The sequence below is a fragment of the Gopherus evgoodei genome, chromosome 13 (genome assembly GCF_007399415.2).
Source record: "Gopherus evgoodei ecotype Sinaloan lineage chromosome 13, rGopEvg1_v1.p, whole genome shotgun sequence".
Classification (NCBI taxonomy): Eukaryota; Metazoa; Chordata; order Testudines; family Testudinidae; genus Gopherus; species Gopherus evgoodei.
Window position 1 is genome coordinate 17793407 of NC_044334.1, and position 114329 is coordinate 17907735.

Consider the following 114329-nt stretch of genomic DNA (forward strand, 5'->3'; position numbering starts at 1 on the left):
GGCAGCTGGGAGCAGAGGTCAGGTTGGGAGCACTTGTCATTGTAATGGGGTGTGACACTATTCAAGCCCCCCGCCCCCATCCTGTCTTCTGGCTCTTCACATCAGTTATGACTTTGCTCCCTGCCTTTAGCGACTATGGGATCCAGCTCTCTCTCTACTTCACCCAGACTTCAGGCCTCCCTAATGAGCTGCTGGATGTAACACAGTCGGGGGTACTCCAAGTCCCAAAGCACAATGTCTGGAAACTGGTTCACTTGCACTGACCTGAGCTGCCAGCTGAGCTACGGGGCTGGAACGCATTAACGAGGAAGGATAACGGTGTGCGCATCATCTGCGATCCAAGCTATGTTACAAGCTGTGGTGGCAGCACAGTTTCCAAGTGCTGTGGAAATGCTTTGCTATGGAATAGCCCCAGGGGCCATTTCTGCAAGCCGCTGCCATTGCTCCATGAAGGGAGAAGGGGATCGTTGCTATGAAAATTATTGTGCTCGGGCAATTGCCCGTGATCACCACAAATTAAGGGCACAGCCCATCCTCACCAGACACAGCTCGCGCTCCCTGACACGGTGGGAGGAGCCTAGCAAATGCCACACGCACACATTAAAGAGGAGAAAGGCCCACTTCAGATTAATCCTAACAACCCAATGCACAAAGCCACAGTGGCTGGGCTACAAGGACTCTTTGTTTAGAGACATTGCTTGTCTATGACACCATTGGCTGAAATTCAGCCATTCAGCAGGGAATCTGCTTTCAGCTGCTCTAGCCAGCTGGCTAATTCCAGGGTATATTTCTGATTGACAGCTTGTCAGGAGAGCAGAAGCAGACAGTGGATTGGCAGGGGACCAGGACCAGGACGACACTTGTTAAAGCATAGCAGAGTAAAATTGATGGTTGAGGTGATGGGAGTCATCTCTGCTTTATTATTACTGGCAACCTTTATTTAAATTTAAAAAAAAGGACCCTGGAAAATAATGTATTTGCTCCTCATCTAGTAGATCTTCCAGAAATAAATCATTCTTTTAGAAAACTCAGCAAGAAGGGAAAATCTGCTGAAAGCTGCTCGAGTTTGTATTGGTGTTAGCCAGCCAAAGAAAGATTACAGAATATCCCAAAGTATGAAGAGAAGAATGAATCACTGCAGGGAATCGCTTCATGTACAGACGCAAAGCCGAGGGGCTGTATTAAATATGCTAATAAGATTATAGGCTACAGTAGTTTATAGCATTCGTGTCATTCTCTAGCTTTCATTTGAAGCGACTACAAAGGAAATAACTTGGTCTCTCCCAATGCATCTCTTCTATTTGAGGATCTAGGAAAAGGGGAAGTGCCCCATCCAGTCCAAAAAGGGGAGGAAATCAGAGCTGAAAGCAGGGAAGAGGCTAGAATTTAAGGGTAATAAGAGAGATGGTTTGTAAGGAGAAGAGTGAAGCAGTTAACTCGATGCAAGAAGTTAAATGGTAGGAACGCCTATAAGTAATTCTGCAGGGAGGTGAGGTGACAAGACCTGGCCAGCCCTGCAGCCAACATGTAAGGACACAAGATGAATGTCTGCAATGATGAATGTTGGCAAAGTCTGCAGAGATTTCTTCTATGCACTTCAATCCACACACACCCTGGCCTCCACACACAAAATCTGTGGTGTTTCTACTCTATTTACATCCCAGAATTCTACAGGAAATGTCATTCAGAGGAGCAGAGATCCCAAGGTTGCTTCCAAGCATGTCTAATCCATGGAGAGCCTCTGTGTTTAAAACATGTTACAAAGATGGTCACCTCATGGGTGTGGACCTTTGCGCCCTTATTTATTCCAGGATGACCTCACCTCATCACCACGTGCCCTAGATTACTACATTTCCCCTCAATGTGAGTTTTCAGCAGGGCTTTTCCATCCCTTGCAGCTTGTTCAGAACAGCCCATGCACTCACTTCTTGGTGTGACTGATCACACTATGCTCACCCTGCCATTTTCACCCTGGCTGTCTATACAGTGGGGTTTGTCTTTGAGCGGCCATTGTTTTTGAAGCCCACAAAGGTGCAGGCACTGGGTATATCCAAGACCTCAGCCTGATGACTATCTCCAATCAGCTTGCCTTTTAAGGTTTTCAGTATTGCATTTTAATTTGACATGCAATCGATGCCTTTGCCATGGTGGCCCTTGGCACATGGCACTTGCTAACCCTCATGGCATACATCTCAGTCCATTGCTCCTCAAGGTGATGAAGGCTTGAGAAGGTAAAAGCACCTTCTCCAAGTCTAGAATGCCTTTGGGGGACTCGGTTTCTAGAAGTTAGAACGGGTTGAAACTTGGCAGACTGAGTCCTGGGTTGGTGCAGGTTTTTATCCCTCTCAAAATTCTAAGAGGAGGATAAAAGTTATTTGGAGACAGGCATCTCTCTCATCTAATCAGAATTATAATGGCACATAAAGAACAGTTAATAATTCGCCTGCCTTTAAAAACCATTCACTGGAGGGAGGTTTAAAATACATCTTTACATTCTAGAGCGAGAGATTGCCTGTGGTTTGCTTTAGCACTTCTGTGACATAAAAACAGTGAGATGATCCTAGACCTCAGGATTTATACAGTTGCATGTGTTTTTCTAAAGGATGAATATTCACAGGAGTCGAGCAAGACTAGTGGGAGTGCAGCGCCTACTTGCTCTCTCCGTGAGAGTCTGAACTGCACTAGGCAGTGGGCTGACTTTGCTTGCTCATCTTTACTTTGACATGCATTCAGCTTCCATTAAAATCAAGTCTTTATAGTGCAACGAGGCCTTTGGGAGGAAAATAAAGTAAAACCCAACCAGCTGCCATGTCTTGCTCTAATAGCTTCAAAGAGGATATCCAGGATATTTCCTCAGTGGCTGCACAGATGCATTTCCAGTGAGACCAAGGAACAGGAAGTTAATTGTATTGTAGGATTCTCAGCTCTGAAGTCTGATGCCAGTACTCTGCATAGCACTATAGCCATCTGTACCATACATGCTTCTGCTCCCACAGTGCAGGGCTTTTTAAACATAGGTGAGGGCAGTACTGAGCATTCCAGACTAAGAATGGCAGTCACCAAAGAAAGACGCATTTCTAGCCTGGTGTAGACACAATTATTATTTCAGGGCACTTGAAATGCTGTGCGCATTTCCAGCACTCAGACAAGAAGCTAATGAGTTCTACAACCCCTTCCAGGCTGTCCCCAGGTTAACAAAAAGGGAGAAGAATTGGAAGTGTAGTAAAGTGATTAAATTCCAGCTGAATCTCCAACTCTGGGAAACCCAGCAGGGCCATCAGGGCCAGATTGGAAACTGCACACAGCACGAGAGGGGAAGTTTGAAAACCTTTGAACCAACAGCCTACATCTGCCATCACACACTTCTGATAAATAATTCAATTATGAGCATATTTCATGTCTAACAAGAGCCAAGCTTATTTTTCACCAATACTGGCAACGAAGTAGAAACCAAAGTTGGTTCCATGAATACCGCATGCCTGCCAGGTGAGAGGTCAATAGACCTTATGGCAAATCTTTTGAATGGCATATTGCAGAACCTTCAAATACCATTAGTCTAGGGGTATGTCTTCACTACCCGCCGTATCAGCGTATAGCAATCGATTGCTTGGGGATCGATATATCGCGTCTCATCTAGACGTGATATATCGATCCCCAAACGCGCTTATATCGATTCCGTAACTCCACCAACCCGAACGGAGTTGCGGAATCGACAGGGGGAGCCATGGACATCGATCCCGCGCCGTGAGGACGGTGAGTAACTGGATCTTAGATACTTCAACTTCAGCTACGTTATTCACATAGCTGAAGTTGCGTATCTAAGATCGATTTTCCCTCGTAGTGTAGACCAGCCCTAGGAAGAGCTTAAGGACAACTGCTCCTATGTTCAGAACTCCCACATTGATACATAAAGATTCTCTCACTCATCACCACGCTACTAGAAGGTTACGATATGTGGGGCTGTAGCTGTGTTGGTCCAAAGATACAAGAGACAAGGTCGGTGAAGTAATCCCATGTATTGTCCCGACAAAGTTTTGCACTATTATGTGTCCCTCGCACTAGCTAGTGAGAGAAAGGAAGGTAGAGTGGTTAGGTCACTAACCTAGGATCTTTGAGACCTGGGCTCAAAGTCCTGCTCTGTCACAGCTTTCTTGGACAAGTTTTCGTCTCTCCATGCCTCAGCTCCCCATCTGCACAATGAGGATACTAGAACTGCCCAACCTCACAGCGGGGTTCTGAGGCTAAATACACCAGAGATTGTGAGGGGCTTGGACACCACAGTACTGGAGGCCTAGCTAAGACAGGCAGGCAGCCAACACGAAGCTGTAAGAAAAAGGAAGGGGTAGGGGAGTAGCTTATCTTAAGAAAACCCTACATTTAACATCTGATTCTCAGAGTTGAGACTTGACACTCTGCATTCTTGTCACTCCCTTTCAGCTGTCCCTGGGACGCCTTTGCCTGCTTTGGCCTTCACACCCCCTTCCCTGTAGAAAAGTCACACTGGAAACAGACTGGAGTTTTGGTTGAAGGCCCAGCTCTCATTAACAACAGTGACAAAAACTTGTCCCTTCCACCCAGAGAAGTCGGGGCAATACATGGTATTACTTCACCCACCTTGTCTCTTGTATCTTTGGACCAACACAGCTACAGCCCCACAGCAAACAATTACACTGACAGACATGCTGACCAAATTCAATCGCAACCATCAGCGCAGCCTCATTCAAGCAGAGGAAGGCTTCAAAGAGAAATGAATCAAATGCACGCGGGTGGGGGAATCATCCCTCCTCAACCCATGGACTGTGCTCTGTGCACAGCACCGGAGTCACTAGGGTGCTTCAAGACAAGAGCCACTTCTTCCCGCAGCATCCTTTCCCTCACCCCTCCACTCTTTTCATTCTTTCCTGTTCTAGCAGCACCATTTAAAACGACAGTGCCTGGACCTGGGGGGACCTTTCCCTGAGCTCTGCCTTTGGACTGGCTTTTGTTATTAAGCTGGTTTACTCCATTTCCCTTCTCTACAGGAGACAAAGATTAATCGGAAAATGTTGCAGCTCCTTGGCTCTGTCTCCTGGAAGAGAGGTAAGAATCCAGTGGAGGGGCAGAACTCCGATTAACTCCGTGAACCCATCACTTCACTCTCTGGAGACAGGCCAGGAGCACAGCAAACACATTTTCCTATGTCTGTTGTGAGCTGTCAAGGAGGCTCTGATTGATCCCTGAGAGAAAAAGGGGGAAGAGAGTGAGAAAATGGGAAATCAAAGGGATTTAATGAAGTCAGACCTGGAGAGCAGTATTCCAGCAGCTCTTTCAGGTCAGGCTAGGCCAGGAATTAACATGCAGTTCTTTCAGAGGCTTCACTTACTCTTCCCAGTCACAAGGGGAGTTTGCTTCCCATTTCTTCAGCTACTTTTCTAGTTATTTAAATTAACCAAATGAAAGATTTTTCCTCTCATGCTCTTAGCCTGAACTTTAAACAGCCTAAGAGCAGAGGCCAGGCATCTGATGAGGCCTGGTTTTCGGGGGGGCTGAGCATTCAGAGCTCCCTTGACTTCAGCTGAAGTTATGGGTGCTCAGGGCCTCTGAGAGCGAAGCCCGAGGTTTACAGTGAAAAAATTGACAAATCACTAGGTGGCTGCAGCACTGTGTCATTGCTGGGGGGAAATATTTTGAAGGAGGCTGTGTGTACATTAGGGGTCATTACTAATAGTGCTGGGTAGGTGCAGGACAAGCTGCCTTCAGACAACTCTACCAGTGTAGCACAGTCTCCCACCTGCACCATCCCTACTATTATAAGTTCTTTGCCTTTGCCGGTGAGAGCATCAGCCATGCCACGCTGTTCAGGTCTCCAACACTACACACGTATTCTCCATCTGGAGATTATTTACCACCAAACCTACTTCAGCCTAAGGCCTAGTCTACACCGGCGGGGAGGGGTGTCGATGTAAGATACGCAACTTCAGCTACGGTATTGCCGTAGCTGAAGATGACGTATCTTATTCCGACTTACCTCCCGTCCTCACGGCCTGGGATCGTTGGCTGCGGCTCCCCCGTTGACTCCACTACCGCAGTTCGCTCTGGTGGAGTTCTGGAGTGGACGAGGAGCGTGTTCAGGGATCGATATATCGTGTCTAGACAAGACATGATATATCGATCCCTGATAAATCGATCGTTACCCACCGATACGGCGGGTAGTCTGGACGTACCCAAACAGACTAGACACAAACCTTCTTTGACAGGGTTACTAGCCTAGTGGACTGGAGAGGAGAGGAAGAAGCAGACATGATATATCTTGATTTTACTAAGGCTTTTGGCACAGTCCCACATGACATTCTCATAAACAAATTAGGGAAATGTGGCCTAGATTAAATTACTATAAAGTGGATGCAAAACTGTTGAAAAAACATATACAGAGAATAGTTATCAATGGTTCACTGTCAAACTGGGAGGACGTATAGAGTGGGGTCTCTCAGGGGTCAGTCTTGGGCCTGGAACTAATCAATATTGTAATTAATGACTTGGATAATGAAGTGGAGCAGGTGCTTATAAAATTTGCAGATGACACCAAGATGTTGCAAGAACTTTGGAGGACAGGATTAGAATTAAAAGTATATAGGCTCACAAAGTGAATGAGTCAAAGAGGTGATGCAGTTTCAGAAAAGACGAATATTTTAGGGTGTATTCACTGGAGTGTCATAAGCAAGCACAGGAGGTAATTGCCCCACTCTACTTGGCACTAGTGAGGCCAGAGCTGGAGCACTGCGTCCAGTTCTGGTCACCCTGGTTTATGAACGATGTGAACAAAGTGGAGAGAGTCCAGAGGAGAGCAACAAAAACAATAAAGGTTAAAAAACTGGGTATGTTTAGTCTTTAGAAAAGAAGACTGAGGGGTGGGGGGGATGGACCTGAAAACAGTCTTCAGATATGTGAAGGGCTGTTATAAAAAGGGTGGTGATCAGGTGTTCTCCATGCCCACTGAAGGGAGCACAAGTAGTAATGGGCATAAATTGCAGCAAGGGAGATTTAGGTTGGACAACAGGAAATGCTTTCTTTCTATAAAAAGACAGTTAAGCTGTGGAATAGCTTACCAAGGCAGGTTGGGGAATCCCTGACATTGGTAGTTTTTAAGAACAGGTTGGACAAATACCAGTCAGGAATGGTCTAGGGGTACTTGGTCCTACCGCAGGGGAGGGGGAAGTCCTTTCCAGCCTCCAAGTGCCATTTACATACACAGTGAGCATCGCTGAGCTTTCATAATTTAAAGAGTAAGGTAGAGCAATGGAGACATAAAGGGCATCCACCCCCACCCCTGCTCTCCCCCCACATACACACTGTTTGTCGAAGAACTTTATGCTGCCTCTGTGTAGTTTGGCTAGACCAGATGCAGATAAGCAGATCGCCTTAGAGAAGACAGGGAGGGAGAGAGACAGTCACACAAACATTTGAGGTACCGTATGTTCTGTACAGGGACAAATGCGCACACTGCCCAGGCCACAAGGGGACAATAGCAGCCTGGGGTACATCACCTGCAGTTCCACATCCAAAGTGCCGTGGGGAACTTTCCTGGGTCCTGCATGTGCCAGTCAAGGAATGGTGAGACTTAGATTTGCTGCCCAAAATTCTAGTCAGAGGTGAGGGGAATAACGGTTATTGCTGATATTATTGCATGGCACATCAGCACATAAACCAGCCTAGTTCTCACCAGAAATTCAGAGCTTTACTAGTTCTGTACACTGTGGCTACAAGGGTGGAAAGAAATGCAAAGCCAGCACCCACAAACTACGAGAGTGCATGCAATAACTCAGCCTGCATTTACGGGCTCCTCACACCCAAGTTACATAGCCATACATGGAGGGGCCTCCCAGGCTACACAGCCTTCAGCCCTCCAACCCTACCTGCTTATGTCTTCATATGGGGCCTTCTTATTCCTCTCTGGCATCGCAGATGGCTGGACTGCTCTTCTCGCTGGATTTTTTAGTCAAATTGCTTCTATTTTCCAATCTTAAAGACAAGCATTACAAATAAAGTTGCAAACACTTTGCCCAGCTCAAGCCTTTCCTGAGCAGCCGTTAGGGTTAAGCCAGTGTGTTCCTTGACCTGCCAAGTTTTAAAATCTAACCCAGGTAACTTAAGCACAGTTTTGCAAGGAATCAGCCTGAAGCTTACTTAGCTGGTTAGATTCCTCCACCTCCTCCTCCTCCAACAGCAGTGGCTGGAGTGCAGCTGAAAGGACACAGGTGCTACCACTCCAGTTACATAAATGATTGCTTGAGCGAATGTACCTGCACTCAGGCCTCCTCACTCATATTGGACTGAATGGAGTTACTCACAGGCATAAGGTTATTCATAAATAGGGTGACTAGACAGCAAATGTGAAAAATGGGGATGGGGGTGGGGTTAAAAGGAGCCTATATAAGAAAAAGACCCAAAAATCGGGACTGTCCCTATAAAATCGAGACATCTGGTCACCTTACTCACAAGTATGGGCCTTTGGAGGATCTTTGAGGGTATTTAGGTGACTGACTACCTAAACACCTTTAAGGATCTAGCTAAAGTGATTTAATCAAAGTCAATGTAGTTGTAGCTGTGTCGGTCCCAGGATATTAGAGAGACAAGGTGGGTGAGGTCATATATTTTATTGGATCAACCTGCAAACTGCACTTTGCTATGGCGCTGCAAGTACCTTTCCCAGACCTGAGGAAGAGCTCTGTGTGGCTTGAGAGCTTGTCTCTCTCACCAACAGAAGTTGGTCCAATAAAAGATATTACCTCACCCGCCTGGTCTTTTTCAGTCAAAGTCACACACAGAATCTGCAGTAGAGCTAGGAATTGAATCAAAATCTGCTGAGTCCCAATGCAATTCAGTGCTTGAACTCCCAGACTATCCTTCCCGTCTTTTATGTGACTTCTCTAAAACTCTGTCATGTTGAACAGCCAGGGCTGTGATAAATGAGGCATCACAGGACAGAAGTGGTATCATTACCCTGGACCGAAAGCATTCTTGCTGCCCATTTATAACAAAGTATACAGGATTAATCAACACAAGCTGCTGATGAACTTTTTTCATTCCCTTTTGAGACCAGCGCTTCATTGTTCCAGGGCTCAGAAATAGCGACAGCATAAATGGATGCCCAGCTCATGTGGGATTCCAGCTCTGCAGTCTGGTTTGGTCTCACCTCCTGTTTTATGTTATTAAGAACAAACCTCAAAGCAGCACTTTGGTAGTTTATTTCCTCATTTTCCTTGTTGTTTTCTGTGTCTGTTTTTTTCCTGAGTCACCAAGGCAGAAAGCAACAGGTGTGAACAGCAAGACAGACAGAGAGGAGACACCACAGTGTTCTACACATGGGACACAGGGGCGGCAGGCTTGTATAATTTTTGGTGGTGCCCAAGTGGATCCATTCCATCCGTAGGATGCTGACCCCTACCTTGTGCTTCAGGGGGATGTGGGGTCCAGGGTGGCCTGGGGGGTTAGCGGAGTGCCTGGTGCTGACAGCAGTGAGTAACCTTGCTCCGCCCTGCCTCTTCCCACATCGCTCCCACTCCACCTCTTCCCTGAAGCCCCTGCCCCTGAGCAATGCCGGGAGCCGATGAGTTAAGTGGAGTGGGCTGGGGCCAGGTCACTCACTGCTGCCAGGGCCAGGCCCCCTGCTAATGCCTCAGGCTGCCCTGGACCCCGTGACCCCCTGAAGCACAAGGTAGGGGTAGGCACCACCATGTTATGCGATGAACACTTGACAAAATTACTGGACTTAGTGACGGACAGTGCGGGCTGGTGGGTATTATGTCATTCAATCATTCAACCCATAAAATAGCACACATTTTGACACTGAAACCCCCCCCAAAACACAGTAACCTAGTTAATAATAATAATTAACAAATTCAGCTCATATAATTAATGAAAAATGTGTGTATCCTGTATATGAGATTATATGAGAAATGAAAATGAGCTTGCTTTGGGATTTTAGAAGGCACTTATATAATTTAAACACATTTGGTACCTTGAATAATGATAACACTTCTTGCAAACCACATAAATAGGGAACCCATGGTCCCCTTCCCTCAACCCACTGCAAAGGCACAGGGGTTATTGCTGGCTGCCCTAGGGCTGCAGAAAACCGTATGGGCAAAACATATGGAAAGAAGAGGATCAATTTATACAGAGGGCTGAAGGAGACTCCCATAGTGCATTAATTAACACTTAATAAATACATTGAAATTAAATACATTACAGAGATAAGAACCTATAATGACAGACTTTACTTCATGAGAAGCTCCAGAGAAAGAAGACACAGAGGGAGCAATGGGAGGGGCAATCCTAGGGAGACCAAAGGGGCTGGTAGAGGGAGCAGACAGAGAACAAGGGTAGAGGCAGAGTCACTGCAGGGTTGACCCAGTCTTCTGCATCTCCCCTGTGGGTGGAAACACTAATCACTATCACTATAGGAGGGAACAATAGAATGGAATGCCCAGAAGAATGAATGACTTGAGGACAATTTCCTGAAGGGACCCTTACCCTTGCAGAGCTTTTCTGGCTCCAACATTTACATTTCTATACAGGGTGGTTTGGGCCACAGAAAAAAAAACTGCACATCTTCCATGTGTTTTTGGACCAATGGAAAAACCAGGTACAATTCAAGTGACTTAAAATTGCCTATGAACCTGAGTTAACAAAATAAATGAGCTTATGAGCAACCAGAAAATATACTGTACTTCTCAAGTGAAAAAAATATAAATGGACTTCTTGGCAAAGAAACTGTAAGTTTTCTTACCGGAAAAGTCACAAACTGTCTGGAAAGGAAGAGTAGACTGAATTACTTGCCTCAGTGAAATTAAATATCCAGAGAATTGCTGGGCCTGTGATGATGATGATGATGATGATGATGACCAGGGCTTGCTCACCTGTGACTCCCCCTCCCCGTGCTGTGCAGGCACAGCCAGGCAGGTCTGCATCTGTAAGCAGGCGCCATGCCTCAGGTGCAGCTCCCATGGGCCCTGCTGGCCAATAGACTGGGAGCCTCCCGGCCAACAGAATGGGCTGGGCTGGGGGTGGAAGGCAAAGGGGGAGATTGTAGGGAGCTTTGGAGGAGGGGAGTGGTCTGGCACAAAGGGGGGGCTCTCTGGAGAGGGGTGACGGGCACAGGGGTCATTGGAAGTCTCTCAAGGGGGCAGAGGGTTGTGTGGGTCTCTGTGGGGCAGGGGACTGTGATGGACAGAGCCAGCCGCAGCCCGGGTCTGCTCTGAGGGGGGTGTTGCTATAGTCCCCTCAGGAAGCCCCCTCTGTCCTGTGTATTTTATGTCAGCCCCATGGTGCCCATCGCTGCTTCTTTCCCTCACCCAGGGCTCCATCTGTCTGTCCTTACAACCTCCAGCTGTGTCTGTCTGCCCCCACAACCCCCGGCTGTGTCCGTGTGTCTGTCTGCCCCCACAACGCCCCGGGCTGTGTCTGTCTGCCCCCACAACCCCTGGCTGTGTCTGTCTGCACCTACAAGGCCCCGGGCTGTGTCTGTCTGCCCCCACAACCCCTGGCTGTGTCTGTTTGCCCCTACAACCCCCCAGGCTGTGTCCGTGTGTCTGTCTGCCCCCACAACCCCCCGGCTGTGTCTGTCTGCCCCCACAACCCCCCGGGCTGTGTCCGTGTGTCTGTCTGCCCCTACACCCCCCGGGCTGTGTCCTTGTGTCTGTCTGCCCCCACAACCCCCCGGGCTGTGTCCGTCTGCCCCCACAACCCCTGGCTGTGTCTGTCTGCCCCCACCACGCCCCGGGCTGTGTCCGTGTGTCTGTCTGTCCCCACAACCCCTGACTGTGTCTGTTTGCCCCTACAACCCCCCGGGCTGTGTCCGTGTGTCTGTCTGCCCCCACAACCCCCCGGCTGTGTCCTTGTGCCTGTCTGCCCCTACAACCCCCCGGGCTGGGTCCATGTGTCTGTCTGCCCCCACAACCCCTGGCTGTGTCCGTGTGTCTGTCTGCCCCTACAACCCCCCGGGCTGGGTCCATGTGTCTGTCTGCCCCCACAACCCCCGGCTGTGTCTGTCTGCCCCCACAACCCCCAGCTGTGTCTGTCTGCCCCCTACAACCCTGCTCCAGGCTGTGTCCGTGTGTCTGTCTGCCCGCACAACCCCCCGGGCTGTGTCCTTGTGTCTGTCTGCCCCTACAACCCCCCGGCTGTGTCCGTGTGTCTGTCTGCCACCACAACCCCCGGCTGTGTCTGTCTGCCCCCTACAACCCCCCCGGGCTGTGTCCGTGTGTCTGTCTGCCCCCACAACCCCCCGGCTGTGTCTGTCTGCCCCCTACAACCCCCCCCGGGCTGTGTCCGTGTGTCTGTCTGCCCCCACAACCCCCCGGCTCACTGGCTGTGACTGTGTGTCAGTCTGACAGGGACAGACCCTACTACTCTGCTCTGCCCTGGGCTGAGAGCCGCTGCCTGTGGCTCCCTCCCGCTCCCTGCTGTGAAGATGTGGCCAGGCAGCTCTGGCACCGCCCCCTGCAGCTCCCATTGGCTGGGGTTCCCAGCCAATGGGCTGTGAGCCAGGTCAGTTTTGCAGCCTCTCTGGGGACGGGGGGAGCTGCTTGGGGGAAGTGGGAGAGCTGCCCCTGAGGTGAGAGCACCCCACATTGCTGACCCCCAAAGCATGGGGACCCCCAAAGCACTGGGCCTGGGGCCAAACATTGGAGGAGCTGGGCCCACCTTCAGGAATACTGGTGGAGCATGGGCACCACGGGCCCATATAACTCGCCGCCTATGGACTGGGACACACTTTGGGGAAATTCACTCCATTAACTAGCAGTTCCCTTTTTCTTCTCTCTCTCTATTGTTTTAATTCCCTGGAAGCTACTGAGGGAACCTCATCCTACCTCCATCCTCAGCTACTCTCCAAAGTCAAGATCTGAGCAGCTCAGCACTGCTTTAACTCCTAGCAGAAGAGGAGAGGCATTCCTATCTCAGGTATTTATATGGCTTCCATTACTGTGGTATCTGAGTACCTCACTATCTTTAGCATATGCATCATCACAACACCTCTGGGAGGTAGGACGGTGCGATTATCCCCATTTTACAGATGGGGAACTGAGTCACAGCCAGGTTAAGTGATTTCCCCAGGTCACAGAAGGAAGTTTGTAGCAGAACAGGGAATTAAACCCATGTCTCCTAAATACAGGCCTGCCCTCAAGCCACTATACCTTTGGACCACTCATTTAATACTTTGGATCAGCTGGTCAGCACCCTCTTAAAAATCTCAAACCTAGAAACTCCATTAGTATGCTGAGAGGTACTGGTGACTGCATGGCTCACAACCTCACTGAGACTGAAGCATATGTAAGCAGAGTCAGGCTGAGCTCTACCCTGACATCTGGTGGAAAGAATTTCAGAGAGTGTATTTGCATAGGCACACCTACCCCATCCCAGGCTGCAGAGCTGTGGGACTGCTTTGTGACAGAAATGACTCAACCTCAGTTGGGTGGTACTTGCTAGACAAGGGACATGGGTTCCAAAACACAGTGAATTGAGAGAGGTTGGGGACAGGTATTTGTGTCTGGTGGTGCAGTCTCCTTGTGGAGCTAGAAGCACCAGTTCCACCCCCTCCTCTCTCCAATGTGGAATGTCAGAGTTGATTTTTTATTCCCGTAAGAATCTAGATACAGGTGACTGAGCTGAACTCACTTTGAGCTAATGATGCACTAGCACTGGGGCTCCCCTACTATGAGCTGAGATCACTAAGAGTTGAAATCACTAAAGAGCTGAAATTACTGAGCTGAGAGCACTGAGTACTATGCTAACTAGTGGGGGAGCCTGAAGCTATACTGTGGAACAGAGCAGCTGGTGGAGTGGAGCAGTTTGTGGGGATGGCTGGAGCGGATCATGGGACAGCTGGTGGAGCGGAGCGACTGGCAGAGCGGAGTAGCTGTGGGACAGGTGGAGTGGCCCATGGAGCGAGCGGAGCCGAGCAGTTTGCAGGGAGAACTGGAGCAGCTCATGGAGCAGAGCAGCTGGTGGAGCAGAGCAGTTTGTGAGGATGGCTGGAGGAGCAGAGTGGAGCGGCTGGTAAAGCAGAGCAGTTCGTAGAGAAGGCGGAAGCAGAATCCACGGAGAGGCAGGGCAGTTGGCCCTGGACCATGTAAGGTGCCCCTTTCTACCCAGGCTGTGGGGAGGGACCTCTACAGATAAACTCTCGAACTCTAGGGTGGCATTGACCAGAGACTTTTGGGTTGTTGGACTTTGGGGTGATTGGACTTAAAACCCTAAGGGGAAAAAGGATATTGCCAAACATACTTGGAGGTGGGTTTTTGTTTATGGTTTGTGTTATAACCCTGTTTGTGGTGTTTCTCCAATGGGATGCCGCATTGATTCCTTCCTTTATTAAAAAGATTTTGCTACACTCAGACTCCGTGCTTGCGAGAGGGGAAGTATTGCCTCCTAGAGGCAGCCAGGGGGGTGTGGTATGTGAGTGTCCCAGGTCACTGGGTGGGGGCTCGAGCCAGTTATGGATTGTGTTACTGAAACGGAACCCCTGGATACTGAACCCGGCCCTTGTTGCTGCCAACTCAGAAGGGCAGAAGGGTTACATATACATTCACATCCAGCAATTAACCAAATTGTAAGGATAAGTTAATTGTAAGCCCCCGCCTATGACAAAAGTGTAATGTGAACCCGCCCAGGAGTTTTGTGGGCTATGTGGGCGGAGGGACTTTGCTGAATGTTGTTTGGGTGTGTGAAAAAAAGGCAAAAGGCAGAGGACCGGCAAGCCACAGGCAGCCTGAAAGATCAGCTGAAAGCACAGTGTTTGACATGGGAAGAAGCACGGGGAGAGGATTTTGTGTCAAGGGGGCAGGCTGAAAAGAGTGCCATTGGTGCTACAAGCAAAAGAAGCTCTTTCATGAAATTTGATTGTTTCTGTGTTCAGAGACACAGAACTTTGTACATTATTTGTAAATAAGCAAAAAACACATCAAAGTATCTATCACCCATTTCTGCTCCTCATGGGAACAAACTTCCTAGACCTTAAGTTTTTGGCTAGCCGCTCTAGTCAAAAAGGGGTGGGGGAGGGAGAGAGAACACCATTCTCCTAGCGAGTAATGAGAGCACAAGGTGCCAATAATGAATAAATTATAACCCAAAGCTAACCAGAGACAAACAAAATGGCTTAGGGGGCACAGTGCGAGTGGGGAGCACCATCTAGGAGTTCAGTGTTGGAAGTCTGAATGATAAAGGCAGGGATCTGAAGGAGGCAAAAAGGAATGGGAGGGTGCCCTGGGAATGGAAGGGCTTTCCCAGCCCTAGGATGCAGTGTGAATAAAAGGAAGAAGGAGTAGATTAAAAAAAAGCAACAAGGAGGGGGAAAAAATGGACAAATGGTAACTTTCAAAAATGCCAAACTAAAAGCCCAGAGGAGTCCAGCTGATCTGTTCAAGATGTGAGATCATTCTAAAGATGATTTAACATTTACATGGACCAGAAGGTGTTGCAATATTTACTAATATGCTATCATCCACTCCAGGCTGCAAATGTCCTGTTCTCACACTGTCTATCGCATCATGTGATTAACATAACAGCCCCCAGTCCTCCCAGAGGGAGCAGAGAGAACACTTTGCTTCCATGCATTGACATCTGATGATGCCAATTCAGCTGGAAGTGCAGAACATCTGCTGCTGCTAATGAACTTACTTGCACTGCAGTGTGTGTGTGTGTGTGTGTGTGTGTGGGCGGGGGGGGAACCCCACTACCAAAAAACTCTCCCAAACCCAATCAGATGCCATGCTCAAGACCTTGGAGTCTCTTGCGAAGAACATTCTAAAAAACCAAAACATTCTGTTTATCATCTTCCTCACAAGTGTACTGTGAAAACTGGCCCTGTCTGCAACAAGGCTGGGGCTGTAGCTGCAGGCAGATGTTGTGCAGCACACCTCCTACAGCCCAGAACCCCATGGGTCACCAAGTGTCCTGCTGCCAGATTCTACCCTTAGCTGAGATCCGGGGGGAGAAGCATAGGGGCTTAGTTACATTGCAGCACACAGGAGGCATGAACGAGAAGTTGCCAGCCCTTAGGGACCTAGCCTCTTTCTACACAGGAGATTTATGTACATAACATACATTGAACTGCACTGCATCATGCATCAATGAAATGAGAGTCCACTCTGGGTAGCTCCAGACTATATTCCCAGGGCTCAGTTTGAGTCGCTGGGCTGGAAGTTGATAATCACTGTGGAATCCTTCTGCTCTAGCTAAAAAGCAGCAATAGCTTTGCTCTCCAGCTGTACTCTAGAACCATAGATGGAGTAGCCTCTAAGGCCCACATGTCCCAGCTCTACTTGGCTAGGTGTGCATATGGAGGTAATGGCTATAACTGGTCCAACTATGTAGAGAGGATTCACCCCTTCCTGTCCTGCCCCCAAAGGGTATTTGCACAGCCACAAGAGCACAAGGATAACCTATGGACTTTAGCCTCCATGGCATGTGGGATTGTACACCTACCACCACAGTTCCTGGAATACTCCCTCTGCCTCCCAGCAAAGAATGCTACTGCAGAGGGTGGAAGAGGGAAGGTAGAGTTTGCTCCTTAACGTTTAAATTACTGGAACATCAGCTGTAGGCAAGGCACCAGACTTCTCCCTTTGTATGGCTCCACTAACACTGCCTGGCCTGTAGCCTCCCATGAAGTCAAAACCCCCTGTGATTTTACAGGCTCAGAGATCCACCCTGTCATTTTGCAGCTTATAGTAATACAAATGGCAGAGAAGATCCAGCATGTTTGTTACTCACACAGGATAAGGGTGAAGTATTTTTTCATCATGGTATAACTCCCCCTCGTTCTTTAAGAGGGTGATCACTTAACAGTCTGTCCTTCTGGACAGTTATTTTGCATCACATCACATTATAAAGATGCTGCCTTTAGTGGAACACTTCTGAGAGTGTCCATTCAGTATCAGTTCAGAACAAATTGCTTAGAGCAGGGCAGGTACAGCCCAAGGCTGAGGTTCCTTCGTACACCAAGGCAAACCAAGCCAGCCAAACAGAGAAGATTTTGGTTTTACCTCACTGGATATTCAGAAGTCATATAAGCAACTCCCTTAGACACTCCAGTTTCCCAGTATCACCACCAGTGCCACTTGTTATGGGGATGAATGGTTATGAAAACTAACATCCAGTAAAAGAAAAAGGTTCTCCTGATCCCAAAGGACCAAGCTCTAGACCCAGGTCAATTATACAAGACAGATCTTACCCACAAATCACACTGTTGCCAATCCTTTAGCATCTAAAATCTAAAGGTTTAGTCATAAAAGGAAAAAGATATAGATGAGAGCTAAAATTGGTTAAATAGAATCAATTACATACAATAAAGGCAAAGTTCTTGGTTCAGGCTTGTAGCAGTGATGGAATAAACTGCAGGCACAAATCAAGTCTCTGGAGTACATCCATAGCTGGGATGGGTCATTCAGTGCTTTGTTTAGAGCTTCAGTTTGTAGGAAAGTCCTTCCAGAGGTCAGAAGTAGGACTGACCTTTCAGGGCCTTTTATATTTTCTGCCCGTGGAAGGACCCCTCTTTGGTCTGACTGTGGAAAATTGCAGCAGCAAGATGGAGCTTGGAGTCACATGGGCAAGTCACATGTCCATGCATGACTCAGTTTGCTGGCCGATGCCATTATTTACGTGTTAGTTTGAACATTCCCAGGAAAGCTCAGATGTGGATTGATGTCTCCCAAAGTCCATTGTCAGTTAAGTGTTTCTTGATTGGGCATTTACTGAGAATAGTCCCTTCTCAAGAAGCTGACCAAATGCTTCACTGAGGCTACTTAGAATCAAAACACATTGAGATACAAGTACATAGCCAATATGCATAACTTCGACTACAAAAATGATACACACATACAGATAGCATAATCATCCCCAGCAAATCATAACCTTTTCATAGACCCCTTACATGACAACCTTTGTACAATATTTGCTGCAAATATATAACAGTAGTTGCACAATGATCTATACGGTTACAGATTACATCAGTAATGTCACAACCATGTGTATGTTTCTGTGCACAAACTGATACCAACCCCCCAACCCATGCACAATGGTTAGTGTGATGGTCACCCTTTGCATTTTGAGTTGTAAAGAACTACTGTAAATCTCCCAGCCTTACCCAGCCTACACTGCCACAATCAGCCTGGCTCCCTGTCAGCCTCAGGTAGCTGCCCAGCATTCTTTCCAAACTCCACCTAAATTTGGATCACGTCTATTTCACCTGGGTCCCAGTTCTATTATCGCCCACCCCCAGCTGACATATCTTGTTGTTACAAAAGTGCCTCAATGAAACATGCCCTCAACAGCCCCCCACCTCAAGACCCACTTTACCAAGTCTTGAAGCCTGTAAGATTGTCTCCTCAAAAACTGGAAAGGTGGCAGTTCTGTTTGTAATGAGCCCTCAGAACCTTGCAACAGAAGTGGCTTTCCTTATTGATTTACTGCCTCTAATGCATGCACTAGTTGTTATACTAGGGTTGCTGAAGCGCAGGGCTTTTATCACTGCTTTTATCTGAGAACAGAGGGTACTGAAACAAGGACTGGATTGTTGGAATCCAAACAGCAGAGGAAACCCAGTCGCAGCAGTAAATCAGAGTTCAGCCACTGACCGTAGTACAGTGCACAGCTGATTAGAGCTGGCAGGCTGCAGAGGTGAGCCAGGCTGAAGGTCGTAGTGGGAGATCAAGGTGTCAGGACTAGGAGCAAGAGGTCAGTGGGGAAGGGCAGAGAACCACAAGTTTGTGAGGTGGCTAGGATGGAAAAAAACGTCTGTCCAGAACTCTAAACTTCTAGTGAACATTTCACCTTAGTTTATCTTTGTATTGACGCATATGTTTGGAGAGTTGAAGAAATACTCACTATATAAGGAATTATATGGATTTTGTAAACACATACAAGTAGAAAGAAAGGGACAGGGCCACCCAGAGGATTCAGGGGGCCTGGGGCAGGGCTGGGTCTTCGGCAGCACTTCAGCAGTGGGTCCTTCATTTGCTCCAAGTCTTCCACTGCACTGAAGGACCTGCTACCGAAGACCCGGAGCGAGTGAAGGGCCCACCGCCAAAGTGCCACCGAAAACCTGGAGTGGCTCGCGGGGCCCCTATGGGACCCGGGGCAAATTGCCCCACTTGCCCCCCCTTTGGGCAGCCCTGGAAAGGTCAAATTTGAGCAATCCCGACCTTGCCAGTATCTATTCAAAATGTGCCTCTTGCCTGACAATTATGCAGCTCAGCCTGAGATCTGCCCTGCATATTATAGTTACATATAGGGAGCTACTGAGATAATTGACAGCAGCAAGGCTCACGGTGGAGTTCAGGCAGCAGGATTTTCTTCCTCTCTGTGCTGTTGTGTGGAAATCATACAGCCCCACAGCATGGTAGCTACTTATAATTGTGCTGTAATCTTTCATTTCCTACTATGCATCAAGTTAAGGGTTTGGACCATCCATGAGTCAGGGGAGCTTGGGAAATAATACAGTCTCTCTTCAACCAGAGCCCAGAGCCAGTCTAAAAATAATCCAGAGACATGGGGAGCCCTCCAGAGAGTCCATAGCAGGAGAAGATTCAACAGATCATTGACTCACTTGCTTATATACGACATTTGACATTGCAACATAATTAATCTAAGAGTTTAACATTTATCTAGTGCTTCTTACCTCAGGGATCCCATTACTTTTACACATATAACATACTGATAAGCAACCTATACACACAGGCCATGTCCCCCAGCACTGAAAAGCAGTCCTCTTGGAGGTCAAATAGAGCACAGCAACATAACTTAGCAGTCAAGGAATACCATGTCTTGTTGAAACTGTACAGAGAAATGTGGGGAGGAGGAGATAATTATCTGAGTTGGAATTTGGCCAGGATAGAGAGGCTACTCTTATGAAAAGAGTCACAAGATCTTTAATGGTCATAAGTATTCAGGGCATCTGTTGTAAATCTCATTTGAAATAGATCAGCAACTACCATTTCATTTGTCTTTAGAAATATAGAATTAAGAGCTGGTCTACATTAAGTTAGGAGATTGTGTTACAACACAATCCTGCACAGAGGGGGTTACAATGAAGTTTGGGTGTTCTTGTGAGATGGCATCCGATGAAGTGGGCTGTAACCTACGAAAGCTTATGCTCAAATAAATTTGTTAGTCTTTAAGGTACCACAAGTACTCCTGTTCTTTTTGCGGATGCAGACTAACTCGGCTGCGACTCTGAAACCTTGGATTAGGTTGAAGCCCTGGATCTTGAAGCACTAATATTTTGGTCACTTCTTCCTGGATAGAATTCACCAGTGTTATACTACAATCTTCTGACACAGTAAATGTTGTAGTGTACATGGACTCTTTCAGAAAACCACAGGAATCATTGTATGTTACAGTATGGACAGCTTTGATGGATTAGACCCAAGATTAAAGGCTTTAGGAAGGATTAGAACCTACTATTTCGAGGTTTTTTCCCCCTATCGTATATACCTTGTAATCTCCAGCCTAAGAAGGATGGATTTAACCATTTGTTGGTTACTTTCTGATACTCAGATAGCTATAGGTTCCCTGATCTCACAGAGGCCAGACAAGGCAGTAGAGAGTTTTGCTCTACTGAAAGGTATTTGTTTATATTTTATGTGGACCCTGTAGCTAGATAGTTGCAGCAAGTAGAAGCAGGCATCTGCTTGCTCAGTGTTTCAGGATTAATGTTGGTGAACACGAGGAAGATAGTCATAAAAGTTAGGTATTAACAACTGTGTACATTTTGGCTAGTAAGAGGTGTCAGATCAAAGTCTATTTTTAGTGGCCATTGGAAGAGTGCCGGGGTAGTGCTGGTTCTGTTTACTAGAGCGGAGCAAATAATTTTTAAGGAATAATATGAAACAGATTTAGCTTAATTTTCTATCTGTGGGCTATCAGCCAGGAAACCCCTGATTTCTTTAAAACTTTGAGGATAGGTTGCAAAAGTTCTCTCTTTATGGTAGTGGCTGTTCCATCTGTATTGTTTCGTTGCAACTGGTCAGATAGGTGTATGAATGTAAAATTCACTTTCCACGTAGGTCACTTTGAAATTAACTTTGGGACAGTGCTCCTGCCAGTAATGCTTGATTATTGGTGGAAAGTAAGAACACAAAAAGAGATACAAGTGAGACTTCAAACAAGCACATTAAAAAACAGGAGGAAATATTTGCAGAAGAAATGTTTGTAGCATTAACCCAGCTCAGTTATTTAGTTTAGAAGTTGCAGGTCATTCTACATCCTCACCCTGGCTGGGAGACAACCAGCTGACACCACTCATGGGGGCCCAGAAAGAGCACATTAGTAGTGTTGACAAAGAGCACAATACATTATTTTCTCTATCAACTGTTAGCTAAACAAGCTACTCTAGTAAAGCTAATACTTACACTTTTGGACTATTGAACATTACAGCATTTCAAGGCCATCTCAATGAATAGACCTTTAAAATATTTATTTACTGTTAGAACTGTAAAAAATAAAAATAAAACCCCAAACTCTCCACTCTCTTCACCTGAGGCTTTTACATACCTAGTTGCAGCATACTGCAGTGCCAACAGTTGGATAATTCCCAGAATTCCAATGGCAACCTCTCATTGATCCAGAGTGCTGCAAAAAGCCTGACCACAGAAAAGGGCCTTACATTACACCAAGTTCCAGGGCTGGCCAGCTGACACAGCGAACAAGTGCCAGAGTCAAGGATACTCCATCGAAGTCATCCTTCCTCCAGAGTTCAGATCTTACAGCTGTTATAGCAGAAGTGCCTTGGCTAATCTTACACATTGAAATAAATAGGAAGACAATGCAACATCTGGATCACAGGTGTAATGGCTTGGCCCAGTGAATGAGAAACAACCACATGGAAAAGTGATAGAACATGGATTTTAAAGACCATCAGTGTGATCATGCCTGGATTTTAGAAACCCAGGAGGCAGGTTATTAAATGGAAATTACTTGCCTAATGAACCACTATTTTTTGTGGGGAGGGGAAGGGGGAAGATTTACCACCATGAGAGATTGGGGAAGGAGGGAGATGAAAAGAAATCCAGTTCCTAAGTGAGCTAAATTGTGCTCAGCACCTGGATGTAGCAAACTCTGGGGGTTTGGCAGAGCCAGGCTCAGAGGGCACCTGAGAAAAGTGACTTCTTAGGGAAGGAGTGAAAATCATGTGAAAATTTCTCATTGGTGACCCTATCTGGGGCACTTTGTCTCAACTATGTTTCAGGGCACCACAAGTTTGAAAGCACTCTCTGAGCATAGATTGAGAAAAAAGGGCTGCCTTTGGACTAATGGGATGGGAAAATAGGAACAAAGCACACCAGAGATGTATGCCACTTCCAGAGGATGGAGGGCCGTTGTTTTGACACTACAGTAGAATCTCACTTTGATTATGGTATGACAGAACAACACTCACTATGTAAATGATGGGCTTGAAATTTTGCAGTAAGATTTTAATGACACACCTCAGCTGCAGTTCTCTTGTAGCTGTGTGAGCACATTGCTACATACAAGGTGGGAATTCTGGTGACAAAGACAAGATTGGGCCCCCCAGTGCTTGGGGCTGGCTGTGCTCAACTCTGGCATGGATGTGAAGTGTTTCTTATCCAATGGGGGCAGAGTGCAGAAAGCGCATCATTCTCGATCACCTACCATCATCCAGGTAATGGACCACTATTAAATTCTGGTCTCACAAATATCCATGAATTCTGTCCTTGTTATGACAATGGCACGAAGAAGGAGGATGATCCAGGAACAGCAAGGAAGTGGAATGTTGCAGACCTTGGATTATTGGAGACAATGTCAAAATCTATGAGGAGAAAGCTAGCTGAAGCAGATAGAAACACAAGCAGATTTCTAGTCATACCAATTATACCGCCTAGTTAAGCAGACTGTCTCATCCAATCAAAGCACAAAACCACTAATACATATTTGTCTGCCAGTGGAAAACAGATGATTAATACAGGACTATAAGGAGATTAAGTTGTATACATGTAGAAAAGTCCTCAGCCCCAAAAGGCAGATGTTCGGAGAGTTGTGATTTTATCAGGCATGCCCGGTTCAGTCCCTGTAATAACAGTCAAGCTGATCTGACGCAAACATTGCCTAATTTTCCAGTGTGAGCCTGTGTCAGCATAGTTACCGGGATGTGTGAGCAGTGGCCTACATCCTTCTGTGCACGGTATACACAAAACACACACCGGGGTTTGTCTTGAATTTAAAACAACTGTGATATATCACTGTCTGGCTTTGTGTGTGTATTTAAAATTGACGTAAGCTTTTTTTTAGACAGTTGTGGATTTGGTCTTGCAAAACACCCCACAGCATTGAACGTCTATATATGGTAACATTCAATAGCTGGTCCTGACTTCTGTAATTTGCTCCCACCAGAATTACATCTAATCCCCAGCCTGTCCATATGCAGAAGGTGCTGTAAATACACAGGGTGCTATAAATGCATCTCTTTGACCAGGACTTCTGCCAGGTGTCAGCTCCACTACCCCTACCCTCCAGTGCATTTAGCAAGGTTTGCTCTCTATCTGCCCCTCTAGGTGCTTAAATATTTTTGAAAGTCTGACTCTATGTCACTTAAGAGCTTCTGAAAATATTAGCTATCACATAATATGAGCAACAAAAATGAAAAAAGGTCTGGAAAACATGACCTATCAAGAAAGATTGAAAAAAAAAATGGGTTTCTTTAGTCTGGAGAAGAGAAGACTGAGAGGGGACATGGTAACAGTTTTCAAGTATGTAACAGGTTGTTATAAAGAGGAGTGTGATAAATTGTTCTCCTTAACCACCGAGGACAGAACAAGAAGCAAAGGGTTTAAACTGCAGCAAGGGAGATTTAGGTTAGACATTAGGAAAAACTTCCGAATTGTAAGGATAGTTTAGCACTGGAACAAATTACCTAGGGAGTGGAATCTCCATCATTGGAGGTTTTTAACAACAGATTAGACAAACACCTGTCAGGGATGATCTACATAATACTTAGTCCTGCCTCAGTGCAGGGGACCAGACTAGATGACTTATCAAGGTCCCTTCCAGTCCTATATATCTATGATTCCATAGATTTAAATAAATAAATAAATAAATAAATAAAAATTAAAAAAAGTTAATTCTTTTGCAATGTATGGAAACAATTCAATGGCTATTGCTACAATAAATACTCATTTCAGCTGGGGAAAGTACAGTGCACATCTTAAGCACATAAGAGATTTTTCTGAGAGGAAAAGAAATTAATTTTTGTTTACAAAGCAGAATGGTTTTGTGCACATCTATCTGTGGTCCATTCTACAGATACAGCCATCCACTCAAATCGTGAATAAGGAGCTGTCTCTCCAGACTTTATCTCAAGAAAAGAAAAGATGTGTGAGAGTGAATAACAGTTTGCGAGTGCTCTGGCACACGTGTTCCTGCCATGGACAGGGCTGGCCTTACTATGAGGCGAACTGATCCCAGTAGAGACCCCAAACAACAATTCAAAGTTGAATTCTTTAACCAGGTGCTAGATTGTGCAATACAGTCAGCTGAAGAACGTTTCATGCAGCTCAAGGAACACAGCAGTATATTCGGGATGTTGTATGATATTCTAAAACTCCTCACTAAACCTGAAGACCTACACCAGCAATGCAGGGCACTAGAGACAGTGTTGACACATGATGACATGCGTGATATTGATGTGAGTGATTTAGGTGATGAACTGAAAGCCCTTTAGAGATACATTTCAGCAGGATCAACTCCAAAGGCTGTTCTAGAATATATGTGCACAAATAAGATGACCACCCTCTTTCCAAATGCTTTTGTTGCTCTGCGCATACTTCTAACACTTCCTGTAAAAATTGCCAGTGGAGAACGCAGCTTCTCCAAGCTGAAGTTGATAAAAACACATCTACGCTCCACAATGACACAGTAGAGGCTGGTCGGCCTTCCAACCATCTCAACAGAGCATGAGCTAGCCCAGACTGTGGACCTTCAGGAAGCAGTTCAAACCTTTGCAACCAAAAAGGCACAGAAAGAATCACTTCGATTATTCAAACAGATAAAAATGCCATTGTTTACTATGCAGACAAGAAAAGTTACATTTGCTGTTCAGGTGTTTGAAAGTTAAGTGTTACTTAAAATTTTTGAACAAGGAATTTTAAGATGTTAGATCTCCTTTATTGGGGTAGGTAGCAGAGCAGTACCATGAGAGGAGTAGAACAGGAAGAAGGCAGAATTGAAACCTTTCAAAGTTTTGGCCCAAGTGAGGGGACATAGGGGCATCATTTGAGCTTCCCACCTCAGGTGCCAAAATGTTGTGGGCTGGCTCTGGCCATGGATCAAAAGTCTTGGGGCACATGACCAAGGGTCCTTCTATTGCAAGAGGGAAAGAAGCAGTTGGCTATGACAGACCTGCTATCTAGTTCCCTAGGCCCCTTTTGCATGTGCTTAATTATATACAAGGGAATAGCCCTCTCAGGCCTAATTTTGTTAAATTCATACCAGTGACAGCAGGCACCAAATGCTCATCATTCTCAGTTGTGAGTGTTTTATACCCATTTTGCCCTGGTGCAAATGACTGCATAAGGTGTCAGGTGATAATGAATGGGGCTCTTTGAACTCAATGAGACTATGCATGTGTGTCATGAGTGCTGACATGACTGAAGTGTGAGCTAGTGAATGGCAAATAGTTAGATGGGAACAGTGATTATTTTGCTCCCCTTAGGCCATAGCTGGGAGGGGTGAGTGCTGAGCAGTGAGGGATGTCAAAACACTACCAACAGTAAACTATTTTATGGGAGTCTGGAGAAATTCTGTAGCACTTTTCCTAAACCAAAGTGTGTGCTGAAGTAGGGCAAGGAATCTGAGAACTACAGGGAAGTTACGGGGTTGTGAGCTGGTCCAGAGCTCCTAAACAACATTCCAATCTGTATTCAGGCAGGGGATGTGTCACTTTTCTAATCTGAATCTAGGAATATGGCTGGCTGCAGGGGGAAGCAGGATTAATAATAATGACAGTTTCACCTCTCAGCCTGCAGGTGAAGAAGAGACTGGGAGACTTGTCTCAGAGATTTAACACAGCCCAACTCTTCTTCCCATTAATGCTCATCACACTGAACAAATTCCCTTTGTCACACAATGGGGTTTAGAGTCTATAACACACCAACTCCTGAAAGCCAGCTCAGAAACTTGACAGTACTTAGACTGCTGGTGTGCTGAGACTGCCGTCTAGCATGCTGATTGTTCCAGGGTCACTACATACACAGCATGCCCCTCATACTGCACTGCAGCACCCTTGCCCTCAGTTTCCCCTTCTCAGAGTTGTTCAGTAAACTCCACTACATTCTTCTGCCCACCCTCTCGGAATGGACTCAAACGGACTATTCTGATTCTGTCTATGTCTGTTTCCAATCTAAATGTATGTTGTATGATCAACATACCTCTATTACAATTTTGATCACAGCCCACCTTCCATAATAGAATCCAGGGGACAGGTGATCAGTTGTATATGTTCACACACCAAGAGAAGTACAGACCAGAATAAAATCACTAACTAAATGCTACTTCTACTTAGCTGATTGAGATCTTATGTATACAGCACACTTGAAACTTTAAGAACAAGAAAACCTTGTTTATCAGAGGGAAATACAAAAATCCTGAGCAAAAGGAGCAAGTCATATTATGGATAGAATCAGCATGTTTACATGCAACACAGCAAAGAAAAGGGAATATCAACATAAGCTGGGCATGCTGCCGAAAGGGTGGTAGTTCTTTTGAAAAATAACTAACCGATTTCTCCATCTTGGTTGAATATCAAGAATGCTCAGTGAAAGAGTGACAGATGGGTGGAGGGAGTGAGGATGTTTACTTGGATCTTGTTCGAGAGATTTCTCCAGTTAGAAGATCAGATCAGATCACTGTATTTTCCTGTGCCTGATGTTGGTGAAGTGCCACTAGCACACTGGTTCCCAAACTGTGATCTGAAGCACCTGTGCTCCACACAGCACTTGCTGGTGATCAGCAGAGTCCTGGCCAGTCACATCATTCTGGTTCTTTCTGAGTCCAGCCATTGAATTGCTTAGACAGTAATAATAAATATATTTTTAGCAACTTTTAATGCAATTGCTTTAGTTGTCATAGGGATGTTATTTGATTGCCAGTGGAAAAGGAGGTGGTCTGCTCAGTCATGAGTGGGAGACAAGCTTGCTCAGTCTCAGTGAAGGAAGGCAATGCACAAGCCAGTCTTTAACAAAGGGTAATCCGCGTTATGGAAAACTGTGAGAACCCATGCACTAAGGGATTCTGATTTTTCCCAGGCTTGTTTGAAAGCAGAGTTATTTAAGGGAAGATCCCAAGGGTAAGCAGATGAATCAGCTTTTCCAATACCACAGGAATAGCTAATACACAGTGAAGGATGGGATTGTTAGCAAGAGCTAAAGGTGAACTTGAGCATCTATTCTGTGTCTCAGATTACAATTTAGGAGACTTCCTTGAACCCAGGAATGTATCTTTTGCAACCCTGCTGGCTCTGGCATATGGTTTATATTCAGAGTGAGAATGGTGGAGAACTTTAGAGTCTGCTTCCTCTCCAGTCTACAAGAGGAGTAGTAGTTAATATTATCACATTGTTCAAGAGATGCTCCAGAGCCAAAGAACTGCACTGCTCAGCCAATGAATCCATAGCTGTCTTGCTCACCAGTTGCAGACACAGTTACTCAGCTGTTCCACAGGCTGTGCAAGACTGGGAAATCAACAGATGAAGGCAAAAAATGGTAAACAACACGCTTGGACAAGATTAGCCTTTGAGAAGGGCTCTAAGTGGGTTAACTGCTTAAGCTGTAGTCACTACTGACATCCCATTTAGAATAATCAGACATCTGTAAATAGAGAGACTGTGTCTTATTTTACCATAGGCTAGCCTCATGGCTGAGATATTTTTAAGGTGTAAAGACAAGGGCTTTCCACCAAGTGACAAATGCACGGGTTCATTTCTTAAGATGAACAGTTTGCATTCTCATAAAAGTTACTAAAAGGTGATTGAGTTCCCTACCCCCTAATGGCTGTCCAGTTGGAAGTCAAATATCCTAGGTGCACTCTTCAAAGAGAATAGATAACAACATTCCAGTTCCCTTGGTGATGTTGATCTGATTGCCAAAGTGTACTATTGCACATTGCTGAGCATATAATGGCTGGTGTAGCTGCAGCCTATATATAGTCATTGCACTATCAGTACCTAATGTGTTATTACTGTGAGGTGCCTGGAGTATGAAAAGTACTATATTAGCTCCAAATTCTGTTCCAAATGGACGCTTCCATCATTTGGTAACATGTAGGTAGCTCAGATTCTCTCTCTCTTTTGCCAAAATTAGTATACATTCTATCAACTTTTATCATAAAATTCTGTTGCATCCATACAAACAGTGAAAGCATCTAAGTTTCAAACATTAATGGCATTTCTAAACCAGTTTCTCAAAACATATCAAAGGTACTTTTTCTCATTGGGGACTGAACCCAGGAAAAGTATAAAGAAGCTGTTTGAATTACTCTAAATTATATATGCAGCAGTGAATTAGTTTTTCCATTATGAGATCAAACAGAATTTTACTCATATGTAAAGAATCCCACACCCTTTTGTGAGACAGAATGAGAGATTATTGGAGGCACAGAGAGAACCTGAGCTGAATGCATGGCAAGAAGACAATACCCATTCTTGTGCAGTTCAAAAGGAGTTATGTCCTGATCCAATGTTGTAGCATTCAGCTATCACAGTACTTTCAAAGTTGGCAAAGTTACATAAGGACACAATGTCACTTCCTTTCCTCCACCCAAAGGAAAATGCACAAACTGGAACAACTGAAGGGTGGCCGATAGCTTTGTATTCAGTAATATGCACTATGCACAATGACACTACAGGTTACATAGAGTCATGGAATTTAAAGCCAGAAGGGACCATCCGATCATCTAATTTGACCTCCTGTATATCACAAGTAGCCAGCAGCAATTTACAATGCTAAGGAACTGGAACAAGTAGGTTCGGCTGTATATTTTAGCCTATTTAATATGTAGGCAGTTTTCCAGAAAGGATGATATTTTAAATCTTTCACACTCAAAATATCTGTATGTAGCACCATTGGTGTGCATCTCCCCTAGTAATGCAAAAAAAAAAAAAATAAAAAAAACACCCCACACCAAAACAAAACCACAACAAAGCCCATGCTTCATAAGCCTTGAAGAACTGGTAGCTTTCTTGAACCAGTCACACTTTCTTGAACCATCCACACTTATGTTCTAGGAAGCATATTTTCCAATTTCGTTAATACCTTGTAGAGATAAGACTCGGTCAATACATGAAGGAAATACCCATTTAGAATACACAAAAGAAAGGACAACTGTTCAAATCAGTTGAAGAATTTTTGAAAATTTAACTAGTTTAATCAACTGGTCAATTAAAGGAATTTTCAGATTTTTTTTTTACTGACTGAAGGTAGGGCTTTGCAATAGGGGAGCCCTGCCTTGCACACCCCCATGTCTGATCTTGCCATGACAGGTGCACCTACCTTAGTTTCCCCTTGGTCAAGCCATAAAAGGAGCAGTCTCGCTCCATATCCAATTCTAAAGCTTGCCTCTAGGCATAATTTATTTATTCCTCTGCCTGTTCATTAGTCCACAGAACTCTTGTGATAAAACCATTCTCCCAAAATTCCGAGTAAAAAAGGCTCCAGAAGGATCCTTTTCCATTCTCCCACCTGCAATGTCATTTCCAGCTCATATTTGGAGAGTTATTAACCCAGCTGTCCCCAGATTCTTTCTGCCCTTGTCCCAGACCTCTACTCTCCAGGCCATTGCTGAAGAGCTCCCAGAGTTGCTTTGTTCCTGTGACACTTTTTCAATAGCCCCATGTCAGGTTTCCCACAAGAGACCTCCCCACAATTTACCGCTTACCCAGGCCTCCCTGCCTGTGATTCCTTCCCCTGCTTTGGGAAGGACCTCTTGTTCTGGGCTCCAGTTCTCACAGTCCTCCTCTCAGGCCTGCTGCAAGAAGACTTCCACTCATTCAGGCCTTCCTGCTTGTTTTGTCCTATGCAGTTCCTAGGATTCACCCTCCAGCTCCCCTGTCTTATTTCAGGCTTGGCAGTTTCTAACCAGGTGGGGTCAGTTTAATTATGAGGGGATAAGAAGCCATACACTTTGTTGGCATCCTCAGATAATTAGTTTGTTTTCCTTAACAGTTTGCCAAAACCTAAATATCAGCTGACCCCCAGACCATACTGCAGGTCCTATTTAATCTCTTAAAACTTTCCTGTGAAGGATGTTTGATTTGATGGGAGTTCTATTAGGAGAGATGGGGTTTGATGAGTGTCAGATTATAATCTACATCTACACATCCAAACATGGCATTCTAATCAACTATTAAAATAACCTCTGAATACTTCTCCCATAAAACCCATAAATGATGATTGATGGGAGACTCTTGAGTGATGTTTGAAGTCAAACTCCTAAAAATCCCTAAGAAGCTCAGATACTGCCAGGGTATATTCTCAAAAGAGAAGCCAGGAACTATCTAGGCACTGGTATAGCCCCATTACATAGCATAGGAGTGCCTCAGATATATTAATTGAATTTATGCTGACAGCACACCACGAGGTCTCATTTTATTGAAGAGAAACTGAGATACTGAAAGAGTGACTTACCCAAATTACAAAGGCAGCCTGTGGATAAGGCAGGAGCTGAACCCAAATCACCTGAGTTCTAAATGAATTCCTTTAATCACAAGACTATATCTTCCTCTCCAGTTGTATGGTGAAAACTCTCTTTGCTCCATTACATTTTCAGCTGGAACTCCTGAAAAAGTAATCATTAACCATCTCAGGCACCCCAGAAGAGATGGTGGAGGGTGTCCTAGCAGCACCTATGGAGGTCTAGGAAATGAGATTAGCAGTTAAAGGCATTAATGCTGCAGAGTCCTTCATTACTAGGAGATGCAGCATACTTTCCAAGGTCCTTGTACATACATGCTAGCTTAGATATATACTTTTGGCAAAGTCTATGATGGCATAAACCCTCAAATGGAGAAGACCGAGTTGCCTTTCACAGAATTCCATCATACCCATTACTGACTCAGAGTTGAGACTTTGTGCAATGTATATATTAAAAAGTGACTCCAAATATCTCTGCACTTAATCACTGGAGTGAACTCCTTCAGAGGTGTTTTCAGCTGCTGTCTAAATTAATGTTTACTATTTAAAAACTTTTCTGATTAAAGAGGAATCACAAAAGCTCCTCCTGACCAAAGAAGAAATATAAAAGAAAGTGTCTGTGTTTATTGTGCTTTCCTGAAATTCATGCCTGCTGTGTCAGGCTGGCCAAGTTTACTAAATAAAATAAAGAGGCATCATCCAATCTGTTTAGATCCCCAAATTATCTTCCTTCAAAAAGAAGGCAATTCCTATGCAGAATCTTTTGAAAATAAGTTTGTTATGCTTTTAGATTCTGAAAGTGCCATTAAGCATTCTCCACAGTTGTGAGCAAGAGGTTTGAGACTCACTGACCAGAGACATATCCTAACTTCTTATCTTTAGAAAAAATATTTTATTAAGAAAAAGCAAATGTTTAGCTTGACATTATAACTCAAATATGTATTCACATAGCGTACCATGATTCCCATGACCACAAATGGCACAAAGTTAAAAAGTAATTCAACAAAACCATTGAAACTTTTATTGTGATACCTCAGATACAATATAGTGAAACAACAAATGATATACAGTATTGCTAGGACAAAACAGCAAAGCAGCCATGTCATCTGTAAAAGAAAGCGTTTTAAAGTGTTTAAGAAACAATATGAGGCACAACTCAGTTGCCATTTATGACTCATGCTTTAGGCCTTAAATGATTTGTAACAGTCCTTTTCAAAATTACCTCTGAGATTCCTGTTCCTTTACAATAGATACTGCTGATTGGCTTACACGAGTGCTAAATGAAGTACAATACAATATCCTACAAGTTTAACAATAATTTGACGGCTTCCTTCCACTCTTGTCCCATTATCATACAAGTGGGATGTTAAAATTTGTCTCTCTTTGTGGCGCTGTGGTATCTCAATCTAGATACAGGTCTTCCAACCTGACTATATGATCCTCTTATCTGAAAAAAAATTTTGAGAGAGCAATATATAAAGGAAAATTTTCAAGTCCATTGGAAATGGTACCGAGCACCCTATGTTAGCACAAATGTAGTTTACATTAGGGAGCAATATGGATATATTACTATTTCCACAATCAAAGGGTTAATTGCTTCTGTTTGTTACTTTGAGGTATCGTTCACTTGAAATCAAATTAATTTCAAATCATGTCTTCCACAAGCTGCTATAAGTTTAGATGCATGAAAATTAAGCCAGTTACAGAGAGGCTGCTGATTATTTTTAAACTTGCCAAATATTTAGTTTGCAGTAGGAGTTTATTTGTACTCTGTTACTTTAGTAATGTTACAATTCAACCTACATCATTATATAGGTTGTAGATAATGAAAAAGTTCACATATTCCAGCCCTTTTAGCAACAGGCAGAAACTAGTCAGAAGAGGTTATGGATGGTTAAGAGGGTAATAAAATACTGTATATTAAAACGGCAACACAAAGAAAGAAAGAAAGAAAATCCAAAACAGCAAAAGTGGTAAGGCTGATGTATCAGCAAGCCCTCCCTAATTCTGTCAGAGTTGACAGGAAATTTTGCAACTTAACATTTTGTAAATGACAGTATTGCCTTTCATTGGTTAAAAGGATGTCCACAGTTATAAACCAAAGAAAGAATATTGGCATTTGAAGCAGATTCTCAATATTGTAATAACAGTGTTACAGCCACTCTTCAGGGCCTAGGCAATGAAGAATGTGTCACCAGATTCCAAAATCATGTCAAATTATGATGCTTAATTATATTAAGACTGCCATAGCTTTTATGGGTTCAAAAGAAAATCCTTTCAATACATGTATATTTTTCGCTAGCACATTCTTATGTATCCCAATGAACATTCTTTCCAAGAAGCCAGCTTGTAGTTGGTTCATTTGGTCCAAGAAAGAGCTAGCGTGAAACAAGAATTCACAAAAGCTTTTTGTTACAGTTTATAAAAAAAACAAACAAAATAAATGTTAAAGACCAACAATAAAAATAACCAGTACAAATAACAAAAGTGCTCAAGTGGGAGAGGAAGTAAACTTGCCCAGAATGAACACACAAAACCTTTAAATATAATCTTATTACACACACACACACAGTTAGAGGGAAAATGCTTTTTAGAATTCTCTTCAAGTAAGTTTTTCTTTTTAACATACTGCTGGAAGGTTCAGTGACCAGACTGACCTCTTCACATCAACCAGCAGCCACTAATACCTGGAACCAACTTTCCCCAAAACCATTAAGCATAACTCTCCACTTCTTTACCATGGGAGAACTGTTTCAAAGAATCACTGCTCAAGTCAAGCAATAAGAAAAAAAAGTTCACATGCTCCCAGCTATCATAGCAAGCATAAAAAATTATTACATAGTAGTGTGCAGTAGGAATTTTGTATTAGTTACAGCTCCTTCTCTACTCCCTCTTACTCCCCTCCCCCTCAAAAGACTAAATGAATATTGCTTTATTTGGTTCTCTTAAAAGCCATAACATTATACATAACTCACATTAACTCCTTATGCCAGTAGTTGAAGTTTTAGGTGCTAAGCACTTAATGAAATCCCAACCTTTGGCATCAAGGGTAATTAAGGTTTTGGTGAAAATGTCCAGTTTGAAATACAAATAAATAATGCACTGAAAAAAGAGGTTGAGTATCTAAATAAGAATATCTTTTCTAGTTCTTTTGTTTTTTTTTTTAAAAAGCTTATTAATAGGAAACATCCAAATCCATTATTTAAAATATGACTACAGATTGTTCTGCCTCGTAAAAAGAAAAAAATTAACTTTAAATTTGTACTCTCATTTTTATAGTGAAGGGTTGCGGTGTTTTTCTTCAACTCAGTGTAATTCTTCTTGAGTCTGTAGCCAGACAAAGAAAATATAAAATTTCCTACAGACATCTTCATGGGTGTTACACTTAGTCTTTGAAGCCAACACAAACTCCTTGTTGATAGCTGTTTTGGTGCTTTCATTGTTGGCAATGGACATTATACTAGAGGAAAACTGAAAAATAGCTCAAACAAAACAGTATTCCAGGTTCTTTCAGACTGAACAGATGGCAGCACCAGATGACCATCTTGTGCCAGTGACCTTCAGATAAAGGGGACTCCTGGGTTCAATCTAATTCTTGATTATGGATGAGCAGTATAAGCTACCCCACAAAATCCATATTGGACCCAGTTGTACTAGATCAGTTCTTTGGACTTAAGCCCAAGGGTTTTTACTATTTCTGTTGTTTAAAATTTAAGTTCTGTAGGTTCATTATCACAGCTCCTGATGTAGAGCTTCTGTATTACTCCTAGTCATTGGCATGCTTGTAAATGAATGCTGTCTGGTAATAAAGTGCAGTAGAGTTTTGAAAACCTGTCAGAGTTATCTAAAATGTAGCAGCAGCAGCAGCAATGGCACACATTGCAGCCTTCACAAATGCCATGTTAAAATAGTTATTAAAAGGAAACTAACTTCTATTCTATTGTAAGGCTTTCATATTGTTCATTCCATCAAGACACAACATTAATTTTTTTTAAACCTCTCTGAAAAGTGCATGCACAAAAGCCAGTAGTAAATTTTGTGGATACACCTCCACAGAAGGCTTTCTTACTAAGTCACTCCAGTTAAGAAGCAGCTGGAAAAAAACAAAAAACAGAAAGGATGTGAGCTTTATATAAATTTTATTATGAAAATGTCTTTGGGGATGATTTATCCAGCAAACCAACAAACCCCTTTTTATTTTATTTTTATTTTAAAAATTATCTTGCTATTCTATTTTATGAAGAAATGAAGTCAACGTCACACTTTCCTGCCCATCCACCAACCCCCACTCTTCTTCAGGTACTGTTACTAACTTCCATCTCATAAGCTCTGGCCTGTTGTCACACAAAAATAAGTATATTTTTGCTAAAGTGTAGCAAAAGCAGAATACTTCAATGAATTTTCTTCATAACAACCTCTTTGTCCAGTGCATTAGACTACACAGCTACATGGAACCAGCCATAAAACTTCACTGATGCACAAGTCCCTGTTACTGTTAAAAGGCACAGTACCAAAAACTTGTTTACTGACTAATTTTTATAAATACAAGATGCATATATTTTTGTGCCCTTGGATCTTGCAGGCTGTAATTTTATCAACTTCTCCTTTCAAGACACAAGTTTGCTGGATAAGGAATGCAATTATGTTGATTAACTATATTCTACAGTATCACTGCCTTAGTATTCTTGAAAATTAGTTGCACTAAAAATACTGAATCATTAATGTATTCTTTTCTGCAGAACTTAAGATCTACTTATATGAGTCAGTGCAACCAAAAGATTTCTAAATGAGCACTGTACCTTTAACTTACTTGCCTGCAAGATGTACATAGATTATGGTACTCCCAAATTTAAAAAAGCAATTAATGAATACTCTAATACTGCATTCCTTTCACTGCCAGAGATATCAGAAATTGCTACATATAAAAAGACACCCCCAGCCCATACGTTCTTCAGGACTACTCATATCAGTCTTCTGCTAGATTTGGTGTAGGTGTTTAGGCAAGAAGCATGCACAGCAAAAGGTAGCATTAAAGGCATAGGTCAAATAAAAATGCTAACCAGTAAAATTCATTTGCAGTTAGTGAACTGTTCCTCTAGAACTTGAGAGTTTAGAAAAAGGTCATCCAAAATGTTCCAAAACAACTGTTCACACAAGAATACATATACAAAAGAGGGAACTTACACAAGGAGAAAAAGGCAAACATGGCCTGAAAGAGCCACATAAACTACACTAGTCATTTGTGAGGTTGCAAAGTTCAGTGATATTATCAGAGCTACCTCAGCCAAAATCCTCCTTTCATTTGCATTAGTCTTTTATAAAGCATGTTCCACAGAATATTGTCCAAACAGAGTGAAAAAATGCTTTTAATTTACTCCCAGCCATTGTCTTTGATCATATGGGCAAGTTCAATGATAAATTTTCCTTCTTTGTATTTTTGACTGCTCTCAAAAGCATGTTCCTAGAAACAAGAAAATAAAAATATTTAAAATACTGAATTACAGTTAATTTTTCACATTATTTCATTACCAATTTTGACATACAAATAAAAATGAATAGATAAAAACATCTGTAACATTTATTAAGGCTTTCTGGTGATATTTTATTTGTATGGATGTTTTCTCTTTCCTGATTGAAGTATCTAATTTTTAGCATATATGGTCTCCTTTACATAAAATCCATACTAAAATGTTAATATAAAATTGCACATGCCTATGCATAAAACTATAATTCAACATTTACAGTACATACATATATCTATTTACCTAGATATTACTATGATCCCAATCGGTAGAATATCTTGAGCAGCTCTCAAAGTACATTAGACATTTAACATGACTGTCATTTCTATGGAATGCCAGGATTATCATGTTGTTACTTTATTTCAGAGCCAAGACTGTGTGTGTGTGTGTGTGTGTGTGTGTGTGTGTGTGTGTGTGTGTGTGTGTGTGTGTGTGTGTGTGTGTGTGTGTGTGTGTGTGTGTGTGTGTGTGTGTGTGTGTGTGTGTGTGTGTGTGTGTGTGTGTGTGTGTGTGTGTCTGTTCTTTAACATATTGTCAACTACAGGTCTGTTAAGGCCAATCTTTCCTCAAACTAGCCCTGGGATTGCTGGATTCAGACTGTGATTTTTGCCATTTTTTAAAAATTTTGTTAAGCCACAGCTTAATTGTAGGTGATTTCTTAGCAGCAACTTAAAATTTTGGACAGCTGTTATTTTTCATTATTTTAAAGAGTGTGTTTAATCAGAATATTATAGGTTCTGAGTTCCAAACCAGTCTTGTATGGTAAGAGAAGGGTTGACAGAAACCAAAGTTAGAATATGGAAATGGAACCTTCTAACGTAGCTGTTCAGTTTCCTTCATTCCATGACTGGACAAAAAAACCAATCATTTTACAACCTCAGCTCTGGATGTTCATTATTACTATGAGAGGGAACACATGCAGCTGTTTTCCAGAAGATTCTGAAATTCAGCTGAATCGAGTACATCCTTCAAGTGGATATATGCAAAGGTCACCTCAAAGAAGAATTTAACATTTTCACAGTGTGAAAACTGTAGCATGTTAGCAGTCTGGATTACTTTTCAGCCACAAAATTGAGTTAATTATTGTGATTATTTGTAGCATAGTGTACAATATACTCGCCCTTTAACAACCCAGTTCATGCTTTGACTACATCACTGTGTTTTCTTAAAATGCCAGATAATTAAAGAAGAAAAAAAAAAGAAATCTGAAAATTTGACATCCAAAGTTTTAATACCAAAATGTGTTTGGCACTTACATTCCAAGGTAATAGGATACAATGGATTACGAGTCACTCATAACAATAACGAATGGTGCCTCAGTAGATTAAAGACAACTTCTGTGGACTGCTATATATATATATATATATATATATATATATATAAATATATATATAAATATATATATAATGTGTTTGATCAAGAAAGAAATTATTATATATATTACTTACATATTTCCATCCAAGAGTGGTTTTACAGTTTTCACAATAGATATCTGCTACAGCATGTAAACCTGTCAAAAGAACTCTCTCCTCTGCTGGACCACAGCCCACATTTACCCTATAACAAAGAACAGAAATAGTAGTATCTTAAGCTGCAAGACAGATCTTGCTTTTTGTTTGACAACATCCTACTTTTCTCCTGGAGATGAAATAATTCAAGCAAAATCTGAGACCAAGTCTCCAGGATATATATGCCACTATTTTTAGTCAAACATTTGTGAAATTAAGTTCTAGGGTTATACTTAAAGAGGCAAGAAGAAAAAAGTGTAATCATTTTGTTTTTCATTTTCTACTGTGAAATGGTGTTATTTGTAGCATGAGTTAACTATCACTCACGTCATCAAGTAACATAAAACGAAGCATGATAAATGGAAAACTATTTAACAGTACTTAAAACAATATATTAATAGGTGACAGATGGCTTATAACTTAGGCCTTGCCTATGCTGGGAATTAGCTGCTTTCAAACAAGGGTAAGCTCCACCAGTGCCAATTTCCAGTTTTCCTGTTCTACGCTAGGCATTTGTAACAATGCGGCTACACTAACGTAGGAAAGGCTTTAGCAATATTTCTATGCTATAGACCATAGGTTAAAATACAATAATCACAGACAGTGAATATTAAAAATCAATGGAATGCCTCTTGCACATCTAGTTATGGACTACTGCTCCAAAACAAAAAACTTTCCCAATCAAAAACATATACTTAAAATACTAGTCAAATAGTCATTCCAGGAAAATCAGGTAACACTTGGTTAAACCTGTTATACTACCCAGATCTGTAGTACTCTTGACTATGCTTGGCATCTCAATTCTACATGAAGTAACTACAGATAAAAGAATAAAGAAAGATATTTGTAAAAGGTAGAGTCACATCTTTCAATCTTCACTGTAATTACCTGGTCTATAAAAATAAAACAGACACATCTGACTTGCATTCTACTTAGGAATTGCTTTGAGCTATTCAGCTAGTTAAAAATAAGAGATGCAATTCAATGACAGCATATTACAAAATCTAAATTAGTTCACGACCTATAAAAGCAAGGTAACAAGCATGTATGTAGACTGCAATGTTAAGGAGCTACAGCAAACACTGGACTCTCTTGAGATATGTCTGGCTTTTTGCTTCTGACAAATCTGCCATTTTCAAGGCCAATATTCAAGCATTCTAAAGGTTAACCTGAAAAAATAATGGCTTTGCTTTGGGCTATAGTGATGATGTCCACCAGAGTAAAGTTACAGTAACATAATTTACTTGAATTTCAAGCGTTACCTCATTTTCTGGAATAAAACAGTTTAGTGTCACTTGCCTCAATTCAGTTAGAATCTGATGCAGTTGAAAGTTTTATTTCTAATTAAGAGTTAAATGTGACTAATGATAGGATTTCCTAAATAACTGTAAGGAAGACTCAGACTACAAGTTGCACAACAGTAACATTCTGCTGAAAAAGGCCAGTTATCCCAGTCACACTTATCAACAGGGATTGCCAGTATAAGGCTGTAGTCCATTAAGAAAAGAATTTGAAAGAGCAGGTGAAAGTGTGACTGTTATTAATGTTGAGTATTTTGCCCATTTGAGGAACATACCAAAAGTTGATACTGCATAGGAAGTATGTAATTGTAGTCATACTTACACAGAATTAAAGAGGTAGGCTCTTCCCTGGCTTCCCTGAAAAGACTGTAAGAAAGAGAAAAATATAATCTTTAAAATAAAACAGTATCAGAAGTGATGTGTTACAAATCATTGAAAATAATATAGTGTTGCCTTTAAAGAAATTAAGGTTCATACAGAAATTACTTTTATTGCACAAGACAACTTTTAACCACATCTGTATGTAGTATGAAAATAATGGAAGATTTTGTACCAGCAAAGAACGAGGAAACAAACAGAAAAGCTATACCATAAAGGCTTCAATTTGAAAACACAATTTTTTCTCCAAACTTCACATTTTCTATCTTATTTTTTTTTTTAAATTGAAAGGGTGCATAATGGCTAGAAATCCCCTTAAATGTCCATAAAAATGCATTTAACCAAGTTCTATGGAGTGGGCCAAGTTACAATTTTTGTTAAGAGTCCATAGACTAGCCTATGTTAGGGCCATATGCTACACTTGACCCAAAGGAAATGTCTCACTGATGTCAACGGGAGTTTCCCATCAAAAGTGTAGAATATGACCCTTAAACAGAGGGTAGAAAAGCCCAGCAGAAGCACGTTTCCTTCCCCAATCATTCCGGAGTAGGGACTGTCAGAGGCTGAGCTCAGACACTGATCCACGAAAGAAACAACATAGCAGTATTCTGCCACTTAGGCCTTGTCTGCCCTAGAGAAATTTATCAGGCTAATCTCCATGTTATTCCCCAAGCATGCCTGTCACAGAGGAAATTCCTTCATAAAAACTATGGTAAGATGTTAAGATTGAATGGTTAAGCACTCAAAAGTCTAAAATTATCAGAATTAAGGTTGCATGCACAACCCTTAACTTTGTCCCCTCGTGCGTATGCATTACAATTCAGTTTTTGTTATGCAGTTACATGCCATTTCTCGATCATCATGCGATTTTGCAGTTTTTTCTACAGCCTTGTAAAGTACCTTACATGATATATATACACAGACAAACACACACACACCCCCTTCATTGTTTCCTTTTTATATATAAAGTAGTAGACTACACTGTACATTTGTATATCTGTTTGTAAGGAAAAAAACATATGCAACATTGTATTATTTGAGAAACAGTATAAAACCCTACAAAGACTGTAGACACACTAAGAGGCATGCAAACTTAACAGGTTTTTGGATGTAATATATATTAGATACAGCTTTATGGTCAGGTCACCTACTACTGAAATGTAGCCACATTGGTCAAAGAATGAGACAGAGTTTAACAGCTACAGCAACACTATTGCTCTGTTTAGATAAGAAACTGAAGACTATCATATCCAAATGAAATATAGAGGGAATTTAGAATTGAGATTGTAATTATCCAGGTTGGATGTTATCATCCCCAATGTCCTGACCAAATTCCATTTTCTTGGGAAAAGGGCCACAACGACTACCGTACTCAGGATCTTGATTTTAAATCTCATAAAAAACAGTATTTCCAAAAGTACAGTGCACACATTCCTCTGATACTACTGTGGGGCATCTGTTCAGCACTCATTCTGTATCACCAGCTCAACTTTCTGGGTACTCTGTGTTTTCTTGGGGGTCTAGCCAGAAAACAACCAACTCATCTCACCACTTTCTATTTCAAATGCAGAAAATAATTCTTTGACCTTGTCTTTGCTCATATAAACCCATAGCACATCATACATACCAAATCCACCCCCACCCACTAACTTCAACAATATTCCATATACAATTCCTATCCCTATCCCGCCAAGCAGGAAAAAAGAGAAAAAGAAGGAAAGAACCACCTGACAGATGTTATTCAGATCACTTACTGCACTTTGGGATAGTGCTCAGATACCATGGCGCTAAAGCACTATAAAAACTTGAATAGAATAGATCCAACACTATATGGTTCACAAAATTACAGCCCAAGATGGTATGTCTAAATCATCTCCCCCCCGCCAAAAAAACACAAAAACAAAACAAAAACCCCAATGTTCTCATAAAAGGTTTTACCTGAAAACTTGACTACTTTTTATTATTGCTTGAAAACTGTTTTATGGCAACCCAACATTTGATGTACAATGAAAGTATTCAAAATGCTCAGATGGAAATGTGTTTATCCACTTTTTAAAATTTCTAAATCAATTATGTTATCAGGTATTATGGGCCATCTTGAGAAATATGGATAGGGATAAATATTGTAATGGTAGAGATTTCATTAGTTATTGAAGCAAGCTGGATATTTTTGTTAAATTATCCTCCTTTTCCCTTACGTATATTACTTCAAAAGAAAATGAATCATAATCATGCAGAAAAGGCAGTGCAATCTGTTTGTAGATTAAGGGAGGGATTTTTAAGAATACTCAGCACTGACTTAACTCTGCTCTACCTGAATCAATGGTAAAAACTTCCACTGAACTCAGAGAGAGCAGAATTAGGTCAGAGTACTTTTGAAAAATCCCACTGTAAATATTTTCTTTGAAAGACTACATTCATGTAGATATAATATATAAAGGGACTTCCCATTACACAGGATCTTTTCACAGAAATTTGCAGTACAGATTTTTTACTTTTTATAATCTGAAACCATTTGAATTATAGGCATCATTGACACAATGTCTCCCAGCCCCTCCCCCAACCCTAATAACTCATAGCATTTCCTGTACCATTAAGGCTTAAGACAGAGAGTTTGTCATGAAAGATCTAAATGATGTGCGGTAACTTTAAGAGACTTTTTCCATACAAATTGTTATGCACTCGATCTAAAGTTGTCACCTCTCTATACTGTGAAAGAGAAGAAGCCAATGACTAAGTCAACATAGTATATGTATGTTACACAGTCTGAAGGACACAAAGCATTGATACTAGTATCAGCTTTGAAATAATCATGTCTCATACACCCCGTTAAAATACAGTTAGCAAACTAGGGTGCCAGTCAAAGGAAAAGGTAAATGTGAATTACACCATTTTGGCCAGAAATGGCCAGTGATTTGGAATGCAATTGTGGCCACCGAGCAATATGAAAGGAGAAGTCTGCCACTTTGGAACACTGGACAGTAGATCTGTTTATACCTGCCCCCATGGTTGCAGGGACAGATTACAGAGCACATTAGAGAGGCAAGGATGAGAAGCCATGTCAGAAAACAATCCAAACTGAAGTAGATGTAAAACTAATCACCACAAAATACTGAAAGCAAATTAAATTTTAAAAATGTTGTTTTATAATATAAGGCGACTTTGGTAACAAAGATTTGCTTACAAAACAAAAATTCTTTTTTCCTTAGTAACTTTTTGCCATTTATTTAGATTTATACTGTCAATCAAAAGGAACACCAAAGCAACTCCTTTTAAAAACATATACTACATACAAGGAATAAAAAGACTCATTTTATCCCAGAACACACATAGCAAAGATATGTTCCTCCCACTAGCCAGCACCACAAATCTCACCACTCCCCGCCACAGACGGAGAGAGGATGGGCCTTGGAGCACACAATGAAGGTTAGCAAACTCAAGCCATTACACACCATGGAGAGGAGTGTTCCAAAAAGGTCTGGGGGCCTAACAGAGCGCTCTCCCTCTTTTATATCAATTGGACTCCAACTTACTAGGTACCTCTGCTGACCACACCTACAGCAGTATAGAAACAGAGAGGGGCGGTCTCTTTGTAATGGGGCATGATGGTCCCAGGCCACTCAGGGCTTTTTAAGTTAAAACCAATACCTTTCAACACAGAAACAAAAAGTAATTAGTGAAGATAAAAGAGTATAATGTATTCACAAAAAAGAAACAATACTTAAGAAATGGTTGCCAAATACTGTACCAGCCCTATTTAAAGTGCATTCCAGTACTCCAGTCCTAAGGTGACAGAAAGCATGGATAATAGTGGCAAGATCCACATCCAAAAAAAATAGGCATAAGCCCAGCTGTAAGTAGATTTAAAAAAAATAACTACCTGGCTATTGCTGCTGTTTGATCTTCTAGTAGCAACTGCAAATCTAACCCCATGTCAACCCACAGCAGTCACAAAGCCTTAGTCTGAGGGGGAAGACTATTATTAAATCACACCATGCAAAATAGTATTTTTAAAATTACGATGAAAACTTTTAAGAGCTAAGTACATTTTAAAAAAATTCTCACATTAAAAAAGGGAAAGGATTGCATGCATTTTCCATCATTTTAAAAACTGCAGTTGTGCTTACAATTTTGTGATTTACAGTTGTGTGGAAAGTTCAACAAGAAATGCACAATGGATAATAATTCTTTAAAAGGGCAGCTTTGTCTTTTAAAATTAGTTATTTTCTTTGCTTCCCCATAGTTGCCACCGTACTTCGACACACATAAGTACCACCTCAAGACATTGGAATGATATTTAACCTTATTGATGCAGCACTGATACTAAGATGCTCTACCTCTGTACTGAGCTTCACAGTGTAACTGACTAGAACAGGTTGTGTGATTTGTGTCATTCTGATCACACCTCCTCCCATTCCTGGCTGTCTCTTCAGCATCATGCATGTTTTAGTATCCCCTATACTTCAAAAATGACCCTTGACTTCAGTAAGGACAATCCTGTCTCCCATCAGTAAGCTTCTTGTCTCCCATCAGTAAGCGTACAACTGTTGCTTCTACTTCTCTACTGGATTCTGTTTCTATTTAGCTTTCATTCTTTATGCATCATCAAAAAACTATCCTCACCAAGGCCTCCAATGACTCACCATAGCCACTTTTCAGGACCTTTTCTCTAACCGCCTTGATCTTTTCACCTTCTTTAACAGGTTGCCTCATTCCCTCATCAACTCTCTTCCTCCCTGGTTCTTTTCTTCCCTTCAACCAACCCTTCACTTTATTTCAGTGGCCCCTCTTCCTTCCATCTCCATCAATGTTTCTCAAGGCTATATCTTTGGTCCTTTTCTCTTTTCCTTGTAATCTAATAGCAGAACTTCTATTACCACCATTTTAGTCTGTTTCCAAAAATCTAACTCTTAATTATCACCTACTGTATTTCTGACACAGGATGCTGTATTGCTTAAGCTCAATATGGTGAAAACTAAGCTCTGCATCTTTCCTCTCAAAAACTTTATTCTTCCTCCCTTCACGCTGCTCCCTGTACCTTGCACTCATTTTGTACCAGTCATCTCACATGTCATTCTAATCTCTCTTTAAAAACTCATTTCTTTTGTGAAGTCCACAAACATTAATCCATGATAGTAAAACATGGTAAGTGGTTTGGGTTTTTTGGGGGGTGTTCTAGTTAGTCCCATCTTCCAAATCTTCTAATACATTTGTACTGGATATGTCTAGGCTAGATTTCTCAAGGCAGGACTATGTCCCCCTTCCTCCTAGATATGAGAGTGAGGCACAACTGACAGCAAGAGGGTGGATGGCAGCATAGCCATACTGGCCATGCTGAGGGCAGGCATCCCCAGAGATGCTCCCCAAAATTTAATGAGTGTTCTAGTGTTGGGACTCTATTACCACAGAGATTCTTAGACTCTTTAATTTGAAGTAGCCTCTACCCTCCATTATGCTTTGTGTGGTAGTGCTAACTCAGAAGTTTTTGAGCCTCTTCATTTTTCTATAGGAGAGGAACTAGGCACAATCTCCAACTGTGGGTTTCATAAATTCTGCTAATTTATCCTATATAGTCAATCATATGTCAGTCATTTTAAGGCTAAATTTCATGAGACTTTAGGAAGAAAGGTACAACTTATCTACTTAAGTATTATTGCATCAAAGTCAAACAAATAGACTAACGCTTGTATTTAAAGAATCTTCATTTATTGATAATATCTAGCACTTACATTGCATTACAGCTTCAAAACAGCATGCAAACATTATGTAATTAAGCTTCACAGTACCATGTTTGGCAGGTAAGACATTATTTTATGGGTGAGGAAAGAGATTTCATTACTTACCCAAGCCACTCAGAAAGACAATGGCAAAGCTGGGATTGAAACACATCAATTACTAACTTCTAGTTCCATGGCAAATTAACTAAACTAGATCATCTTTTCCATAAACAGATTTTGCCGAAATTATTTTAAAAAATAACTAATCTAGATTTAAACTGAAGGGGTGAAACAAGCAATTTTATATAAATGTTATTCAGGAAATTTTACCTATTCAGGAACTCATTCTTAAAATTCCTTCTCTTTTCTTTCCTCCTTACAGCAGAGAAGTTCAGACAACTGAGATAAGCAGGTGCCAACCTCTTCATCCTATGGTAGCTGTCTTTCTGCCATCACCCTCAACCTGACTGCAATTAGGCCTTTTTCCCAGATGATGTAGCAGCTTTCTTGAGATCAAGACATGGCAACATTATGAACTACCTATGTGGAGTGCTGTACCACAGACATAACTTGATTCTTGATGTTTGACTAGTTTTTAATAACCAAAGAATGGGAGTTCCATGGTCCCTTAAAACAGGAACCATCTTACAATTGATTTATTTCCCAAAAGTAACAGACTCAAACTACCATATATTTAAGAAATGTTCTGCTACAAAACTGTAAACCCCATCAAAGTACTTTGATATATTTTGAAAGCACAGTTCCAGAAAATGAAGTTTACTTACCTATAAGAGGAGTTCATCGAAAAGGACTCCGCATATTCCCACTCATTGGATGTGCCAGAACATGCAGCTCTGACAGTGACATTTTCTCACAGCAATGCCTATGGGAGCACTCATGTGCCCCTCTCTACTCTCCCTTCTCCCTGAAAATTGTGATGGCAAGGTTATAAAAGGGGTGTGACACACTCCTGGTTGCTTCTGTTCCTTCCACTTTTTTCTCAGGCCTAGGATTTCATTAGGACTATGAGGAAGAAAGGAAGATGGGGTGGGAGCATGAATGTGCAGAGTCCATCTTGACAAATTCTGGTTATAGGTAAATACCTTCTTCCTTTTGTTTACTGCCACTCCTGGGATAGTTTAATAAGCAGTACCTTATGTAAAGAAGGTAGAGCTCAGAGTCCTGACTAAGGTTTGAATTATTGCTCTAGCAAACTAAGGGCTTGATTTGGACACTAGGTCTAGGGAGTAGTATTTTGTAAATGTACGTATAGAGCTCCAAGTAGCAGCTCTACAGACTTCTAAAATAGGAAAATGTTTAAAGTAGGCTTGTCAAGCAATCAAAAAAATTAATTGTGATTAATCATGCTATTAAACAATAGAATACCATTTACATACATATTTTTGGGTGTTTTCTACATTTTCAATTATAGTTATTTCAATAACAGAATACAAAAGTGTAGTGCTCACTTTACATTTATTTTTTATTACAAATATTTGAACTGTAAAAATAGAAATAGTATTTTTCAGTTCACCTAAGTACTATAGTGCAATCTCTTTATAATGAAAGTTGAACTTACAAATGTAGAATTATGTACAAAAATAACTGAATTCAAAATAAAACAATGTAAAACTTTAGAGCCTACAAATTCACTCAGTCCTACTTCTTGTTCAGCCAATCGCTCAGAAAAAAAGTTTGTTTGCATTTACAGGAGATAGATAATGCATCCCGCTTCTTGTTTACAATGTCACCTGAAAGTGAGAACAGGTGTTCACATGGCACTGTTGTAGCTGGTGTCGCAAGATATTTATGTGCGAGAGGCGCTAAATATTTGTATGCTTTAACCACCATTCCAGAGGACATACATCCATGCTGATGACAGGCTTTGCTCAATAACAATCCAAAGCAGTGTGGATCAACACATGTTCAATTTTTTCATCTGGGTAAGATGCCATCAGCATTTTCTTGTATGATGGTTGGGTTTTGTAGTTTCTGCACTGGAGTCTTGCTCGTTTAAGACTTCTGAAAGCATGCTCCACACCTCATCCCTCTCAGATATTGGAAGGCACTTCAGATTCTAAAACCTTGGGTTGAGTGATGTAGCTATCTTCAGAAATCTCACATTGGTCCCTTCTTTGCATTTTGTCAAATCTGCAGTGAAAATGTTCTTAAAACGAACATGTGCTGGGTCATCATCTCAGACTGCTGTAACATGAAATATATGGCAGAATGTGGGTAAAACAGAGCAGGAGACATACAATTCTCCCCCAAGGAGTTCAGTCACAAATTTAATTAATCATCAGCATGGAAGCATGTCTTCTGGAATGATGGCCAACGCATGAAGGGGCATACAAATGTTTAGCATATCTGGCATGTAAATACCTTGCAATATCGGCTACAAAAGTGCCATGCAAATACTTGTTCTCACTTTCAGGTGACACTGTAAATAAGAAGCAGGCAGCATTATCTTCCGTAAACAAACTTGTTTGTCTTAGCAATTGGCTGAACAAGAAATAGGACTGAGTGGACATTTTTTTTGAGTTAATCGCGTGAGTTAACTGTGATTAATTGACAGCCCTAGTCTACATGCTGTGGAGTTGTCATTGATATAACAGAGCATGACTTAACCCCTACAGGTTGTGGAATATATGCTACTTTATAGCTTTCCTCTATGGACCATCTAACTCATCTAGAGAGTGTCTGTGCAGTGACTGTAAGTCCCTTATAGTTGTCTGCATATGAAATAAAGCGATTAGGAGACTTGCAACATTCCTTGGTTTTGTTAGGATAGGAGTGAGCCAAATCTCCTTTAACATTCAAAGTATGCAGCTTTGACTCATCCATAAGAACATGAGGTCTTGGGAAAAATACTGGCAGATTAATAGTTTGATTAAGATGAAGTCAGATACCACCTTGGGGAGGAATCTAGGATTAGGATGAAGCAGTACTTTATATTTGTGAAAGACATTGAATGAAGGATTAGCCATGAAGCATGTAGTTCAGTCATTCATCTAGCCCACATGATGACTATGGTGAAAGCAGTTTTAATAGACAGATGAAACAAAGAACACTCTCAAAAAAGAGATTTCATTAGCTCCATACAGGACTAAATTGAGATCTTATGATGGTACGGCACCCTTTATCAGAGGATACATATTGACAAGTCCTTTCATAAATTTCTTTCCGGTATCATGCACAAAGACTTAACTTACTTACCAGTGCATGGTGGGCAGTAACAGCTGCTAGGTAGATTTTCAAAGAGGATATAGACATTTCTAATAGCTTTAACTGAAGTAAGTATTCAAGAATAGACTGAACTGGTACAAATGGTGGGTCTATAAATGTATCATTTGCCCACTTTACAAGGCCTACTCCATTTGAGATTGTAGCACTTTCGAGATTTATTGTAGAAAACAGTCAACAATATTTGGTGCACTTTTAATAGGCAAGACTTCAAGATTATGTCCAGATACCCCCACACAGCGAAGAGCTTGTCTAACACTGATTTCTTTAATGGCCATTCATTCAGTTCTATTACATCCCCACTATAAGGATCCTGGCTATGGAGCATGGGTTGAGGCTGGGATCTGAGTTGCAGGGGACTCAGTGTAGTCTGAGTTCAGTCTAGAAGGTCAAGACCAGAAGCAGCAGCCCATACTGTCATGCCAGAGGATCAGGTTGGAGTCAAGGGCTCCAATCCGATGCAGCTCATTGACAAATTAGGGTATGGCTACACTTGAAATTTCAAAGCGCTGCTGCGGCAGCGCTTTGAAGTGTGAGTGTAGTCAGAGCGCCAGCGCTGGGAGAGAGCTCTCCCAGCGCTGCACGTAAACCACATCCCTTACGAGTGTAGCTTGCAGCGCTGGGAGCGGCGCTCCCAGCACTGATTACACTGAGACTTTACAGCGCTGTAACTTGCAGCGCTCAGGGGGGTGTTTTTTGACACCCCTGAGCATGAAAGTTGCAGTGCTGTAAAGTGCCAGTGTAGCCATGGCCTTAGTCAGCCAAGGTAGGGTTAGTGGAACAGAGGCCAGGAGAGGTGTCAGGAGCAGAGTAGGGGCTAGGAAATCATGAACTGGGACCAGGAGCAAGGCAGCAGGGTCTGTTTGTAGCAGCAAGCTGGGGATCTGCCTAACTGCACAGACAGCTTCCAGGTAATTTCCCTAGGCTCTAAGTAAGTAGAACCTCAGAGTTACGGACACCTCGGGAATGAAAGTTGTTCGTCACTCTGAACAAGTCATTATGGGATGCTCCTCAGGGCAGACTGCTCAGAGCTGGACTAACAGCTGTGCCAGCAAACCTTAGCATCTTCCCCTACTCCCTGTCTGTGCCTGCCCAGCAAGTGGGGATGGGGACAGACAGCTGGTTCTAGCTCCCTGGCTGGAAGGGTGATGAGTGAGGCATCCTGGGGTATTGTGGTGTCAGTGGGCACACAGTGCAGGCTATAGCCCTTTAAAACTGAGCCACCCCTCCAGAGCACAGTATAGAGGCAGGAGCTCAAGCTCTGGCTCCAGCAGCTCACACTCCAGGCCAGGTTCCAGTAGCAGTCCCCGCCCCAGCACTGGCAGCTTCCTTGCAGCATCAACAGCTGGGCTGGAGAAGCTTCTTTCCAGGACTCGGAGTATCCCCTTGCCAGTGCAGGAAAGTGGCATAGACCCCAGTGCTGCTCCTCCTCTGCCTGCTCAGGGGCTCACAGCTGTGCCTGTGAACTTCAGCATCTTCACCTCCTACCTGTAAGTGACTGCCCCACGCATGGCAAGTGGGGGGCGGGGGATGAGGATAGGCAGCTCAGATGTGCCTACCTTTAAGATGCAATACGGGTAAAGTACAGTACTTGCTGGTTTGGGGGCTGTTGTTTTTTTGTCTCTGCTGCTGCCTGATTGCCATGTGTCCAGTTGACCGGTCAGTCCGTAATTCTGGTGTTCGTATCTTTGAGGTTCTACTGTAGTGTGAATGGGTTAATCAACATATTCATAAATGATCTGGAAAAAGGGGTAAAACAGTAAGGGGGCAAAATCTGCAGATGATACAAAAACTACATGGCAGCAGTCAAAAAAGAAAACAATGTTGGGAATCATTAAGAAAGGGGTAGATAAGGCAGAAAATATTATATTGCATCTATATAAATCCATGGTACACCCACATCTTGAATACTACATGCAGATGTGGTTGCCTCATCTTAAAAAAGACATATTGGACTTGGAAAAGTTTCAGAAAAGGGCAACAAAAATGATTAAGGGTATGGAACACCTACCATATGAGGAGAGATTAATAAGATCACTGGGATGCATTAACAGGTGTGTTGTAAACAAGACACGAGAAGTCATTCTTCCGCTTTACTCTGCGCTGGTTAGGCCTCAACTGGAGTATTGTGTCCAGTTCTGGGCACCACATTTCAAGAAAGATGTGGAGAAATTGGAGAGGGTCCAGAGAAGAGCAACAAGAATGATTAAAGGTCTTGAGAACATGACCTATGAAGGAAGGCTGAAGGAATTGGGTTTATTTAGTTTGGAAAAGAGAAGACTGAGAGGGGACCTGATATCAGTTTTCAGGTATCTAAAAGGTTGTCATCAGGAGGAGGGAGAAAACTTGTTCACCTTAGCCTCCAATGATAGAACAAGAAGCAATGGGCTTAAACTGCAGCAAGGGAGATTTAGGTTGGACATTAGGAAAAAGTTCCTAACTGTCAGGGTAGTTAAACACTGGAATAGATTGCCTAGGGAAGTTGTGGAATCTCCATCGCTGGAGATATTTAAGAGTAGGTTAGATAAATGTCTATTAGGGATGGTCTAGACAGTATTTGGTCCTGCCATGAGGGCAGGGGACTGGACTCGATGACCTCTCGAGGTCCCTTCCAGTCCTAGAGTATATGAGTCTATGAGTCTATAAGATTGGAACTTTTCAGCTTGGAAAAGAGATGACTAAGGTGGGATATGATAGAGGACTATAAAGTCATGACTGGTATGGAGAAAGTAAATAAGGAAGTGTTATTTATGCTTTCTAGGGGGTCACCAAATGAAATGAATAAGCTGCAGGTTTAAATCAAACAAAAGGATGTATTTTTTCCACACAATGCACAGTCAGTCTGTGGAACTCCTTGCCAGAGTTTGTTACAGGAGTGGGTAGGTGAGATTCTGTGGCCTGCATTGTGCAGGAGGTCAGACTAGATGATCATAATGGTCCCTTCTGACCTTAAAGTCTATGTTGTGAAGGCCAAGATTATAAGAGGGTTAAAAAAAGAACTAGGTAAATTCATGGAGGATAGGTCCATCAATGGCTATTAGCCAAGATGGGCAGGGATGGTGTCCCTAGCTTTTGTTTGCCAGAAGCTGGGAGTGGATGACAGGGGTTGGATCACTTGATGATTATCTGTTCTGTTCATTCCCTCTGGGGCACCTGATATTGGCCACTGTCAGAAGATAGGATACTGGGCTAGATGGACCTTTGGTCTGACCCAGTATGGCTCTTCTTATGTAATCAGGGAATGCAGTAGGGACCAGTTCATTATGGTCTCCATGGTAGGACATCCAGCAGTGCTTGAGCACACAAGGGGCACAGACCATTGTTCATCACTTCACCAGGGCTATCAAGTGGCAATGTGGACCCAGGCTCCAGACCTATGGATCCTCATGATTGCTCAGTTGGCCCACCAGGCTCTTGTCTCAGGCACAGCTAGGAAGGGTCAATCTCTCCCTGTTTGTTCATGTAACATATTGCCCTTATATTGTCTATGAAGATCTGTACTGCCTTATTTTGGATCTGAGGTAGAAAAGATTTGAGGGCACAATAGATTGCTTTCAATTCAAAGATATTTATATGCAGTATCTTTTCTTGATAATTCCAAGGGCTGGCTACAGTTGTTAATTTGCTGAAATGTGCTGCTGTCCCTGGTTGGAAGCATCTGAGGCAATTTTCCAATGGAGATGGTGGGTAAAGCTACCCCTCTTAGAATGTTGCAACACTGAGTCCACCATGTCATGTCAAGAACAGAAATATCTTTTATGGGATGGTCAATCATGTATATATGCTGTCTGCATTTGGTCTGTAATTTATTGTTAAAGACGTCTCATCCTGAGCTGAGAATAAAAAGTTATAAGTGATTGAAGCCAAAAGTCCCGTGAGAACTGTAAATAAAATCAATCAATCTTTTTTTCAGAGTAGGATTCTGGTGATGCACTGCTATAATGCATTGAAGCTTCAGAAATCTGTTTTCTAGCAAAAAGGCTCTGCCTACCCTAGAACTGATCCTAGAAAGTGAATCCTTTGAGTAGGCAGCAGAATTTTTTTTTAATAAGCTATTAGCATCTTGAGGAGGGAACAGGTATAAGCTATGTCCTTGGAAAGGTCTTCTTTTGATTAGGCTTTGATCAGCCAGTTGTCTAAATAAGCGTAAATGGATATACCCTGGCATCTTAAATGAGCTGCTACTATGGCTAGAAACATTGTAAATATCCAGGGAGCAGCAAATATATCAAAAGGTAAGACTTTGTACTGGAATTGGTCTTGTTCAATCAGAAAATGAAGGTGCTTGTGGTGTCTGGGTCTGAAGGAAATATGGAAGTATGCAAATTTCAGCTCACAAGCTGAAAACAATCTTGGGTAGTTTGCAAAAGTATAATGGATAGTAGTATTAACATGCAGAATTAGAACTTTCTGATAAAGAAAATGTGCTTCTATAGATCTAATATGGGATAAAGCCCTACATTTTACTCCAAATATTTTCTGATATGTTAGAAAGAACTTTGACCTCTGAATTCCCTTGGCACCTTCTCTATTCCTCCTGCTTCCAAAAGGGAGTGAACCTCCAATCTTAAAAAGGTCTTGTGAGAGGGGAAGGAGGAGAATTAGGTGGAGTAGGGAATTGAATTGAATGACATATCCATCTTTTATTAGCACCAGAATCTATTTGTCTGATGTGCTGCAACGCTAAGCATTGACAAAGTGGGAAAGGTGGCCAACGTTCAATCCTGAAGACTAAGCTGAAAGTTCCTTCCCTTTCATTCTGGGTTTAAAATACTGTCTCCTCCTCTGTCACTGTGAAGGAGGTGGTTACTGTTGTTGAAAGTCATGCCTTTGGGAAAAGTGAGACAAGGAAGCAGAAGGGTCTATTATGATACCCAAAGCCAGATCCTGAGGTCCCTCTTCTTGCAGGTTGGGAGACACCCAATGATCTTGCATCTTTAGTTTCCTTTAGTGTTTCATCTGTTTTATTACTAAACAAGCCATCACCATTAGAAGGGTGATGGACAAGAAGCGCACCTCTTGAAATCAGCTCTTTTAGCTATCATAACCACCACGGATCTGGGGAGCGGAACCAAAGATATGAACTAAAATATGAAATTGAACTTTTAGAAACAAACAAGAAACAGAGTAACTAACCTTAACACCAGAACTGACACCTAATAATATTAAGCTATGGCAATGGCTCTCTCTTACAGAGAAGATCTAAATCTGATGGATCTAGTCAGGTTTATGGCCATCTGCTGCTGCTGTTGGAAAGAAATGAGGTAGTTGGAGTAACAAGCCCTCTTTTATAGCCTCACACTAAGAATATTCAGGATCTGAGAGGTCAACAATACTCCAACAAGCATTGCTACAAGACGGTTCCATCATCACAACTGCACATCCCAGCACATCCCATGAGTGGGAATATGCAGAGGACACTCAAAGAGCAGCCTATTTTAGCATTGAAGCTGCAGATAAACTACAGCTTTAGCAATTAGCGTGTTTGCTCACAGATAGTAATTTCATTATGCATAACACCATTAATTTTATTCTCCATTGTGTTATCTTTTTTCATGTTTCTATTTCAAATATATAACAATTTTACAGACTGGGAAGCTGAGGTAGAGGGAATTTAAGTAACTTCCCCAAGGACTGGGAGAGAGAAATGACACTTCAGTGGCAGAACTAAATCTATAACTGTAAATGACTAATCTCCAGCATTAATCAGTATATAAACCTCACTCTATGGAGGCTATTGTATCAGTGCACTGCAAACATATAGTCCATAATGCTTGTTCAGCACTTTCAAGATGTTAAGTACCAAACATGTGCTATTATAAGCAACTACAGTACCTCATGTTCAGAATGGTCATGTTGGCATGCTTAGCTTCTGATTTATTCAGAAAAGATGGATTACAAGTGGCAGGAATAGACAGGAGCAGAGATTCATGATAAAGTGTGCCATCAATTATGAGACAGTACTCAAAATCCAGCCTAAGAAGTCAGATATTTACTTTGCAGCTGGGAAGCTGTTTTTAAACATTACTGAAGGTTACACTGCAAATGTATTGCAGCTCTGCTTTCTGATAGTCCTAGACAATGACAACCAAAGTTATAGTTAAGAGTACATCCAAAGGAGACTGTGGAATACCAGTTACTGTAGGTGTTTAAGAGCAAGTTAGATAAACATCTATCCTGGATGGTCCGGGTGTACTTGGTCCTGGCCCAGTGCAGGGGGGTGGACTAGATGGCCCATGGATCACTCTAGACCTTCATTTCTATGATTCTATACTTCCAAAGCTTTTTCATGTTTTGCAGAAAGTCAACAAGAGTCCATTTCTACACAGTAACTCCATTCAGTTCCCTCTCTCTTGCTGTTTCATAGCATTGGGGAGGTCTAAGATATGTCCATTAAAAACAAATATTCAGTCAATAGTAAGATTTTTTTAAATATATTTAGTAAGCCTATTAGTCTATGATAACTGCTTGTTGTAGCCATGTCATACAACTGGTAAGTACTGCACTACATAGTCAGTACGTTATAAAGCAGTTCTAAATGTTTTAAAAGGGTAGATACATACCTGCAAGTGAAGCTCTTTGCAGAATTAGGTATGAGATGCACTCCTAAGTCACATGACCTCTGTTGTAGCATCAGGTTAACTATTTTTGCCCAGGAGAAAAGGAAATTGCAGTTAAGCAAACAATTCTATGTACACCCTTCAAGGCAACCAGGTGGTTTTATCCTGATGCAAAAAGCACATCAAGCTAGTTATTGCTCCACAGACAACACACACTAGACTAGGTCATGTGACTAGAAAGTGTGGCTGCATAGAAAATGACTTTAGTGGAATGAAAGATGTCTACCACATCCTACCAAGGACTACTGCAGGCATTATGAACAATTCTGAAGTTTGACAGAGGAAGTCATTAAACATAGTGGCACTATCTGATAACAGCATACTGCTGTTAGTTATTCATAAGTACATATTCCTCATTTGTTATGCAGAATTGTAAAGAACAGTCAGATAAGAAATGCAAAATGTTAATCTACCACATTATTTTAGATGGTGATCAACTAAACTAGGCGGAGTCAATGTTCTGATACAATATTTCCAAAAAAAAACAAACACAAAAAAAAACGCATGTGTTGCAAGAAATGAAACTTGATAATTCAGTGGGTGGTACTCTTTCCTTTCAGTCAGTACTGGACCAACAGCTGACTGATCCTGCAAGCAATACCTTCTGGATAAGCTGTAAAACAGAGGTCTTTTATCACTTTTGGATATCAAAGATTCCTTGGAACTTCACAGAAGTAGTGACAACTACTCAGAGGATTAAGAGTATTAACAGAAAAAAAGAGGGAAAAGGAAAATTTGTCATATTGGTTAATTTCTTCTCTTATAAAGATTAGTTGCTAGTTCTCCCTAGATATAACTCTTTCCTCACACTATATGAAGGCAACTGGAGATAGCTCTGTTCTAGCTGCTTACCAGGGCAGAGTCACCAAAAGGACTTCATATCAAATGGATATACTCCAAAGATTAATGATTGCTTAATAGAACAGTAGATGGAATTACACCCAAAACTAAAAAAGTCTAATGAAAGTTGAATTTGCAAAACTTAATTTTAGAAGAAGTCCACCCTTAAAAACTATCAGTGTACACAGGGTTGGCGGGCATTTTTTCTAGAAGTAGGCAAATTGATAGGAAAGACAAAATTATCTTCTTAGGCTAAAACATGTTGGGGTCTTGAGAATTAGCTATGACAACTCTCCCATGACCCTTCAAAAAAAAAATCCTTGAAGAAATCAAAGATTAATTTGAGGATTTAAAGTCATGCTTCTGACAAACAGAAGTCTCCCTTTCCTCACAAAAAGGTGCATCTGGGGCAGAAGATTCCAGTTTAGAATGTTGTGAATGGAGCCCTTTATGGATTTTTCAGGAGGCGCAGGTCTTTTCAGCCCACAAGGTGACCAATTATCTTTTAGAATATTCCTTATGCCATAAAGGAGGGGAGAGAGAAACTTCTGGGTTTGGAACATTCTAAAATGTCATAATTACTTTGTAATAGTCGACTTGGGAAAATTCTCCTCCCATCCCCACCAGCCAAAATGCAAAGGATGAAGAAAGCAGCCTTTCTAAATAACTTAGGATAAAACTGTTTTCCTGACATCTAGTTTCTGCCAAGACTTCTCCTTCTCATAAACCATAGTAGGGTAGAAGTACTAATTCCTTGGAAGAACTGAATTCTGTATTCACGTTGGGATAAAATCCAAGGGTCCTATTTTCCCAACAGAAGATGCAAGTAACTTCCACTGAAGTAAATTAAATGTGTACTGATTCCTGGAAATGTACATATCATTGTCTTGTCATTGTATCTTATGCAACAGTGATGTTCAACCAACTGCAAGAGCAAAGCATACCTGAGCAAAGAGAATCATAAAGGAAAGTTTGGACAGTCAGAAGATCAAGTAAAACTGAGCTGATCAGCTCAAATTGATACAATTAGGAGGATTAACAACAAAAATTAAGCTTCCAAGAAGAGTATACAAAAAAGCTTTTGAAGGCTTTTATACTTAGTCTTTCAGCAATGTTTCACATGGGGATCTTTGTTTAACTTTGCTGGTCTTAAACAGAAAAGGAAAATATTCAACCCGTAGACCTTAGCAGAAGCAGTATTGAGGGCCCATTTGAATCATGTAAAATTATCAGCTTGATAATTGATCTGAGAGCAATCAGGCATGTCTTTATGGCAGAAAAACAAACATCTCCAAATCTTAGTATACTCTGGCATTGTAGATGATTTTCTAGAAACAAAGCTATTGTCTATTATGTAATCAGAATAATCTTGCTTTTTTTCCCCCCCCACTGTCTCTCTTTCAACAACCATGCAGCCATCTTGAGAAAGAGTAGGTTCTGATGGAATACTAGGTCTTCCATGAGTAGATTTAATCTGTCAGTCATCCTGAACAGCTTTACCACAAAAAGTCCTATTTTCTCAGAGAGCCTTATCTTTAAGCAAGTGGAAATCTATTGTTACCCTCGGTCCCTTCTTCCTGGATGAATGAAAAAGCATACAGAAGTTGACATGACCTTTTCAGTGATAACTTGTCCTTAAGAAACTCATCACATTTTCATTTGAATCAAACAAGTCTACCTATGGTTTCTCCTACAGAATAACTATCTGATTTAATAGTGGTCTGTTGGGACATTTCCCTTACATTATAGTCCTCCTTAACCAGTCTACTATGTTGGTCTTCCCTTACATGTGTACTGCCCTTATGGATGAATTTTATTTCTGACTATTTAATTAAAAAACTTGCCACTTTCAGCAGAGAAATGCTCTAAGGCCAGATCCTCAAAGCTATTTAGGGTCTTAATTCCCATTGAATTCAACAGAAGTTAGGAGTCTAAATACCTTGATGATCTAGGGCCAAATGCTTCCTACTGGACAATATATTCAGTGTTGTTTGTGAATGGACTTAGGAAATAGGCACTTGCTATCTTCTGGACATCTCTTTCAATGAGCTTCCTCACCCTATAGGAATGCACTGGCTGAGCTAATGATCCTTGCTTCGATCTACAACAGAACTCTTTAGAATACTCCCCTTATATATTTCCAAGAGATCGAATAGATGACCTGTTATATAATAGCAACAGTTTATGAAAGGCCCAAGAAATTATCGATAGCCCCATGATGATCACTCCCAGAAGCCTTATGAAAAGGTCAAATCAAGGCTCTAGGAGGCTGACTGGTCTTGTAGATTCCTTCAGTTCCTATTCTTTCCATTGATAGGAAGGCCCTTCCTCTCCAAGATATGTATCAATATTCCAAGCTAAAAGTATGGGTTAGGGTTAAGAAGCTTTTTTCCAAATTCACAACAAATACTGGAGATGTTTTCTCTGATCTTTGCTAGGGGACCAATAAGTGTCTGCTAAGATTATGGACTGATTGAGATGCGGGAAACAGACTGTAGGGTGACTGGAGGGGTGTTAATGGACCACTTCACCTTGAATAGTCCCTTGAAATATGTGCTACTTATGCTAAACAATCTGTTCCACCTTACATTTAGGAGTGAGAGTCTGAGTATGTTTCCCAGACCTGAAGAAGAGCTGCTTAAGCTTGAATGTTTGTCTTTCACCAATCAAAGTTGGTCCAATAAAATATTACCTCACCCACCTTGTCTCTCAAATTTTCATCAGGAATTTGTACCTCTTCATTCTTCTATTGAGCCTTCCACTTTTGTTTGTGCACATGTGAAATTCCAAAGAGTATGACCCCCCCCCCCCCCCCGAATTTCTTGTTCTTGTGCCCACCATCAAAGATTTCAAAAAGTGTTTTACAAGGGTGGGAAAAGAAACTGGAGATTCCAGGAACTTCATTCTTGGAGTATTAATCATTTCAAAATATTAACGTAAGCTTTCACATCCAATATCTGTTAGTCTGATGTAATTTAATTCACCGTGCAAGTTAATCGGATAGCCCAGCTCCTATAGCTACAGATTGAAAACCAAGGACAGCCCAATTAGTCTCTTGTCTTCCTACTGAAGTGGCGAGAAGAGTGCTTAAAACCTTTAGCCACTTCTGTTTTCCAGGTAGCTTGTGGTAATTTGTTTGCCACACTGGCCTACGGGAAGATCTGAGCTAGGTGTATGGTCTGATTACTCCATTTGATGATAGTGAGACATGCTTACCTAAGCTTCATCTAGGTTTTCACCAAAGTTCTGCCTACTATAATATTAGTTCTTGCTAAAAGCCATTTTGTGTGGACATCTGCTTTTCATAGTCACATCAATAAGGAAGTTCCTCAATAACGATTTCTGCAAAGCATCTTTGCTCTCAGTCACCTTTTCTCAATTGTCTTCAAAATGGTATTTATGTACTGAGCTCCAAATTTATTTAAAATCACCAGACAAGGTGAGAAGGGCTGTAACTAATCTTGTGGAAGCCACTGAAGTTTAAAAATCTAATGCTGAAGCTTAAAGTTTTGAAAGACCTCTCTATTGTGTCAGTCTAGTCTTTTGGAAGATCATCCCTGGAGAAGATCAGCATGTCCTTGAACAAAAAAGCAAGTCGGTCTTATCTACGTTAGCTAGAATGTGGTCTAACTTGTTTTTAACAGCTTAATGTTTCAAGGTCAGACTATTAGAGTGCCTGTTAGTGTTCTTTGATTAAAAGGGATTTTCCTTTTATATATGAGCTGGCCATATAGTATTATTTGCTTTTCAGAGTTCTTTACAGGACCCTCAATGAAATCAATGCCCTCCAAAGGATTTTGTTAAATAATGGGCTTGTATCTCCCTTTTTGCTTTTTAAAAACTGCATACTGAAGCAGTATACTGAAAGGCACTCCCTCCACTCAGTGTTGTTTTTCTTGCTTTAAAAATAAATAAATAAATAAAAATCTTAGAAATGACGTAAGTATCAAGCCTGGTCTTGCTAAAGGATATGAGGGAGGCCTCAAAATGTTTATTGTGAGCTCTAAAGCAGTAACTTAAAAGACAAGGTATCAAACCTTTTAAACACAATTTTCCTTTATTAAAAGGACAGTCACTGAATTTTAATGGGAATTAACAAAAAACAAAGTTTAAAATACACTAAAAATATCCCTTCCCCTGTCACTTAAAGAACTTGCACTCTTAGGTCTTGTGATGTCACTATTTCTCCAGTCACCAGCCTTTAAATATAGACAGTGCTGAATATTCTGTTAAAAAAGAAAAAAAAAATAAAAAGAAAATATATACATATTTTAAAATAGATGGGGGCGCGAGGGAAGAGGAGAAATTTTCAGGCATTTCTTGTACACTGTAAGGACGGAAAAAGACAAGTCCTATTTTGCTCAGAGGTCAGGATTAACCATTATTGTGCACGCGAACACACATTTTAAAAACCAAAACCAAAAAAAACCCAAACCCACCCAACCCAACCCTCTCCTCAAAACAGTCTATCCTGAGACTGCTCTTGGTCTAGTCAATAAAATTACTTTCCCCAGTAAAGAAGGTGGGAAAGACTGTTAGAGATTAAGATGTTTCTGACCAATTTTAAATTCTGGATTCTCTCCCCACCCCCAGAAGAAGATTGCGGGGGCGGGGGGAGGAAACACAAGGAAGAGAACATACAGAGAAGGAAGATTAGAATGGAGAACCCAGCAGCAAGACTGCTCTACTAGTCATGAGCATCTTATTTGATTTGGATTTCAAAGTAGCCTGTGGCTAATTCAAGCTTTCCATAGGCTGTAGAGAAGGAGACTACTTAAATAAAACTACACCCAAAAATGGTCTCAATCTATGTAAGTACCTCATAAGGCAAACTACTAATGCATTCTGGTCTCTAGATCATTACAAGAGTGCTTGCTTACCATATTATTGGTGACCTGAGTCATCTGTGTTGGGATGTTGCCTGTCAAGGGACCTTATCTATCTGGATTTCCACATGTCTATGAGATTTGGAGTAAGGACAGCTTTGTGGTTTCTCTGAAGATAGCTCTCTGCTGGGTCGTCCTCTTTCTAATGGAAAAGGTTTGTATAACCTGTAAAGAGGGCAACTGAAACCCACATGCTGGGCATCTTAGATTTCTTTGGCTTTGCAGAGATTGTCCTTGTTTGTGTGTGTTTCCAACAGCCACAGTATAGCTAAATAACTCATTACTGGAGCAGCTGACAGAAAAATGCTTCACTGTCTAAATGCCCGTCCCTCCCCCCAAAAGTAATGTTCAAATCTGAATAAAAATCAATATAATTTTTTGTTTCTATAGGTAGTTGCTAGTGCCTCTCAAAAATTAGCACATTCTATTGAAGGTGGCCAAGGGGGTAGGGAAGAAAGGGGAAAGATATAGAAAGTTCTACATGAATAGGCCAAAAGGCAGGAAAATACTGTCCAGAGAGGACTGGCAGAACTGTTGGCAGTAAAATGAAGGCCCAAATAATTTTCGTACTGCTCCTAACTGGCAACTGTTTCAGCTGACTGCTTACAGCACAAAGGAGGACACAGTCCTCCAGTGAAGGCTGGCAGATAGGCTTTAGCAAAAAAAGAGAGGGAGCATGCTTGCTGTTTTTATATTTGGAAAAGAGGAAGTTTGCCTTAAAATTAAAATGACTCAATTTTTTTTTTGGGGGGGGGGGAAGGATAATTCAGCTTTTGGTTAACAAGTATAGCATTTCACTCAAAATAAACTGAGAAAGTTAGAGTTAAAATTATTATATATATAAAGACAAAGCCACTTCAGAAATACATTATAGCTGTCTAGAGCTAGAGGAAATGTAAACTACAAAAGAGAATTTTTCTCTATACCATAACTGAAAAGAGGCCTGGAGTGAGGGAAAGTGTTTAGGTCCTTTAGCTTTTCTCTGATAGTAGGGCTGAATTTAAAAACAAACAAAAATCTAAAACTACAACTACCACCATGGCACTCTAACACTTTAGAGCAGGGATCCCTAAGTCTATCATAGCATGGACTACCTTCCCTCCCATTTTGTATTAACAAGCATTACTGTGGAAGCTATAATAATTGATTACCCATGAAAAAGAAATAGGAAATTAAATACAGTAACTCCTCAATTAAAGTCGTCCTGGTTAACTTTGTTTCGTTGCTGATCAGTTAGACAACATGCTCATTTAGAGTTGCGCAATGCTCCCTTACAACATTGTTTGGCAGCCACCTGCTTTGTCCACTGCTTGCAGAAAGAGCATCCAGTTGCAGCTAGCTGGTGTAGGCTTGGAACCAAGGTGGACCAGCAGCCCCCCCTCCCCCATTAGCTCCCTGCTCCCCTAAGTTCCCTGTGCAGCAGCCACCCATCAGGCTATCAATTGCCAGCAGTTCAGCTGTCCCTCCCCCCACTGCCATGTGCTGCTCCTACCTTCTGCCTTGGAGCTGCTCCCCGGAGCCTTCTGCTTACTGGGGGGGAGGGGGAAGGAGGGAGAGAAGGGGGCTAATGTCAGGGTGTCCCCCTCCCTCCTGCTCTCCACTTACCCCATGTCCATAGAGCAGGGGGGACATGACAGGGCTCAGGACACAGGGAGCTTGCTGGCAGCAGCTGCTGGTTCAACTTGCTGATCTACTTAAAACGGCAATGTACTTAGAGTGGGGTCAGCATACTTAAAGGAGTAATGCGCATCTCTTTTACACACAGGGTGTCTCAGTCTGCCATGCTGTCTCCCCTCTCTCTATTTGTGCTGTCTTGTAGAGTGTGAGGCTACATTAACAACGTGTTAACCCTTGAGGGCTCAGCAGAGTGCTAGTTCATCGTTTAGCAGTAAGGCATTCCCTGGGAAATATCCCACCCTCTGATTTCACACCTCAGCCACGCTTCAATCATCATTGTTTGTTTAAAACTTAAACTCTGCGTGTGTGTGTGTGGGGGGGGGGGGTGTGTCTTTTATCTGGTGAAAAAGATTTCCCTGGAACCTAACCCCCCCCCCCCATTTACATTAATTCTTATGGGGAAATTGGATTCACTTAACATTGTTTCACTTAAAAGTTGCATTTTTCAGGAACTACAATGTTAAGTGAGGTGTAACTGTATAGCTCTCTTTAAATCTATTGGATTTTTTAAAAAGGACAAGACATTTCACAATCTCCTCTAGCAAGTATTTCTCTCTGCTGGAAACGAGCCACCAGCACCACAGAGCAGTTTAGAAAGTGCTGTGTTTTGATTATTAAGTCTCGCTTGTCCTGTTTTCACTGAGGAAGCCTTGAAAAACTAGCAATCTGGAGTAGGATTGTGTAGCCATGAACAGAAGCAACAGAGACACAGAATCTCTTGCTAGGCTAGCTTCTCTCTAAAGTTAAAAATAAGTCTCAAAAGAAAAAAAAAAAAAGTTCAGCAATTTATCTTCTCCCCACCACTAATTTCCTTGTTTCAATCTCTTGAAACATCATAATTCCAGAAGTTCTAGTACTTAAGAAAGAACAGAAAGTCACAACCAGAAAATTTCAATACAAAAAACCAGCAGGGGAGGGTTTACAAGGTCTCTCCTTTACAGTCTTTTTTAAATACATGCTAAAATAGCACAAACATCTGCATGCTTCCCATGGATCACTTCAAAATATGTTCTCAGAAAAGAAATGGTGGAGCAGGCAGCATAAGTGTTAAACTATTATTCCTTTTAATCTAAACAGTATAACATCTCATATGTTATATCCACAACTGAGTAGTATTCATAAAATGATAGCTCACATTTAATTTTCTATTAATGAGGACGCGACAATTTTAATAGTTGGTCTTTAAGTCATGTACTCTTTTCTTTGGATTTCAATCAAAGAACTATTCTCCAATACAATTCATAGACTGCAGTACAGCATATTTTTATATTGCAATTCTCTACAATCAAAGTCAAATATTTTAGCTTCAGATGGCAAATGTATACCAACAGTCTCTGGAGTACAGAATCACCTCATTGCCTTTTATTATGTAAAGTAATTTTTTGTTTAAAATATCTTCACTGTTGCTACACTCACCAGATATATTCATGTTCCTATTATTTTAATGAATACATGATTTAAGAGAGCACTACACTGGAGAGGAGATCCAGGAAGGAGGGATGGTTTGCAAGAATGACAGAAGAAAATTCAGAGTTACAACTACCAATTATGCTTGGGTATAATTCTAAATATAGTGCCTAAATATATAATTCAAGTATGTTAATGATCTGTTTTAAGATAGCATCGAAGGTTAAAATTCTAACAGTACAATTACAGGTTTTTTTTTTTAAGTTAGTAGCGATCTCTTCCTTTTCCCAGTGGGTGCACTATGTGTCGTAGAGGCTTACAGGTTACAAGATTCCACATTGGGAATTAATACTCTTTGCTGAAAGAACCCCCCCTCAAAATGTAAAGCGTTCACACATTATATTTGTCTACGCACTCTTACAAAGTCCCTCTCTCACACATGCTGAGCTTTAAATAATTGAACATTTTTCCTTTCATTTGCCTTTATTGCCCAGGTCCCAACTACAGCAGTACAGTATGTCAGAAAGCAGCAAAGAATCAACTACATTTTTATTTACAAGCAAAAATACACCTCACATTTAATGCATTTCTAGATTTGACACACAACATATACCAACAGACTGTGACAACATGAAAAAGGCAGGAAACTCAGAGTTCAGGGAATCTTGGCCATAAATGTGATTTTGCTGGCTTGCCAATCTGCCAACTTTTAAAGTTTGGAAGCTTGGTTTAGAGAAAACTTCACTGGAGAATAGGAAACCAGTATTAAACAAGAGACTTCATATTATATATCCGAATCCTTCCTGGTTGGAAGACATTTCTTAAGCTAAATTTATTTGAACACACAGGACTTACATCTTTTAAAAAATATCTCCATATGCTCAATAACCCCCTCTTCAAAGTTTTAAGGTCTCAGGTTTTTAATCCTTTCTAGACAACTTAAAGTTGTAGTACGAACCTATGATCCAACTGGAGCATATATTCAAGAGATATTCTTATTATCAAGACCTCTTTCAAAATCCGTATACATATCTGCCTGTCTGGGAATTATGGTAAACCTTAATACTGTCAAACTAAAGAGCTTGTTGCATCACATTTAGATTAGCCTAGAAAAGTCTATTAGATGAGAAGTTAGATACCAACCACATGTGGTGGATCTCATTTTTTTCTTGAGAAGTTCAGTGTTCTAGTTTTCTTTCTGAACTTTGCTGGTAAAGTTTGCCATACTCCTCCTCCATTTGTTTAGTATGAAATACAATTCCCAGTAACTCCATAGATCTGGAAAACATTCCCCCTCTCGATTATTCAAATCTAACCTTCCACTTACTTACAGTGTGTGTTTAATAATGAAGTCATGTCTCCTTCTTGAAATTTATATTGGAGTGTTGTTGAAGAAAAAGTGATTCTTACCTTAATATTTTTCTTTGTGATTAAAAGAAATTTGAGTCACATTTCTGCCTGTATTTTCCTACAGTTTTTTAAAAAAGCAATATTTATGATTACTAGAACTAAAGAGCTTGTATCTTTTCTGAATTTAATAAATGTATGCTTTGGACAGCACTTTGTATATAGTCAGTTTCGATCTTTTGCATTTGATCAGTCATACTTCCTGCTTTGTGCATTAGCATGGCACATCACTCACCCCCCTTTTTTTGGGAGGAGGGGGAACAGGAGGAATGGAAGAGGAGAAGAGCAGACCTGCAAGAGGATATCTACAAGCAATACTGCAGCAAAACTACTGGCATTTGTGTTTGGAGCCAGAAGTTTCATCTCCTCCCAGGAGATGTACATGGAGCTGAGGAGCACAAAAGGTTGAGGTGGCGGTAAAAGGGTGTGTGGCTCAAGGAACCTCCTTCACTCCCCAGGCCTCTGCACAGGACTAGGGAAGACTGAAGGTGGCTTAAAAGGAGTGGCTTCTTTACTTCCTGGGACTCCTCAAGGAAGCAGTTTTACTTCAATGCTGCTAAAGATACCAGCAGGCAGGAGCAACAGAGGGTGATGATGGCGGGGGACAGAGAAGATGGGAAGAAATAAGGGACGGCCCCAAGAAGAATGTTCTCTGGCTCAACCACTCTACCTGTTGAAGAGACACTTTCAGCAGAGAAAGTCTCATCCTTTCCCCCAACCCCAACACACACCCATTAAAAAAAAACAACTCAAAGTTTGAAAATTGAATTGAATTTTTTCCTTAGAAAATATTTACAGGGTGCCCCATCAGAAACCTAATTTGACTTAAAGCACCAATTGTCACTTTATATTTTTTCCTCAGTATTAAATTTTACTACATGATTATGGAGTCTTAGTTTCTTTCAATAACCGATATAAAAGGACAGGGCTAGATCATTTCAAAAGCTTCAGAATTTCTTTATGAAATTAAAATTGAGCTTGAACATTCCTCAGAGTAATCAGTTTTTTAAGATCCACAAATTAACCAGATGGTATATGCTAATGAGAGAGAAGGACAGGCTTAGATAATGTAGTGATGGACTTCATGTTGATCCACTGGATTGTGTAATACCAGCTAATTTTGTGACCTCTCTCTAGTAGATGAATCTTTTGAATCAATTTAACAAGAATAATTTCCCAGTCCTGAGCTCTATACTTCCATCAGACAGTTTCCTTCCTTAGCAAACTTATCACATCTAGTCCTGGTCTGGTAAATACCAGGCATATCTCAAAAGTAGCACCTACCTGTTATTCGTGGGGTGTTGCAAAGATGGGGCTTTACACAAAGTTTCTCGAAAACATCCATTCCTCAGTATAATGCATCTATGACCCAAGAATGGTGCTCTTGGGAAGATACTTGGAAGTATGCATCAGATTTATACCGCTTACGTATTGGAAGTACTGACCCAATGACAACAATTTTGGTTAAAAAACCCCACATGAAGTCTCTAAACAAATCACTTGCCTTGGAAATCAATTCATCATGATTGGCTAGGTGGGCTCTGCAGTGGATACAGCTGTAGGTTCGGTGACAGTTTGGCAGGTAAGCCTGGAACGTTTTTGATTTTGTCATTTTTACCATCTCTGCTGGTGGCTCCTCACTCAGCTCAGGGCTGGAACTTGAAGAATTACAACTTTGCTGAACTCGCTGACAAAAAAAACACTGGAAAATGCAAGCAAAAGCCGTTGTTGTTCTGTAGTGTGTGTGGCACTTTCCACACAGATGCCACAAGAGAAACAATCACAACCTGCAAGTAAACAGAGAAAACTTTTTAAAAGCTAGGAATAGCTTATAAATATATTCAACTATTCTCTTGGATTTCAGAACTTTAACCTCCATCTCTGCTTCAAAAAACTCCAAAACCCACTAACGCAATGGACACCTTTGTTTAGCAGTCTCAGCAGAAAGGCAAAGTACTAAAAGGGATGGAGATTGAACTAACTTTTCAACAACTTTGGTAGACACTAAAATAAGAAGTGGAAATAGTGTGGGAAACCTATACTTGCTAAACTCATAAACCCAAACTAAACTCCAGAACATACAGGCATGGGGAGTTGTGTCTATTTTTTCAACTTCCAAGGCATTTCACAAGCACTGAACTTGAAGTCAAATGTGATATATATACACACACAATAAAATCCTGACCAAAAATGTGCACTATTTTGAGATCAGACTATTCCTCAGCTACAAAGTTAGAGCCTTTTAGACCAGTCTTCTGTCCACCAAGACTAATCAGTTCTTTCAGCCATTCATTTTTCCCCTTACTCTACCAAAATAATCTCAATATCTAACAAATTTCAGTAGTGGAGAACAGATTCTACAACCTACACATAAATATTAAGAATTCTGTTTTCTATGTTCAAAATGCTGTACACATTCTTGATCCTCAGATCTCCTTAGAGGAAATAACGTATTACATACACTGTGACATTTTATATACATATACAAAAAAATGAAGGCTACAATTTTCTATCATCTTCTGCCTTGAAAATAAAATTTGCATCTGCAAGCTACAGATCTGTTTACTAAAACATTACTTAATATATTACGTGACTCAAAGCAACTGAACAATTCAAGCATGAAGACTACTAATTCAGTGATGCTGTACAAAAGATTATCTATTATGTCACCAATCATTATGCGGCTGGTACAATGGATCAATACCAGAAGTATTGAAATGCAAGTGCCAATATAATAGTTCACTGTACTTCTGGTCTTTTCTATTAGTTTTATGAAAAATGAGAATAAAGAGCACATGTACGGTTTACTAGCTATATAATATGAGAGTAAAAAAAAAAAAAAAAAAAAGTCTACTCTTTCCCGTTAACAACAAAGCAGTAGCCTAAGTATAGCTGGAAACTAAAATTGATTTGTTCATCTGTGGTTGATGAACCAAAAAAACCGCAACAAAAAGTTTAATCAGCCCATCACTAGCTGCTGTACGGAAGAAATAATCAACCACCACCTAAAACTCCAACTATTTTTGTATAGGTCTAAATGAAATTTGGTTTGACAAAACAATGAAACAAATGATATCAAGCATAAACCATATTTGAGACCACCATGATAATGTGTTTTCCATTTAAAGCCACCCACCGACCCTTACATAACTTTGCATTTTATTTTCCAACTGCTTTAGTCAACGGTTGGAAGAGGCATCACCTGAAATAGTGTTAACACTTCAAAATGCAGAAAGGTGGTTTACTTCTCATATTGCCACAAAATGTAAGTTTACACTCCTGAATTACATGTATTCCACTGATTGCTTCAAGGAAGCAATTTATAAGTAAATTATCACAAATCAGACTGTCTTGAGAAACAACCATATGAACATATAATGCCTGCTTCAGGAGGCACAAAGACCACATGCATCAGCTCTTTTTTAATTTTGACCTCAAACTAAAAAAAGGATGAGTGCATATTTTATAAAATTAAAGGACTTCAGATAATTCTATTTGTATAGTACATAATTAACTGTAAGGAAACAGTCCTCAAAAAAAACTTAGAGGGATGTCTACATTTTTTTTTTTAAATGGGAACATGTTGCAAATAAGGGCATGTCCACTGTTCATAACAAGGCCTACCTGTTTTCCCCAAGCATTTTTAAGGGTGAACAGGAGTGGAGAAAAATGAGGTTTGAAGAATGGAAAGGATCTGGCAGGTAACTCATTTCACAATTTTTGAATGTTGGCCTAATATGCATGGATTTTAGAGTGAACATGCATCCAGAGCCCAAGATGGTACATTTGAAATACAACTAGAAAAATAAGGCATGGATAAACACCAATATTGTAGACCTAACCCCAATGTAAAATGTTTTACTAAAAACCTATTAAGTTGTCATAAATTTTTATATTTCCTTTCCCCATCTTTGCCAGTGACAAGGATTTGTGTCAAAAAATTCTTTATTGTAGGCCACTACTCCTGTCAGTTTCAATACATGATTAATTACAATGCACATCGCTATGGCATCATTATATTCTCTTGGCATAGACATCCTGAAATATCATTGCATTTTAAGATCTAACGACAGTATTAGAAGTATATTTATAGAAAGCTACTACGGATAAGTGCAATGTATATGCAAAGAAAGAAACCACCCCTCAAAAACCCATCAGGGCTTGAAAAATCCACTTTCCCAGGAAGGGGCGATGGGATCAAGCCAATTTCTGCAGATTTCATTTTTAAAAGGTAACCTGCCAATGGAGGGCAGGGGGCTTCTGCGCTCTTATTTCTCTTTGACCTCTTAAGAAGCCCTGAAAGTTGTCCATATCCCTGCCCCCTCAGATTTGGAGACTTTAGGCCTAATCCAAAATCACTATCTGGGCTTTTTACCAGGTTCCAGATCTCTAAGACTAAACAGGATCTGAGTTTCTAAAGTAAAAAACACACACAGAGATTGTAGGGCTTTGATCAGGCCTCTTAGGATGATGACTGAAAAACTAGTGTAATAATGACATTACAAGAGGTAATAGATTGAAAGTTAACCAATTTAAAATATTCCTTCTACTCTAAAGTCAGATTGTTTAAAACTCTAGTGTTAGTTTCATGCCTTTTAAATCCAAGCGATGGAAACTGAGTAAAGGAAACTTTTTGTTAGAGACTTGACATTTTTACCCCTTCAGTTAAAACGTGTTGCCCTGAAACATTCCCAAGACCTCCTTTGGCAAAACCATATTCTCATCTCCAAGAAGAGAGACCCCACAGGTTTTTTGCACCTCATAGAGTAGTCCTTCATATGTTGCTTTAAAAAAAAATGGAAGGCATGCTTCCAAACCTGTACTAAGTCAATGCAATTTTCTCTTCCTCAGATAACAAGCACTACTGCCTATAACTGTGCCAAGAAGAAAAAAACCAAACATGTCTAGGGTCAGTTTCCAGAGCGGCTTCCCACAGGTCTCTAAACTGCAGTTATTGTCAAGAACCATGACAATTGCATATTATTGCTACTTACACCACAGATATGTAGCCAAGACCATGATCCGCAGGTTGCCCTGAAAATCTGAATTTACCCAGAATTCTGAAGTAAAAAAATTAGAAGTTTTACACAGATTCCAAACTGTGCAATTCAAGACACCAGCCTCTATGTGCCCTTCCTTCCAGCAATATGGGTCTAGGGAAGGAATAGCAGGAACTTCTGATGGAAAGGCTTGCCACTTGCAGACTGGCCTCTAGAAAGCAGGAGCTGCAGCAATGCATTTTCACAGTTACTGGACAGCAGTGATGTCATCAGATCTGCACTTTCAGTCTCTTCTGACAGGCTGTTTGCCTTCTCCTCCTTCCAACTCCTCCCTCACTGTGCCTCTGTTAACAGCCCTATTTCTCCTGCCATCCTTCTCTCTCTCTCCATAACACCATACTCTCCTCCTCTTCATATCCACCCTCGAGAGTGTTGTTGATCTATTTTCCTCACCCAATCTCCCTCACTCTAACACAAAGTAACAAAGGCATGTAAACTATCCTGGTCTTGTGGCTTTTAGGCTGTATGCCCTTCCAGACAGGAACGGTCTTCTTGAATGTTAGTACAATTCACAACACAGTGCTCTCCATATCCTGACTGGGGCCTTAAGGCACACATTCAATATGTGATTAATAAAGAATACCATTTGCTTCTGATTTATTTTGGGTTTCCTCATTAAAAAAATTATACACAGCTCATAACTTCAATGTTAGGTGGAATGAATTTTTTTTAAATTGGCAGATTCCTTTTATAAGATTCGTCATAAAAGCACTTTACCAACTCAAGCTATTTTAACTATTGTCAAAAAGGGGACTGAATATTAGATTATAGGCTTACTATTTATATTCCTGAAAGCATTAGCTGACTGACTTTAAGAAAGTTCTGAATTTTACTATCACTAGTTTTCAAAATATAAATCATGTTGGGAAAAGATGGAGCATTAAATAATAACCCTCAGAGAAAAACCTTTTACTTGCTAGTTAAAATAGAAATTGTTTCTCTGATGCCAAGATGCAGGAACCACATGACTTCAGCATATTTTTTCCCTGTTGAAATAACTCAACACACTCTATTTCACTGCTGTCAAAAAGAAAAAAGCCACTAAATAATGAGAAAATATAAAATTGTATCCATGACATTATGAAAATTAGAAAACACAGCCCCCAGTCCCAAAACAAGCAAATAATCTAAGAACATATTGGAGTACTTAACCTTTTTTCTTGATTGGAAAGCAAGAGATTACAGAATAACCACAAGCATAATACAAGAAAATAAGTCCGCAAATATGTACAGTCTAACAATCTTTTAAACTACTACATATATGACTCAGGAAGTACTAGCCTTAAAGATACTTCAAAAGTTAGTTGCTTGTTCTAGGTTACTGATAATTATACACCTCTACCCCGATATAACACGAATTCGAATATAACGCGGTAAAGCAGCGCTCAGGGGGCGGGAGGGGAGGGACTGCGCACTCTGGCGGATCAAACAAGTTCGATATAACACGGTTTCACCTATAACACGGTAAGATTTTTTTGCTCCCAAGGACAGCATAATATTGGGGTAGAGGTGTATTTACAGAATTCATCAGGATCAAAGCTATTCAGCATTTTACGTTCCTCCTGGTTGTATCAAAAGTAGTGATAGAATCCTGGTAGTGTCAAAAGTTACAACTCTTAGATACCATGAATAAACTATGCTTGGTGTTGATCAGCACACACAAACACCATGACAAATCTAGGAGTCAAACAATCTCAACAGTTTCCAAACATGATGGCATATATCACTTTGATTAAAGATAATTCAGTTTAACCTTGGTATTTACATTCTACTGATGCTGCTTCTCGATCCCTCTGTTATTGGAGGCTGACAACGTTTACAATTCTTAAAACATGTTAATTTCTTGAAGAAATTTAGCATTTAAATCTGAATTTACAATTCATATATTTCATCATGTAATTTCAGTTCTGCTGCCATCTAGCAGCATGACATCACTGAATGGGATGTCCAAATTTGGTAGCCAAGTATCAGCCAATCCTAATGAAGTGGGCAGTCCCCAACCATGCTCCCGGATGTGTAAACAAACAGTGAGAGGAAGCATGTTAAAGGAGATGCAGTCAGGACAGTACTATTATCCACCAGGTAACGGACATTAGTACTGGAATTTCAGATCTAGGTAACTAAACATTTTAGTCAATCTTGTTTAACAAGGTTAGCAGCTGACCTATAGCTAGTTATTCAAAGCTTTTAACATTTAATAAATATGCCATCTTCATAGCATTTCTCATTATTATTCCTAACAGCTTATTTTTTGGAGAGGTTACCTTATAGAGTTGCTTATAAAACCATTGACTTCTCTTTCATGCTTGATTTGAAATGTATTTAAGTTTGGCCCCTACATCAGCAACAAGACACTTACAGACTAAAATTCCCAGTCTTTCAGAAATTCATAGCTAAGTTAGATATATCTAAGTCAACCAAAAAAAATCGGTTTCTTGACAACTTAGTAGTTAATTCAGTTGAATGACTATCTAGGCAGTTTTCCCACCACTCTTAGTAAAATCAACTCGAGTCACACCCGGAATTGTAATGACAAAAATAAAATAAAGCAGAAAAATAGTTAACTCAAGGCTCCTGACTATTTAAGGGGCCTCTCTCCTAACCCATTCAATAAAAAATAGGGGAAATTAATGTTTTGTCTGGCACCAACAAGCCGACAGGGTTTTTTGTTTTAAATACACATACACTGTTCATAAACTAAGATTCGATTACACTTTCTTTTAAAAAAAAATAAATGCAGGAAAGTCAATTTAATCAGATACGGTTCCATGTTTCCAGCTCAAGCAAACACTCTGCAATATATCATATCGACAACTATTAAATCTCATTCCTGATTTTTAGTAGCCAGCGTATAGGTAAATTAAAATAAACACAATTAAGCTGAAAGTTACCTCCACAGATCGATCTTGATTTCCCTACCGGAAAGTTTTAAATAGTAAGCGAGTATTCGTCTGTTCCCATTTCAAGCTCGTTTTGCAAATGAGTTTTCATCCTCAGTATCAGCGCGCAAAGTTACCTCCGTAAACGGTGCCGCTTTTCGTTTGCAACAGTATCTCCGAGGAGGCTTACAGGACAATGTAACTTTTCACAGAGAAACTCTGCTCTCCCTGCTACCCAGAGACCGGTCCCTCCAGCCTGCCCGCGCCTCAGCCCTGGGCACTCTTATGCAGCAGCCGCTGGGGGAGGGGGCAGATTTCACGGCTCTGCCTGTAAGGCGGGGGGGGGGGGGCCTAACCCGTCAGGGCTCGGCAGCCCGGCCAAGTGACCTCCGGCCCCAGCAGCGATCCCCACAGCCTCTGTGCGCCGCGGCTCGCACCACAGGACCTCGGAAAGGGCTCGAAGCGTCCCCACTGTTCGCAAACAAAGCCCCGCGGCTGGCAGGCGCCTGCCAGCGGGGTTTGGCCGAGGTAGCCCGCTCCAGCCGGGCCAGGGGGAGGCGAAGAGGTGGCGGATCAGCCCGCTAGGAAGGGGCTACCCGCCCTCTGGTCAGCAATGCAAAGCCTCACAATCCGCCCGGTAACACGGCGGCTGCAGCCGCGCGGCTGTCACTTCCAGGCGCTATAAATAGAGCCCGAGCCCGCCGGGCCAAGCCAGGGAAGTAGCCTCGGCTTCCCGCCTCGCCGACACCGAAAGCCGCCGCCGGGTCCTTGAGGAGCGGGCAGGAAACGCCACGGCTGGCTACCGACGGGGGCGGCGGTGGCCAAGCGGGGGAGGGTCCCTCGGGCTGGGGGAGCGGTTGCCTGGATCGCTACGCGGGCTGAGTACTCACCGGCGGCTCCGCTGCCCAGGCCGGACCCCCCCTTCCCTCCCTCCCTCCGTGGGGCGCTGGCTTGGCACGGGGAAGGAGCAGCCTCCGTCGCGGCTAGCTGGGGCGAGGGGACGGTCTAGTGGCAGTGGCCCCTCATGCCTCGCTCAGGTGGCGGCTCTGCGTGCGCCCGGGGGCTCCTTCCCCCTCCCCAGGCTCAGGGGCGTCTTCCCCGCGGCGGCTGCAGCGCCCAGGGTCATCAGGGGAGCCGGGGGCCGGGCCCGCGTCTCCTCCCCTCGGGACTGAGAGGTGGCCGAGGCATGCCGGCGTCCGCGCCGCTACGCTCCTTTGTTTTGTTTTCCTCTCCCCGAACCTCGCTGCTGCAGTTAAACCGTCTCCGGAGAACGTTGGCTGCGGCCAATCAGAACGCGCGCGCGTGGGCCCGTAGGGGGAGAGCGTGAGAGCCGGCGCGCTCCACCAGTCAACCCCTGGGAAAGCGCGCGACGCCAAACACCCCCCCCTCCTCTTTTGTTGGGGGAAGAGCGCGAGACAAGGGAGCGCGTGGTCTAGTCGTTTGCGTCCTTAGTTCCCTGCCTGCGAAGAAGTGGAACGCTGTGGGTGTCCAATGGGAATAGAGGCCTCGCGCCAGAGCGAGGCTGCTGCGTGCGCGCGGTCTGGTCGGGAGACAGGGATTATAAATAATAGGCGGCGCGTGCGGTGATCTTCGGCGATCGCGAGCCCTGCACGGTGACCCCGCCTCGCTACATGGGTTCCACCCCAGCTGGCGTTGCTGTGCGGCCGGCAGCTGCGGCCTGACTCACTTCATTCATGGAGCGGCGGCGGGGTTGGAGGTGCGCGCGGAGACACGCTGCGGCCGCAAGCGCTGCCTGCAAGGGCCGGGCTGGGACTCGGGGCAGACAGAGCCTAGGGCCCCGGGCCATTGCCACTGAGCGCGGCTCGGCACGGGCGCAAGGAGAACGGAACAGCCACAACCCCCCGTCTGCACAGGGAGCTCGCACAAAGGGCCGGTGGTATCAGGCTCGGCTCGCCAGAGGGACGACGGCGACCAGGACCAATGACCGCAGCCCACAGCAGCGGAGCGCGCAGGAGAGCCCGAGAGAGAAGGGGGATCAGTGAAAGAGGGAGGACACAAGAGCTGCACAACAGGGCCCCCTGCCAAGCGGAGACTCATCCACTGGGAGCCTCTCCCCGACTCCCTACAATACTAATTATTTCCAGAAACCCTAAAAACACTCCCCCGCTCCCCTTTAACCCTTGTTAAAACCTCCAGTCAATACGATGAGGGGTACGTTGGGGATAAGACTAAAGCGGAGCTCCTTGGGGATAGTAACATTCTGCCACTACTAGTGAAAAGTAAAAGGGATCTTAGTCCCCTTCATTTCTCATCTCCCTTGGTGCCTGCCATGGCCTGACCCCTAAATCATCGTTTCTGCGAGCAGCTCCACCTCACACCAGCTAACACCTGCACGGTTTCTCACAGGCAGGAGTTTTTTAAAGTCCTTCCTTTTCCTGCCTGTTTCTGTTTCTGATTAGTACACACTGTTGTTCAAAAGAGACAAAGGAAAACGATTACATTTCAATAGACATCTAGAGATAAGAAAAAGGCAAGATAATCAGTAGTCCTAATTCTAAAATAGCCACAATAATTATGATGCTAATTAAAACATTTTACAGCGAGAAAAATGGATGAGAAGACAGAAGTTTAATACAGCATATGACATAGGAAAGAAAAAACATTGATTTACGGTTGATTTTTTTTTCTCCAAAGCAGTCTGAGGGATTTAGATACACATCTTCCATTAATTTTAATGGAAGATTTGTCTAAAATTCCTTATACTATTTTGAAAGTTTAAACCTATTGCTGTATAATTATATACAGTTGCTACATCTTTTCTTTTCTTGTTTCTCTGCTCTTTGAGGGTTCTTATTTCCCTCACCTGTTGTCTATGAAGAGATGAGAAATTATTGGGAGAGAGGAGCATATAGCCATTTAGTACTGTAGAGAAATTCTTCCTTAGGAAATGTCTTGCAAAACATCCAAGAAAAGTAGAATGGGTCAAGCTGATATTTTCTGAAAAATTATTTTTAGCTGTAGTTCATTGCCAGTGAACAAGTGACTGTGGTTGACTATGTCAGTGACAGTTTTGTTTCTGAAAAACAATCATTCATTACACAGTTAAAAATAAATACTATGTAAATCGGAGGTGTCCAGAGTCTACTAACTTCTAGAGCAGCTGGGTCTAGCAGACAGGGCAGTGGACTGGAACTTCAGGAGACCTAGGTTCTATTTTCCTGGCTCTGCCACTGACCTGATCCCTGATCACGGACAGATCATGTTGCTTCTTTGTGCCTTAGTGTCTCTATCTGTAAAAATGGGGATGGTGATCCTCTTTGTAAAGTGCTTTGGCATCTAGAGCTGGAAAGTGCTCTAAAAGAGGTAGGTATGATTTTTATCATTATTTAATTTTGCCTTTGATCCTCTTTTTCAAGAGACAAAATAAATACCAAGCCTCGTTTGCATTGGTTCTGCATTCTAAACTCCTCAGGCCAGCAGGAGTGTACTCAGACCAGAAGGAGCAAGGAGGAGTGCTTCACATAACAAGCTAAGACTGACCAGAATCCCTCATTCTGCTGTTTATGGCTTTAACCCTGAGTCCCAACCTATGTTACATAAATACTTCACAATAGTATTTGCCCCCTCACTTCATTTATTCCTACCAATATTGACTCATTTGTTTCTTAGGACCTCCTACAGACTTCAGTGGGAGGTAAAGGGGGCAGCAGAGTTTACTAATTAGAATAATAGAGTTCACTTTTATAGTTGTACTTGAGATGATGGGTTGTAATCAAATCATGTGAGTTGTGGTTAGTCATAGTTCTACATTCCAATATCCAGAAAACTACAGTGTGCATTTTTCCTGTTTGTATATTTCCATCTCCTCAGTGCTGATGTGTTATTCTTCGCTAGTTGTAAGTACAATGAAAATTCCATGATAAAAAGTTGAGAAAAACACTAGGAAACAGCCCTTTCTAAACGTTTATGGGGCCTCTACAGTAGATTTTTTCCCCCAAACATTTCCCACTCTTGATACAGTAACTTCAGCTCCATCATTAGTAGCAATGGTGCAAGTGCTAGTGTTGACAGGGCACAGATGGCTACTTTTTATTTAAGCATTTTGATGTCTATCCTCTGCCACAGTGCCCCAAACCAAGAACCCTAATCCAGTTGTGAGAGGAGAAAGGTAACAAGATAAAATAGAGGTATATAAATAATGAATAGGACAAAGATGGTAATTTCAATGTGGCTCTTTAATAAGAACAAGAAGACAGTTGATTAATTTAAAGGCAGAAAATTTAAGAGATAAAAGGAAATACTTTTTTACACAACGCATAATTAACCCAGATAACTTATTGCCTCTAGATACCATTAGCCAGAATGTAGCAGGATTTTTAAAAAATGGAGAATATGGAGAATAAAAATCGTAAGGTATAAATCCTCATGCTTTAGGTCTAATTGAAACAGTAGAAAGAAATTTACCCCCATGGGATGGTTATTGTAAATGGTCCACTTTGTGTTTCTTGCACTTTACTCTGACATATCTGATACCGGCCCCTGTCGGCCAGATAGATTTAATAGATTTTCTAGTTGTCTTAGTAACCTCAAGATATTGGATGAGATGGACCACTGCTGTGATAGAGTATGGCTGATCTGTGTTCATCCACTGAAACTCAACTGCTACTCTTAACTACCCAAAGCCAACTGCCGTGGAAAGTTTATATTCCAACATTTGGCCAAAACATCCTGTTGAGTGAAAAAATATCCCTCCTTGTGTACTCCGTACATACACATTACTCAGGGGTGAAAGTAACTTACAGGACTCATCGGTACTGCCAGAGTCCTGAGGGGTGTGTGGCCTCATCTGGAAGAGGCATGGCCTCTTGACATTTAAAGGCCCTGGGGCATCGGCTGTGGCTGGGAGCCCCAGGGCCTTTAAATCAACCCGGGGCTCCCAGCTGCAGAGGTGGTTGGGAGCCCCTGGGGCTCAGGGGCAAATTAAAGGGCCCAGGGCTCCGGCCACCGCGGAGGTCTGGACCCTTTAAATCTCAGTGCCAGCCCAGCCACCGGAGCTGCAGGGGGGATTTAAAGGGCTCGGGGCTCTCCACAGCCACAGGAGCTCCAAGCCCTTTAACTCCCGGCCACAGCCCAGGTGCCAAGCTGCGGGCGAGATTTAAAGGACTCTGCGGGGAGCCCAGAGCTCTTGAAATCCCCGCCGCAGCAGCCAGTGCGGTCCAGCACAGCGTACTGGCTCTTGCCGGTACGCCATACCAGACCATACTGACATTACTCACCTCTGACATTACTCAGCAGCAACCTCTTTGCCTATTAATATTACTTAACACTTATGTTGTGCTTTACCTATTCAAAGCATTGTAGCAGTCTTGAGTTATTAATTCTTTAAACACTTCTCTGTGAGGTAAGAATGTTGCAGACTGGAAAACCAAGAGATAGCAAGTGACTTGTCGAAGATTATGCAGGAAGTAAGTACAACACTGATCAATAGTTCTAATGCTAAGTATTGAGGGTTTGTTTGTTGAGTTCCATCAGGAGGTGGAAGACACTTCCCCCAGAAAAAATACCAATTGCAATGAATTTCTTGTCTCCATCTCTACATGTAATTGTCATGATCCGGATGGGAGAACAACTAATTCACACATGGCTTAATCCTATTCTCATTGAAAGGAGCAGCCTAGCTCCCATTGACTTTGACTGTAGAGGATCACTGGCCATAATTTAAGGACAAGGCACAATATTTCACACATACTTGAGTTAGAATGATAATAATCTAGCACTTACATAGTACTTTTCATTGACAACAAGTACATAGTGTCCTCATTTTGCATCTCATTTGAAATACAACAACTGCAACATTATAACTCCTAATATCCAGCTGATGCATGTTTCCAATACTGACTCACAGGGACGAATAACACTTACTGAATCACCACTAACTCCTAAGCCCTTTTTATATAGCATAAAAAAGCAAAAGCGGGAACAAGCCTAATTTCTTCCCTTTGCAGGTCACCTTTAAAGTTCCTTTGTATCCCTACTCTCCACCATGCATTCAGTTTAAATCCAACTCTTTACAGGTGTTTAAAAATACTTATTAGCTTCGACCCTGCTTAATATGAGACATTTGCCATTACCACAGCTTGAGGTCGTTAGAGTTCTTTAGAAGATGGGTGTGTTGCACACTGCTCAAGGATTAGAAAATATCAATGGTTCTCCTCTGAATACATAACTGGGTGGCTCTCCTTATGAGAGACAACATGATGGGGAGAATGATACGCCTGTCATCCAATGAGGACAGCACACAGTCCAGAAGGCAGAACAATGTCTTCATCATTTTAATGCAGGCCCTGTTTCCAGTTGAAAAAAATCTAAATGACAAGGACACTGAGGGTTCCTTTATTTTTGCTGTTTGTTTCCCTAGTAACACATAGACATGCTCCCCTGGTGGATACCCATCCATTCCCCTTTGTTTTAAGATGTGGACAGGTCAAAGATGCACTCAGTTTTTCCCTTCAATGGTAGATTAAGGCTTATCCGAATGGACCTGCATTTCTGTACTGATACATTACTTGGTTGAAAATACTGTGGATTTTCTAATGAGACTTTGGCAATGGACAGGAAATAGTCTGAATAAATGGAAAACAGGGAAGAGACCAAACTAAGTAGTATTGAATTCTATACTAGTTAGAGTATGAGTGCTTTAGGACAACGTCTGTCTCTTACTATGTTTTTGTACTATGCCTCGCATAATGGGACCCTGATCTTGAGTGGAGACAGTAGGTGCTACTGTCAAAAAAACAAAAACAATAAACTCCCCTGGTAATGCTCTAGTTATACCACAGCCACCTATTATCTTTGCTATTATAATATTCAGCGTTTTAATGACAAATATTGATTTCTAGAGTGTGGCAGCTCTTGCCTCTATATTTATCATGGACTGTGCATTGTGAGAGAACTTATTAAAGGTGAATTTAGAGAAGGAGGGTCTCTTATTTTTACAGGACTCTAATCAGAGCAGTAGGGTGTGGTTTCCAGCCTTGGAATTCAGTGGGTTCAGGACTTGGAGAGATGCCATACAGTCATTACACTGCAGTGCTGATAACGCTTCAGAAATAGCACTGGTTTGTGATTTATAGCCAAAAACCTAAAAAGCCCTTCTATAAACAAGAATCATAATAAAAAGAGTGTGGTGAGGAGGAGGTATGCAAAGGAAGTTTAAAGGTGGCATACCAGGGGAAGAGAATTGGGCTTGTACCCTCTGTTGCTTCTTTATGATATATGAAAAAGGCTCAAAAATATTGGGATTTTTAAAAGTTCTACTTTTTTTTTTTAACTTTACAAATATAAAATTGTCTACCTTGTTTTGGGCAGAGAACTCTTTGGCAGACCAATGAATTGGAGGAAGAGCTTTCTTAGCCCACTGTTGAAAAAGAAGGGAGAGTTTGTTTGAATTTTTAACAAAGAACTTTTCTCCAAATGTTAGTCAATAATTAGTGTTAAATAGATATTAAAGCATCTGCCTAAAAAATCCTATGCTCACTTGCTCAGATTTATGATGCCATAATCTCACTAGCTCATATTGTTCATGGAGTACTTCAACAAAAACAGAGTATACACTAGACCCTTGAGAAAGCAATAGGAGGGGAGTCAGTGCACAACAAGCTACATGCATAGTGTTTGTTTCTAAAGTGAGTGTGCAAAACAAAGGGGAACAAGACCAATCGTTTCTTCACAGTGGTAGTGGTCATGTAGGGAAGGAAGCTAATGAGTTATCAAACTGTTTATTACATCCCAAAGAGAACATGGCTTTGTACATTCATTGTAAAGCTGTTTATTCTCCCTTGAAGCAGATAAATGATAACATGCATTGAAATGCCATCTCTCACATTTTATTCAGTTGGAAATGTGTGTAAAATAATGTTAAGGGTGACTCAGTAGATCAACATTTTAGCATGTTAGATAGCAATGATTTTTTAACAAGTTCTTCCTCAGTTTGGTGTATCAGGAAGAAATCTTAAAATGCACTGTATAATACTGAGTGAAGAATTTACATACCCCAAACATAATGGTGCCATTACATATGGGGAATATGTAAAAAAGGGCAAGAGCTTTTTAGAACATAATGCAACAATAAATGTCATTCTAATTTGTCCTGAAAATATGATGGGTTCTCATTGTTATCCTGAAATGGAGTAGTGAGATATTTGCAGAGAAATTCATATGCTGGCTATAAAATTAGCAAATGAATGTTGTAAGGTTACTTTTAAATGGGCACACATACACATCTGCCCTTATACACACTATATATATACTAAAATGCTGCTGAATGTGGACTGAATATTTTGCTTGTCATTGCAATGAAGTGACTATTTGGTAACTTTACTTTTATCTCTGAGGCTATGAAAGTACCAAGAACATATTTTAAACTGTACTTTCTTGATATTCAAATTGACAAATACATGCAAACGTAAAATAATTTTGGCAAAGGAAAACGTCCCACCTAAAGCAAAGAAGTTCACCAGAGTTAACCAGCCCTGTACAAAGAGATGTGTTGACAGCTTAAAGGCTTGTTAGCTATAATTTCTTCCATACATCAACTAATTTGGCTCTTGGATTTGTTTTTGTAGCACTTAAATGTCTGGTTTAACTAGAAAAATCTAGACATTGCACTGACTGATAATGGCAACAACTTATTAGAGCTGAATGTTTGTTATTTACAATGGGATATGACAGCTTCCTGCAATATCTTTGGGAGACCTTGGTGAATTAAATTTAAGTATCTTTGGGGTCCATTGTATTAAATGAATAGTTTATATATTATTGTGGGCTGGCATTGTATGTAACCTCCAAGGGGGGGGGACGATGTGACAGATGAGAGACCTGGGGGGTTCAGAGGACTATACTGAACAATGTGGCAGCTAAGAATGGACTTTTGGAACTAAGGGCTTGTCTACACTACTGAGCAGATCAGCAGGCAGCGATCGATCCAGTGGGGGTCGATTTATTGTGTCTAGTAAAGATGCAATAAATCGACCACTGAGTGCTTTCCTGTCAACTCTAGTACTCCACCAGAATGAGGAGCACAAGCGGAGTTGACGGGAGAGAGTCAGCTGTCAACTTATCGCAGTGAAGACACCGCAGTAAGTAGATCTAACTACATTGACTTCCGCTACGCTATTCACGTAACTGAAGTTGCATATCTTAGATCGACCCTGTGTGGTTGTGTAGACGAGCCCAAAAAGTGTTAGGTGGCTTTTGTGGGAAATGTCTAGGGGGTGATGAATGAAAACCTAGCCTTTTGAAACTATACCCTGTGGAATTGGCCTTTGTCTGCTGATCACAAGGCTAAGATCAAAGACCCAGGCTGTATAAAGGAAAGACTGAACTATTCATGTTTATTCTGGTTCTGAATATGAGATAGTTGTAAACTTGGTAAAAATCCATTTGTGGGTTTTGAAGGACTGACATCTACCAGAGCCCATGGTTGGAGGTGGCGTGACTTCTGGTAAGATTTTTAACATGCACACAGGTTCTTTGAATGTTTTTAATATGTTTTCTCTACAGTACTTTCACCTTAAGAATAAATGTGCTTGCTTATTAAGAACGAGGTGCTAATTTTTAACTATGGGATATTTATGCTATTCATAGCCTCTGGAGAGAAACCAAAGTGCAGGTGCTTGCCTTTTAGGTTATTTGGTTTGCTGAGGATATCACTGTGTAGGCAAGGAACTGTGCAGCCTGGAAGACCCCTAGTAAAGAAGGAGAGAGACAGTGGTTTCTGCCCAAAAGCAGTAATGGCTAAAGAGCCAGGAATCAAGAGTAGGTGCCCTTGAAGAATCAGAGGAGGAATCCAGGTACAGTTACCCTGAACTGTGACACACATTGTGGTTGCCTCTCTTTAAAACAAACAAACCTATATATCAGCAATAATTGTCTCCCTGTGTCTTTTTTATCTAAATACATTAATGAGAGGGTACTATCATTAGGACAGGTGATAGCTTTAGGTCCTAGAGTTCATCTGCGAGGTGTGGGCACTTGCCTCTTTTAGTATCTGATCTTTGGAAAGAATGAGATAAATGGATCCATAAAGAGCTAATTGTCCTCAAAACCAGGGACAGCTGCAAAAGCCACAAGCAGCTGGGTAGCTGAGCAGAAGAATTGGGGAAGCCCTGTAGCTGATCATGTTTCTGCCCTCCCTGTTGGTTGACATTGGCACTCCAGACATTCTTTCGAGAGACAAAGGAATAATTCAGATATTACTTACAAAAGAAAGCTTTCAGCAATTGTTTTCCTAGAAGAGAAGCTATGACGGGACTCAGCTTGTATCAAATGTATCCCATAACCTTGTATGATTAAAACACACGTGTACTATAGGATTCACTTTCATAGAAGACAAAAAGCTAGGATAAAAATGTAAGTCATAATAAAGGTAAAGGCCTAAAGTTATCATAGTGCAGTAAGTTTAAATGTTCTGCTACACTTCAGAATGCTAGCAAATAAGACAGAGGAACAAAAATAATTGTCAAAGCAATAATTAAGAGTTGACAAGTTTTTCAATCTTAATCAGCATTATAGATTTACCACAAGATCTAGTCTGAACATAGGACTGAGAGTTAGAAACTCTGCAGTTCTAATCCTGACTATCCGTAGGCAAATCACTCACATTCTCTGCCTGGGTTTCCCCTTCCATAAAATAATAAAAATATTTATCTACCAAATACAGGATTGTTGTGAAGATGAATTAGGTTTGTTTTTTTCAATAGCACATTAAAGATGGAAAGTAGTGTGTAAATGCTAAGCATTTTTAACACATTTTCTGCAGTCTTAATTTCAGAATTCAGAAGTAAATATTTTGTTTTTGAAAGTGGGTTAGTACAACATTGGAATTGGAGCAAATTTGTGCTTAAAATAGAGGTCCTCTCTCATAAAAAAAAAAAGGAGTCAGACTAACTGAAAGGTGCAGATTTGGTTAATATGTCAGAGCTAGAGCCCAAGTTGTGCAGTTCAGGGAATTTCTCTTGCAATGGTTGTGTGCCCTCATGCCTGGAGGTGTAGCTGACTTCATGCAGAACTTGAGGATAATGTTCCCAGCTGCAGTGTTGCTTTGAAGCCCTGAGAGTGGCTGTGTAACTTCAGAATGAGGAAGGATTTTTTTTTTCCTGTAACCCCATGATGAGCTAACCCTGACACTGCAAGAATTAGGACTCCCTTCACTGTGACAAGAATGGACAAAATCTCACTAGTTTTCCAATTATTCCCTTATAGAGTGTGATTTCACTGTACAGAAGAATATTTGTACCTCAATGTACTGTGCAATTAACTGAGTGACAACATGCAATTAACTAGAGCAACAACACATGCACACTAATTGGGCCTTAGCAGGACCATGATATTTAACGCACATAAGCAGATTACAGCATGCACTGTATTAAAACTGACAATGTGTTTAATAATAATAAATCAGAAACCAAGCACTTGAGTTCAAAAGGAAAAAAACAAGAGAAAAAACTCAATAGACACATGCACATTATATAGTCAATATTACACTTCCTCTTCTATTTCTCCAGCTATAGCCAGACCCTGGCGATTGTTAGCCTGCCATTCCTTGCTAAAAAAGAGTTAGGCCTGTAGTTTGAGAGAGAAGGAACAAAACTGGTATTCATTTTCTGTTGACATGTGTCTTGTATAAACATGTCTTAAGTATATGTGCACAGGTAGATATCTGGTATACAGAGCAACAGGCGGGGGAGTCAAGCTTTGTGCAATAGTTATACAGAAAAAGGGGTGTTTCTTGGTCATTTTAAAATCTAGAATTAAACACTTGTAACCTTTCCCTACTTCCTGTTCTGGCCAGGAGGAAACATTGAGGTATTTTACATCAGACTCATACTGTAAGAGTTTAATATTTTCATCTCCCTGCCTTTACGTCTGAGCAAATAGACCTCCAAAGTTAAAGGATTGGAGAGACGACAGAGCGCATTGTGAAGGAGAAGTTAATGGAGATGAAAATGAAATCTTGGAGAGATTGAGTTGCCTCCCCTGGGTCAAGCATATCTTTCAAGTCAGAGAAGCCATGCAAGGTTTTTAAAGAATTGTTATGCTGTCTATTGACGTCATATATGAAACATGCACAAGGTCCTTTTTGGCTGCATAAACATTAAAGGTTAGATCTGGAAGGACACTAATGTTTAAGTAAATTTATTTTCCTTTAGTCTACCTACCCCACAGGCAGTATTTATTTTAAATAAAATGTGTTCACATGGCTTCTAATTGAATAATATTAGGAACAAACTGTATTGGAAAGATATAGCCACCCTCAGAGAAGTTGTTTAGCGATTCTTTTTCCTAAGAGTGTTACCAGTTATGCAGTAAGATTACATGTAAAAAGGGAATGAATACATTCCCAGCTCTGTGAAACGTGTACAAGCTGTGACTTGTCTGTTCCTAAATTCACCAATACTTTGATGCTGGCTACTGCTACTGAGAATTTGATAAGGGGAAAAGAAAAAAACAACAGATATTTGGCTGGCGATCAAAAAAAGTCTTTCTTACTAGATATGCCTACACCTGGTGTAGTACACCAGTCAAAAGCTCATCCACCATCTGTAGGCATCAAAAGCAGCGTTGGCTTTTTAAACCAGTTGATGAGTAATGAGCTGCCATGAATGTCCAACAGGTCATGTGGATTTCCTATCAGGAAGGTAGTTTATTTACTTCATGCAGCTAGCTTATGCATGAGTTTCCTTAGCAAAGCTGTAAACAATTTCTATACCAGGAAAGAGAGACGAAAGGTATTTTTACAAAGAGATAGCTAACGCAGGATAGGATTTTACAATGTATTCACTAGTGCAGACAAGGTACATTGTAGTTTTATCGTGATGGGTTCACCTTGACCAGTTACATCAAGATAAAACTACAATGTTAAAAATAATAATAGTAATGATAATCATTTCCCCCTTGGTGTGGCATGGCCAGAGATGGTGCTAGCAAGTGGAATGTTCTGCCAGTTCCTCATTCCCTATCCTCCTTTTGGCAGGAACAGACAGAAATAGGATCTTTGTGCAATTACTCTGAGTTAAGTATGACTGTCTTAAGCCAACTTCTAGATGGGAAAGCATAACAGGAAAACATATAAGCACTCTGTAGCAGTCTAGACACTGAATAGTAGAAATGTGACTTGATACTCAGGCAGTCCACAAATGGCAGGTTTTTAAAATTACATTTTGTCATCTGAAGGGTCCACAGCAACTCTTCTCTGTTCCGGTGCCCTGAGATATCTCTCTGACTTTGACACTGGCAATAATTTCTGCTAACTGTTGTCATCTGAGACTGCTACCAGATTCTTTACTGTTCTCTCCCATTTATACTGACCCACCTGATTCTAAGACTGACCAAACCTTCCTAATTATCAGCCCTTTTCTTTTCTCTCCTCCTCTTGCCCTTCTGCTTCTGAATTTGAAAACTCAGGCCTGGTCTACACTACGCGTTTAAACCGATTTTAGCAGCGTTAAGCCGATTTAACGTTGTACCCATCCACACTACGAGGCCCTTTATATCGATATAAAGGGCTCCTGTACTCCTCCCCGATGAGAGGAGTAGCGCTAAAATCGGTATTACCATATCGGATTAGGGTTAGTGTGGCCGCAAATTGACAGTATTGGTCTCCAGGCGGTATCCCACAGTGCACCACTGTGACCGCTCTGGACAGCAATCTCAGCTTGGATGCAGTGGCCAGGTAAACAGGAAAAGCCCCGCGAAATTTTGATTTTCATTTCCTGTTTGCCCAGCGTGGAGCTCTGATCAGCATGGGTAGCAATGCAGTCCCAAATCCAAAAAGAGCTCCAGCACGGACCGTACGGGAGATACTGAATCTGATTGCTGTATGGGGAGACAAATCTGTTCTATCAAAGCTCCGTTACAGAAGATGAAATGCCAAAGAGTTTGGAAAAAAAAAAAAATCTACAGGCTACACAGTGCTGCGTGACAAGCGTAATGGGAAGCCAGAGACTCAAATGGACATTCATGGAGGGAGGAAGGGAGGGGATACTGAGGACTCCAGCTATCCCACAGTCCCCAGCAGTCTCCGAAAAGTATTTGCATTCTTGGCTGAGCTCCCAATGCCTGTAGGTTCAAACACATTGTCCGGCGTGGTTCAGGGAATAGCTCGTCAATTTACTCCCTCCCCCCCCCGCCACGTGAAAGAAAAGGGAAAGAAATCATTTCTTGACTTCTTTCAGTGTCACCCTAGGTCTACTGAATGCTGCTGGTAGACACATGCTGCAGCAGTGAAGAGAAGTATCCGCCCCTCTCCCATCCCTGGTGGCAGACGGTGCAGTAGGACTGGTAACCGTCCTTCTTATCAACCCGTGAGTGCTCCTGGCTGGCTTTAGGTGAGGCTGGCCAGGGGCGCCTGGGTGAAAATAGGAATGACTGCCGGTTATTCCCAGTAGATGGTACAGAACGGCTGGTAATCATCCTCATCATAGCAACTAGGGGCTGAGCTTCAATCAGCCCCCTCCCTTTCATGTGAAAAGAAAAGATTCTGTACTGCCTGGACTATCATAGCAGTGGGATGCTGGGCTCCTCTCCCCCACACTGCTTAATGTCCTGCCTGGACTATCATAGCACTGGGAGGCTGCCTCCCCCTCATTTTATGTCACTAAAAACTCAGTGTTTCTTATTCCTGCATTCTTTATAACTTCATGACACAAATGGGGGGGGGGGGACACTGCCATGGTAGCCCAGGAAGGTTGGGGGAGAAGGGAAGCAACGGGTGGGGTTGTTGCAGGGGCACCCCCCCGTGAATGGCATGTAGCTCATCATTTCTGTGGGATCTGACACGGAGCAGCTGTGCTCTCTGATACACTGCTTCTCTAGTACATTTGCCCCATATTCTAGGCTGGACTGACTCTATTTTTAGAAACCATAAAGGAGGGATTGACTCGGGGAGTCATTCCCAGTTTTGCTTTTGCGCCCCCGGCGGATCTCAGCCAAGGGCACCCATGATAGCAGCAGACAGCACAGAAGGACAGATAACAGTCATCTCATTGCCAAATTACACTGGCAACAGACGGTACAGAACAACTGGTAACCATCTCTGCTATCATGCAAAAGCAAATGAATGCTGCTGTGTAGCGCTGGAGTATCGCCTCTGTCCGCGGCATCCAGTGCATATACGGTGACTGTAAAAAAAAAAAGCTGAACGGGCTCCATGGTTGCCGTGCTATGGCGTCTGCCAGGGCAATCCAGGGAAAAAGGGCGCGAAATGATTGTCTGCCGTTGCTTTCCCGGAGGAAGGAATGACTGACATTTACCCAGAACCATCCGTGACAATGATTTTTGCCCCATCAGCCACTGGGCTCTCAACCCAGAATTCTAAGGGGCGGGGGAGACTGCGGGAACTATGGGATAGCTACAGAATAGCTACCCACAGTGCAACGCTCCAAAAATCGACGCTAGCCTCGGACCATGGACGCACACCGCCAAATTAATGTGCTTAGGGTGGCCGCGTGCACTTGACTTTATATAATCTGTTTTATAAAACCGGTTTATGTAAAATCAGAATAATCCCATAGTGTAGACGTACCCTCAGTCTACTTTTAACTTGGAGAGCAGGGCAGAGCCCACAACCCAGCTAAACATACTAGGCTATGAAAGAAGCATTTCTGGACAGTAGCTTTGTGATCTGATTATCTGAGAGGTTTTCATTTGTAGGATAGTGTGATTTATATACAGAAGTTGTAGGAAAAATGGATTTCCACATATAAGAGGAGATTTCCTCTGTATTTCTTTGTCCTTGGTGCTTTAGCCTATTCTTCGTCTCAGGTAGGTTTGGGAATGTGACCTAGTAAATAGGGAGAAACAAGTGATCAGCACAAAACCCCTATCCCTTTTGAGGATGCCAGAGTGAGAGAAATGCAATAGTAAAATGTTTTGTCAATGAAACACCTCTAGCAAGGTGTGTCCAGCATTATTCTGGCTCCATCTTGTGGCTGAATCTGTAATCTCTTTTCAGTACTAGGTCTGATCCTTAAATTCTTATTATAGTCACTATAGACATTAGTAATATTAAATAAATAAAAATCCTTGCTTTTTAAAAATGGCATGAAGGGATAATGACACTGGCTAAAGACAAACCTAGTGTAAATCGCCCACACACCACTATCAATTTTACCTCAGTCACGTTACACCTGTCATTGCTGAACAAGCTAAGATGAGCATAGTGTATGGAAACAGTCAAAGGCAGATCTGTCAGTGTATCTAAACCCCTACTTTCAAAAAGCCCAGTGTTCCAATTTGGGGCTTGATATCACCAATGAATTGAACCTAAGGCATCTGCTTTAATGTCAAGAAAATTGTCACAGACAGTCAAAACCTGAACAGCGATCTAGGGTTGATTTTGGTAATAATTATTTCTCTAAAAACAAAATTTGGGAAGTTATAGAACAGGTATAAATCATGCTGAAAAGTATCAAGATTCACAGAATAAAAAAAGAAAACCCTTTCAGCTGTAGAACTCCTGCCCCCTCCCCCCCCCCGACATACCCTGGGAAGTACCATCACCAGCCTTCCTATTCCAAAGCTCCACAAACCAAAACATGATCTCATCCTGAAAAGGAAGAAGTCACTGCAAATTTGCAGAAATCTCACAGATTCTGGCTTCTATGACAGCCTCGTTCAGGTAGGCCCATACCAATTTCCCCATAGATATGGGTCCACATTTGGAGCATAGCACAGCCACTGTGCATTTACATTTTTGCAGATTTTAAAACTGAAAGTAGCCATATGATTAAATATTGCTAAAGTTAAAGCAAAAATGTCTGAATGTATAGGACACAATAATACTTTACACTTTGATACTACTTCCACCCAAGAATCTCAAAGCACTTCACAAGAAGTTGGCATTATCATCTGCCTTGTTTTACAGATGAGGAAGCTGATGCCGAACTTGCTCAACAACCCACTAGTCAGTGGTAGAGCCAGGAACAGAACCCAGGTCTCCTACCTGCCATTCCCCAGCTCTAATCATGTTCTCTCCTAAACAAATACAGTAGGTAGTAGAATATTTATACATCTAGAACTGCTCTCTCACTCCTATTTTCTTCACTTCCTCATTTTGTCAATGCACTTGCTTGTGGGAGATTCTGAGATTCAAGGTTAGCTCTGCATCTTTATTCACTTTCTATGAGTTCTTTAAATATTTGCCCCAACTTTCACATTGCTGATAGCTATAGCAATGTTTCTTCCCTCTGATCTCCAACTCTCTCTTCGCCCCTGCCCCGAGACTTTCAGTTCCTTTCCCCTAGTTCAAATAGTCTCTTCAGTCCTAAATTTAGCTTCTTTGGATCCACATACATTTAGGGGTAGGGTGAGAATAGGATCATTTAGCTCTGCAGTTAAATTTTGGCTATGTGCCAAATCTCATGCTCTGCCACAGAGAAGCCCCGGCTATTGCACCGTGTGAATTTGCAACGTTTGAAGAACATGTGGGGTGGGGTGCTGTACTCAGGGACTGTTAGAATTGCCAAGATCCACTTAAGATCTCAGCAATGGTGAGTGGGGGAAGGAAAAGGGGCACATAGTGAAACTAATCCAAACCTAACAAAGATTTAAGTTGGGGATAATTCTTAGTACAATAATGTAAACAAATCTTTCTCCTGAAGTTTCAATATGGCATCCTTCACTTCCTGCACTAAATTGTTGTGGTGGCATTTCACTGATGATCCCTAGTTTGTAGAACATTTTGAAAAACCCTTTGGGAGCTATTTGCATGAAAGGTGCTATAAAAATATAAATGATTTTTGTTAATTAGCTTAATTCAGCCATTTTATTGTTTAAATAAATTACATTAATTGTAACGTTTCACCAGCAGATGGCATAGTAACAGGCTACAATCTGCACTCACATGAATTCTCCTAATAGTTCTGACATCATTGAAATAAATAACACTAGAGATTTGTTGACCACAGCTGCAGGCCACAATATTTTCCTTCCTTGGACAGGTTAATTCAGATGTTTTGGGGAGGAGGTTAAATAAAAGACTTCATTATATGCTTAGCTGGTCCAATATGGGTTCTTTTGCCCTTTGAGGACTCAGACTTTAAGGTCAGAAGGGACCATTCTGATCATCTAGTCTGACCTCCTGCACAATGCAGGCCACAGAATCTCCATGAATTGGTTGATGAAAAATATCACCTACAGGCAAAATTAACCAACAGCAAATGCTACATGAAGTACCTCTCAGTCATCATACATTTTCTTGGTTTCTTTTTATAGTGCATGTGAAATGTAGTGCTTGTAAAAGGTGGTAGATGGACAGTCCTGAAAGAATGAAAATCCTCTTAGCCACAAAGTGCCTACAGTATAAGCAGAGGCAGTGTCAGCTTCTCCACTGTATTCTTGACTCCTTGAGAGACTACCGATACAGATGGGAGTACGTTATTCATATTTCACTGGTACCCAAACGCCTCACATTGGGACCAGGACCCCATTGTCTCTAGACACTGTACATACAATAAAATATAGTCTCTGTCCCCAAAAGCTTACAATATACACAGACAAAAGAAAGGAAGTGAGAGAGAGAAGGGGGGAGGATGCAACATGTAATCAGAGTGATCAGCATGATGGATGACAACTATCATGTTAGTTCCACATTAAAAAGAAGAAATGTAATGACATAGTGGGAGATCAGATGCAGAGAGGGAAAAGAGGGGAGATGAGTTAATAGAACAATGGGTGCGGGAAAAAGAAGGGCAACGTAGAGCTGGAAGTAATGACAAGGTAGATGGCATGGGTGAAGGACTGGAAGAATGACGTTGCAGCAAAGGAAGTGTAAGGAAGGATAGGAGAACACAACCAATAGGGAGGGAAGAAAATATATTCCGGGATCGAAACATAAAGGGAGAAAATAGTTCAGTCTCCCAGCCCATTCAGGCCCTGGCCCTCTGACAAGACTGTTAACCAGAGTGTCAATGAGCAATGATGGTTTTGATGTAGGATTAGCAGAATTAGATTATTATTTTATGATTTTGATGAATATCAATGTTTATTTTAAAGCATTTTTATATTTATCAATGTACATTTTCCACAGTTGCATGCAATTGTGGATGTTCTGCATTTTCCCCCATTTTAATTGATTTATATTTTAACAGTTGCAGGATATTGTAGGGGTGCCAATTATTTAATGACAGCCTTTATGAAGCATTCAAACAGCATTTTTCTCATTTTGCCTATCTCTAAATATTTATCATTGATGGAAATATTTTTTCGTTGGTTTGTGGGTGTCTGGCAAAATCAATGTTTATTGACACTCAAAAATCTAATCCTTCCTAGCCTACTTTTATATGGTCATTTGTCCATGTGAACTAAAATGAACCCACCATATTCACTCTACCTTGGCCACTGATTAGCTACCATGTAGAAATAAATTTTACTCACTGCAGCTCTAGGCTTTCTTGAAGTGAAAGGGTCTAGAATAGATCCTATTACCAACTTCTGAGATGTTCAGTTGCCTTGTTTCTGAGGAAACTCCAGTTCCCATACAAGCTCCTTTTGCTTCAGGCCTCTGAAGACCTGCGGGAAACGGAGAAGCAAACTGGAATCAAGTATCTTCATCATCTTCTTGCTAAAATGAAGGACTGCTTCTCTCCTGATGTAGCAACACTACTGTTGATATCATAAACATACAAGCTGAGAGGCCCTTGGTTTAGCTGCAATAGGCTCTCAGGATGTTTTCAGGAAAGGTTCTTTCATTTTGGAACCTACTTCCTTCCTTGGTCCAACACAGAGACCAAGACTATTGTCCTTAGAAGCACACTGCAAGACTTATTTTCCCAGGCTTTTAAGACAGGAAAGGAGTATGGAGAGCATACCTGGGTTCAAGGGGTGAGAGAGATTTATTACACCTGATAAGCTATGGGGGAAGGGGGGATATCATTTGTTATTAGTTTATTTGACAGATCTTTTGTTCTTAAGACATGTGCCCAGAACACTGGAGGGGGAATGTTAAAAAAAAAAAATTTAAAAAAGGGCAAACATGAGAATTTAATTAAATACTATTTCTCTCGAGTGCGAGTAGAGGTAGCAAGTAGGTGCAAAGTACTTTCACCGAAACCAAGTCATGCTCCTTTTCACTGTGAAAAGTGGCTATTCGAGTGATTCACAGGTTTAAGTAAAAAGTACATACATGCAAAATTTCAGTTAACAGAAAAATGTCATCATGAATCCATCTTCAGAGTAAGTGAATGCTAAGGCAATACTTGCATGTTTTGAGTAAGGCACCTTAGAGGCTGAAATGGACACCACTCGTTAATTGCTGCTATCTTTCTTCAAGGAAGTGTATGACAATTTGCAGATATGAATACTTATACAAGTGCCACAAACTTCATTGCTGCTGCATAGTCCTCTATCTAGTCTAGCCTAAATTGAAAACTACAGTGAGAGGAAGGGCTGCCTCCAATGGAATTTGTGGATAGCGGGTCCAGACTTAAGAAAACCTCACTTTGATTGGGATTGCTTCTGGTCAAACAGGGTGCAATTTTCCCCATCAAAATAAAAACCAGTGGGAGGTAGCTGCATTGGCACAGAGGCCAAGACTGTCAAGCCACCCCTAGCAAGTGTCTACGTCAGGTTTTAAGGACTGCATATTTTGAATAGTACAGCCTCCCCCCGCCCCCAGGTCTCATCAGAGCCGGCGCTTCCGTTTAGGCGATAGGATTTGGGGGGGTGGCATTTTGCCACCCTCGGCAGCAGGGGGTCCTTCCGCGCTCCGGGTCTTTGGTGGCAATTCTGTGGCAGGTCTTTCACTCACTCCGGGACCCACTGCCCCGAAGACTGGGAGCACGGAAGGACCCCCCCGCCACAGAATTGCTGCAATTGGGAGAGCAGGAAGGACCCCTGCCTAGGCAGGGCCGGCTCTGACTGGGAGCGCAGGAGGGCAGCAGGCGGCTCCGGTGGACCTCCCGCAGGCATGCCTGCGGACGGTCCGCTGGTTCCGCGGCTCCGGTGGAGCATCCGCAGGAACGCCTGTGGCAGGTCCACCGGAGCTGCGGGACTGGCGACCGGCAGAGCGCCCCCTGCGGCATGCTGCCATGCTTGGGGCGGCAAAATGGCTAGAAGCGGCCCTGTGCCTAGGGCGCCAAAAACCCTGGCACCGCTCCTGGGTCTCATGAATCCATCGTGAAGAAACCTCCTTCTGTTTGGAGGGTCAGTGTGCTCCCTAGATATGCACGCATGGAGATCCCAGATCCAGGTAGGTTTGGGTGGGATGCAGTTTATCCTTCCTGCATCACTATGGATAATCTACAGCCAGTTCAGCCTAGCCTAATACCATATTTAAGCTATTTCATAGCTTCCCCAAGGCAATCCTGCCTCATCATAGCACCAGCCTCAGAAACTTAGAATTATTAATGATTAGTACTGTGGTAATGCTGAAAGGCCACTATTGCAGTAGGCCTTATACAAACATGCAGAAGGCAGTCTTTGCCCCAAAGAGCTTAAAATCTTGTTTAGGTTTACGCTAGTTCTTAATGCAGTTTTTTTCAGGAGTTAGAGGTGATCTTGACCTTAGACACCTCTCTGCACATCCCAACTTTCTCCTTGCTACCATATCTCCAGCAGCAGCCAGACCTTCCATCAGCTGGGTTCCCTTGTGGGTACACAATAGCAGCCCTGAAGAGGATACAAGGAAAATAGTACTGCTATATTTGAACTAAAATTGAGTGTTTTATTTTTCTGAATTCTTTACACAGGTCATCCCCTCTCTCTTTTCCGCTGATCCCTCAACTGAGTAGAAAACTAACAATACCCTGCTGCAGCTGCCAGGTTCCAAGGACAATATGATACCACAGCAACAGATTTCTAACCACAGCCTCCATCCATAAATTACATTGAAGTATATTCTCTTTCTATACAGAAAGCTGGAGATAAATAATAAAGTACAATTGCTACATTGATGGCGAGATGACATTAGTGTTGATGTGTTTCGTCGTCATCTAGCAAATTACGTTACAAAATTACTGGCTACAGAAGTGATTGTTTTCAGTGTGATGACTGCCTGGAATCTATTACTGGCACTGAACTGCTGTACCGGCAGCAGTCATAGAAAGATTTTTTTGGTAAGAGCACAGTCCTCATGCTTCATATAAATCTTAGAGCAAGGTACACTTCCCAAACAAGACAGTAGTGTGCTGTAGAGCTAGCAGTGTCCCAGCAATGACATATGAACAGGGTCCCTAAAAAACACTGTACTTTGTGGCAGACTTTATTGTCTCACTGACACCTATAACTTGGCCAGATATGTACATGGTAATTTGGTTTACAACTCTACTCCAAGGCACTTGGAATACTACACTATTTAAAATGCTATTAGCAGCAAATATGAAAAAAAGTGGGAGTGGAAAGAGGGATGGAGGTAGGCTTAGGGTGAATTCTATGGAAGCTAACAGGTTAAAACGAAAAAATTTTCTAGAAAAATAGTTTTCAGATGCATTTAAAAGTAGTGAGGAAGGATGTGCGGAGGCAGATGTCTAGGGGGAGAAATTTACACACCCTAGGAGCTGCTACAGCAAAGAAATGATCATGAACTGACCCTTTAATACAAATGGCAGAATTACAAGATGTAGGAAGTGGGGAGAAGATACAATCTCTTTCCTTCTCCTTTTAGAGCAGTGCATCAAGTGAAAACAAACACCCATCACATAGGAAAATTACACAGGACTACCTTGCTACATGGCCAAGCAAGTCAGAAATAACTGGAAACAAAGGGCTGGAATTATATAGCAACAGAGAATTCACAAACACAATCAAATAGTTACTTGGCTGAAAGATCACCACCTCTGTGATGGAGAGTCATGTTCCATATTAGCAGGAAACCAAATCCTCAGGGTGTTTATGCGAGGGGCTGTTTATTGGTTCAAACGAAGGGAAGTGCAGGCATTGATCACTGAAATAAATACTCACAACTACTGTGTACAATTATTCCTTTGGGTAATTCTAGGCTCTCAGAACTTGAGATAATTCCTAGGCACTCCATATTGCCTGTGCATTGTCCTCCAGTATCAGTACAACTGAGCTTGTTTGCCAGCTTGTTACAATGTTCCATGACCTTTTACAGTTCTATTATCTATAGGTTTGGAGTCTAGGTTTAACGCTAGTGGAATCCCAAACCAAAGAAGAGCAGATATCTCCTCTTAAGGTAAATCCAAGGCCCACCAGTGCTGGGCCTGGCCTTCTTGCAGAGGAAAGATGGGTAGGTACAGATCTGGAGAAACTCTACAGACCCATTAATAAAATTTGGTAGCTACCTTAAGACAGTTATTCCAGGAGAAACACATTTAAAATAGCACCAGAGTGTGCTGTTAATGCTATTAAATGGCAGTAGCAGCTCCCTAAAACCAAACAAAAAATGACAGTCAGGACACACTCTCCCACAGCTGTATTAGCCTGGAGAGACTGTCAAACCAACATAGTCTGCTCTGGGGACAACCAACAAAACAATGGGAAGGCAACTTTTAAAACAGAATTTGCACAGTAATTATTATTTCCACTACTAACTGCATACAGAATCTTTGTGCTTTTTTGCTTTTGGTACCATACCACTTATTGTCACAAGGAGAAAACCAGTGATTAAGTTTATCACACTTGAATCATGCAGACCTATGGAACACTAGAACACCACATTATGCCTGAAGGAAAGTGCAGTGAAACATGTCAGCAATTCAACTGTAAATAGTCTAATACAGTTCTCCTAAAATACCACCTTCCCCAAGCTACTATTTTCAATGACAGAAAAGAAAAATCTCTTTTACAGCTGAAAAGACGGTTACTCACCTTTGTAACTGTTGTTCTTCGAGATGTGTTGCTCATATCCATTCCAGTTAGGTGTACGCGCCGCGCGTGCACATTCGTCGGAAAACTTTTACCCTAGCAACTCAGTGGGCCGGCAGGTCGCCCCCTAGAGTGGCGCCACCATGGCGCTCCATATATACTCCTGCCGGCCCACCCGCTCCTCAGTTCCTTCTTGCCGGCTACTCCGACAGTGGGGAAGGAGGGCGGGTGCGGAATGGATATGAGCAACACATCTCGAAGAAAAGACGGTTACTCACCTTTGTAACTGTTGTTCTTCGAGATGTGTTGCTCATATCCATTCCAGTTAGGTGTACGCGCCGCGCGTGCACATTCGTCGGAAAACTTTTACCCTAGCAACTCAGTGGGCCGGCAGGTCGCCCCCTAGAGTGGCGCCACCATGGCGCTCCATATATACTCCTGCCGGCCCACCCGCTCCTCAGTTCCTTCTTGCCGGCTACTCCGACAGTGGGGAAGGAGGGCGGGTGCGGAATGGATATGAGCAACACATCTCGAAGAACAACAGTTACAAAGGTGAGTAACCGTCTTTTCTTCTTCGAGTGATTGCTCATATCCATTCCAGTTAGGTGAATCCCAAGCCTTACAAAGGCGGTGGGGTCGGAGTGAAATGTGGCAGAATAAAACTGCCGAGCCAGAGGCTACAGCCTCTCTTGACTGCTGAACCAGGGCATACTGCGAAGCAAAGGTAAGGACCGAGGACCAATGGAGCTTCGCGACAGGTCTCGTGGGTAGAAACACGAGCCAGCAAGGCGGCAGATGAAGCCTGAGCCCTGGTAGAATGCACGGTGATGTGGCTTGGGGAAATATGAGCCAAATCAGAACAAGTGGGGATGTCCGCCATCACCCAAGATGAGATCCTCTGAGAGGAAAACAAGCAAGCCCTCCCTTTGGCCCGCTACCGGGGCAGAGCTGGGGCACCTTGGGAAATGATTCTGTCAGCACAACATAATGCGAGCACTCCACAGATGTCCAAGGAGTGCAACGGTTATGCCCATTGCGTTGAGCTGTGGGTAACATGAAAGGCCAAAACACCTTAGGGAGGAAAGCCGGGTGCGGTCACAACTGCACCTTGTCTTTGTGGAACCTTCGTAAGAGCTCTGATCTCAGAGACCCGTCTGGCCAAGACTAGGTTGAGGCCCCAGGGCGGGGCTGGGCGGCGCACCCGAGGGTGCAAGCGCTCCAAGCCCTTGAGGGACCTCGAACCCATAGAGCGTGGGACACTGAACGTCCATCTTAGCCTGCTGGAAGGTAGGGACGGCTGCTGAGAGTATCCTCAGCGATGATACCGCCAGATCCTGCCGCTGAAGGCCAGAGGCAGGACAAATAGAGGGGATCGAGACCTCAGCAGGAGCAAGATCAAGCATACTGCAGCTGTAAAGGAAACGCTTCCACCTGGCTCGGTACGTTGACCAGGTGGAAGGCTGCCTGTCACCCCAACTCAGGTACGCAGGAGCCACCGTGAGGCGAAGAGGCTGCAGGTCCGAGTGACGAAGCCTGTCATTGCCCTGAGTGATGAGGTCTGGGCTGACAGGCCGAGCAACGTGGTATGTCAGTGCTGCCTGGACCACTCTGGAGTGATCATGATGACGCACGCTCCGCCCCTGCGGAATTTGAGCAGGACGTAACGAACCAGTGGGAACAGCGGGAAGGCATAATGCAGTTGGCCGTTCCACGGTATCAGGAATGCGTCCAAGATCGATTCCGAGGAGAGACCTTGGAAGGAGCAGAACACCTGGCATTTCCTGCACTCGCGGTGAGCGAACAGGTCTGTGTGAGGAACCATTTCCACTTCCGGAAAGCGGGACGCCTCACATGGGGCAGAGTGATGACTCGTAAGACAGGAAAGACCTGCTGAGTCAAAGAGATAAGACGTTCCGAACGCCTGGGAGAAAGGACGTCGCCAGCTCCATCGAGCGGGCCATGCAAAAGACCCGGAAATGGATGGCCTCCTGACAAAAAAGGGGGGAGGACTATGTCCCCCCTGAATGCTTATGAAGCACCTGGCCATTGTGTTGGCTGTAAACACCGAGATACAACGGCCTCGCAGCTGCCGCTGGAACCCCTGGCATGCCAGGCGGACTACTCTGATTTTTGGGGCATTAATGAGGAATGCCAGCTCCCTAGAAGACCGAAGGCCTTAAGCTCGGAGGTGACCATGAGCACTCGAGCAGAGAGATGATGCGTCCGCCGTCAGGGGCAGTGAGGGCTGGGGCGGATGAAACCGCATCCTGTCCACACCAAGGAGGGGGTTAGCCACCACTCTAGGGAGCCTAAGGCGTTCGAGGGAACGGTGACTACCATGACCATTGGCTCCCTGTCCAAGCGGTACGCCGAGGTGGGCCGGACTTGGAGAGGACGGAGGCGGAGCTTGGCGTGTTTGGTTACAAACTTGCGGGCAACCATGGACCCAGGAGACTGAGACAAGAACGAGCTGAGGTCGTTGGGAAAGCCTTCAGACCTCAGATGATTGATGCCATCGCCTAAAACCGCAGTTGCGATAAGCAGGCTCCGGCTAGGTAGGAGACCAAGATAGCCCCTAGGAAGCCCAACCTCTGCGTGGGAACCAGAGTGGATTGCTCTATAGTAATCATCAGGCCTTGATCTGTGAATAAGACCGTGACGATGCCCATGGCTGAGTGGGTTGTGTGTCAGAGTCTCCTCGGATAAGCGAATCGTCCCAATACGGAAAAACGCATATCCGACATAGCTACGGTAGGCGGCGACTATGGCCGTAAACCGGGAGTATTCACCGCTGGCTATAAAGTGGAGGCATCTCCCGTGCGGAGGGAAGATGGCATTGCGAAAGTACGCGTCCTTCCTATCCAGGGCGGCATAGTAGCCCCCAGGAGGCAAGGATGGAATAATGGTTCCCAGGGATACCATGCAGAACTTCAACCTTATCCCAAACCGGTTGAGTCCATGCAGGACCAGGGAGGTCTGAGACCTGTGTTCGAGTGGGGAACTAGGGCATAACGGGAGTAAAACCCCTAGCCCCTTTCGTCCGCTGAAGGGGGACAGGGCTGGAGCAATTTAAAGGTGGTACCTATGCTCCATCGTGCGCAGGACCCAGCGATCTAAAAGTAACTGGGGCCATGCCAGGAGAAAGCGGGATCAGGATCCCATCCTGCGACTGGTACACCGCCCTCCGACGAACCTTGGAAGGTCCGTCTTTGGTCCCAGTGGTAATTGCGAGGGACCTCGACTCTGGCTTTTTAGGGGGCCTGACGTTTGTCTGCGACCACCTTGGCCTTGCCGTTTTCCAGAGTTCTGCCTCTGGCTAGGCACAGAGTATGGCGGCTGGGGCCATAAAGGCCTGCGTTTGGTCGCAAGCGTATACACGCTGAGACGCATTAGGACCCTATTGTCCAGCAGGCTTCGCAGTCTGGGGCTGTCTCTGCCGCGAAGATGCCTTTACCAACAAAGGGTAAATTCTTTCCCCCGTCCTCCAAGACGGCAGCGAACTCTAGGTGGGAGGTTCGAGGGAGAAACTCCTCCACCCAGGTGCTATAATTATCGCAGCTAAGCAAGGCTTGTTGCTTTGCTACCCAGAGGCGCAGGGCCCCTGCAGAGTACACCTTGCATTCGCCAAGGCTCTTTCTGCTTCGGGGCTGGCGCCCGCTGGCCATGATATCAGGATCGTGGTCCTGAGCATAAAATCTGCGCATATGGGATGACACGGATGCGTGTCCGGATGGCCATGGAGGTACTAAAAGAAGGCACGGGCCGAGTCTCTGACTCACTCGGACCTTGCCCAACTCGGCACCGGGGACCGGCATCGGGAGGCGTATCGGTACCTGGAACGAGATCCAGACCCGCAACCAGAACGGTGTCGGGAGGTCGACCGAGATCTCGAGGCTCGGAGAAGAGCTACAGGAGTCAAGGTACCTGCCCCGGTGCCAGATGTCGGAACGGTGCCGATAGCGGGTCGGCGAACGGGATACCGACCGGTGCAGCGAGTGTGACCAGTACCGAGGAAAACAGTACCGGGACTGCCAGTGGTGTCCGGCGTGCCGACAGGACTTGGAGTGTCTGCGGGACCGTGATCATGGACGGTGCCGCTCTGCTGTACTGACAGGGGACAGTCCCTTGAAGAGACTGTATTACCCGTACCGGCGGTGCCCGGGTCAGGCAGCACTGACTCTGTCATGGCACTGAGAGCCCTCGCCGTTGGTAACATCTCCGGCGTGCAGGGAACAGCAGGCTCAACCACAGTGCGTACTGGGGAGCTGTCAGGCACCGGATTCGACGGCCCTCGTGGGGCCGGGATCCACGGTACCGAGGTCATCAGAGCTTCGGTAGGTGCCGGTGCCGGGCGAACCGAGTTAGATAAGCTGTCTGGCTGCGGTGCCGTCAGCACTGAAGCAGCGGGAGTAATACGCTCAACCACGGCGCGTGCCGGGGAGCCGTCGGGCACCGGATTCGATAGCCCTTGTGGGACTGGAATCGACGGTGCCGATAGAAGCAGCCGGAACAGGAGCTCAACCACGGCGCGTGCCTGGGAGCCGTCAGGCACCGGATTCTACGGCCCTTGCGGGACCGGGATCGACGGTGCCGACGTCATCGGTGCCGCAGCAGGTGTCGGTGCCGGGCGATCCGACTTAGACTAGCTCTCTGACCGCGGTGCCGTTGGCACGGAAGCAGCCGGAGCATTAGCTCGACCACGGCGCGTGCCGGGGAGCCGTCAGGCACCGGATACTACGGCCCTTGCGGGACCGGGATCGACGGTGCCGACGTCATCGGTGCCGCAGCAGGTGTCGGTGCCGGGCGATCCGACGTAGACAAGCTCTCTGGCTGCGGTGCCGTTGGCACGGAAGCAGCAGGAGCAATACGCTCAACCACGGCGCGTGCCGGGGAGCCGTCAGGCACCGGATTCTACGGCCCGTGTGGGACCGGGATCGACGGTGCCGACGCCATCGGTGCCGCAGCAGGTGTCGGTGCCGGGCGATCCGACGTAGACGAGCCCTCTGGCTGCGGTGCCGCTGGCACGGAAGCAGCAGGAGCAATACGCTCAACCACGGCGCGTGCCGGGGAGCCGTCAGGCACCGGATTCTACGGCCCGTGTGGGACCGGGATCGACGGTGCCGACGCCATCGGTGCCGCAGCAGGTGTCGGTGCCGGGCGATCCGACGTAGACGAGCCCTCTGGCTGCGGTGCCGCTGGCACGGAAGCAGCAGGAGCAATACGCTCAACCACGGCGCGTGCCGGGGAGCCGTCAGGCACCGGATTCTACGGCCCTTGTGGGACTGGGATCGACGGTGACGACGTCATCGGTGCCGTAGCAGGTGTCAGCGCCGGGCGATCCGAGTAGACGAGCTCTCTGGCTGCGGTGCCGCTGGCACGGAAGCAGCAGGAGCAATACGCTCAACCACGGCGCGTGCCGGGGAGCTGTCAGGCACCGGATTCTACGGCCCTTATGGGACCGGGATCGACGGTGACGACGTCATCGGTGTCGTAGCAGGTGTCAGCGCCGGGCGATCCGAGTAGACGAGCTCTCTGGCTGCGGTGCCGCTGGCACGGAAGCAGCAGGAGCAATACGCTCAACCACGGCGCGTGCCGGGGAGCCGTCAGGCACCGGATTCTACGGCCCTCGTGGGACCGGGATCGACGGTGCCGACGTCGTCGGTGCCGGGCGAGCCATCTTAGACGAGCTGTCTAGCTGTGGTGCAGCTGGCACAGAAGCAGCAGGAGCAGTAAGCTCTACCACGGCGCGAGCCGGGGAGCTGCCAGGCAGCGGATTCCCTGGTCCTGGGGGACTGGAATCGACGGAGCCGAAGTCATCGGTGCCTCTGCAGGTGACGGTGCCGGATAACGCAACTGAGGCGAGCTCTCTGGCTGCGATGCAGGTGGCACGGAAGTAGCGGGAGCAGGGGGCTCAACCACGGCGCGTGCCGGGGAGCCGCCAGGCACCAGCAGGAATCGTAGACTCTCTCGACCTCGGAAGAAGGGAGCGGTGCCGAGTCGACATCGGTGCCGGCGACGGTCGGTGCCGAAAGGCCTTGGTGGTACCGGCGGGGTCCGGTGCCGAGGAGGCGCTTCTGCCCGCCGCTTGAACATCGCTCCGCGCCCAAGGTGGAGGGGCAAGTGAAAGTCCCGCACCTTTTTGTTCTCGGCTTAAAAGCCTTGCAAATGGGGCACTTATCTGTCAAGTGTGATTCCCTGAGGCACTTCAACAGGAGTCATGTAGATCTCTCTTCGGCCGCGGCTTCTGGCAAGCCGGGCCCCTTTTTAAAACCCGGTGAGCCATGCATGGCTCCGGCACTGGGCTCATGGAAGGGGCTACTTCCTGAACCCCGCTAACTAAACTAACCATACAAATATATATATAAAGTGTTATAACTGCATAATTATATACGAGAAAACGAGTAGCTAGGGAAGTGGAGGTCAGCTAAGCCGCGCTCCACTGTTCCAACGACCGACACGGGCGGTAAGAAGGAACTGAGGAGCGGGTGGGCCGGCAGGAGTATATATGGAGCGCCATGGTGGCGCCACTCTAGGGGGCGACCTGCCGGCCCACTGAGTTGCTAGGGTAAAAGTTTTCCGACGAATGTGCACGCGCGGCGCGTACACCTAACTGGAATGGATATGAGCAATCACTCGAAGAAGAACAACAGTTACAAAGGTGAGTAACCGTCTTTTCTTCTTCGAGCGATTGCTCATATCCATTCCAGTTAGGTGAATCCCAAGCCTTACAAAGGCGGTGGGGTCGGAGTGAAATGTGGCAGAATAAAACTGCTGAGCCAGAGGCTACAGCCTCTCTTGACTGCTGAACCAGGGCATACTGCGAAGCAAAGGTATGGACCGAAGACCAATGGAGCTTCGCGACAGATCTCGTGGGTAGAAACACGAGCCAGCAAGGCGGTAGATGAAGCCTGAGCCCTGGTAGAATGCACAGTGATGTGGCTTAGGGAAATATGAGCCAAATCATAACAAGTGGGGATGTCCGCCATCACCCAAGAGGAGATCCTCCGAGAGGAAAACAAGCAAGCCCTCCCTTTGGCCCGCTACCGGGCAGAGCTGGGGGCACCTTAGGAAATGATTCTGTCAATATAATGCGAGCACTCCACAGATGTCCAAGGAGTGCAACGGTTATGCCCATTGCGTTGAGCTGTGGGTAACATGAAAGGCCAAAACACCTTAGGGAGGAAAGCCGGGTGCGGTCATAACTGCACCTTGTCTTTGTGGAACCTAGTGTACGGCGGAACCCCCGTAAGAGCTCTGATCTCAGAGACCCGTCTGGCCAAGACTAGGTTGAGGTCCCAGGGCGGGGCTGGGCGGCGCACCCGAGGGTGCAAGCGCTTCAAGCCCTTGAGGGGCCTCGAACCCATAGAGCGTGGGACACTGAACGTCCATCTTAGCCTGCTGGAAGGTAGAGATGGCTGCCGAGAGTATCCTCAGCGATGATACCGCCAGGTCCTGCCGCTGAAGGCCAGAGGCAGGCCAAATAGAGGGGATCGAGACCTCAGCAGGAGCAAGATCGAGCGTATTGCAGCTGTAAAAGAAACGCTTCCACCTGGCCCGGTACGTTGACCAGGTGGAAGGCTGCCTGTCACCCGGACTCAGGTACGCAGCAGCCACCGTGAGGCGAAGAGGCTGCAGGTCCGAGTGACGAAGCCTGTCGTTGCCCTGAGTGATGAGGTCTGGGCTGACAGGCCGAGCAACGTGGTATGCCAGTGCTGCCTGGACCACTCTGGAGTGATCATGATGATGCGCGCTCTGCCCCTGCGGAGTTCGAGCAGGACCTAATGAACCAGTGGGAACAGTGGGAAGGCATAATGCAGTTGGCCTTTCCACGACATCAGGAATGCGTCCAAGAGCGATTCCGAGGAGAGACCTTGGAAGGAGCAGAACACCTGGCATTTCCTGCTCTCGCGGTGAGCGAACAGGTCTGTGTGAGGAAACATCTCCACTTCCGGAAAGCGGGACGCCTCACATGGGGCAGAGTGATCACTCGTAAGACAGGAAAGACCTGCTGAGTCAAAGAGGTAAGACGTTCCGAACGCCTGGGAGAAAGGACGTCGCCAGCTCCATCGAGTGGGCCATGCAAAAGACCCGGAAATGGATGGCCTCCTGACAAAAAATGGGGGGAGGACTATGTCCCCCCTGAATACTTATGAAGCACCTGGCCATCGTGTTGGCTGTAAACACCGAGATACAACGGCCTCGCAGCTGCCGCTGGAACCCCTGGCATGCCAGGCGGACTACTCTCATTTTTGGGGCATTAATGAGGAATGCCAGCTCCCTAGAAGACCGAAGGCCTTAAGCTCGGAGGTGACCATGAGCACTCGAGCAGAGAGATGATGCGTCCGCCGTCAGGGGCAGTGAGGGCTGGGGCGGATGAAACCGCATCCCTGTCCACACCAAGGAGGAAGTTAGCCACCACTCTAGGGAGCCTAAGGCGTCCGAGGGAACGGTAACTACCATGACCATTGGCTCCCTGTCCAAGCGGTACGCCGAGGTGGGCCGGACCTGGAGAGGACGGAGGTGGAGCTTGGCGTGTTTGGTTACAAACTTGCGGGCAACCATGGACCCAGGAGACTGAGACAAGAACGAGCTGAGGTCGTTGGGAAAGCCTTCAGACCTCAGATGATTGTTGCCACAGCCTAAAACCGCAGTTGTGATAAGCAGGCTCCAGCTAGGTAGGAGACCAGGATAGCCCCTAGGAAGCCCAACCTCTGCGTGGGAACCAGAGTGGATTGCTCTATAGTAAACCGCAGGCCTTGACCTGTGAATAAGACCATGGCGATGTCCACGGGCTGAGTGGTTTGTGTCTCAGAGTCTCCTCGGATAAGCGAATCGTCCAGATACGGAAAAACGCATATCCGACATCAGCGACGGTAGGCGGCGACTATGGCCGGAAACCGGGAGTATTGACAGTCGGCTATAGAGCGGAGGCATCTCCCGTGCGGAGGGAAGATGGCATTGCGAAAGTACGCGTCCTTCATATCCAGGGCGGCATAGTAGCCCCCAGGAGGCAAGGATGGAATAATGGTTCCCAGGGATACCATGCAGAACTTCAACCTTATCCTAAACCGGTTGAGTCCATGCAGGACCAGGGAGGTCTGAGACCTGTGTTCGAGTGGGGGACTAGGGCATAACGGGAGAAAACCCCTTGCCCCTTTCGCCCGCTGAAGGGGGACAGGGCTGGAGCAAATTAAAGGTGGTACCTATGCTCCATCGTGCGCAGGACCCAGCGATCTGAAAGTAACTGGGGCCATGCCAGGAGAAAGCGGGATTGAGATCCCGTCCTGCGACTGGTACACCGCCCTCAGGCGAACCTTGGAAGGTCCGTCTTTGGTCCCAGTGGTAATTGCGAAGGACCTTGACTTTGGCTCTTTAGGGGTCCTGACGTTTGTCTGCGACCACCTTGGCCTTGCCGTTTGCCAGAGTTCTGCCTCTGGCTAGGCACAGAGTATGGCGGCTGGGGCCATAAAGGCTTGCGTTTGGTCGCTGGCGTATACATGCTGAGACGCATTAGGACCCTATTGTCCATCAGGCTTCGCAGTCTGGGGCTGTCTCTGCCGCGAAGATGCCTTTACCAACAAAGGGTAAATCCTGAATGGCATACTGCAGCTCCGGCCGGAGGTTTTAAAACCTGAAGCCATGAAATGCACTTCATGGCGACACCCAAGGCCAGAGTGCGGGCCGCAGAGTCTGCTGCGTCCAACGAGGCCTGGAGGGACGCTCTGGGAACCTTCTTTCCCTCGTCCTCCAAGACGGTAGCGAACTCCAGGTGGGAGTTTTGAGGGAGAAACTCCTTCACCCAGGTGCTATAATTATCGCAGCTAAGCAAGGCTTGTTGCTTTGCTACCCAGAGCTGCAGGGCCCCTGCAGAGTACACCTGGCGGCCAAGCCTGTGCATTCGCCAAGCCTCTTTCTGCTTCGGGGCTGGCGCCCGCTGGCCATCATATCAGGATCGTGGTCCTGAGCATAAAATCTGCGCATATGGGATGACACGGATGCGCGTCCGGACAGCCATGGAGGTACTAAAAGAAGGCACAGGCAGAGTCTCTGACTCACTCGGACCTTGCCCAACTCGGAGAAGGGCTACAGGAGTCAAGGTACCTGCCCCGGTGCCAGAGGTCGGAACGGTGCCGATAGCGGGTCGGCGAACGGGATACCGACCGGTGCAGCGAGTGTGACCAGTACCGAGGAAAACAGCACCGGGACTGCCAGTGGCGTCCGGCGTGCCGACAGGACGTGGAGTGTCTGCGGGACCGTGATCATGAACGGTGCCGCTCTGCTGTGCTGACAGGGGACAGTCCCCTGAAGAGACTGTATTACCCGTACCGGCGGTGCCCGGGTCAGGCAGCACTGACTCTGTCATGGCACTGAGAGCCCTCGCCGTTGGTAACATCTCCGGCGTGAAGGGAACAGCAGGCTCAACCACAGTGCGTACTGGGGAGCTGTCAGGCACCGGATTCGACGGCCCTCGTGGGACCGGGATCCACGGTACCGAGGTCATCAGAGCTCCGGTAGGTGCCGGTGCCGGGCGAACCGAGTTAGATAAGCTGTCTGGCTGCGGTGCCGTCCGCACTGAAGCAGCGGGAGTAATACGCTCAACCACGGCGCGTGCCGGGGAGCCGTCGGGCACCGGATTCGATAGCCCTTGTGGGACTGGAATCGACGGTGCCAACGTTGTCGGTGCCGGGCAAGCCGACTTAGACTAGCCCTCTGGCTGCGGTGCCGTTGGCATGGAAGCAGCCGGAGCAGGAGCTCAACCACGGCGCGTGCCGGGGAGCCGTCAGGCACCGGATTCTACGGCCCTTGCGGGACCGGGATCGACGGTGCCGACGTCATCGGTGCCGCAGCAGGTGTCGGTGTCGGGCGATCCGACGTAGACGAGCTCTCTGGCTGCGGTGCCGTTGGCACGAAGCAGCAGGAGCAATACGCTCAACCACGGCGCGTGCCGGGGAGCCGTCAGGCACCGGATTCTACGGCCCTTGTGGGACCGGGATCGACGGTGCCGACGCCATCGGTGCCGCAGCAGGTGTCGGTGCCGGGCGATCCGACGTAGACGAGCCCTCTGGCTGCGGTGCCGCTGGCACGGAAGCAGCAGGAGCAATACGCTCAACCACGGCGCGTGCCGGGGAGCCGTCAGGCACCGGATTCTACGGCCCTTGTGGGACCGGGATCGACGGTGCCGACGCCATCGGTGCCGCAGCAGGTGTCGGTGCCGGGCGATCCGACGTAGACGAGCCCTCTGGCTGCGGTGCCGCTGGCACGGAAGCAGCAGGAGCAATACGCTCAACCACGGCGCGTGCCGGGGAGCCGTCAGGCACCGGATTCTACGGCCCTTGTGGGACCGGGATCGACGGTGCCGACGTCATCGGTGCCGTAGCAGGTGTCGGCGCCGGGCGATCCGACTTGGATGAGCTCTCTGGCTGCGGTGCCGCTGGCACGGAAGCAGCAGGAGCAATACGCTCAACCACGGCGCGTGCCGGGGAGCCGTCAGGCACCGGATTCTACGGCCCTCGTGGGACCGGGATCGACGGTGGCGACGTCGTCGGTGCCGGGCGAGCCATCCTAGACGACCTCTCTAGCTGCGGTGCAGTTGGCACAGAAGCAGCAGGAGCAGTAAGCTCTACCACGGCGTGAGCCGGGGAGCTGCCAGGCACCGGATTCCGTGGTCCTGGGGGACTGGAATCGACGGAGCCGAAGTCATCGGTGCCTCTGCAGGTGCCGGTGCCGGGTAACGCAACTTAGGCGAGCTCTCTGGCTGCGATGCAGGTGGCACGGAAGCAGCGGGAGCAGGGGGCTCAACCACGGCGCGTGCCGGGGAGCCGCCAGGCACCAGCAGGAATCGTAGACTCTCTCGACCTCGGAAGGGAGCGGTGCCGAGTCGACATCGGTGCCGGCGACGGTCGGTGCCGAAAGGCCTTGGTAGTACCGGCGGGGTCCGGTGCCGAGGCGCTTCTGCCCGCCGCTTGAATATCGCTCGGCGCCCAAGGTGGAGGGGTAAGTGAAAGTCCCGCACCTTTTTGTTCTCGGCTTAAAAGCCTTGCAAATGGGGCACTTATCTGCCCTGAGGCACTTCAAACAGGAGTCATGTAGATCTCTCTTCGGCCGCGGCTTCTGGCAGGCCGGGCCCCTTTTAAAACCCGGTGAGCCATGCATGGCTCCGGCACTGGGCTCATGGAAGGGGCTACTTCCTGAACCCCGCTAACTAAACTAACCATGTTAGCAAAGAAAACCCGTATAACCATACAAATATATATATAAAAGGGTTATAACTGCATAATTATATACGAGAAAACGAGTAGCTAGGGAAGTGGAGGTCAGCTAAGCCGCGCTCCACTGTTCCAACGACCGACACGGGCGGTAAGAAGGAACTGAGGAGCGGGTGGGCCGGCAGGAGTATATATGGAGCGCCATGGTGGCGCCACTCTAGGGGGCGACCTGCCGGCCCACTGAGTTGCTAGGGTAAAAGTTTTCCGACGAATGTGCACGCGCGGCGCGTACACCTAACTGGAATGGATATGAGCAATCACTCGAAGAAGAACTTAAAGTTATGACCTGACTATACCTCCACATTTGGCCACAGTTCCCCTTTCCCCATATGGAGCATCTTGTGACCTCATGTTTAGTTTCATAATGTTTTTCATAACAACCTACTTATAGCCAAGTTACTTGAAGTAAAAACAGAAAGCTATACCCCTTATACTAACAGAATTTAGCAAAACTCATCCAAATATTTAAGTTTAAAAAGTGGCCTACAAAGGATTTTTTAAAAATTTGGTTTATGAGTTTTCTCTCTCTTTCTTTCTTTCAAGAAAGCCTGAAAGGCTTTTATGTTTTAATAAAAAGGCTGAAGTTTTTGCATAAAACCCCCCTAGAAACATGAGGAATGTCAAGTTTGGTCTTCCTTTGTTCTGCTGGTGAACATCCGAGAGGTCACAGAAATGTTTGCTAGTTTTAATAACTTCAACTGAAGAGGCACTTCCTTTACCGAACGTGTGTTAGTCACTGAAATGAAACAAGGGTCAGGAAAAAAAAAAAGTTTTAAAAACAGTGACTAAAAATCCTTCACCTGATTGTTCAATTCATTTTTGTGATGTGTCTGTTTCACTAGTTCTCAAGTCAGTATACTCCAGTCTAAACAGTCTGACTTTCTAACGTTTTGGTTTTTTTGTGTTTTGTTTTTTTTAAATAAAGGTAGGAAAAAAGTTTCTTTCAGGCCTTAATACATCACAATGAACCAAAAAAGGCATATGCCAAGTCTTTTAAGTGATCATAAATTCAAGTTTTAACATATTTTGCATGCTTTTATATTCCCTTTTTACCGTAAAAGTATGGTTTTCAAAGGTTCTATAACAAGCACTGTGGCTAGATAGGAAATGCACTGACCTTTCTTCTCTTGGACTTGTATTCAAGTCTAGCATTAGCTCTAATAAAATTAATGGTAGCTGCAGTTCATATTCCCCACCAAGTAAATAAGATACAATTAGATGTCTATTCCAAAGAAATCCTCCACCATCTGAGACAGAGACTAAGCTACCTACCATCAAAAGAAAGGGCAATCCTACCAGATGTACAGTGGAAATAACTGTCAGTAAATACTAGTAGTATTTATTTCCATTTTAGAGATGAGGAACAGAGGGCAGGTGAGTTGCTCAAACCCACACATCAAGTTCTATGAACAGAGCTAGAATCAAAATTCTATGTTCCCATCTCTATGATCTGTCTACTAGATCAAGCTGTCTCTATCCGGGACAAGTTTTCAGTGCAGTAGCTTTAAGCTGTTTAAGTTTCTATTACTATTCACTCTTTCACCTACCCAATAAAATATTAATTTTACAACAGTGCCAGTTAAAGCAGCTGTGGTTGCATGGTCTGCAGTGGCATCACATCTATAAAAGTTGCCCTTTGACAGCCCACCCTACAGCTGACATCTGCCAGGGCTAGCTCCACCAAGTGTGGTGATCAAAAAATCTATCATTTATACAACAAGAAAAACAATTTACTTTGTGTGTCTGAGACAGCCTGGACCATGTTAGCATTGTGATTTCTCAAGAGTGATCAAAACAGACTAGTAGTGTAGGAGACATTAATGTATTTGTATACACACACACACACACAAGTGATCTTGGGGCCAATTATATCTTTTTGCATGGAGGGGCATGGTGTTTGAATGTTAACCACATTAAGAATTTCAAACATAGAAAGTTCCCAAATGTCACACAGCATGCATGCTGCTGTGTCTCTTCACATTATTGACAGATCACAAAGCATTCTTTGCTTCCCAAAGCCTCCATTTCAGAGCTTTGTGACACCTTGAGGAACGTTATGCTGTTTTTAACTATGCTCTTCAGCTACATAGTGTGTGATCTAGGAGGAATCTGAAAAGCTATTTTGTAAAAGCTTTAGCCACCATCTTTACCAAGATGAGTCCCAAACCATCAAATAAATTCCCCCTTTAACAGAAGTGGGAATCCATCAAAATGTCTTTAATGCAGTACTAGTGGAAAACAATTCACCACTATTCAGAGGTTGTAAGTATTACAGCAGAGGCTATTCTGGCACTTGGAGAAAGGAAAACTACTTACCAACAATCTAGCTAGAGTTCTCTGAATGCGAAATCTCTGCAGATCCCCACTGTAGGAATTGAGTGCTCTCTCTCAAGTCTTGGAATCATTCAATACGCTTGTGGGTCTTAACTGCAGATCACAGTATTCTGAGGCAATAATAGCCTGTGGCCCCAAACGTCCTCAGTTTCTCTTTGTCTGTTTGATATCTAGGGTGAAATTCTAGCCCCACTGAAGACAATGAGAGTCTTTCCATCTACTTTAGTGGGGACAGGTTTTCACCCTTAATCTTAAAATGCTGAAAGAGCATGGAGCAAAAAGATAGGTCAGTGTGGCTCTGCAGAGAACCTTCACAACACTCACTGCAGAGAACTCAGAACTAGTTATGCAAAGTAAACTTTTCTTTTTCATGTAAATAACTCTACTGATCTCTACTGTAGAAGATTGGTAAACTGTAGAAATCCTTTAGAGGAGGGCTGGTGAGAGCTTATCTGAATAGAAACAGGACTGCCCTTCCAAAAATAAGCCCCCAATCTGGCTCTAACATTAAGAGAAATGTAAAGAGCCTCCTGCCAAATCCTTTTGGGGAAGGGAGTTCTCCCCACACCCACAGCCCCCTCCAGAAAGGTGGCTGAGAGCTCTTCAGAATTTTTTCATTTGAAAGAGCTTGAGCGAGAAGAACATAAGCAAAAGTTTCTTACACATGGTCTTCATGTTCTTTTCCTTCTGAAGATGCTAAGGCTTTCCAGATGACTAGTTAAATATCCTCCCCTCTTTAGTCCATGTTCACAAATCCTAATTAGCAGATTTGTCCTTTGTCATGACAGTAGTGAAGCTCTTGCTCTGGATGGATGCCAGTGGGAAAGCTCACCCTGTTCTGGAATGATCTAGAAGTCCTGCCTTTGCAGGTAAGATGGCAGCTGTAAAAATTCCCCAATAAATATGTTAATCAATTTTATTAGCACAGCTTTAGCTATGAATATATGCATGTAATGCCAGTCATTATGATTGTTAGGTGCTACTGGCACCTTATTTGGGGTGGGGGAAAACACCCTTCCCCAAGAGGAAATACAACCTTCTTGTGACCACGAACTAGTTCCGCACATCTTGGCATGTGAAGCTACAAGAACTGTTTGCAAAGCTATAAGGACTGCATGTAAATTGACTTGTCATACCAGTACCTCACACGGAATGGGAAAAAGCAAAGGGAAGAAGATGGGTCTTGAAAATGCAGAGGAAAATGAGGGGAGGTGATTAGGAATCGAGCAGTCATAACCATTTACACAGTTGTCTGTTACACACAGGCTACTCAAAGATTTGAAATACTTAGAAGGGGAGCATTTGAAGTAGAAGGCCTTTTCAGAATCTGATCCAGAGACTAGTTCCTCAGAGGCTAAAGAGCCCAACAGCAGTGGGGAATCCCCCAGTGAATAGGAGTGCTGAATACAAGGACTGCTCTGATTACAAGAAATATTGGAAGGCTCCATAATATTCCTACAAAACATCACCTTCATCTGTTGAGTTGGCTTCTCTATCAGAACAGAGATGGATTTTGGATCCAAGAGTCCTACCTGAACTTATTGGGTCAATAAGTATGCCAATACTGACCTGTGGATCTGAACTGCTTGGAATTCAGGGAGGCTCTTTGCACCAAACTTTCCCATTGAAGGGTTTGTCTGCATTAGGGTATGTCAGGATGTGTCTATAATCCTTTTCATATAATGAAGACAGATTCTGTATGTGTGGATCAGGATCATGAATGCTCCGTCAAATGGTCTAAAGACTTCAAAATACTACTTTTAATAAAGAGGACAACCATAGAGAAAATTTGAGGTTTAATGGAAATAACCAAAATCAAAGACACTGATTTCAGATCAGAATCCAACTGTACTGAAGACATTGATCCTACTGATATCAAAAGGTGATCAATAAAGCTTCCTCAGAGGATAACTGAGCTTGTTAGCTAACTTACTGGGTGCCTGATGAGTAAAACTTGTTCAAGCTGAACAGTCCTGAAGGAAATCCTTTCTAGGTATTTCAACCATCTGAAGTGCTGATTATAGACATCAGATTTACAGAAAAGACACAGCAACTCTGAATCTTTAACACTTCTTTGGGTCTTCCATCTAGTTATCTTGCTAATACAGAAAAGAGCAATACATTAAGATTTGATTTAATTAATATACTGCCTATTTCACCAGCCTACACTTCTAATTCTTCCCATTGCCTGACTGCAAATGGGACTTTACCTCCTGCTCCCTGGAACAGCACAGGGAGCATGCATGGTAATTCTGCTAACTACTACTTATGGAGACTGTCTTGTTTCAGGCTCTCTGCTGACAGGCACCACTGCATATTTATACTCATGTTTTCTAAGTTATTTGCACAAACTAAAACACAAGAAACTGTTCAAGTGAAAGCTGGGATCCATGCAGATTCTTTTGCTATGTAATCACAAAATTCACTGTGCCATTACAGCAGGCCAGGTCTGCACTACAGAGTTATGTCGACGGAAAGCAGCTAAGCTCACACTGCCCTCACTAATTTCAAACCATAACCCTGACTCAACTCCCTTTTACACAGGCAAAACATTGATTTTTTTAATGTTAATAAAGTTAAACAGTATGATTAACAAAGAAAGATTAAAAAATAAAGCAGTAGGCATTAGGTTAACCAAAACAGGCTAAAGATAAGAGATCTGAAGGCAAATGGAATTGGAATGTAATTACAACTCCTTTGCAACACGTCCATGATCACAAGCCAAATTACAAGCCTGGCTCTAATTCTACATGGACGCCAAAGAGTGGGATGCAAAAGTAACCTGGATCTGTTTTTCTTGTAACTAAAGTTAGTTTGAATAAC

General features: G+C 43.5%; 1 protein-coding gene across 3 annotated transcripts; it reads right to left on the reverse strand.

The window, feature by feature from the left end:
- Positions 1 to 31675: 31675 nt before the first annotated feature.
- YPEL1 (yippee like 1) lies at positions 31676 to 93095 on the reverse strand. 3 transcript variants are annotated; one of them, XM_030582573.1, is made up of 5 exons: positions 91318 to 93095; positions 66688 to 66970; positions 39331 to 39374; positions 37648 to 37756; positions 31676 to 36138 (listed from the first exon to the last, which is right to left on the reverse strand). In XM_030582573.1, exons 2-5 carry the CDS (start codon positions 66802 to 66804, stop codon positions 36049 to 36051), a joined length of 360 nt encoding a protein of 119 aa, XP_030438433.1. In that variant the 5' UTR covers positions 66805 to 66970; positions 91318 to 93095; the 3' UTR covers positions 31676 to 36048. The 3 variants fall into 3 exon arrangements, with proteins under 3 accessions (XP_030438433.1, XP_030438432.1, XP_030438431.1); XM_030582572.1 differs by lacking the exon at positions 91318 to 93095 and adding an exon at positions 73260 to 74003; XM_030582571.1 differs by lacking the exon at positions 91318 to 93095 and adding an exon at positions 73135 to 74003.
- Between the last annotated feature and the right edge of the window lie 21234 nt (positions 93096 to 114329).

What these genes read in the sequence shown, in the direction of transcription:
- YPEL1 (XM_030582573.1), bottom strand. Translation starts at nt 66,804, where the DNA reads ATGGTAAAAATGACAAAATCAAAAACGTTCCAGGCTTACCTGCCAAAC. An exon ending in GCCTACCTCTTTAATTCTGT is followed by an intron (nt 37,757 to 39,330) that starts GTAAGTATGACT and finishes TCTTTGTTATAG; the next exon opens with GGTAAATGTGGGCTGTGGTC. An exon ending in CCACTCTTGGATGGAAATAT is followed by an intron (nt 36,139 to 37,647) that starts GTAAGTAATATA and finishes TCTTGTTTCTAG; the next exon opens with GAACATGCTTTTGAGAGCAG.